The 129336-nt window shown below is 55.5% G+C and overlaps 2 protein-coding genes and 2 long non-coding RNA genes across 10 annotated transcripts in view; 2 read left to right on the top strand and 2 right to left on the bottom strand.

Moving 5' to 3' along the window:
• Positions 1 to 21559: 21559 nt before the first annotated feature.
• Positions 21560 to 71413, bottom strand: ACOX3 (acyl-CoA oxidase 3, pristanoyl). Of its 2 annotated transcripts, XM_081580677.1 has the most exons (18): positions 71300 to 71413; positions 67486 to 67642; positions 66926 to 67159; positions 65810 to 65884; positions 65225 to 65314; positions 62289 to 62432; positions 54072 to 54160; positions 47331 to 47427; positions 45150 to 45332; positions 43417 to 43539; positions 41734 to 41854; positions 38990 to 39112; positions 38637 to 38750; positions 34349 to 34464; positions 29057 to 29231; positions 27512 to 27579; positions 24754 to 24840; positions 21560 to 22226 (listed from the first exon to the last, which is right to left on the bottom strand). In XM_081580677.1, exons 2-18 carry the CDS (start codon positions 67627 to 67629, stop codon positions 22107 to 22109), a joined length of 2103 nt encoding a protein of 700 aa, XP_081436803.1. In that variant the 5' UTR covers positions 67630 to 67642; positions 71300 to 71413; the 3' UTR covers positions 21560 to 22106. The 2 variants fall into 2 exon arrangements, 1 of the variants encoding a protein (XP_081436803.1); XR_014079723.1 differs by lacking the exon at positions 29057 to 29231.
• Positions 71414 to 77576: 6163 nt separating this feature from the next.
• Positions 77577 to 78782, bottom strand: LOC145542246 (uncharacterized). The gene is made up of 2 exons (XR_014079722.1): positions 78372 to 78782; positions 77577 to 77800 (listed from the first exon to the last, which is right to left on the bottom strand). It is a non-coding gene; the product is annotated as an uncharacterized LOC145542246 (long non-coding RNA).
• A 45-nt stretch (positions 78783 to 78827) lies between these two features.
• On the top strand, positions 78828 to 104571 carry TRMT44 (tRNA methyltransferase 44 homolog). 6 transcript variants are annotated; one of them, XR_014079702.1, is made up of 12 exons: positions 78828 to 79510; positions 81687 to 81801; positions 84266 to 84485; positions 86607 to 86675; positions 87613 to 87720; positions 88729 to 88800; positions 93129 to 93235; positions 94511 to 94694; positions 96744 to 97281; positions 99615 to 99731; positions 101918 to 102123; positions 103951 to 104571. XR_014079702.1 is itself a non-coding variant. In XM_081580644.1 (12 exons), exons 1-12 carry the CDS (start codon positions 78853 to 78855, stop codon positions 104181 to 104183), a joined length of 2301 nt encoding a protein of 766 aa, XP_081436770.1. In that variant the 5' UTR covers positions 78828 to 78852; the 3' UTR covers positions 104184 to 104571. The 6 variants fall into 6 exon arrangements, 5 of the variants coding, with proteins under 5 accessions (XP_081436770.1, XP_081436784.1, XP_081436766.1 ...); XM_081580644.1 differs by lacking the exon at positions 101918 to 102123 and having other exon boundaries at positions 96744 to 96958; positions 97079 to 97281; XM_081580658.1 differs by lacking the exon at positions 101918 to 102123 and having other exon boundaries at positions 78828 to 78861; positions 99615 to 99736.
• Positions 104572 to 112720: 8149 nt separating this feature from the next.
• LOC145510054 (uncharacterized) overlaps positions 112721 to 129336 on the top strand; it is a 17031-nt gene continuing 415 nt past the window's right edge. The window contains exons 1-5 of the long non-coding RNA XR_014056650.1: positions 112721 to 112868; positions 113321 to 113374; positions 115827 to 115996; positions 121965 to 122110; positions 126926 to 129336. The exon at positions 126926 to 129336 is cut by the window's right edge and continues 415 nt beyond it. This is a non-coding gene — a long non-coding RNA (uncharacterized LOC145510054). The remainder of the gene's footprint in view (positions 112869 to 113320; positions 113375 to 115826; positions 115997 to 121964; positions 122111 to 126925) is intronic.

Here is a 129336-nt window from a genome sequence, read left to right as displayed (position 1 = left end):
AGCATTTTTATACTGTATTTGGGTAGGAAGCATCGATGCGTCCGGGTCATCCAAGGGCTGGGCCACGATCTGGCTGCGTTGCTGCAGGCGAAACCTCTGCCAACAGCTCAGCTTATCCGCAGATAGAGCCATTTTCTATTTTGGTGTCACAGAGAAGGCTCTGTGGACGGGGTCCAACTTGGCCACTATCTTGACAATGTGTTTGCGTTTAGAGCTGGGTTGGGTCTAAAAATAGGTCTGGGAGAGATGGCTGCTGAGGCCGGCGTTCTGCACAGCCCGAGGCAGGGCTGGGGGCTCAGAAGGGAGAATGTGAGGGGAGCACTTACAAGACCCTGCCTGCTGGTCTCCCCGGGCCACCATCTGAGCATGCCTCTCCATCTTTCCGGGGCCGAGAGCCGCCTTCTCCAGGAAGCTTTCCTGGTCCGTCAGCTGGGGTGGCCTCCTTTTTTCATCCTCTGTGATCAGCTCACTGTCTTCCCCACGGGACTGAGAGCTCCACAGAGGCAGGGCCGAGTCTGTCTGCTGCTTCTTTCCCTTCCTGGGTTTCCCCTCCTGGTCTAGGTGTTTAGCGAAAGCTTCGAGTCGAGCCCACGTGAGCGTTCATCTTGTTTCTGCGTCTGCAGCTCTGTGACCTCAGGCCCAGGCTCTCCCACTCTGGGCCTCACTGTCTGCACCTGGAAGGTGCAGCATTTCCTCCTTGCAGGCTGGTTGTGAGGTTCAGACTATCCAGGCGTCCCCTTCCACGCTGCCCTTGGACTTTTTTAGGCCTACATGAGCCGCCCTTTCACCTGGAGCAATGAGGACAAGGGACCCATGAAGGGAATATAATGATGTACATTTAGGGAGGGTTCATGAAGCAAAAATGAGATAAATCAAGTAAAATTAAAACTCTGCCTGAGACCAAGTAGATGTCCCCTAAATGTTAGGAGCCATCATCGCCATAACCATCAGCACCATCACCATGGCCTGGTAGGGGTGTGCTCCACAGTCTCCCAGGGACCCCACGGGGACTGAGCCCCCAGGCCCGCAGCTGTGATGCTTGCTGTGCCCTCCTTCTCCCACTCCCCTGCCAAAGCTTGATCCCGCTCACCAGGCTCCTCCACAAGGAGAAAGACTTCAGTGACCCAAGACAAGTTGGTCATGTACCTTAGGACTCCAGGCAAAGGAGCAAGCTCTGTGGACCTGAGAAACCAGAGTGGGCTTCCTGGAGGAGGTGGCACCGGAGAAAGGCCTTAAACGCTGAACAGAGTCAGAGAAGCAAGCCCTTAACAGACCTTGGGCCTCCTTGGGGCCTCTCCACTGCGGGCTCTGGGACAGGGGACTTGATCGTGAGGAACTGCAGTTGGCCTTTTCGACAGTATCTGCTCCATCATCTATTTTAAAATAAAGGACCCCAGCTGGAGAAATGACCCCCTCTTGGCCCATCCAGACCACAGAAAATGGATGCTTCCCAGGTGTTCCATCTCCGCAGATGTAAAATGCAGGGAGGCCCAGAGCCCAGGCCGGCCTGGGAGACTATCTCCCCAGCAAAGCCCTTGGCCTGGGCGGGATGGGGCGGGGCCCCCAGGGGAAGGAGATGGATGACAGCCGGCTCCGTGACGCTCCTGGGGGCCGTCCAGCGCGCTCCAAAAGGCTCTGCGGCTTCACTCATCTGCCTGGCCCCTCTCTGCTCCCTCTTCTTTCTGCGTTTCTTTCTTTTAAAAATGTATAGCTTCAGTAGGTCAGAAGGGGGAAAACAAATATTCCATATTAACTCCTATACACGGAATCTAGAAAAATGGTCCTGACGAACCTACTTGTGGACGCAGAGGAGGAAGGAGAGGGTGGGAGTAGCGCTGAAACGTAAACATTACCATGTGTAAAACAGACAGCGGGTGGGAGGTTGTGTATAACACAGGGAATCCCACCCGGTGCCCTGTGATGACCTGGAGGGGCGGGAGGGGGTGGGAGACGGGAGGGCTGATTCACACTGTTGCATGGCAGAAGTCAGCACAATTGTAAAGCGATTATCCTCCAATTAAATATGTGTCTATAGATATACATATATATATAAAACTTCAATGCTCTTTCCTCATGTTAAGAGCAGTACACTCTCACTGTAGAAAATCCAGAAAAACACAACAAAAAGAAACTAAAATCAAGGGTCCCTCACCTTGCAAGCCCCACCCCCCCGAAGCAGGCACCTGGCTAACCTGTGCCCTGGGCACCCACCCTAGACCAGCCCCGCGTGAGCCTCTGGGCACAGGGACCCGTAGGTAGGCACATGGGGCGCCCTGGGCAGGCTCTCACCCATCGCCCACCCCCCGAGCACCAGGCCCAGCAGGACGGTGCCCTGCACGGAGCTGGCACATGAAGGAGTCAGGTGGTGGGGACACCTGGGAGCTTCTGGGGCATCGGCGTCTCTCCAGAAGCCAGAGGGAGCGGATGGGCTGCGACTGAGGGTGAGGGTGGGGGGTAGGGGGTGGTCCCAGGCCCCCATCCCAGTCACCCAGGGAGGCCGAACGAATAGCAGCTATTTCTCACGGCCTGAAGGCAGCACGTTTGATGAGACTACGTTAGTCTTCAAACCAAGAAGAAATAAATAGCATTTAACCAAAACCTAAAATCTGAGAATGTTTTACCAGTGGAACCCTCCAGGGAGAATCGCTCCAAGAACCAGACATCAGACTCTCCAGAGTGAGACTGGACCATCTCTGCAACGTCGACTCCAGGAGTTGGATGCCTCGTCCTGCCCACGAATTCTGTTTATTCTTATTATTGTTGTTTTGGCCATGCCATGCAGCATGTGGGATCTTGGTTTCCCAGGCAGGGATTGAAGCTGAGCCCCCCGCAGTGGAAGTGTGGAGTCCTGACCACCGGACCTCCAGGGAAGCTTCCTGTCCTCACGTTCTAGGCAGGTCTTGGCTGCCCAAACCACGCCTCCAGCCCCACCCCCACCCTCTGCCTGGCGGGGACCAGAAAAGGAAATCAAGGTGCCCGGAGCAGCGGAGCAGCGCTGGAGGAGGTGTCGCTCTCAGCTGATACCCGAGAGAGTTCAGGGCTCCCTCAGATGTGGCCCCTGGTCCCTGTCCCTCCTCGCCCTGGCCCCACCCTGGCCCAGGTCTCCACCCTGGACTTCTAGACCACAGAAGACAGCGATGTGTCACCTCCTGACGACAGGAAAGGCTCTGCAGTCTCCGTACTCGGCCTGAGCCTCGCGGGTGGCGTTTCAGGAGGTGGTTGGGCCTCCCGTCATCCGCAGGCAGAGAGAGGTGCAGCCTGACTCCTCCACCCACAGCCCTGAGACCCTGAACGAGTCAGTTTACTTCTCTGACCTCTGTTTTCTCATCTGTTAAATGGGTACAGCCTCCACCCTGCAGGGTCACCTTGGAGAGTGTCTGAGAGCACCTTGTGCAAGCGGTCCAGGGCTGCACACACCTCCTGCCCCTCTGTCCTTGGACAATGAGCAGCAGGATGAGTCTGAGACGTGAAGGGAACATCCCTGGATCCCACAGCCAGCTCCAAGCAGACAGAGGATCTGTCCCCTCTCACCAGCTGGCCGTGGCCACGGTCCCGCAGCTGGCAGCTCTGGGAGGGTGAGATAGTGTCTGTGTCGGCCTGGCTCTGGTGGGCATGGTGTGGGCACAGGAGGGGGCTGGGCGATGCAGAGAGCAGGCCTCTGGGGGAGACAAAGGTGCGGTGAGCCCCCAGCCCCTTCCCCACTTGGACCCCAGCCTCCACCTGGGCGGCAAGAGAGAGAACAGAGCGGGCCTCCTGCCCAGGGGACGGAGCGATGAGGGCAGAAAGATGAGGTCACGGGGAAGGAGAACGTCGCTTGTTCATAGTCAGACACCCGCAGCCAGAGACCCTGGGGAGCCGCACGCACAGGCCTCTGGACAGGCAGCCCCGGGCAGAGAGGGCCGGGCAGGTGGGGCCTCAGCGGTCAGCCAGCCGGCCTCTCTGGACGCCAAGGATGTGACACGCGTCACCTGTGAGCAGCGGGCTGTCAGGGTGTCAGCTGCTCAGTCCAGTGGACCCTGAAGGTCTCAGAGGGACCACAGGCCTCGGTCTCCCCAGGGCAACCAGAGCACCAGACCACAGAGGCAGCAACCCCTCCGGGCTTGTTTTCTTTCATTTTTCTTTCTTTGGCTACACGACGTGGCTTGCAGGGTCTTACTGTTCCAACCAGGGAACGAACCCAGGCCCTGGGCAGTGAAGGTGCCGAGTCCTAACCACCGAGCATTGGGGAATTCCCCACCCCTCCTGCTTTAAGGCAGGAGCCACTGAAGCATGTTAGGTGGGAGCGGGGGTGACCAGGAGGCCTGGTCTGGGGTCTGGGGTCTGGGGGGCCTGGGCTCCCTGGCAGCCCTGGAAGAGGGGTGGGCTGGTGAGTCTGGGGTCTGCAGGGGTGGGCAGCGAGGAGGCTGCCAGCCAGGAGGTGACACCCCCCCACACCGAGCTTCACATCTGTACTCAGCAGACTCACGAATTCTCAACCACTGAACTCATGTTCACACACATGCACACGCAGTAGCACACATGCATGAGCACACACGTATGCACAGGTGCCCACACAGGCATGAACAAGCACACGTGTGACCACACACACGTGTTCACATGTGCACATCCACACACACGTACATGCACATGCGGTATGCACACACGCACACACTCATGTAGTCCAAGCCCCAGGAAGGCATGGGCAGTGCCCCCTCTCAGGTCACCATGGAGCCTCCTCGGGCCTCCAACTGGCACGGAGTCCCACATGCAGCCTCTGAGGCTCCGCCGTCCAGAGGAAGGGAGGGAGAACATCACGTCCACTTCAGCCAGGCACTGGGACCTGTCCTCACCGCTGCAGACGCGCACAGCCACCTCCCGCCCGGAAGCTGTCAGAATCAAGGGGGCCGCCCTCAGCTGACCCCTTGCCCGTGCCTGTCGGGAGGCAGTGAGTGTGAAGGGAGCGGGCGGCCTGCCTGCGGAACCAGCTGCTTGCCCTAGCACTGCGCCTCGGGTCCGCCCTCGCCAGCCACACTCACCTGCCCACAAGAGGGTCTTCGGACATGGTCCTCAGCCACACGTGGAAGACCCACAGGCTGGGCACCCACGGCCCAGCCCCGCCCTGTTCACAGACCCTGAGTCCCCGGCAGGCCACCTCCTCTCTGGAAGGCTTGACCCTGCAGAGCTACCAGGATTCGGGCTGTGGCGGTCCAAGGGGGGCTCTGGGGAGACTACAGCCCGGCAGGGAGGGCCGGGGAGGTGACAGGTCCTAAGGGGATCCAGAGGGAGCTGGCGCCCGGCCCTCCTTGGCGGGAGTCCCCCGCGTCTCAGAATGGTACGTACAGCTCTGGGCTGGGGACAAGGGGGCTGTGGTCTGCATCAGACGCCCACTCCTTGGGGACAAGCCTGGATGCTGTCTGGCTGAAGCCCCAAGGGGGTCTGTGTGATCAGAAGTGCTGGGCCCAGCAAGGACCTGCGTTTCCTGGGCTGACGGTCCAACCCCGAGCGCGAGGACCTGCTGTGTGCCACCAGGTGCTCATCAAACCACACCTCGTTACTGCTTGATTTTCAAAATCCTCTCTTCTCCCCAGTTTGTAGGTGTGGAAACCAAGGCCCAAGGGATCAAGCCCCTAATGTTGGTTTACATGATATGACGGCAGCCCTGTGATTTTATTTTTTATTTAAAATATATTTATTTTATGTATTTATTTGGCAATTTTGGGTCTTAATTGTATCATGCGGGGGCGCTGCAGCACAGACTCTCCAGTTGTGGCATGGAGATATAGGTGCTTCCTGGCTTGTGGGATCTTAGTTCCCTGATCAGGGATTGAACCCACATGCCGTGCATTGTAAGGCAGATTCTTAACCGCTGGACCATCAGGAAGTCCCAGCGCTGTGATTTTAACCTTCTGATCCATGCTCATTGCTGTTGTTCAGTCACTCAGTCGTGTCCAGCTCTTTGCCACCCCATGGACTGCAGTACAACAGGCTACCCTGTCCTTCACCATCTCCTGGAGCTTACTCAAACTCACGTCCATTGAGTCGGTGACACCATCCAACCATCTCATCCTCTGTCACCCCCTTCTCCTCCTGCCTTCAATCCTTCCCAGCATCAGGGTCTTTTCTAATGAGTCAGCTCTTCGCATCACGTGGCCAAAGTGTTGGAGCTTCAGCTTCGGCCTCAGTCCTTCCAATGAATATTCAGGGTTGATTTCCTTTAGGATGGACTGGTTTGATCTCCTTGCTGTCCAAGGGACTCTCGAGCCAGAGTGATTCCACTCAAACTCAAGGTCGACAGGAGGAGGGGACAGAGTCTGCCTGCCTCAGAGGGTCACCCGCAGCACTGGGGGTCTCACATGCCCCCGACTCCACCCTGAGTTGGGAGAGGTGCCCACAGTCAGCTCCCTGAAGGGCCACAGGGATGCAGGCCGGGGCTGGCGCAGAGGTGGGTGTCATGCCCTCCACACAGCATCCATGGCCAGTTCTACAGCACACAGACCCAGGAATGAGATTTGTGACAATCAGGTTTACCCCCTTTGCATCACAGTGCCCAGTGGCTCCACACTAGATGGAAACACAGCCAAGACTTACTCCTAAGATTACTCAGGAGCAAGAAATCAGCTCCTATGACTGTACGGGAAACCAAGACTTGCTTTTGCCTGTTTGAAGGATGCAGGCGTGAGGACCCAATGAGACTGTTCAAAACTACTTTAGTTTCTAAAAATGACTTTATTTTCATTTTTGAATAAGTAATACAAGAGGGACTCTTGTAATACATCACCAACTCAATGGACATGAGTTTGAGTCAACTCCGGGAGCTGATGATTGACAAGGAGGCCTGGCGTGCTGCAGTCCATGGGGTCGCAAAGAGTCGGACAGGACTGAGTGACTGAACTGAACTGAACTGAATACAATAGGGAAAGGGCACACATAAAGAATTAGGAATCAGGATGGCTTTGGACTTGACAATGGCTATACTTGCAACCGGAAGATGATGGAAAAATTCCTGCAAAATAGGTCTCTGTCCACCCACCCTTTCCTGTGGGAAAATGATTTCCAAACTAAAATTTTATACCCAGTGGAATAGACTGAATGTTATTTGGGCGTGTCCCCTACCCCCAAATTCACATGTTGGAATCCTAACCTCCCATGTGCTGGTGTTGAGAGGTGGGGTCTCTGTGAAGTGACTGGGTCATGAGGGTGGAGCCCCCGTGAGTAGGACTGGTGGTCTTAAACAAAGAGACCCAGAGAGCTCGCTCACCCTTCCTCCATGTGACGACACAGCAAAACAATGACATCTGTGGACCGGGAAGCTGGTCTCACTCGCCGGATGCTGAGTCTGCGGGGGCCTTGATCTTGGACCTCCAGCCTCCAAAGCCATGAGAGGTAAGTGCTCATGCTTCTAAGCCCCTCAGTGGCATTCTGCTGCAGCAGCACAGATGCCCGGGGACCACCAAACTCCCGGTCAAGTGTAGGATGGGATGAGGCTTTTCAGACAGCTGAACTCGCCGGAGCTCTCTTGTTGAGAAGCCTGCAGAGAACGAGCTCCTCAGAGAAGGGAATAAATCCAGACCAAGGAGGATACACCCCATGCGTCTGGGGTCTGGAGATTTAGACAAGAGGCCAGGATTCGAAGCTGGATTAACAATAAGCGCATAACGGAGGGGGAGGGGGGGAACAGCACAAACTACATAGCCCAGGGTGACTGCAGGGGAAAGGATAAGGCAGGGAAAGTAATCCTAGTATATTACCTGCCTCTGCTGTCAGTCCATTTACACGATCCTGCAAATCTACCTCAACCACATTCTTTGCATTGCAGGACTGGTGATGGGAAGGAGGTGGTGAGGGAGGGGGCAGTGGGTAAGGGAAAATTTATGCCTCTCCCCCATAAGGCATGTCAGTAGATACCGCATAAGCTGATAAAAATGAGATTGAGAAACAGGAGAATATTATTGAGGAATACAGACATAAATACCAAAAGAATTGCTTTTTTTTTTGAGAAAGAGGAAGTGGCCGACTCTGGGGAAGAATAACTGTGGTGGGGGGCAGGGGGCGGCTGTTTTTATAAAAGCCCTGGGAATTACTTAACTCATCAGATTGTGCATACACACAACTTAAATTTTAAAGGCCATAAAGACAAGGTTTTCCTGTGAGCAGTGGCGGGACGGAGCACTCACTGGGGCCAGAGGGCAGTTGGCCCCCAGAGGTGGACGGAGACCCTGCCTCACCCGAGTGGCAGGGAGGGAGGAGCCGTGAGATCCCAGGGCCCCAGGTGCCCTGGTGGAGATGGAGGTCTCAGAGACCACCAGGCGGTGTGAGGGCGCCTGCTCCGTGGGCTGTGACCCCTCCCATCGCAGCTCAGGAGAAGACCCTCAGCTAAGGGGCCCAGAGGCCTTCAAGGAGTCACAGTGGCAAGACCCAGGTCCTCCCTCTCTGGTCTCGCCTGCCCTTCCGTCCTAACTGGAGACCCTCGGGGTCGGGGTGGAGGGACATGGGCCTGGGCGATTGCTAGCGTCCCTCACTGACCCTGGGGGCCGTGGGGTCTCTGCCCTTCTGCTTCCACCAGATGCAGAGTCAACACTGGGTTGTTGCCCTTTGGAGGACGCGGGAATGAGGGCTGAGATTCCTTTGTATTCTGAGAAAAATACAATATCTGGTCCCTCTGCCCCGAGCGTGGGAACAAACAGTCCTCGAAGTGTGTGTGTGTGTGTGTGTGTGTGCGTGCGGGCGTGCACGCACAGAGTCACACTCCTAGGCCCCATCTGTCCTTCAGGCTTTGAGCTAGCTTCTGGCAAATCCTCCAGTTCTGACAATGGCTGTGAACACGCTACTCACTCCCCGTGAGCCCCACAGCCTCACAAAGAGCTCCGCCCTGCCCCTAGCCCCATGCCATGTGCCCGGCAGGGCCGTGAAGGGTAAGGGGTGTGGCTCAGGGGCTCCATGTGCAGGACCCTCTGCTGGGCCCCCGGGGCCTGCCGCTCAGAGTGTGACCCGGGTCCAGGGGCGCAGGCTCTGGCCCGGGCAGGGACAGGGAGGTCATGCAGCAGCCCAGTGGGTCCACGGCGGCAGGGCGCGGAAGCGGTGCCTGGGGCTGGGGCAGAGGACCAGACTTCATGGGAACAGCCCCAAGCACAGACCCGTGGGTCGGAGGCTCTCGGGGCAGCGGCTGTGCCCTCCACCATCAGGAAGCAGATTCAGGCCCTGTCACCTGTCCCAAGTCACGGGGTCAGAGGGCTGGGTTCAGGCCCGTCAGAATCCACCTCCCCGCCACCTTCCAGGTCAATCTACCCCCTCGGGCTCGGCGTTCTGGAGACCGTCTGTCATCCCTCTTTCTCTCACCATCTCAAGCATCTGAGCAGCAAGTCCCAAAGGCTGCACCTCCAGCAGACCTAGAACCTGCCCACCTCCCTGGCGGCTTGGAGCCACCGTCAGCTGGCGCCTCTGACTGTCTCCCTGCTCCCGCCCTCGCAGCCCACGGCCCGGAATGTCCTGCCTTTACTCTCCCCGGAGCACGCGGCCCGGCGGTCTGTGTTTCCTGTCTGTGCTTTAGTCGACTTCTCCCCATGGGATGTCAGCCTCCCAGGAGCAGTGCTGTCTGTTTCCTCCCTACACAGGCACCCCTTTTCCAGAAAGACATCAGAGGGCAGGCATGGGCAGGGAGGCCCCCCCAGAGTAGGGTGTTCTGATGGAGAAAGGAAGGGTGCTGACCCAGGAGGGCTTGCTGGAGGAGGTGGTGCTCAGTTACATGGGCTTGGTCGCCCACACTCAGTGGCTCATATCAGCAAGGGGCTCTCAGGAAGGTGCTTCAGGACGCTATTCAGGACGCAGCTTTGAAGGAGCACCAGATGAGGCTCTGCCACGTGGCCTTGGGCCTCGGGAGCTACAGGCATCCATGCGGTGAGGCGTCCGTCCAGCAAGTATTGACCAGATCCTGTTGTATAGGTGTGAGGCTCGAGGGGCTGGAGGGGGGACCACAGAGCCCACTTCTGCAAGAGAGCACATCCATGGAACACAGGCAGGCCACCTGGGGTGCAGAGATGCGCTGAACGTAGGTCTGGGGAGGAGGAGCTGCTGGGTGGACAATGAGGGGAACAGTGTTGGAGGTACAGGGAACAGCCTGTACAAAGGCTCTGAGCAGAAGGCCCCGGCTTCCCCTCTGACCTCAGAGGGACCTGGTGGGATGGTGGGGGTGGACAGTGGTTCCAGCCAGAGGGTAGGAGTGTGTGCAGGGCCCTTTCAAGCGGACTTTCTCTAGCACAGCTATTGGCAACTCTCATGTGGTCGCCAGCGGCCTGGCAAATGTGCTGCTGAAACTTTGCTTCATTGTTTAGGTTTGGACTTGTGTTTTCTTTTTAAAGAGAAACAGCTGGGAGGCCAGGAGAGCATGGACATTTGGAGAGACTCCTGAGGCCACGGGCCCGGCCAGCCCTGGTTCCCCTGCTCCCGACTCCGCAGGCCTGGGCACAGGGCTACACGGGAGGGCTGGCCAGGCAGGGTGACCGCCCTGCCCCTGCAGGCTCAGACTCACGCCAGCACGACACTGGCCTCTAAGCGACGGGCTCCCTCCAGGCAGAACCGCTCAGTGTGTCTCCCACACTCTTGGGAGCCCAGCTCAACCTGGCCGGGCTGAGCCCGGGTCCGAGTCCTCAGCTGCCCCAGCTGGGGCTCCACCCTGAACATCTGCCAGGCCTGGGACCACCCTCCATGCCCCCAGAGCCCCAACAGCACCATCCACCCAGCCGTGGCCCTGCACAGCAGCGGCCAGTCACCACCTCCTGGACTAGTCCAGGAGCCAGGCCCACTCTCCCCTCTGGTCTTCACAGAAGCCCTGCCAGGTAGGCAGTGCTGCCCATTTTACAGGTGTGGCGACTGAGGCACCAGCAGTCTGTGTTGCTTGCCTGCACCCCGAAGTGGGGGTTGGCACCTCTGACGCTGGTGCACAAGTTCTCTCTCCTCCGGTGTGTGGGTCCAGCCTAGACAAGGGGCGAGAAGCAGCAGGATTCAGGGAACAGTGTGGGTCTGGGAACAGAGGCTGGCATTGCAGGCTGGGCTCCCACGTCAGTGCCACCCAGAGAGGTTGAGGGTAGGGCCCCCACTTCCCTCCACCCAGTGGGGCCCCCACCTCCGTCCACCCTCCGCTCGCTGCCCTCCCACGCCCAGGGCAAGAAGGAGAGTCCCCACGTGCCTCAGAGGTGAGGCAGAGGCTCCCTGGGCGGGGAGGCAGGCGGTGCTCCAGAGAGGGTCCAAGCGGAGCTGGCCAAGGGGGTGGTGAGTGTCCTGGGATGGCTGGTGCTGGGTGGGGGCACAGGGGCACAAGGCGGGTGGGGGTCCACAGACTGCCATGAAGGGCCCTGCACACCAGTCCAAGGACCCGCCACCTGACCCGGAGGGGTGGGGAGAGGAAAGAGGCCCCCTCCCTCAGGCCCAGGTGATGAGTGCTGTTGGGGAAGGGTGTGGTGGGCACGGAGAACGGCCTTCCGAGGGAAGGGTTACCCCAGGGCCTCATCAGAACCAGGTCCCTAGGGGCCAACGGTGACCCCAGGATATCTGGCTGGGGGTTCCCACGGCCGTGCCCTTCCCTGGAGGGAGACCTGGGGAACAGAGGGGTAAGCTGATCACAGTCGTCGGGGTGGTGAGATGGGGACCCGGGCTGCCGGCCTGTACGGAGCTCTCTGTCCAGCCTACCTCCCTCGAGTCCTGGCCGTGCCATAGGAACGGAGGTCAGTCACTAGAGAGTGCAGAATAAAACGTGCTTTCAGTGAGGATCCTCTGAGCCGCCAAGAAACAGAGCAAGTTAAAGCCATGGCGGGGGCGGGGGGGGGGGGTTGTCTCTTCCCACCTATTAAAGTTAAATGCCCTGAAGCAGCATCGCCCGTGCTGGGGAGTGAGCTGGCAGCCGCATCCCCAAGCCTCACTGTTGACTTTACGGACTGGGGTAACGGGTGTGAAAAGCAATGTGATACAAGCCATTAAAACATCAAAAATGTGCAGCAACCTCAACCCAGACCGCCCACTCTGGGATGGCACCCTAAAGAAATAATCCCAAACACACAGGGGAGGACACGCACGCAACCTTGTCCACCCCTGTCTGGGCCGTCAGTTGTAGCAGGAATCAGAAAACAGCCTCGTGTCCAACCACAGGGAAACAGCAATGGCGACCGTGGCCCCCCTCGCTGGATGGAATACCACGCAGCTCTTTAAAAAGATGGATGTGGGTGCTGCATGGTGCCACGGGGAATACTGAGTATTGAATATTTACAGAAGAAATGAGGAAAAAATCAGGTGAGACTGGGAGCATAACTATGTTCAGAAAATTTACTGCAGGTAAAGGTGTGGAGTGAAACGTCCCATGATGAAGGATTTGATGTTTGGAGGTGAGTGACTGAGGCTCCAGGAGACTCTTCCTTGAGCTGAAAATTTTATGCAATAAGTTTATATTGTTTTTCTGATTTTAAAATCCCTAAGTGGAGAGAGATGATGTCAGCTGGAAGGCTCAAGATGGAGCTTTGAGTTCACACTTACCTCCCAGGTGGAAAGAAAGTGAAAGTGAAGTTGCTCAGTTCATGTCTGACTCTCTGCGACCCCATGGGCTATAGCCTACTAGGCTCCTCCGTCCATGGGATTTTCCAGGCAAGAATCCAGAGTGCGTTGCCATTTCCTTCTGCAGGAGATCTTCCCAACCCAGGGATTGAACCTGGGTCTCCGCATTGTAGGCAGACGCTTTACCCTCTGAGCCACCAGGGAAGTTGGAGCTCCCAGGTGGAGCTAGTGCTTAAAGAACTGTCTGCCAATGCAGGAGACATAGGGGACGCGGGCTCAATCCCTGGGTCAGGAAGATCCCCTGGAGGAGGGCATGGCAACCCACTCCAGTATTCTTGCCTGGACAATCCCATGGACAGAGGAGACTTGTGGACTACAGTCCATGTGGTCAAAAAGAGTCGGACACGACTGGAGTGACTGAGCACACACATATGGTCCATGGGAAGCTGGGGTGCAGAAGGCGAGGTGAGGTCCGCCAAGCCCAGGGGTGTTGCCCCAGCACCAGGCCCTCCATGGTGCCCCTGCCGGACCCGGAGCTGTGAGGGCTCCAGGGGGTCTGACGCCGAGGCAGGGATGGGTGGGGGGGTGGGCTAGGAGACAGCCCCCCAGGGTGGAGATGAGCACTCCCAGGGACCTGCTCTCCACAGCCTGGAACCATGTGATTTCCTGATACCGATGAGCCTCCAGACCCCTCCTGCCTCCGCCTCATCTTCACAAGCTGGGTTCTCTAGGGACGAAAGTCTACATCTTGAAATCCTTAAGGAAAGTGGGCCGAGTACCCCAGTGCAGATACTGTCAGCGCAGATGGGAAGAGCACAATGGGCCGTGGAACAGAACCGCTTCAGAGACCAGGACGCGGACAAGCACTTCACACGAGGAAATGTCCCAACGTCCCAGCATGGAGACGTGCTACCAGGGAATGCAGACTGGACCCCCAGCCAGCTGCTCCTCTGGACCACCGGTGGGGACAGAGTGCAAGGATGGGGCTGTGTGTGGGTGAGGCTGTGGGAGCAGAAATCAGTCCGGCCACCTGGGAGACCGCCCAGCAGGATCGCCTGCAGACGCTGGTCCCCTCGGTGAACACCTGGCAGACACGCAACACATTCAGAGAAGCTCTGTTCACAGGGGCCTCAGAGTGGACACAGCCCAGATGCCCATCATCGGTAGCGCGGACCAACCACGTGATAACCACGCAGCGAGAGGGCGAGCCATCCACCACCAGGCACCGCAGCAAGAGATGCCCTCAAATGCAGCACCGGCTGAAGGAGGCCGGACACCAGGTACACTCAGTGTTTCCATTCCCATCAAGAGGAGGCAGGCAAGCTCCGTCTGTGCTGAGGGGTCCTGGGGCCCCCGGAACAAAGGACCAGGCTGAAGTTCATCTCACAGTCCTGGAGGCTGCAGGTCTAAGATGCTGGCAGGGCTGTTCCTTCTGAGGCCTCTCTCCTCGGCCTGAAGACAGCCACCTTCTCCCTATGTGCTCACGGCTCATCCCTCGGCCCACGCCTGCTTCCTCACCTCTTCTTGAAAGTACACCAGTCATGCTGGATGAGGGCCCACCCTCAGGACCTTGTTTTAATCACCTCCCTAGAGGCCCTAACTCCAATTGCCAGGCACACTCTAAGGTAGTGGGGTGGGGGCTGAATTTGGGAACACCATCCAGCTCATAACACACGGCTGCTCCTAGCTGCAAGGGAGGCTAGAAAAGCAAGCCAGTCAGGCCCAGCCGCACAGAGGAGGAAACGGCTGCAGATCACACACAAGCGGGTCTGCCGCCCCGCCCTGAGGCTGGTGAAGGGCACACAGGAAACAGGAAGGGCACCGAGGTCCCCCTGCATGTCCGTGTGACCCTCTACACCCAAGGCTCACTGCTGGGGTTCACCAGGGGCTTTTTATTTGGGCCAGTTTCCTGCCACTGTCTCAGCTGGGCAATATGCATGTGCCCTGCCGCAACGGGATGTTTGCACAAAGGTAGCAAGTTGGGACGGAGAAGGCAATGGCACCCCACTCCAGCACTCTTGCCTGGAAAATCTCATGGACAGAGGAGCCTGGCAGGCTACAGTCCATGGGGTCACTAAGAGTCGGACACGACTGAGCGACTTCACTTTCACTTTTCGCTTTCATGCACTGGAGAAGGAAATGGCAACCCACTCCAGTATTCTTGCCTGGAGAATCTCAGGGATGGCGGAGTCTGATGGGCTTCCGTCTATGGGGTCGCACAGAGTCGGACACGACTGAAGCGACTTAGCAGCAGCAGCAGCAAACAGTCGGCGCTCACCAAGAGTGGACACAGAGCTCGGGGGAACCCAAGTGGTTAACACGCCGTCTGGTGAGAGGCAGGGAGTTTGCCAAAGGCGTGCTGTCAGAGTTCACCAGGGGCTTTTTGTCCCAAGACACTCTCCTGCGGGCCTGGGCCATCTCAGAAGTCTGTCTGCCTCCCAGGCCTGGGCCTGACTCACAAGCAGGCTGATTAACTGGACAGTCATGGCCTCACAGGGCGGCTCCGCACAACGCCCAGGCTCGGTGATAAGGGACAGACAGGGTCCCGCGTCTGGGATGGATCAGCCTCCATGGAGAGTCGGCCCTGCTTGCAGGGACAGCCATGAGCGCCAGGACCACCAGGAGGAGGGCCTCGGAGATGAGTCACCAGAGCGCGGGCGTGAGAAGTGCGGGGGGGCGGGGGGCAGGGAGGCAGGCAGACCCAGCCTCCCCCAGGCGCCTGAGGTCAGGGGGTGCAGAGGCTGCTGGGGCTGGAGGGTACCCGCAGCAGTGTGGGGGAGCCACGCACACAGGAGCAGCCTGCCCTGGCCCACCCGGTCAAGGGCTGCAGCTCTGCTAGGCCCGGCCACCCTGCTGGGGGCACTTGGGCTGCACCTCCTCCAGGCTCGCTGCTGGGTGCAAGCTCTGTGTCCCAGATTTTGTCCCCACAGCGCCCGAGAGCGTGAGCACGCATAAGGGGCTGCAGCAAAGAGCACCAGAGCGGCCAGCCCTCCCTCTGCTGGGTAGTTGTGAGCAGTGACCGGCCAGCACCCCCACGTACTCACCTGTGCAGAGACCACACAGCAGAGGCTCAGTGCATGATAAGTCGCTTCAGTCTTGTCTGACTCTTTGCGACCCTGTGGGTTGTAGCCTGCCAGGCCCCTCCATCCATGGGATTTTCCAGGCCAGAATACTGGAGTGGGTAGCTGTTCCCTTCTCCAGGGGATCTTCCCAACCCAGGGATTGAACCCTGCGTCTCTTATGGTCTCCTGCATTGGCAGGCGAGTTCTTTACCACTGTGCCACCTGGGAAGCCCAAAATGCTGAGTAAAGTGAAAGTCGCTCAGTCGTGTCTGGCTCTTTGCAACTCCATGGACTGTACAGTCCATGGAATTCTCCAGGCCAGAATACTGGAGTGGGTAGCCATTCCCTTCTCCAGGGGATCTTCCCAATCCAGGGATCGAGCCCAGGTCTCCCCCATTGCAGGTGGTCTTTACCAGCTGACCTACAAGCAAAGCCCAAGAAATGCTTAGTAGGTGTTTGTTAAATAAGTGGTTGGTGGTGCAAGAGGCGGGGCTGAGTGGTGAGGCCGGGCTTGGAGTGGGGTGAGGCTTTCATGGAAGTGGGGCAGGGCTGAGTGGCTTGGGGGCGGGGCTGGGTGGTTGTGGGAGGGGCTGGGTGGAGCCGGACGAAGGTGGGGGCTGGCGAATTGGGTGCTGGTCCTTTTCATGCCTCTCATTGGAGAAGGAAATGGCAACCCACTCCAGTGTTCTTGCCTGGAGAATCCCAGGGACGAGGGAGCCTGATGGGCTGCCGTCTACGGGGTCGTGTGGAGTTGGACACGACCAAAGCGACTTAGCAGCAGCAGCAGTTGAGTTCAGGTCAGTTGCTCAGCCGTGTCAGTCTCTGTGACCCCATGGACTGCAGCACGCCAGCCCTCCCTGTCCGTCACCAACTCCCAGAGTTTACTCAAACTCATGTCCATTGAGTTGGTGATGCCATCCAGCCATCTCATCCTCTGTCGTCTCCTTCTACTCCCACCTTCAGTCTTTCCCAGCATCAGGGTCTTTTCAAATGAGCCAGTTCTTCGCATCAGGTGGCCAAAGTATTGGAGTTTCAGCTTCAACATCAGTCCTTCCAATGAACATTCAGGACTGATGTCCTTTAGGATGGACTGGTTGGATCTCCTTCCAGTCCAAGGGACTCTCAAGAGTCTTCTCCAACACCACAGTTCACAAGCATCAATTCTTCGGCGCTCAGCTTTCTCTATAGTCCAACTCTCACATCCATACATGACCACTGGAAAAACCATAGCCTTGACTAGACGGACCTTTGTTGGCAAAATAATGTCTCTGCTTTTTAATATGCTGTCTAGGTTGGTCATAACTTTCCTTCCAAGGAGTAAGCGTCTTTTAATTTCATGGCTGCAGTCACCATCTGCAGTGATTTTCATGCCTCTCAGACAGAGCTTATCACCCTGGAGTTTTCGAGGTTGCTTCAGGGAAGCGTGGCACCTGGTCCAAGGCTGAGAGTTGTTGAACCCCCTGTGGTCCCGGAGCGCAGTGGGGAGAGGAAACCTCTCCCCAGTGGCCAGACCGTGGGGGGCGCTTCTGCAGCCTGGCTGTGGGAAGACATTAAGCAACCACAGACCAGACAGTGTCTGAGGCCGGCAGCTGGGCAGGACGCCCGCACCTGCTTCCCTCCCGTCCCCACAAAGGGCCCTGTGTCCCCCCAGCTGGACCCGCGTCACAGCTCTGAGCAGCCTTGTCTCCGGTGCCTGTGGCCCCCGTGGGGTGGGGTGGCCCCGTCCGCAGAGCGGTCACCGCCTTCCAGGCTGCATGTGGAGAGGTGAGTGAGGGTCCTGCAGAGGTGCCAGCAAGCCCGCAGTCCTTGCCCTCCCCAGGACATCCCTGGCGGGCAGGGCGCCTTCCTGGAACAGCCCACCCTCTCTGGGAGGAGGCCTCGGTTCAGTTCAGTCGCTCAGTCGTGTCTGACTCTGTGCGACCCCGTGGACTGCGGCACGCCAGGCCTCACTGTCCATCACCAACTCCCGGAGCTTGCTCAAACTCATGTCTATCGCGTTGATGATGCCATCCCTGGCCCCCAACCCGGGCCCCTGATAAGACTCTCCCAACCTTGTGCCTGGAACACGCCCTGGGGGCCAGAAGGATGCCCGTGGCTCCTCGCGGTCCTGGGGAGGGTCATCATCCCAGCCTCTTGTCCTTTCCACTCCTAACACCCACCCACCCCAGCGCTCTGGACGGAGGCCCCTGCTATCTCCACCGCCTGGAGAGGGAGGAGAAAGGAAACTTCTGGAAAGACGATTTCACCGCAGACCACCCAGACAGAACCCCAGGCGGCTGGTCTCCTCTCTCACACCCTTTTTAGCACACGGGCAGCGGGCCTGCGGCCTCCTTTGGACTCACAAACATTAGCCCTCAAGGGAGGGGCTCAGCCCCCAGGCAGGAACCTCTCCCCTCCCCGGGCGGCAGGCTGTGGGTGGGTCACCCGAGCTCTCCAGGAGCCATGTCCTCACCCAGAAAGTGCGGACAATCCCACCCCTGGAATCGGGTGGCTGCGATTTCTCCCCAGAGGCAGCCCAACACGCTGTGGGCCAGGGGACCTGGGTCTGCACCCCCGGCCCTGACCGTGGACTGCTGACCCCAGAGCCCACTTCTTTGCTCTGGCCGCCACCCCCGCCCCCGGCTACAAGCAGAGGGACGCTGGCTGTAGGTCGGGCAACACCTCGTCCCGGCTCCCCTTTCAGCGTCCCCATTGGCCAGCATCCACACTCCCGCAATTCCCTGGACACGCATCATCCTGTCCCCTAAGCCTCTTCCCTCTGGGCAGCAGTGACAGAGTGGAAAACTGCACACTCTGGATGCAGAGTGCCCGCTGTCAGAGGGCCCTGGGGCCAGCCACCCAACCACCCTCTAAAACGGGTGGAACCACCTGGCCGCTGGCTGGGCTCACAGACATCGCATGGGAATGGGGCCTGTGTGCTAGCTCGCCTGGGCTTCCAAACCACAGACTGACTTCCCACAGCCCTGGAGGCTGGAAGCCCAAGATCAAGGTGAGGATGTCTTCCAGGCCTCTCTCTCGGTGTGTAGACGGCTGTCTTCTCCCGGGTCCTCGTGTGGTCAACCCTCTGTGTGTGTGTGTGTCCCGATTCCCTGTTCTCATGAGGACACTGGTCTGATCAGGAGCCACGTGCGTGACCTCATTTTACCTTAATCACCTTGGTAAAGGCTCCTCTCCAAGTACGGTCACATCTGAGTGCTGGGGTGGGGCTCTGGTGCATGGATTGGGGGTGGGGGGGCACAACTCAGTCCTAACACCTTGTGTGGTTGTTATTTTAGGGAAGTAAAAGTGAAAGTGTTAGTCATTCAGTCCTGTCCAACTCTTTGCAACCCTGTGGACTGCAGCCCGCCAGGCTCCTCTGCCCATGGGATTCTCCAGGCAAGCATACTGGAGTGGGTTGTCATTCCCTTCTCCGGGGGATCTTCCTGACCCAGGGATCGAACCCAGGTCTCCCGCACTGCAGGCAGATTCTTTACTGTCTGAGCCACCGGGGAAGCCCTCCTCTAGGGAAAGAGGACATCTAATCCGAGCTGCAGGAGCATTCTGGCCACAAGGGAGCCCCGGGACCCCAAGTCCTCCTTGCCAAGCACCCCCCTCTTCAAAGGACACCGAGGATGCTCCTCCCCACAGGCCGCCTTCCCACGCCGACTCCCTCCTGAATTTCCCCTCCTGTAAGTTCCCATTAAAGGCCGGCAACCGCTCCCTGAATGACCAGGGCTGAGCATGACCACCGCTGCTTCCTTGGCCAAGATCAGAGTTTATGTTCATGAAGCCCGTATCCAGTGCTCTGTCGTTAGAGGCACGATTTTCTACATGAGAGTAGAAATGCACACCTTGAAAAACTCCTGTTAGTTACTGAGGCTGACAAGCGAGTAGCTCTGGAAACAGCATTTGCTCATTTCATAGGGCCGGAGGGGAGCAGCGGCTCGGGCTTTTCTTTTCCTTGTGATGATTTTTAAAGAATTTCAACCACAAGGATATTGCAAGATAAAAAATGGATTTTTCACTGGCTAGTGGGCTCCGTCACGCCATACTGTACTTCCAGCATCGTTCTCACGGTGGTTCACACGCCCTGCCTGCTGTAGACAGGATGCTTTGGTCCTCAGTGTGAGGGACGTGTGCACTCCTCCACTCACCTCTCCCTCCACGGGGCACCTCATGGGCAGGGCCCTGTGAGGAGGAGCTGAGCTAGGAGACCATCCCGGGTCACGGGGATCCAGGCGGGAGGCAGCCCCGCCCAGGGGAGAAACCCCTGGCTCCTGCCATGAAACGGGGCTGACCAGGAGCAGCAGGCAGCCAGCTGTGGAGCTGGCAAGGCGGGTGGGGGTCAGCGTGGGCTCAGAGCAACAGCACAGGCCCAGGGTGGAGACAGACGGCCCACGTCTCACACAGGCAGGGGGAGCAGCCCCACTTGATGGAGCGACAGGGACCACAGCTGGATATGCCATCACTGGGCACTGGCCCACAGGTCCTCCTTCCTTCAGCAGCATCTGATCCACCCAAATCACCCTTTTATTCATTCTTTTGTTCACTCATTTGTTTCTTCATGCAAGTCATTCATTCATCCATCCATCCACCCATCTACGCATCCACCTATCTACCCACCCAGCCACCCAGCCACCCGCCCATCCACCCATCCATCCATCCCCCACCCACCCACTCACCCATCCACACACTCCCCCACCCACCATCCATATCTCCCCTCCAGGGCTTGCCAAGCACTTCCCCTGTGTGTGGCCTTGAGCCAGGAGCTGGAAACAGATGATTCAGACCTAGTCCCTGACCTCAAAGAGCTTCCAGACCAGTGGGAAGACTGACTGCAAAGCAGTCAGTGCTGCCCAGGGCCTTGGGCTATTCACGTGTGAGCGGCAGTGTGTCAGGTAACAACTTCTAGCAGATGAGTGACAGTTCAGCAGGGCAAGGGATAGGCCACACGCTCCTCAACCTTAACCCTGGCACCCACTCGGACGCTCCTGGGGGGGAGTGTGCACCCCTTTTCTGGACATGAAGACTGATGTCTGGGAAGTTAAGGAACCACCCACGTAATTCCACCCATGGAATTCAGTCTTCAAAACCTTTTATTTTTAAGGTTTGTTTTTTTTTGATGTGGACTATTTTTAAAGTCTTTATTTCATTTGTTAAGTAGGTTGGTGAAAAAGTAGCTGCAATTTTGAACCATGAATTTTAAGTCATCATAACTAGGTTCAAACACATCTTAATTAATCATTAATAGGAACCAATACAATCAACATATTTTTGCCAATGAGAAATAAGTTTTTTAATTCCTGTAGCATAAAAATCCGTGCTTCAGGATTTGACGAACTCTTGGAAAGCATTTTCTGCCTCTGGCTGGTTGTGGATCTTAGCTCCCTGACCAGGGATTGAACTTGTACCCTCCCAGCATCGGAAGGTGAAGTCTTAACCACTGGACCACCAGGGAAGGTCCTAAAACAATAATTCTTTCTCAGGCCCTTCACGTGCTCAGAGGTTTTTCTGGGCCCTTTTGGAAAATCAGCACCACCTTTGTTCAGTACCAGTGTGCTTTGTGGGCACCACGGCAGGGTGGGGAGGGCACGGGACTGCTGATGACAGAGGTCCTGAACCTCCTGGAGAGATCGGAGGCTGGAGGGTGGGGGACGGAGACAGGGCCAAGAGTCGAACCCACCCGCCGGCCATCATCCTGACCTGGGACGAAGGAATGATGGGTGCAGGTGGCCACCAGCCTCCTCCATCCCCGCTGTCCCCAGGGCGCTCAGGCCTGAGGGTGGACAGCGTGCAGAAGCATGGGGCAAACCCCCCACGGGGCCAGGCAGCCTGGGAGCTCCACTGCCTGTAGAAACAACCTCGTTCAAGTAGCAAAGTGACGACGTAATGTGCATACAACAGGGAGGTCAGGACGTAAGGATGACCAGATCTTCAAATCATTATGCATTTTTTTATCCTTTGGAAACATTTCTTTGATGGAAACTTCTAGTTCCACAGAAGCAAGTAATAAAACTGATTTTATTTGCCTTCAAAATCTTCAACTATGCCATTCGGGTGGTCCACGGTGCAAATTAGTAAAGTTATGATATAATTTAATGACATGAGAAAGTCAAACCAGGATGAACAAAGAATTGGATTGGTATCGCTCAGGGCTTAGTGAAGCAAAGCCCTGGAAGAAATCTCAGATGAAGGCAAAAAATCACCTGGCCAGAAAAATCCCAGATTACAAGCAGTCAGCTTCATAATCAGCATATGAAAATGGAATTGTGCTAAAGCTCTAATTATCCAAAAGGGTTCAGTCTCTCAGGAAGACACGATCCTATGTATAAACTTTCTTTTCACCCAGTAAATCAGGATGACCCAAAGCAGTCCTACCCTTTGGACGTTACCTGTCCTGGTGGGACTTGGGGTGGGGGGCGGGGGCCAGGCCAGGATCAGCCGGTCCAGCCCTGGACTCAACAGGACAGGCAGCCAGGTAGAACTGGGCTTCCAGATGTGAACCTGAGGTCCAGGTCTTCATGGCTTCACCAGATTTAGCTGGTACGACTACAGCTTTGATTTCAAACTTCCTATGACGGGCTTGTTGACCGCAAATTCTGGCCACCATGATGCCCTCTCCAGCACCTTGTTCCCCTGAAGGACGGCAGTCCAGAGGTTTTTATAGAGCTGTAAAAAATACACACGCGACACATACAGATGGAATAAGAAAGACTGAGCGTGCCAGTGCAACTGTGCAAAACACAGGAAGCTCCGTCACTTCCTGGAAGCATTTTAAGACGATTTAAATTCAATTTGCATAAGCCCTTTCTTTGTCAGTAGAGAAAAATTGGGAAAATACAACTATCAAGGTCCCTAATGTACACTTATGATGAAAACATCCTGCTTGGCCTTCTCTTTGGAAAATCTCATGGAAGGTGGATTCTGCAAGTCGACATTGATCATTTGCTCTGAAATCTGTCCTTTCACAGCCACGCGGCTGGCAGGTGGTGGCACAGCCAAGCAGCAGGCTGATGGCTGGTCCTCTGGGTCCCCAGGCCTGGGCAGGCCCGGTCCCCTCTCTGCCCACCCTGCCAGATTGAGCCCCCTAGGCCAGTCAGCCATCGCCTCTGGGCCCCCAGGCTGGACTGCTCTCGCTAGTCATCCTAGAGGAAGGTCGTGAGCGTGCAGGCAGCTGCCTGACCCGTCCCTGCTCCCAGCACAGCCAGCATCCAGGCCGAGGTCCGTGGAGGCAGGAAAGGGGCCAGTCTTACATCTGGCTGACGTTGACAAATGTTACGTTCAGGAAGCTACCCTCTCTCTGCACCTGCTAAACACGCTCAGCAGTTCCGCCCGCGTACTGCTATTCCTGGTTCCCAGAGAGACACAGACAAGGCTCTCTCCCCACGGGTCATAAATCCAAGGTGATACCGCACAACCTGGATGTGGCGCTTCCCATGGCCTTGGCCTCCGACAGCTGTGTTTGTCCATCTAAAGTGGATTTCCTACCTCGGAGCACCCGGTGCAGACCTCAGCCCGTGACACTGGGAGAGACACGCGCAGTGTAAACCCTTCTGCCGGGCGAGGCCCGGGGCTGCTCTGGTCTCAGTGGGCTGTCCAGGGCCCCACCTCAGGCCAGGGCAGGATGGCATAGCCTTCTCTACTCTGCAGTCGCCCGCCCGCCTGTGAGTCAGGGCTGCTGCCTGCAGAGGCGCCTGGCCACCCGTATGGGGCTAGCGCTGCCGGGAGCCCGCATCCCAGAGGCCAGCTCCCTGCCTGTGGGCCAGTCAGCATGTCCTCCTCATGCTCCCGCTGGGCCCCGGCCACATCAGGGACGAAGGTTCATACTCTCCTGCCTTCCCTCCAAACAGTCCATCTCTGCCGCCTCCCAGCTGGGCCAACTCAGGCCACCTGCCTGGTCCCCCTGGAGGCTGTGTCTCTCCCTGGCAAAGCGGAAGCCTCAAGGGAGGACGCACAGCCCAGCTCTACAGCCAGAGCACCGCAGGCCCTCCCCAGACATGTGGTCCCCGCCTTCCTGACTAGACGGGGGACTCTTCTGACCTGCCCACCCCAGCGCCTGCTCTTCCATCCCAACCCTGGGTATGGCTTGGGCTGGGCAGAGGTCCAGGCACCTGCCCCCTGGACCGACAGCAGTGTCCCCTTGGAATGTCCCCTGGGGACAGAGAGAAGGCGCCTGTCCCCCTACGTTCAGTCTCCTGGGTCAGCAAGATAAGCCTCAGGAGAAACAACATGATAGCCATGGACCCTCACCACGTGACTTTAACACTGAAATGCCACGTCTCCATGGAGAAACACAGGGACAACCACCCACAGGCAGTGCAGAGTGGGGGAGCACTGACCAGAACCGTGGGCATCGTCCAGCACAGGCCTCTCCACGTGCTGGAGGTCACACAGGGCTGCCTGTGGGCTCAGGAAGGAGCGCTGCAAGGGCCACACCACAGGACAAAGTGGGTGACTCACCTGCGGGGGGAAGCGGGGGAATGCTTCACCTAGAAGCTGGAGAGGCCCTCTTAGGAGCACGGCATTCCACTTAGAATGAACAGAAGTGCTCCCAAGTAGCGGGAACACAGGTGCAGAGGCCCTGGGGTGGGAGTGAGCCCAGGACAACAGGGGAACAGAAGGACAGGGAGACTGGCGTCTGGAGGGCGGGAGGAGGAGTGCCGTGACCCTGGGGAACCAGGCAGAGGTCAGCCCCGGGGCGGGCAGTGGCGGGGAGGGAGCTGGTACCGCTTTGGTGTGGGGGACTTCGGGGCAGCTTTAGAAGCAATCGTTCTGGAGCATGGGGAGGGGTGGGGGCAAGAGAGGAGCTTGGGCAGCCACCTGGGGGCTGCTCCGGAAGCCCAGGTAGAGGGGCGAGGTGGTCAGGACCCCCAAGAGAGGGTCAGAAGACCCAGGAGTGGGGCGGGCCCTCAGGAGAGTGTGCAGAGACCACAGCTTCACACAGGCCCACGCTGACCTTGGCGTCGCGGCCTAAGAGAGTGGCGGGACCACTCTGTTTCTCAGGGAAGGGCAGGCTGGGGGGCGGCTGACCCACCCACGACCACCCCAACTTCCAGCCGCTCCATCCCTGCCACCCACGTGACGCTGGAGGACCCCCCACCCCGCCCTGAACCCCGTCACCATCTCAGCTCTGCCACGACTGCCCTGGGGCCTGGAGCACCTCCCGCCGCCCAAGGGAGGAGGCCACGCTTCATACCTCGCCGTCAGCTCTGCCAATCGGTGAGTCCAGGATGAAGTCCGGAGGGGCGATGACGTCCACCAGGGCAACAGCATCATCTTTCAGCTGTTAGAAAACAAAGTCCGTACACTTGGCAACGCCCGGCATCTCCATGGCAACCACCAAGTAACACAGCCTGCAACCCACGAGCAATGGTAACCCCAGCAGGCGCGAGGCTCCATTCCTCAGGCATCATCTTTTCATTGGCCTGGGTTACAGGTTCCGTGAGTGTGCGTCTGAATATTTTCACCATGTTGCTATCCACTCAAGACTTCCAACGTTTTCTTTTTTTTCCAACTAGGTAGGGACTGCTCGTAAAACTGATGATTCTGTGGCTCACTAACTGGCAACTGTCTTCAGAGGTTTGTCTCTGAACCCTGACTGATCGGGGCAATTACTGTTCCAACAAAGGAAAATATGTCCAGAATAAAAAATGTAAGAGAAAAAGCATTTATAAGCTCCTGGAAAAGCCATCACCCCAAAGTGCTTTGGTTCACGGTCGTTTTATTACTCTCCCATCCCGTTACACAAATTATTCTACAATATGACAAGTGGAATTTATATGAGTAGACTCCTAAGAATTTTCTTGAAATGCAAAAAAACATTTTTTACTTAAAAAATTGTGAAATGCCATACGCAGTGTGCGTGCTTAGTCACCCAGCTGTGTCCGACTCTTTGTGACCCCGTGGACTAACAGCACGCCAGGCTCCCCTGCCCATGGAACTCTCCAGACAAGAACTCTGCAGTGGGTAGCCATTCCTCTCTCCAAGGGATCCTCCTGACCCAGGGATCGAACTGGGGTCTCCTGCATCGCAGGCAGATTCTTTACCATCTGAGCCACCGGGGAAGCCAAAGATAAAACAGAGGACAGGACGCCTGAACGGGGACTTGAACCCTGGACCCTCAGACTAAAAGTCTGATGCTCCACCAACTGAGCTATCTGGCCCCGGGGCTGAACTGAATGCTGGAGCCAGGGCGACTGGAACGACACGGATTAAAGCAATCGCTGGGCAAAGAGTCACAAGAGGAGAGGAGCCCAGCTTGGTGGTTCAGGCGCTGCTCCACAGTTCCACACGCCCTCGGCGCCGCGGTCCCAGGGGGTCGGGGGGGACGAGCCTGCCCCGCTTCAGGGGGGAAGCAACAGCAGAGCAAGGTCCTGCCTTAGACCGGGGGTCGGCCAGCCTCATGCAGGGGGCCCACGGGAAAGAGCCCATCTTTGTGGGCCGTGGGGTCACTGTCTCAGCAGAGGTGAGCGTGACTCAGCAAGGACACCCCGACAGACGATGCTGCTCCAGGGACGGGCTGGAGCGGGGAAGGAGCCGGCACCCACCCCACCGGCTGACCCTGGCCCCCACCCCCTGAGGCAGCACCAGGACTCAGATCTGCCAAGCAGCTTGGGCCCAGTTACTGCCCCTCCACCCCACTCCCGCCGCCAGCTCCACGGTCTAAGTGTCATGTTGCAGAGCAAGGGAAATGACTGCTGTGATTTTTTATAAAGGCAACTCACCTCTACAAAACACAAGAGGGAAAACCCCCCTGGTGTTTAAGTCAGTGTGGCCCGAGCAGACGGAATGACCCCAGAGACACCCTTACCCTGAACCCACATGGGGAGAGAGAGGCACTTAGAAAGGAACCTGGGGAGAGAGAGGCTTGATGCCAACAAGGACATCACCCGGAGCTGCCTCAGCTCAAGAGCATGCGGAGGAACCCAGCGGCCTCTAACCCGTCAACTGAGACACTTGTGTACATACATGTGCTGTGTATACCACAGACATACCATGGACAGAGTGCTGGGGGGCTTTGGTTCATGTCTGATCATCCAAAGCAGAGAAGTGCCTCCAACTGCACTGCTTAATACGGCAGCCAGGACACACGTGACGGTTGAATTAAAACTAAAGATAATCCAAAATCCTCAGTCACGCCCGCCGTGGTTCTACCACCAGCAGCCCCAGGTGGCTGGGGCTGACCGCACGGGACTGCACAGCCCCAGAATGTGTCCGTCCCTGTACCAGGCTCCAGTGGACAGAGCGCCACCAGGACACGACGTGGGGCTGAAGCCACGTGCCTCCTCTGGGTGACGAAGGCAGAAAGTGAAAGTGAAGTCGCTCAGTCGTGTCCATCTCTTTGCGATCCCAGGGACTGTAGCCCACCAGGCTTCTCTGTCCATGGGATTCTCCAGGCAAGAGTACTGGAGTGGGTTGCCATTTCCTTCTCCAGGGGATCTTCCCGACCCAGGGATCGAACCGGAGTCTCCCGCATTGCAGGCATTTTACTCTCTGAGCCACCAGGGAAGCCCGACGAAGGTAGAAGGATGCAATAAAAAGAAAAGAAAATACCATGAAATGAATTTAAATTGGAGGCTAACTTGAAATGCCTGAAAGAATGGTCCATGTTGCTGTAGTAAGCATTAGAAGGAGCTGGATGTGTACAAGTCCCTGAAAGTGCTGCTTCCTGACTTTTCTGACATAAGCACGTTCTCTGTAGTTTTCCTGGGTGTGCTAATGGTGGCACTGCTTTGGCTCAATGGACATGAGTCTGAGTAAACTCCGGGAGTTGGTGATGGACAGGGAGGCCAGGTGCACTGCAGTCCGTGGGATCACAAAGAGTCGGGCACGACTGAGCAACTGAAGTGAATGGTGGCTCACACGCGAATGAGCGGGAGGCTAAGGTCACTGGATATTAACACACGTATGATCACATGTAGGTCACATACGGACATAAGGCATCGCCAACTCACCTCTGCACACAGGGCCACAATGGCGCTCTCCATCACTTCACCTGCACGCTCACCGGAGAAGTAGCCACCTGGAAGCACAGTGCTGGTTACTCTGGGGTCTGGCGCCCTCGCCCCCAAGGATCAGTCACTCAGTCGTGCCCAACTCTTTGGGTCCCCATGGATTGTAGCCCACCAGGCTCCTCTGTCCCTGGATTCTCCAGCCAAGAACACTAGAGTGGGCTACCATTCCCATCTCCAGGGGATCTTCCCGACCCAGGGATCGAACCCGAGTCTCCGGCACTGCAGGCACATTCTTTACCATCTGAGTCACCAGGGAAGCCCAAACCCCCAAGTTACCCACAAATAGCACACACATCGTGAAACAGCCCATTCTGCGTGAAGACGTCACTCCTGCTGCCCAGGTCCCGCTGCAACCCCTTTACAGAAAGGGGAGGCCGGGCCCGGGGTCTGTGTCCTCCTCCCTGCCGGTTCACTGAGCAGGTGCTGGTCGGGGGGGTGGGGCACGGCCGGGAGTTGGGGATGCTGAAGCCCAGGAAGGGTGGCCACAGGGGGCTGGGGCGGGGGGAGGAGGCAGGGCCGGCAGGCTGGGGTCCACGGGAGTGGACAAGACCCCAAGCAGAGCACAGCACGGGTGGTGATAGGAGGCTGGGAATGGCTGGCGGGGGCTGCAGGCTCAGAGCAGCATCTGGGGGCACGCAGGGGCATCTGCAGCCATCAGGGGACGGGCTAGAGACCTGCCTCCTCAGCCTCACCCCCCACACCCAAGTGGGCTGTGTTGTGCCGCCTCACAGGCCCAAGGAGGGAGCCCCAAGTCTGCTGCAGAACCGGCTGCTGCTGTCTGATCTTTGCCATAGAGAACAGCACCCACTCAAAGAGGGTGCGCTCCTGCCCCCGTGCCCCACCGCTCCCACCAGGGAGCCCTCGTATACCTCAACTGGTAAAGAATCCACCTGCAATGTGGGAGACCTGGGCTCCATCCCTGGGTTGGGAAGATCCCCTGGAGAAGGAAATGGCTACCCACTCCAGTATTCTGGCCTGGAGAATTCCATGGACTGTAAAGTCCATGGGATCGCAAAGAGACATGACTGAGCGACTTAAAAAAAGGGGGTGGGGGGGCAACACCGGGCCCAAGGAGGAAAATCTGGGTTCTCTGCAAGCGGAGAGAAAAGCGTACTCCTCAGACAGCACAGAGATACGCCCGGGGCGTGAGCAGGTACACAGACCAGCACTAATGTTAACACATCATGGGGATGATTTGGGCACGTCTGAAAAAGGCTTCTGAGAAGAATAATGACAACAAAGTTTGAAAAAACTCAGGTTTATCCCATTTCCACCCATCTTCCAGGAATCAGCCCTTTCATCACCTCCTCCGGGAAGCCTTCCCAGGTTGCCCGCCACGGCTCAGCCCTATGGGCACCACCCTGGCGCTGCTGTGCCCCTGGCAGTTTCCCCTCCATGGCCTCTGGGCTCATCTGTTCCCTCTGACAAGTGCTCAGTAAGCCGCCCAGAAGGAGCGCCCTACGCGGCTCCGGGGCGGGGTCTCACCTCGGTAGAGCAGGGCGGTGTGCTGGCTCAGGGACCACAGGGCGTAGAGGGCGCTGAGCCGCCGGAGCACAGCCCGCAGCGGGGGCGGCACACGGGGCTGGTGCGTGTGCTCGTGGAACCTGCGCACGACCGTGAGCTCCAGGAACGCCAGAGCCAAGGGGCGGCAGTGGTACACCTGCAACAGGGCACGGCGCACGCGTTCGGGAAGGGCACGCCGGGGCCTGTGTGATGGCAGCACCCGGGGAGAGGGCACAGCCAGCCGGGGCTGGGCAGCGCCTCTGGGGAAAGGCCGGCAGGAACACAAGCGCGGTGGCAGCAGCTGCTCTGGACCTCGGGCCCAGCGACCGCGCTCAGCTCAGCGCTGTCTGGGGCCTGCGTGACCCCACGGCTGACACACAGGCGCCATGGGCTCGCCCGGGTCGTCCTGGCATGAGGGACTGGGGCGTCCCCTGGGAGGTGGGCTCCCCGAGGGCACAGGGTCGGTTCTCTTGCACCAGGAACCACAGAGGTTTCCCACACGCTCCCTGGACTCCCCTGAAAGTGACATCAGCCCCTCCCGGGGCCTGGCCACACCCCTGCCCCCCAAGTTTCTCAAGGAGACAGCCCTTCTCTCCCACTCCCATCACGTCCCTAACTAAGGGAAGGGCTCCACGAGGGGCCAGCCGGGTTGCACTCGCGTGTGAGTCCTGATGCTGGCTCAGCTTGTGGAAGCAGGAAGTCACCACGGGTCTTCTGGCCCCAACTTTTTCTCTTTTAACCAATAGCCAACACATCTGCTGCTCATCATTAGCTTTGCTTGTCAGCTTTTCTTTCCCCATCTCTACTTTATCAGTATACTGGGTTTTGTTTTTTTTTAATTAGAACAATTACACATGCATTCCTCATTTGTTATAATGAGCATGTGCTGCTTTTGAAATTAAATAATCCAGCAAGGAGGTGACCCGGGATGGGGGAGGGAAGAGACCCCTACTCAATGCCTGCATGACTTTGCCCCAGAATTCCTTGGTGGCTCAGACAGTCAAGAGTCCACTTGCAATGCAGGAGACCTGGGTTCAATCCTGGGGTCGGGAAGATCCCCTGGAGAGGGGAATGGCTACCACTCCAGTCTTCTTGCCTGGAGAACCCCATGGACAGAGGAGCCTGGCGGGCTACAGTCCACGGGGTCGCAAAGAGTCAGACACGACTGAAGCGACTAAGCATGCACACACATGTCATCCAGAATCCACAGAGCGGGGTTCAGAATACACGCCGGGGAGGCAGGGGGTCGTGGTCGCCAAGGGGGCAGGATTCTGAGCTCAAGCCCTCCTCTTGACTTTCAGGGCAAGCACTGGGTCCTCACTTTCGAGGCCAAGGCTCTCCCAGGGTCTGCCTGAGAACCAGGCACCCTTGGGAGGGAATTCAGGGGAGGATGTTCCCCAGGCCAGTCTGCTGGTCTGATCCGAAGACCCCACTGAGCCTCTGATGCCACCAGGTCACACGGCCTGCGTCCCCGTGTCCTGCCTGCAGGGCCAGCCGGGCCTTCAGAGCAGCGGCCCTCTCGTGCTCACCGTGTCGTGGGCACCCTTGACTCTGGAGGGAGAGAGACACGAAGAGGGAAGGGTGCTCACGGGAGGGAAGCTGACGAAGCTGACAGTGGAGGCGGGCGGGGAGCGCCCCCCGACCCGGGCCAGGCACTAAGCTAAGAGCCCCCCAGGGCATCACCTCGATCCGCCCTGGACCCCGAGGGTGAAACAAGGTCACGCCATCGGCGACTGGTGGAGACACGCTCGAGTGCAGGTAGGCCGGCCCCCGTGGGCGCCCTCAACCACCCCGCGAGCGGGTGCCACCCCCGACGTGCTCACGCGCCATGGGCTCCTCTCCACTTGGGGAGATTCTCCCTGCGAGTCCCAGCCCAGGACCGCGTCCACACTCTGCCCTCCTCTACCCGCTCCTTCTCAACCACGTGGATTTTCTAGAGTCAGTCACACTGTGTTCATCCTATCTTTCCGTGACAGCAGCACACGGGTCAGTTTCGACCACGCTGTTGGCTGGTGCGGGCCTGGAAAGGCGGCCCCACCTCTGACACGGCCACCCTAAAAACGCACCCCGAGTCCCGCTGAGCTCTGAGTCCCCAGTGGGCCTGCTCAGGGCCCGGCCCTCGGAGTCGAGGGGCCAGCTTCCAAATCCACTCGGCTTTTACGAGCGTGTGCACCCGGGCAAGTGGCTCCCATCCCGGGCCCGAGCTTCTTGGTTTGTGAAGAGGCAGCAGGAGGGACCAGCCCGCAGGCGCTGCCGTGAGGAGCGGCAGACGGAACCTCACGTGTGCAGCGCCTGAACGGCGTCCCACGAGCTCCTCTCCTCGGTCTCAGTCCCCGGAATCGGACACGCACAGGCTGCTGTGTCTCCTTCTGGGAGAAGTTCAGAGGAGGCCATCAGCCTGGGGACATGGGCCCTGTGGGTCTGCCCTCCACGACCTCCTTGCCCAGGGCGCCCAGGGTGGCCGCAGGCTCAGGTATAGACCGTGTCCACAGCTGACCCCGAGATGCCCCCAAGCGCAGGCTGGACGGCTCTCCCGGCTTCTCATCGGGCCGCAGCCGCTGTCTGAGACTCTCAGTGAACAGCCGTGGAGAACGTGGTGCATGGGCAGCGCGTGCAGGGCCCGGAAGGTCACAGGGACCCAGGAAGGCAGCGCCTGGAGGGCCTGGAGAGTCACACGGACCCAGGAAGGGGGTGTGTGGAGGGCCTGGAGGGTCACAGGGACCCAGGAAGGGGTGCGTGGAGGGCCTGGAGGGTCACGGGGACCCAGGAAGGGGGCACGTGGAGGGCCTGGAGGGTCACAGGGGCCCAGGAAGGGGCACGTGGAGGGCCTGGAGGGTCACACGGACCCAGGAAGGGGCGCGTGGAGGGCCTGGAGGGTCACAGGGACCCAGGAAGGGGTGCGTGGAGGGCCTGGAGGGTCACAGGGACCCAGGAAGGGGTGTGTGGAGGGCCTGGAGGGTCACACGGACCCAGGAAGGGGTGTGTGGAGGGCCTGGAGAGTCACAGGGACCCAGGAAAGCGGCGCCTGGAGGGCCTGGAGGGTCACATGGACCCAGAAAGGCGGAGCGTGGAGGGTCACAGGGACCCAGGAAGGGGTGCGTGGAGGGCCTGGAGGGTCACAGGGACTCAGGAAGGGGTGTGTGGAGGGCCTGGAGGGTCACAGGGACCCAGGAAGGGGTGTGTGGAGGGCCTGGAGGGTCACAGGGACCCAGGAAGGGGTGTGTGGAGGGCCTGGAGGGTCACACGGACCCAGGAAGGGGGTGCGTGAAGGGCCTGGAGGGTCACAGGGACCCAGGAAGGGGTGTGCGGAGGGCCTGGAGGGTCACACAGACCCAGGAAGGGGGTGCGTGGAGGGCCTGGAGGGTCACAGGGACCCAGGAAGGGGTGCGTGGAGGGCCTGGAGGGTCACAGGGACCCAGGAAGGGGTGTGTGGAGGGCCTGGAGGGTCACACGGACCCAGGAAGGGGTGCGTGGAGGGCCTGGAGGGTCACAGGGACCCAGGAAAGCGGCGCCTGGAGGGCCTGGAGGGTCACATGGACCCAGAAAGGCGGAGCGTGGAGGGTCACAGGGACCCAGGAAGGGGTGCGTGGAGGGCCTGGAGGGTCACAGGGACCCAGGAAGGGGTGTGTGGAGGGCCTGGAGGGTCACAGGGACCCAGGAAGGGGTGTGTGGAGGGCCTGGAGGGTCACACAGACCCAGGAAGGGGGTGCGTGGAGGGCCTGGAGGGTCACAGGGACCCAGGAAGGGGTGTGCGGAGGGCCTGGAGGGTCACACAGACCCAGGAAGGGGTGCGTGGAGGGCCTGGAGGGTCACAGGGACCCAGGAAGGGGTGCGTGGAGGGCCTGGAGGGTCACAAGGACCCAGGAAGGGGGTGCGTGGAGGGCCTGGAGGGTCACAGGGACCCAGGAAGGGGTGCGTGGAGGGCCTGGAGGGTCACAGGGACCCAGGAAGGGGTGTGTGGAGGGCCTGGACGGTCACAGGGACCCAGGAAGGCAGTGTGTGGAGGGTCTGGATGGTCACAGGGACCCAGGAACGCAGCATATGGAGGGTCTGGAGGGTCACAGGGACCCAGGAAGGCAGCCACACCAGGCCACGGGCATGCAGAAGTGTCTGAATGGAGACGCAGCAGGACTCAGATTCCCAGAGCCACAGAGAGTAGACCTGCTCCCTGGCAGCTCCCCATTCCAGACCGGAGGCCCCACTGACTTGGGGGTTCTTCACCAGGCCCACTTTGCCCGCACCTCCGGGGTGCCTGGCACTATCAGGAGATAGTCTGGGGTTGTCACAACACAGGGGTGCTGTCGGCATCTTAGTGAGCAGAGGCCTGGGAGCTGCTGGGCCCCCTGCAATGCACAGGCAGCCCCCCCCAAATCACGCAGCTTCACCATCCATAGGGGTGAGAGCCTCGTTCCAGCTCCTGCGCCCTTGCTTCCCTCCCGAGTCCTCACTCTCTGTGCCCACCATTGACTTCTCCCGGACAGCCTTCCTTGCCATCAGAGAGCCAAGCACAGTATTAACAGACCTGGGCCAGCGCCCATGACTGGTCCTGCCAGGTGCCCGTGCTGGGGCCGTGGTGGGGGGCACAGAACAGAAGCTCTCAGGAGCAGTCCTAGCCCGCACAGCACAAGCTGCTCCATAACCAGTGTTTCTGCCGCTCCGTGATCATCAAGAGCTCTGGAGAGAGGCCGGCAGCTGAACACTGCAGGCCAGGGAGGCCTGCTCCCTTCTCTTTGCACGGGTCCCTCTCTCACGAATCCTCACCCCCATTAAATCTCCAGCTTCGGGAGACATTCCGACCCAGGTATCAATTTCAGGTGCGCTCTGATTTCCAAGTATATTTGCGTTTTAACAAGTTATGAATAAGTGTCAGTCACTCAGTCGTGTCCGAGTCTTTATGTCCCCATGCACTGTAGCCCACCAGGCCCCTCCGTCCATGGAGATTCTCCAGGTCAGAATACTGGAGTGGGTTAGCCATTCCCTTCTCCAGGGGATCTTCTCCACCCAGGAATCGAACCTGGGTCTCCTGCCTTGCAGGCGGATTCTTTACCAACTGAGCCACCAGGAAAGCCTAAGTTACGAATACTTCAGGCAGAGACGGACTCTGAGCTGTCCAAGTCTGGACACTAGCCGCGCAGTGTAGGGGAAAGGGCTGGGCTCAGGGCTCGGCTGGCTCGGGTGGATCGCTGGTCCTGGCAGCAGAGAGCCAGAGAGGACACAGTGGTGCGGGAATCAGGAGCAACTCACGAAAAAGCAAGTTCTGAAACAAACACGTACCTGACAATTGTTTCTGGCTTCGAAGTTGCTCTTCCCTGAGCGTTTCTCTTGATTGAGCCTCTGGTAACTCTCACTGAGCAGGTAGCAGACCAGCCACTCGTATGCCGCCAGCGGGACTGCAAAGTGAGGAACGGAGAGACGTGTGAGTGCAGGGCCTCAACCCTCACGCTGAGTGAGTGAGACGGGTCCGGTTCACAGACTTGGAGCCTGCACCCCGGGGATGAGGGCTGCCCACCCGACTCCCATCCCTTGGTGCTGGTCAGGCTGAGACAGGCAAAGGGGGAGGGCGTTTCCTGGCTCTGCTGTGAGGCCGGCCCTAGTTCTACACGGTTCTAGCAACCAGAGAATCCACAAGGTCATGGAACCACTTCTGGGGTTGTTGCTGTTCAGCCGCTAAGTTGTGTCCGATTCTTTGTGACCCCATGGCTCCTCCACCCCCCCACTGTCTCCTGGAGTTTACCCAAACTTATGTCCATCCAGTCGGTGATGCCATCCAACCATCTCATCCTCTGTCATCCCCTTCTCCCGCTTTCAATCTTTCCCAGCATTAGAGTCTTTTCCAATGAGTCGGCTCTTCGCATCAGGTGGCCAAAGTATGGGAGCTTCAGCTTCAGCATCAGCCCTTCAATGAATACTCAGGGTTGATTTCCTTTAGTACAGACTGGTTGGATCTCCTTGCAGTCCAAGGGACTCTGAAGAGTCTTCTCCAGCACCACAGTTCGAAAGCATCAATTCTTTGACACTCAGCCTTCTTTATGGTCCTTTAGGGGTGACCACCTCATTCATGATGAGGATACACAGTTCGGATGAAGCTTGGACATGCACGGCGTCAGGGAGACTTTCTGGCAGGTGGTGGAGGAGGGGCAGCCTGTTCACCTGGTCGGCCAGGCCCTGAACCTCACATCAGCTCTACTGAGACCTCACCCCCTCCACCCGCTTTTAAGGGGAGAGGACAGGAAGCTGCTGACAGGGATGCGGATGGACTGGGACCAGCTGGAAGGGTCTGGGGGGAGACGCCCATCTTCCCGGCCTGTCCCAGCGCTGTGCCTGCATCTGTGGGTCCTTCTGGCATCACCTCTCCCTGGTTCCGAGGAAGTGGGTGACTCAGGACACCCAGCCCAGCAGGGCTGTTCCTGCCCCCTCCAGTGAGGACTAGGGAACAGGGAGGCGCCCAGGCACATGGCAAGGGAGCAGGGGGGTGGGAGGTAGGGTCTGAGCTGGCAGCGAGGCTCTGGGTCCATGCTCTCATCCCCTACCCAGGCAGAGGGCCCAGGCCTGCGGGACCCACAGCTGCTCTGGGCTCTGGACCCCCAGGATGGACCTGGGTGCACTGGGCCTGGACCCAAAGGCTGGAGGCAGGGGCCCTGGGATTTCCTTCCGTGTGGCACAGCCTGTTCCCTAGGAGGACATCCCGTGGTACCCACTGCTGCAGACCTCCAACCATTTCCTGCTGCCGTATGTGTTAACAAACCTCACAGCACAGCTGAGCACTTCATTAATGAGCAAACGCTCCATCTCAGAGGCCTGAAGAATCGAAGGCTCAGAGGCTGCAAGCAGCCTGACCAGCGCACACAGCACATCTCAGGGAGCCTAGCGAGGCAGGTTGAGGAGTGCAGAACCTGACACAGGGCACCCCTCCCACAGTTCTGCCAGGCATGGTGGCTGGAATGGGCCCCCCAAAGTCATGTCCACGTCCCAACCCCCTGAACCTGTGAGCGTGCTCTCACTTGGGCAAAGGGTCTTTGCAGAGAGGGCACTTCCTCCGAATACCTTATGGGGAAACGGAGGATCAGAGAGGTTAAGCATCTAGCCCAAGGTCACACAGCTCACTCCAGAGCCTGAGTTCTCAGTTTCTCTGAACACATGATGCGACGCAGCCCCACTGCCCTGTGTGTACACACAGCGGTCAGAGTAGCCAACGTACTTAGTGTCAGGGGCTCACTGGTGTCCAGCTCTTTGCGACCCCATAGACTGTAGCCCACCAGGCTCCTCTGTCCATGGGGATTCTCCAGGCAAGAATGCTGCAGCGGGTTGCCATTTCCTTCTCCAGGGGCTCTTCCCAACCCAGAGATTGAACCCCGGTCTTCTGAATTATAGGCAGATTCTTCACCGTCTTAGCCTCCAGGAGAGCCCAGCCAACTCACTGCACTCCAATTATCTAATATTTCTGTGAGGGAGCCAACGAGAGGAGAGAACTGGGTCTCACATGATCACGTGATGTGCGGCTCCCCAGCGCTCAGGCCCATTTGTTAAATGCATCCTGGGCGCACACGCATCCACAGCACATAAATCAGAGGCACCAGGCGGAGAGCTGCCCTGCCCCTCCCGCTCCAAATAAACCTAATTCCTGAAGGGAAAAAAAAATCTCCTGATCTCGCAAACAGGCCTCGCTCAACCCTGGAAAGGTCCCGACTGTCCCGTCCTGCAGAGCCCCAGGGTCACATCACCCGTGGAACTTTTACCAAAGATGCAGCAGAGACAAGGCCCGGCCCCGAGGTCTGGGGTTTAAATGATTGAGCCCCCTGCGGATGAACGGAGGGCCACAAGCTTCGGGCTCCATTCTCCCCGTGGAGAACGCCGTCAGGGTTCCTTCCACGCCAAGCCTCCTCTGCCAGATGAGTTTTGCTTGCGCTCTTCCCGCCAGAAAATGTTTTCACTTGGTTGGAACGAGTGAAAATTAGAGCACTCGCAGGAAAAACAGATGACGCTGCCCTGGCATCCTTCCTGCTGCTGTGCACAAAACAGCTTCTGCATTCATAGCGCCAGTGAGCAGGGCGGGGGCGGAGGGGGGTGAGGGGGACACGGCAGGCCCCATGACATGTCCAAGAGCTGACCGACCATGTGTTTACACTCTGATTTTACCATGGGGGATGGTTTTGAGGGGGGGGAATTCCGGTGGGGTGGATGTTACTAGAATGATGAGGTCATTTCCTGGGCTTCCTGGAGCAATATCTGGGGGCTGCGGAACCATCAGAAAGACCTTTAGGTGTGTCCCAGCGTCCTCCCAGCTCTTAAAAAGAGAGATGAAGAAGGTGCACTGTCAGAAAAGCTGTAACAAAGGGCGGTGAGGGAACTGAAGCAGTGACCAGCAGAAACGCCTCTGGCTGCTACTGTCGATGAAAACGGAGGAGAGACCCCCTGGGAAGAGGGCCCGGCCCGGGTCTGACACTCGCTCTGGCCGCGGATGTGGACTGGATGGCCGAAGCTCCTCTCCTGGAGACCTGGGCGGCGGTGCAGCTTGGCAGGGCCACACACACACACACACACACACACACACCCCACAGCCCACAGCCCACAGGGATGCTGTGATGGGTCACGTGCCCTTCCAGGATGTGGGGGCGGCTCCTTCACCCAGAGGACCGCGGGGGGGCCTGCACACTCTGTGAGCCAGGTGCCCTCCTGCCACGCCAAAGGCTCTTTGCTAACAGTGTTTGGGGGAATGTAACGGCGTCTCGACAACGATTTCTGTGATGAAAACTGCGGCTGGAACACGGTGGGGTGTCTGCATGTTGAGGGCCAGTCCTGAGCCCTGTGCAGAGCCGAGCGCTGTGCTGGGTGCACCCGCATGTCCTCACCTTCGTCCTCACCAGCCAGCAGAGGCGGTGCTGTCCCCATCCAGGGGGGCAGGCGGATGGGGGATGCGCCCTAAATCCCACAGCTGGTGCAGGTACAGGAGTGGGCCCAGCACCCTCGATCTCTGGCAGGTGGGCTGCCTTTCCAGCTCCTGGATGACTGGCCAGAGGGTCAGCTTCTGCCCGCCTATGGGAGCGGGGGGGAACATATGCCTGAGGGTCAGGTGGGACCACAGAGAGGGCCCCGAGGTGCTTGGCAACAGGAGTTCCGGGCGGCAGAGGGTCACATGCTCACTGAAACCCATGAAGCAGGCAGTGAGGACTTCATAAGGCTCCGCTGTGGTGTGAAGCTGCTATTGTGGACACAGGATTTGACAGAAAGACGCATGGGCCCTTGGGGGAGGAAGGTGCATCCTTCAGGCGTCATTAACATGCGGTAGGAAGGGGAGGGGCTATAACCAACCCTGCTCTTTCTGTGACGTCTCTCCTTGACCACTCACTGTGAAGCCGGGGGACGGGGGCGGGTGGAAGCCGGGACTCCAGGGAGCGGGGAGCAAGCTCCCTTCTCTCCATTGTTGGCGTCAGCACCTGATTCAGTGCCAGACACAGGGAGATGTCCGTGGATGAATCATCAATGGATGAATGAAGTGGCAAAGCAACAGGCTGCTTCCCACCGGGCATGGCGCACCTGGAGACAGGGAAGGGCATGCATTTACCTGAGGAGTCCAACAAGTCCTCGGGGCTGGAGCCCTCAAACCTCCTGCCAAGGATGTCTGGATAGGCGTCCAGAAAGTCCACAGTCTTCAGGGGGCTCTTGATGCGGGCACCACCTAGGAGCATAGCCGGTGACTCTAGGGAGAGCTAAGGAACCCCACCCCAGGGCATGTCTGGCAGACGAATCCCCCCACCGCCACCTGCCCCAGCCCATCACTTCAGAAGCTAGTCCAGCCCCATTTGATTGCATGTTTCCTTCCTGCAAACACAGAGTCCATCCTGACAGAAGAGCTGCCTCAGGGGGCCCTGGGAACCCCCTCACCCCGCAGGGCTGCAGGGGTGCCAGCCGCCTCACCTTGGTCCCGGCGAGCCAGCAGGCCAAGCAGGTAGTTGCTGGTCTGCTGCAGCAGGACGTTATTGTCACCTTCGTACGTGCAGTTGGGGTCGTTGTCGTCTCTGAGGTCACCCAGACGGTTCACTGCAAGGGGGCCCCGGTGTGCTCATCACTGGGGGCGCGGGCGGGAGAGATGCCCCCACCCCCTGCCATCTGGGACTCTGAGGTCAGGTCCCAGGCCCAGCCTGACTGAACGAAGCACTTCCTACCCTCTCCAGGTCCAGCTCTGCCCCCAGTCAGCGGTATGTCCTCTCCATCTGGCTGCTCCCTCTTCAAGGACACACTGGGAACACCCGCAAGGCTCCCGGGAAGCCCTGCGCTGCCCTCAGGAAGCATCCCCTGCCACCAGCATCCCCATCACCACCGTGAGTCTCACGGATTGCCTGGCAAAGCTCCCTCCAGGGGAGCCACTGGCAGAGTGGACTACCTGGGCGGGTGCCCTTCTTTCTCGTACAACTAAAGGCACTCTTCTCTTTACACGAGACATCTCAAATGTCTGAAGACAGTGCTTCTTTTACTCTTGCCTTTCCTACCAGTGAAATAACCCAATTCCTTCACAGATTTCATAAAAGATTCTTCCCAGACCCTCCCCACCTGGGTCTCCAGCATATTAATAGAATGTTCTCCAGATGTGAGGCTGAGATGGGAGAATGGGTAGTACCCTCAACTTCTCACACCCACATACTACTGTGAACAGCCCACGAGGCTGTAAAGGTGCTCTGTAGCAGACACGAGGCTTGTGGTCACCTACAACACCCTGATCGTCTTCCCCTGACTTGCTGCCCCGTGCCACAGTTACAGCACTGAACGTGAAGATCTCAGAGCAATCTTAGAGAGATGACTAGAAACTGATATTCAAATCTAGGTAAAGGGCTTTACATTTATCCCTGAGTTTGGCCTCACTGGCTTCAGCCCAGAAGGAATTATGTGATGACACTTGATTTGGTCATTTCTGCTGTCTGCGGGCTGCATGATTCAAGCTCCTCATTCTAAACTATTTATAGCATCTCTATGAGCTATAACAACAAACAAAAACTACAAAGAACACTACAGAGAAGACAAAACCACGGGTGAGTAACTTCTGTGGCGCCATGGTTACCCACACGTCAGTAACGCAGAGAGCGGAGAAGTCGAGGCCCCCCCGCCTGCCCCCCACCACATGAGGCGTAACCGGGGCACATCTTCACCGAAAGCACACAGCTATCTACAGAGTGTCGTCGAGATGCTCAGACTCAACCGGTGCCTAAAAGGTGCCTAAAAGGAATAAACCGTCTGGAAGGTCTCTGCCAATTCTACTGCCGTCTTGTCTGAGTCACCAGATTTTACCCATCGGTGGCTGAAGAACAGCACATGGGAAGTTAGGCAGGTATAAGGATGACTATGATAATAGTGGGCTTTTCTGATGGCTCAAACGGAAAAGAATCCGCCTGCCATGCCGGAGACCCGGGTTTGATCCTTGTGTCGGGAAAACCCCCTGGAGAAGGGCATGGCTACCCACTCCAGTATTCTTGCCTGGAGAATCCCATGGACAGAGGAGCCTGGCGGGCTACAGTCTAAAGAGTTGGACACGACTGAGAGACTAACACTTTCACTTTTATAATAACAGTAATAGATCAGAGTAACTGGGCACAGGCCACCTGCCCCACGTTGTGCCAAACCCTTCAAGTGGGTCCACTCACTCTCTTGCTGCAAGAACCCCTGTCGTGCCACGCTATCCTCAGCCCCGTCGTACGGAGAAGAGCACCAAGGAGCAGCGCACGGGGTCAGCTCGCCCTTGGCTACGCAACCAGCCCCCGGCAGAGACGGAGCCCGGATCTGGGCCTGGCCTGTCGGTCACCTGCTCTGTGCACCACCCATCAGCTGCTCAAACAGCCACCGTGCCAACAGAAGTGAACGCTAAGTCTCAGAGTGTCTCATCAGAACAAAGCGTGGTGCCAGGGTACTGCCAAGTCATTAACCAGAAAGTTCCAACCCAGATGAACGGATGATAAGCTCCCTTCCGTTCCGGTTTTCAGTCTCCATGCTGCCTTGTGACCCCCGGGTTTCGGCCAAGGAGCATCAGGTGGCAGGGAACCGAGGGATGAGACGAGGGCAGGGCCCGGCCAAGCTGCTCTGGAAAGTTCCAGACGGTAAATGTTTTAGGCTCTGCCGAGACGTCTCAGCTCTGTGGGGGGAGCAGGAACACGGCCACAGGACGTGTGTAAACAAATGGTCACAGCCGTGTGCCAATAAATCATTATTTACAAAAATCTTTATCCATGGAAATAGCCTTCGGCCCGCAGGCTGTCGTGTGCTGATCCCTGGCCATGTACTGACCCCTGTTGGTCATGCGCTGACCCCTGGCCGTGTGCTGATCCCAGTCTTGCGCTGACCCCTGGCCGTGTGCTGATCCCAGTCATGTGCTGACCCCTGGCCGTGTGCTGATCCCAGTCGTGCACTGACCTCTGGTCGTGCGCTGACCCCTAGTCGGGTGCTGATTCCAGTCGTGTGCTGACCCCTGGCCATGTGCTGATCCCAGTCGTGCACTGACCCCTGGTCGTGCGCTGACCCCTAGTCGGGTGCTGATTCCAGTCGTGTGCTGACCCCTGGCCGTGTGCTGATCCCAGTTGTGCACTGACCCCTGGTTGTGTGCTGAGCCCTGGTCGGGTATGAGTCGCACGGTAGGGATAAGGACAGAAACCAGCCCACGTGTCTCTGAAACCTACTGGCCAGGTAGCCGTGTCCTCCACATGCCTCGCGGCACTCCTGGATCCCCCGCTGGGCCGTCCAGGAGGCCAGGGGCTTGCCAGCCGACGACAAGGCGTGGATCTCACGTCCCAGCTCTGCCTTGGGAGGGAGAGAAGCCAACAAGATCAGGGGAAGAGAGGCTCCAACCCTGGAGGTCAGGGGACAGTCCAAGCTCAGCCTCAAAGACCTACGCCCCCTCCAGTCTGATCCCAGGTGCCCGACAACTACAACAGGAGGAAACCCAGTTTTAGCTTAAGAAACAGGATTCACCTACGCATGGATACCCTGCGGTCTAGTCACACAACTTCCTAGCACTGAAGATAAACAACCACGGCTGCTCAGCGGGTAGACCCTGGTAGGGAGGCTGATCGCGGAAGAACATACGTCATGACTCAGTTTACATGAAGTTCACAGCACGAACCTGAGAGATGGCTGTTCAAGCTCCAGCCATTCACAGGAGACAAAGAAGAAACCCAAGGGTGGGAGGCGGTGCTGACACGCTGGCCCCAGGGGAGAGGGTGGGGGGCAGCCCCAGGGGGCTGCAAAGCCCTGGCCATTCAGGACCCCGCCCTGTGCAGGCCCCGCTTAGGGTCCCTAGCTGTAACGCATCTAGTAAATATTCTTTTACTTCAACCTGATCATTAGTAACAACAATTACAAGAAAGACACACCGACACACACACCTGCTAAATGAGGTGATGTGCTTTTCCAGCATTTTCAGCTTCACAGAAGCACTACCTTGTAACCCATGCCTGGGTTGAACTACTTTTTCTGAGCTTCAGAGGAAAAAAAAATAGACCATGGTGACACTTGAAAACATTATTAACAGGACAATTCCACTGTCAGCTGGCAAAACTTCAGTGACTCATGTTTGGGGGGAAAAAAACATGCATTAGCTCCACATTCCTGATGAAACGGTCCTCGGGGTCACGTCAGCCTGACTGCGTGGCTGTGCACCCTGCCAGCCCCCCACCCCTTCACCCTCTGCCTCTTGACGCCTGGGTGTCTATGCTGGATATTCCAAAATGTGCTAATTTGATACAGGCTTTTCAGGGCGTGGTCTGTAAGCCCGCTCTCTGTAGCATTTCTGATGAGTTTTCAGACGCACTTGCGCTGTGCATTTTCCCTCTGTCCAGGAGGCAGCGTGAAGCAGAAAAAACTCAACACGTGAGGCGTCCACACACGGAAATTAGCAGAAGACCCTTTCTGTGCACAGGGGCTGATCTCAGCGGGTCTGCACGCTCGCGTCTGGCACAAAGCCGCGCCTGTCAGCTCACATCCAGTCAGCTGGACGCAGACCTTTGTGGGGTTGTTTACGAAAGGATCAGAACCGTGAAATCCACGGAGGGGGCCGGTAATGTGGATTTTGCAAAAGCATCCTGTTCTCCAGAGGAGAACAACAGCTGAACTCACAGACGGGAACCAGGAGCAGTGTCAGCACGTCCTTGAGAACGGAGGATGCAGACACATGCCAACTAGGCCCCCATCCCCGCGTCGGGCTCCGGGAGGACACGGCCCAGGGGTCGTCAGACGAGCCTGCACCATCCCTGCAGATCCACACACCCAGGCTGTTTTGAAAGAAAGGCTGAGGCTGCCCTGTTCAACCCCAGTGAGATCTAAATGAGGATGAACACTGCAGAGGAAAAGCAGGGGGCCCTCACCTGCCTGATGCTTCGGTCTTTCCTCAGGAGGTCTTGCTGAAGCTCCCCCAGATCCAGGAAGAGCGATCTGGAAAAGTGGTCCAAGGCGTAGGCGGCAGCCAGGTACGGAAGTAAGCGCCATTGCTGAAATGGACAAATCCCCGCCTGAACACCCCCACGTCCTCCGCAGCGCCGCCGGCAGGTGACGGGGTGAGGGCAGCAGGAACCCACCCCACAGTCCCCACGTTAGTGCACAAGGCCCTGAACCTCTCTCGGACCCCCCAACCCCCCTCACCATGACATCTGCCCCCTGATGCCCTTCCAGCACAGCCGGGTCTTCCCGGCCACCCCGACCAGGCCTGCTCAGGGAGAAGCGCCCACGGGCAGTGCCCTGCACTGCCCTCTCCACTGTCCTGGCCACGCGATCCCTCAGCCAGAGTGAATGCTGAACCGTAATACGAGGGACCTGAGATGGCCAGGTCACTGTGCCCGAGCATGGGGCCGACCTGGCCAAGCCTTGCCCTTTGTGACTCTGGGAGGAATAAAGTGACTGCCCCCAAGCCAGCAGGGGAAACGGGCTCCCGGAGGCCAAGGGAGCACGTCCATTTCACCAGCGCGTGTCCGCTGTTGCGTGGATAGAGCGGGGGAGGCTGAGAGGACCCGGAAGACAGTCACCACCACCGCAATCCCTGCGTGCGGTCTCCGTGCCGACGCCCTAACGTGGCTAATCCTTGCAACCACCCACAGAGGGGTGTGATCACCGCTCCCAACGTGCAAAGGGGAAAACTAGAGCACAGAGAGGCTCAGTGCCTCGCCCAAGGGCGCACAGCAGGGCGGGTGGACCTGGGGCCGGAAGCCCACGCGTGGGACTCGGGTGGGCTCTGACCACTGAGGCCAGGCTTCAAGCCCAGGCGGGGGGGGCGCACGGTGACCTCATGAGGACCACGGGGTCCAGCGGTGCAGTGGACGCTGCGTGCCAGCCAGGCACAACGAGGCACGAGGCTCTTCCTCACTTGCTCGTTTGGTATTAAACCAGGTTCGCGGTCCTACCAAGGCTTAAACAAATTCGATCCAGTTACCATTTCCTGAAACTCTCACTCAAACACGCCTTTGCTCACGCATCGCTGGGCCCAAGACCGGGTCTCGGTCTAGCTGCTGCCTCTGGGGCCCCACCTGTGACCTGGGGACCACCACCAGCCCACCTGGTGCGCAGGGCAGCTGCGTGGTGGGCATGGAAGGGCTGGGGATGCAGAGACGCTGGTGGGGGCGCCGTGTGATCAAATGCCACCCTTGCCCCCACCCCGGCCAGGCACCCAGGTGATGCTTGGCTTGGGGTGCACCCCTGCCGTCTGGGGCTGCCTCGACCTCGGAGGACCTGGAGGGGGAGCGTCCCCTCTGCTAAAGGATGTCACCATGAACGCCGCTGCACACTCAGCCACTGCGTCCCGGGATGAACGGGATGTCTGGGCGCGGCCTGGACGTGCAGGGCCCCGTAGACGGGGTGAGCGTGCACGCTGCCCCCTCCACCTCACCAGAGCGCCTCCTCCAGGCCCCTCATTTCTTTTCAACTAAAGACCATCGTGGAGACCATCTGTGGCCCCCGAGGCCACACTCCTTCCCTGGGATTGGCGTCACTCTCTAACTCCAGAAGAGGCCCGCTCAGCTCCCCGTGACCCTGCTGCAGAGACCGGAGAGCGGCAGTGTGTTTGCACATGGACAGGAAGACAGTGAACCCACGCCCGCAGACGCCGTACCTGCATCGGGTACTCCAGCACCGGAACTTCCTCCTTGTCCGTCGGCCCAAACTGACGCCTGGTGGCCGAGAAACGCAGAGCGATGGACACGGCCAGCTTCAGGTTCACGACGGACATGCCCACGATGGTGACCCGGCCGGACGACAGGCTGCCCAGGGACTCGCTGAAGCGCTGCCCCACGTCCTGCGGGAGGAGAGCAGGTGGCAGCAGACCCAGGACCTGCGGGCCACCTGGGGAATGGGCACAGGGGTGGAGGGGCGCTCCTTCCTCGTTCAACACTCCAGGCCCAGCCCCCAGGGCACCCCAGACACAGGCCCCCGGAGCCAGGAGGGCTGAGTGGCAGGGGAGGCCGGTGTGCCCATCACAGGACGGTACGGGGGACACCAGCCCACAGGAGGAAGGGACCCCGGACAGCCACACCATCTGTGCAGACCTACGAGCTGCCACCTGGAGGCAGGGAGCCCTGCTCCCGACCTCACCAAGGACCAGACACAGCTGTGCCGAGAGTGAGGCGGGAGGCAAGGGCGGAGAACGCAGCTGACGCCGATGTCTTGTTCATAATAAGGGCGCCCTCCCCCACCCCCGGGATTCCTGCCTCCCCATCAAGCCATCATCCCAAGGGCTGTGATGGCCGTTGGAGCGGTCATCCGTTGTTCTCTGTGATCTTTTGTTGTTGCTATTGTTCAGTCGCTCAGTTGTGTCCGACTCTTTGTGACCCCATGGACGGCAGCACGCCAGGCCTCCCTGTCCATCACCAACTCCCGGAGCTTGTTCAAACTCACGTCCATCGAGTGGGTGATGCCATCCAACATCTCATCCTCTGTCGGCCCCTTTTCCTCTTGCCCTCAATCTTTCCCAGCATCAGGGTTTAAAACCAGTAATTGTCCGTGTGCATCTATTTTCAATCTGTTGTAAGTTTCAAGGTGCTTACCATGGTCCCTAGCAGCAGCTTGGCTTTCAGGCCTATCGGCGGCGCCTGGGTCCATCGGCCTGGCAGTCTCACCAAACGACGTGATCACGTGCACCTCCCGCACCCCCTGCTGCTTCTCCGACTTCATTTATTTTATTATTCAGGCTCTTCTTCCAAAACTGTGTCCACTCTGGTGTTTGTGCGGCAGCCTTCCAAGCCCCTGGCCATGGATATTTACTATGTTCTCACGCACGAATGATGGCTTAGCTGCGTTTAGAAAAAGCACGTGTACGGTTGTTCTCCCTCCGTGGTGAGAAACATCCTTTCCCTGACTGCTTTCGGTCAGCGTCATGCTGGGAAAATCGGAGGCAAAGGGGCTCTGATCCCGCGGGAGCCGCTCTGCCTCCTGTCCGGGGAGGGCTCGGGGTCTTCTCTCTGAGGTTCAGGTACTTCTCGACGGTGAGCCTGGGGTGACAGCCCCTGACCCTCTTTGTGGGCGCCCCCAGTCGAGACAGTCTTCCTTCTGTAATTTAGAGACCTCTGTCTCCGCTGTTTCTACGAACCGTCTCTGGGTTCTCTCCGTCCTTGCCTGCCCCTTGCTTCCCTGATGTCCAACCCCGCTGGGCTGACCCCCTCCGCTGGGCTCTCTCGTCTGCCTCCATACTTCTGTGTTTCATATCACTGTTTCCTTTTCTGAACGGCCCCCTCTGTCACCTCCAGCCTGTCTCCTGATCGGCAGGTACTTGTCACGTTCGTTGAAGCCCTGCTCTCAGCTCTGAGCAGCCTATGTGTGGCGTTGGGTCATCCCGGCCGTGGGTTCAGGACCGGGAGGGCTCAGCCACCCTTAGCTGGCCAGGTCTGGGAAGGGCCCAGGGCTGGGCCCCTATATGTCCACCCTCAACGAACTTCCGGGCGAGGTCAGTCCCAGACGCTGGAGGCCACTGTCGCCCCCGTGGGTGCCCGGCCCAGCAGGCAACCCTTCCCTCTCCCGCTGTGGGGAACAGCGCTGGTGGGGGCAGCCTCCCCAGCTGTAACCCCAGGGGGCTGGGGAGGGTGGGGGGCTGTCATGCCTGGAGCCCCGGGGACCAGTGGACCCAGGCACCCCCTTGCTCGGTGGAGGCCCCAGGACCTGAGCCTGGAGAGGGTCGCACAGGCCTCCGGCTCCCTCGGCGACTCTCCTCCCCGCCGCAGCGGGATGCATGTCCTGTGGACCTGGAGGGGACGGCTTCCTCACCCACAGACACCCGCCCCCGGCCTGGAGGCTCCGGTACCTTGACGTGGCTGACGTAGACGCCCTCAGGGGTGACGTCTCCCATGCGGTTCAGCAGGTCCTGACGCGGAATCCTGACCTTGTGGAACATGGCGAACCTGTGCGGGGACACGGCTTCTGCTTAAACGGGGGGACGGCCCCGGGGCTCACCTCCCCCTCCTGAAGCCCGGTCAAATCAAAGCGGAGGACAGCTCAGAAGGTGACGTAACCCCCCAGAGACCAGAAAACCCCGAGGGCAAACCCAGGAGGGACGACACCAGGAGACAGGGCATCGCAACAGGTCTTTCCACCGTAAAGGCAGGTTTCTTTGGTTCTTATTTTTTTGTGGGTTGTTGTTGCTGTTGTTGGCTGCACTGCATGGCTGGAGGGATCTTAGTTCCTGGACAGGGGTTGAACCTGGGCCTTCAGCAGTGACAACATGGAGTGCTAACCACTGGGAAGCCTGGCCTGCCCAAAGAAAACTTAAACAGAAACTGCGCTGCGAGTGCTGGGTTCTGTGTGAAATAAGTCGGTCACCATCTGTTGGTGATGATGGAGACCCCCGCTGCCCCCCAGCTGCCCCTGGACACTCGGGCCTCAGGGCGGCACACAGGCTCCTACGTCACTGGGAGGGAACGCCCTCAACGTGGCCGGACAAGCCCAGATGAGGTTCTTCAGCAGGAAAGGTGGACCTTCTTCCTAAACGTGAGGATCTCTGACTCTCACGTTTGGACTCCAGCACCTCTGACTCTCACGCTTGGACCCTGCACCAGAGTCCCCCACACGGGGCGACAGAGCCAGCAACCTGGGCTTCAGACCTCCCAAGTCAAGCAGGAGGACTTGCTGTCCCACTGGGGCTCCAGACAGAGGGGTCAGCTCTCCTAGCAGCTGGAGAACACGCCTGCACACACATCCCCAGGGATCACGCATATGTGTCAGTAATCAAAGGTGTTTTCTGTGGTTGTCAGGAAGGAAAATCTAACTCACAGTAGTCCAGGGGACAAGGTTGTGCAAAGTACCAGGTGGTGCAGAAACTGCCAACAAAAAAAGAACCCCAACCATCTATGTCAACAGTTGCTAGAGCATCTTGGGCTTCCCAGGTGGTGCTAGTGGTAAAGAATTTGCCTCCAAGATAGTGAAGAGCCGTGTCTGACTCTTTGCAACCCCATGGACTGTAGCCTACCAGGCTCCTCCATCCCTGGGATTTTCCAGGCAAGAATACTGGAGTGGGTTGCCATTTCCTTCTCCAGAGGATCTTCCCAACCCAGGGATCAAACCCAGGTCTGCCCACATTGCACGCAGACGCTGTACCTCTGAGCCACCCGGGAAGCGCAAAGTGATCTAGCAAAGTGAAAGTCACTCGGTCATGTCTGACTCTGCGACCCCATGGACTATATAGTCCATGGAATTCTCCAGGCCAGAATACTGCAGTGGGTAGCTTTTTCCTTCTCCAGGGGATCTTCCCGACCCAGGGATCGAAACCAGGTCTCCCGCACTGCAGGCGGATTCTTTACCAGCTGAGCCACCAGAGAAGCCCAATACAGGACTCTTAAAAGACACAGGTTTGATCCCTGGGTCAGGAAGATCCCCTGGAGGAGGGCATGGCAACCCACTCCAGTATCCTTGCCTGGAGAATCCCGTGGACAGAGGAGCCTCGTGGGCTGCAGTCCACAGGGTCACAGAGAGTCGGACGGGACTGAACAAACACGACTAACGCACACAGGCACACCACCTTGTCAGATTTCTAAGCATTTCGGTGCCACACGGAACCCTCTTTTACTCAACCACAGGAAGCAGCTCTGTGAGGGAGAGCAGCGCCCTGGGGAGAAGGGGGGCGGCTCCTCGCCCCCACCCCGCCCCCGGCCCCTCCCCGGATCCCCAGCCCGCGCACGGCACCCAGCACCGTCCAGAGTCAGCACGCTCACCTCCACCTCCGACCCAACGTCCTCATGCTCTGTGCATCTTCTGGTCTGATTTCCTCAACAGTCTCCCCTTTGGTCTCTCCAGAGCCCACCTCGTCCCCCCACCGTCCCGCACACGGACTCGAGTCCTTTGCAAACTTCAGCTCGGAATGGCCACGCCTGGCACGAGAACCCTGGGACCAACGGAATCGAAACCCGCAGGAAGACGTGGTAAGCCCTCCGACGGAGGATCTGCCTGCTGCTCCAACTGCATCGGTCTCCTCACGGCCCACCTCCAGGTCGCATCTGTGTGCGACCTTCAAGCCGGCCAGGCCCTCTGCAGACAGGCAGGTGGGTCCTCTGAGCACTGCCACCTCCTCTGAGAGGCCTGCCACGACTCCCCACCCCTCCGCGTGATGACCATCAGGTGGTCCCACAGCTCCATGAGACGGTGGTCCCGTCCACGTCGCTCGCTGAGTCACCTGCTTCTCAGTGGGAGCTAAGCCATCCTGTTATAAGGGGCCACGTGCCTGGAACCGAGCAGATAGGGCTGTGGATAAGCCAGCCAGGAGTGAGACTTCGTCCCGTGGGAGCTGGTACAGTCTGCTTGGACCCCCAAGTCTGGGAACAGCCCGGGGGTGACACAGCCAGTGCCCCGGGGAAAGAGTCGAGGCCCAGGGCTGGGTATCTGGGGGCCCATCCCAGATTCCTTCGAAATCGACTAGGATTCTGCATGTCAGGCTGCAAGACGTCTGTCAGGGTTCAGGCGAGGGGTCTCCCTCCCGTGTACAAAACACAGGCCCGGCCTGAGCGTCTGAAAGCGCTGGCCTGGAGGCGGCCACACGGCAGGCCTTTGTGGGGCTCAGACCCCTGCGTTCTGAGAACGCCTGGCTGCAGTGCCGACGCCCCCGGTGTGGTCCAGCCCATTACTGAAAAGCCGCGGGACGCTCTTCTCAGTCTGCTGCTGTAAACGTGGAGCGCCCTTTTTAAGGAGTGGAAAATCTTCACCCGCCCCTGCCACACAGGGGACGGAACCAGGCTGAACATATTTATACTCGCAAAAGTAGTCGCTTGGGGTTTAACCGAAATCGGAATTTCACACATTCTTTTCTGAGTCACAGACCGTCAGCACTGGCCAGCCTGCAGGCCGGAATCCCGTGTCCATGGAGGGCACAGGTGCGTGCGTGCGTGCGTGCGTTGGGGGGGCACCAAGGATGTGAACATCCAGTGTGTCTGGCTCCCCAGCCCCGCACCCCTTCCCTCCTGGGCCCCCCACGTCAGGTGCTAACAATTTCCTTGCTCCTTGAGGCCTCCCACCGCCCCCCCATCCCAGCCCCACCTGGGACCAAAGGCGCCTTGCAGCTCTCCGCACACACCCCCGCCCCCGCCCACCACCAGACGCTTCCCCGAGGGGCCACCGAGCAGGCGCGACGATGCGTGCAGCCCATCTGGAAGGTGAGGCTCCACGGCTCACCTGAGGGGTCTTTACTGTCTTGCTTTCAGAGTTATTTGACTGAAAGTAATCCACATAATTTACACCTGCCTCTGATTTCTAGACGGGTTTCCCTTGTGGCTCAGCTGGTAAAGAATCCGCCTGCAATGTGGGAGACCCCGGTTTGAGTCCTGGGTCGGCAAGATCCCCTGGCAAAGGGATAGGCTACCCACTCCAGTGTTCCTGGGCTTCCCTTGTGGCCCAGCTGGTAAAGAAGCCACCTGCATTTGAGTCAGCTGTAATGAGGTGGATGAAACTGGAGCCTATTATACAGAGTGAAGTAAGTCAGAAAGAAAAACACCAATACAGAATACTAATGCATATATATGGAATTTAGAAAGATGGTAATGATGACCCTACATGCGACATAGCAAAAGAGACATAGATGTAAAGAACAGACTTTTGGACTCTGTGGGAGAAGGCGAGGGTGGGATGATCTGAGAGAATAGCGTTGACACATATCTATTACCATATGTGAAATAGATCACCAGTCCAGGGCGCTCAGAGCCGGTGCACTGGGATGACCCAGAGGGATGGGATGGGGAGGGAGGTGGGAGGGAGGTTCGGGATAGGGGGCACATCCACACCTGTGGCTGATTCACGTCAATGTATGGCAAAAACCACTACAATAGTGTAAAGTAATTAGCCTCCAATTAAAATAAATAATTTTTTTTTAAAAAAGAATCTGCCCGCAATGCGGGAGACCTGGGTTCGACCTCTGGGTTGGGAAGATCCCCTGGAGAAGGGAAAGGCTACCCACTCCAGTATTCTGACCTGGAGAATTCCATGGACTGTACAGTCCATGGGGTCACAGAGTCGGACACGACTGAGTGACTTTCACTTCGCTGATTTCTAGACAGCCTTCCTGTAGACTCACGCACTCCTGTGATCTACCTACAAATTGTTACTGCTTTTTTTTTAAAAACAAGAGGTCTCAGACAAAAAGTCACTCCATCACAGCACTGCCCTGCAAGCAGCGGGCAAGTGGGGGAAGCAGGGACTCAAATCCCGGGCGCCCTCTGCTGGGCATGTGGCCCGCGGAAGCGGGGACAGCAGCGTGTCCAGAGCCTATCCCAGCCCCAGCCCAGGGCGGGGGGCCGAAGGGCCCCAGGCTCTACAGAACCTTCAAAGGCTCAGAGACCCAGTGAGGCTGCTTCCACATCCCGGCCGCTGAGCATCCCCTCGGAAAGGTGCCTCTGATCTCGGGGAGCCGCTCTGGGCCCGGCTTCAGGGAGGTCACCATGCTGCCCCCTGGCGGTGCCCCGGGCTGCCACGGCTGAGACTTACAAGAGCTGTGCTCCTCCCACGTGACGCGTTTGCCCGGAGGAGGGCCTTGGTGGCCAGGAGGGAAAGCTTCTGCCTGCAGTGTGGGAAACGGGGGCTCAGTCCCTGGGTCGGGAAGATCCCCTGGAGGAGGGCGTAGTGACCCACTCCAGTGTTCGTGCCCGGAGAATTCCATGGACGGAGCAGCCTGGCGGGCTACAGGCCATGGGGTCACAAAGAGTCGGACACGACTGAGCAACTAACACTGTCACTTTTTTTTGCTGTGTCGGTGTGACTGTGTCTCCTGGGGCCGGGGTTGGGGGGGCCGCTGTAGTTAGACACAAGTACTCAGTCTCTAAAACAGGAGCTGACTGGGGGCGGGGGGACCAAGCACAGAGCGTTTCACTGACGTCCCAACGCAAGGGTAAAGGTTCTAACTTGTAAAAGCCAAAACGTACAGGGACAGGAAACCCGTGAGCCCGCCTGACGCCGTCCGCAGACAGCAGTGACCCGGCAGCGCGTGTTCACGGCTGGAGGGTCACCTCCCACCGCCAGGCTGCACGTGGACACACAGACCTGCCACACACAAGCTTTCTGGGCCCCTCGCTAGTGCACGCGGATCTAAAAAGGCGGCAGGGCCCTCCATCCCCACCTCTCGCGGGGCCCCCGTGATGCCGCCGACTCCCCAGACGACCAAGGGGCGCGTGGCCCGTCCCTGCCGGGGGCCCCGCGCACCCGCACCAAGCCGCGATGGACGGAACTGCACGCCCTCCCCACCAGGTGTTAACAGGTCTTCTCACAGGCCGGTGAGAGGGACGCTCAGCGCTCTAGACGGCATTAGTCAGAAGGCCTGTGCGTGCACGGGCCTGGTCGGCATTAGTCGGAAGGCCTGTGCGTGCACGCGCCTGGTTTTGCTTTTTAAACAACGTCCTGCCGTCTTCTCCTCTAGCTACAGAGTGAAAAATCAACGGTCCTCCCCTCCTCGGGCACAGGCTGGGGCCTCACCTGTTCTGAGGGTCCGAGCGGATATTTGAGACACTCTCCAGGCCACCAGCTCCCCAACTTACAGGGAGGGATAGCTGAAAGGACCCTCAGGGTGCTGGGAGGCCGACCACCTGGTCCGGCTTCTGTCTCGGAGACGACCTGCCTCCTGATTTATGTTCAAAACGACCAGAGTCAGAGTAACCAGAGGGCTCCAACTACGGCCGGGCATGCTTCTCTGCTCTCTGGCTCCCTGCGAAGCGGCAGGCACACAGACATTCCTAAGACGCAGCATGAGATATAGGACTAAGAACGCCTAGCTCTGCTTCCCCACATGGGAAGCATCTCAGGAGATCAGAAGGCGCAAAGCATCTCAGCCAGGCTTTCTGGGAGACGGCAGGTGAGTTCTGCCTGAATGCTCAGGTGAGGGGCCACCAACGGGTGGCACACAGCTGGGAAGACACGCCCGGCCCTAGGCAGGACTATGTGAGGGGCCCAGCACGGGGACATCACGGACGAGGGGACAGACGAGGGGACAGGCCGGGAGAGCTGTTGAAGGTCAGACCAAGAGGCTGAAGTGGACCCGGGATCTGAACCCAAATCATCTCACTCCCAAATTCGTGCCCTAAATGAGCCGGAGAATCCCTCCAGGAGACAGCAAGGCCCCTCCTAACGTGGCTCCCCTGCCCACCCGCCCCCTCCAGCTCCCCAAGCCCGGGTCTCATCTCAGACCACACCACCCCCACTACCCAGAGCCCAGCTCCACCCACAGAGCATCATGGGCGGGGGCTGGGTGCTCGAGCTCCGGCCCAGGGCAGCACGCCGGGGTCACAGGCTGAGGACCCAGGGGCTCAGCCCCTGATTCTGTGCTGAGAGCTGGAGTGGCCACCTGCCGGGGGCAAGCTCGCTGCTCGGCACGCGGGGCCACCTAACAGCTCCCGAGGCTGGGCTTGGAGAGAACCCAGCCCTTCCCGACACGGTCTCGCGTGCGGAGGTGAGGCGCGTCCTGCAGGCATGGGGGCGGCACTGGGGGGCCCGGTGGGCTCAGGGGTGGGTGGTGCTGAGCAGGCAGCCTCGCGGTACGGGCCCCAGAGGAGCAACTGTCAAGTTCAAGGGCCAGACTCACCCGTTGTCCAAGCCGTTCTGCCCCAGCTTCTTCCCAATGTCGCCGACCATCACTCCTGGCGTGGGAAGAAGGGTCTTCGGATCCCGAATCTGCACAGACCACAGGAAAAAAAAAAAAGACAAACGGCAGCTGTGAGGGTCACACAGAAAAGCAAATGAAAATGTTCAAGACCCCCCACCCCGTGATTGAGCCACGGGGTCCCTGCATGCAGCTGCCGTGGGTTAAACTGACCTCCTGAAACGTGGCCCTGTTGGGAGGCAGGGTCCTTGCAGATGTTAACTGACGATCTGGAGGGGAGACCGCCCTGGTTACCCACGGGGGCCTGAATCCAATGGCCCGCATCCTCCAAGGGTCAGAGGAGGAGAGGACATGGGGAGAGGGGGCCACGTGCGGACGGAGGCGGAGACTGGTCGGAATCGGCCACAGCCCAGCATCGAGGGTGTCAGCGGAAGCTGGAAGAGGCAGGAGGGACCCTCCCTTGCAGCCTCTGGGCAGCGTGTGGCCTTTCTGACACCTTGACTTGGCCCCTAGTCTGTAGTACTGTGCTTGGTCACCATGGCCCCAGAACACTGGGCAGTGTGCTGTCTGGAAGACACCAGCCACTTTCTATTCACGCTTTAGACACAGGACTTTCCACTGGGGTTAAGGGAATGACAAAAGGGCTGTGCACGTGTGTGTGTGTGGATTATTTTTGTAAACTTCCGCTGCCCCAAAGGCGAAAGTGAAAGTCACTCAGTGGTGCCCGACTCTGTGACCCCATGGACTATACAGTCCATGGAATCCTCCAGGCCAGAACACTGGAGTGGGTCGCCTTTCCCTTCTCCAGGGGATCTTCCCAAGCCAGGGATTGAACCCAGGTCTCCCGCGTTGCAGGTGGATTCTTTACCATCTAAGCCACCAGGGAAGCCCAAGAACACTGGAGTGGGTAGCGTTTCCCTTCTCCAGTGGATCTTCCTGCCCAGGAATTGAACCGGGGTCTCCTGCATTGCAGGCGGATTCTTTATCAACTGAGCTACCAGGGAAGCCCCAAATGAGCTGCCAACAAAGACAGTTACTGAAACTCACAGAGGTGGCAGCCAGTCGGCCCTCACTGCGTGACCTTTCTGCAGACGGGATGCAATGTCCTTCTCTGGGACCCTTAGTGATTCCCAACCAGGCCCGACTCCATCACCCTCCCCTCCCAACCAAGGGACATCAGCCAGCACTTCTGGCTGTCACAAGTGACGTTATCACAGATGCTACTGGGTGAAGGCCAGAAATGCCGCCCATACCTCGCAGGGCACAGGACAGCCCCGCAGCGTGGAATTAACCTGCTCCCAATGTCAAAAGCATCAAGGCTGGGAAAAAATCTGCATTAAAGAACCACTGAATTTGTACTGTTTGGAATTTAGCTATTTGTATGAATCGCTAGTTTTTATTTACTTCAGCGGAAGAGTTAGTTATCTTTGTTGAACTTTATAATCCCGATAATTAACATGAAATAGAATGCTAGTGACAAACAATAAGGCTCGGTAAAGATTCAGATGAAACCTCTTAAAAAAATCTTGGGAATTCCCTGGGGGTCCAATGTTAGGACTCTGCACATTTGCTGGACAGGTCATGGGTTCAATCCCTGGTTGGGGAACTAAGGGACCACAAACAGTGCAGAGAGCTAAAAAAAAGAAAAAAAATTAAAAATATAAAAATTATTTTGAAAACCCTTATAAAGTAGGCAATAGTTTTAAAAAGATAGAGACTGATTTTTAAGGAATCAAACAGAAAAATACTGCTAAAACCAGTTTTCAATTCATCTGGAAATAAATAACAAAGTCCTTACAAACTTCATGCCAACCTCTGGAACCAAGGAAAAGATATTCACTAAAGTCAAAAGCAGAATTAGGTAATTGTATCCTCCTCTCAAACATATTTAATTGTATCAGTGTACATATAACATTTCCCACAATAATTGGAGACTGTCAATCTCATAAGATACAACAAACCTGCAATAAAGTATGCCGTCGGGTACACGCTGCCCCCTAGAAAGTAAAGAGGCTACAAGGAGACACTGCACAGCACAGGGAATAGCGCCAATATTTTATAATAACTTTGTGAAAGTCGCTCAGTCATGTCTGACTCTTTGCAACCCCACGGACTACACATAAGTCCATGGAGTGCTCCAGGCCAGAAGACTGGAGTGGGCAGCCTTAACCTTCTGCAGGGGATGTTCCCAACCCAGGGACCAAACCCAGGTCTCCCTCACTGCAGGTGGATTCTTTACCAGCTGAGCCACCAGGAAAGCCCAAGAAAACTGGAGTGGGTAGCCTATCCCTTCTCCAGCGGATCTTCCCGACCCAGGAATCGAACCCAGGTCTCCTGCATTACAGGTGGATTCTTTACCAACCGAGTTATCAAGCAAGCCCATGATATTGAATAACTTTAAATGGAGTATAATTTATAAATTTTGAATCTCTGTCGTACACCTGAAACTAATATAGCTATAACAATAAAACACTGAAAATCGATTATACCTCAATTTATAATGTCTTTTTCATTAGAGAAAAAGTGTCGTGGCGGTGGTGCTAGCGGGAGGCAGCTGGTATGCAGGGCTCCCCTGAGCGGGTCAAGATGACCACAGCCACCCCTGGGGAGGTAGGGGGTGTACCACCTTACTCCCATGGACCATGACCACCGGGGGAGAAGACCTTGTGTACGAGACTCCTGGAGCCATTGCTGCTACCATCGTGGTGGCCTGTCATCGTTGTCACCGAGGTCCTGATCCTGCTGATGAGGTATAGCAGGACAACGAGGGCGAGATGGGAGCTGGAGCCCCAGGGCCCCAGGCCAGCCGCCCCTCCTGCCCTGGGCCCAAAGAGCCACAGCAGCCGGCACCCTGCCGCCGCGACCTTCAGCCCTGCAGACGTCCAGGTGGGGACCCGGGGGCCCCCGCCCTGATGCTGTCTCGGCCCCTGTCCAAACAGCTTTCGGTCAAGACCAAGCACAGTCCTCCTCCGGCAGTTTCTCTGTGAGCTCCTTCAAGTTAGGTCCAGGGGGAGCATCTCTTTCACAAACCCCCCCAGCCCCATCCTGCCGGGCCCCACCCCTGCTTTGTCCATATCCCTGCCCCCACCCTTTAAAAAGCTGTGCTATGTTGGGAATCCACTGATGTGGGTTTGGCTGTCTCCCCCAAACACAACAGCTAGACAGACGGGCAAGCAGGCAGACAAACAGCCCAGGAGCCTCCTGGTCAGGAGTCAGGGGTCAAGACAGGCTCCTGAGAGGGGTTGCCCCGGGGTGACCACAGAGGAAGGGCCATATCCACAGCTCACAGAGCAAACTGTTCAACCCCACAGTCAGGCACAAGGTAGCTATCTTGGACTACTAACCAAACGCCCAACTTGTCACTTTATGACTTGTTCTGGCACTAAATGACTGCTAGCTGGCTCATGACGATGAATCAGAACCTCTCTCCCTCCTTTAAGAAAGGCTTTGGGAAAAACTCAATTCTTCTCCAAAGGTGTCTACTTCTTTAGCAAAGAGTCAAAGTCGAAGACGTGGGATGACCTTGAGGAAGACATGGGATGACCTTGAGGAAGACACAGGATCGCCTCTAGGATGATAGCTTGCTGCAGCATCCATGGGCCTGGAATGAGCCTGCTGGCTGGTCACACCCCCCGCCCCCAGCAAGGGGCTGGGTTAACCTTGACTCAGTCTCATTTCTTGGCTCTCCTCTATCTGGATGTTGAGTAATCCTCTCTCCAGTTATCGTTTTACCACTAAGGTCTAGTATTTGAAGGCTGATCAGAAGACAACCCTATGTTACCTCTGCCCTTCCTGGTCAGCTTGCCAAGATTCAGGATATATTCCAATATTACAAGCACAAACCGTTCTTCCGGAGAGAACTCACCTCTGACTCCTTAGCCCGTAGAACAAGCTATTGACAAGGAAAAACATTTTGGAATTCAGAGGACCTGCCTTCCAAGCCCTACTTCCTGGTTCTGTGGCCTTGGGAGAGTGACTTGGACCCCTTCCCATTCTGTTTCCTAACATGAACTGGGACTAACGTCTGCCTCTGGGTGACCCAACAAGTCAGGGACTTAGTGAAACAGCTCAGGTGGGGCCTGGCACCCTTGCCCGCTGCTTGCAGGGCAGTGCTGTAAAGAGGCTTTACAAGTGGGAACCACCACCATCATGATGGGTTTCCTCCACTGCAAGACATACACTTGCTCCCGTTTTAATGAATTGGAATGTGTCTGAAAATTGACAGGTCCATTAACGAGGTTGCTTTTTTCCCCTCTCTCTCAAAAAGCTGTTTTCTAACCAACTGTCTATTTTACAATTGATGATGTCTTGGACATAAGGTAAGAAATATGTTTCCTGCTACAGAAAAAAAAAAGAAAGAAAAATGAGTATTAGTACCTAGAGAGTGTAAGTCACTACAATGCATTAAACTAATTCTGTTATATTTTGAAAACATTATACTCTTCCACCTATCAGCTGATGACATAGAGCATGTATGTGTGTGCCTGCGTTCATGTATGTGTGTGCCTGCTGATGTCATAGAGCATGTATGTGTGTGCCTGCATTCATGTATGTGTGTGCCTGCTGATGACATAGAGCATGTATGTGTGTGCCTGCGTTCATGTATGTGTGTGCCTGCTGATGTCATAGAGCATGTGTGTGTGTGCCTGCGTTCATGTATGTGTGTGCCTGCTGATGTCATAGAGCATGTGTGTGTGTGCCTGCGTTCATGTATGTGTGTGCCTGCTGATGTCATAGAGCATGTGTGTGTGTGCCTGCTGATGTCATAGAGCATGTATGTGTGTGCCTGCGTTCATGTATGTGTGTGCCTGCTGATGTCATAGAGCATGTGTGTGTGTGCCTGCGTTCATGTATGTGTGTGCCTGCTGATGTCATAGAGCATGCATGTGTGTGCCTGCGTTCATGTATGTGTGTGCCTGCTGATGACATAGAGCATGTATGTGTGTGCCTGCTGATGACATAGAGCATGTATGTGTGTGCCTGCGTTCATGTATGTGTGTGTCTGCTGATGTCATAGAGCATGTGTGTGTGTGCCTGCGTTCATGTATGTGTGTGCCTGCTGATGTCATAGAGCATGTATGTGTGTGCCTGCGTTCATGTATGTGTGTGCCTGCTGATGACATAGAGCATGTGTGTGTGCCTGCGTTCATGTATGTGTGTGCCTGCTGATGTCATAGAGCATGTGTGTGTGTGCCTGCGTTCATGTATGTGTGTGCCTGCTGATGTCATAGAGCATGTATGTGTGTGCCTGCGTTCATGTATGTGTGTGCCTGCTGATGTCATAGAGCATGTATGTGTGTGCCTGCGTTCATGTATGTGTGTGCCTGCTGATGTCATAGAGCATGTATGTGTGTGCCTGCATTCGGTTGCTCAGTGGTGTCCGACTCTTTGTGACCCCGTGGACTGTAGCCCGCCAGGCTCCTCTGTCCATGGGATTCTCCAGGCAAGGATACTGGAGTGGGTTGCCATTCCCTCCTCCCGGGGGTCTTCCCCACTCAGGGATTGAATCCGTGTCTCTTACGTCTCCTGCATGGGCAGGCGCGTTCTTTACTATTAGCGCCGTTTTTGTGATGACTTGTTCCAACCTCTCTTTCCCAGCAGACGGTGAGTTCCACGAGCTCAGGATTCACGCTGCCCTCGGGGCTGCACAGGAGACACGCTAGGTACACGGAGAGCACGGGCGGATGGAGGGGCGACACAGCCACCGAGGGTTTAAAGAGCAACACGTAAGGGAATTCAGAACATCGCACGCAGCTCCACAGTCTGGGGGACAGGAACCCCGAGAGATGCTGCCTTCGGCTCCAGTTTCCAGGTACAAATCTTACTCCAGAAGCAGTGTATGGTGGCCTTAGGTATCAAAAATACACATGGTCTGCAAGTGATCACTGTCAATTGAAAAATAAGAACACGAAGGAATCCCCTGGTGGTGCAGTGGTTACGACTCTGCACGTTCACTGCTGAGGGATGGGGTTCAATCCCCGCTCGGGGAACTGAGATCCCACAATCCATGTGGTGTGGCCAAAATAAACTAAAAATAAGGGCACGAGCATCAGAGAAAACGGATCAACTGGACGTCATGGAATTCAAACGCTAGTGCACAGAAGACAATACTGAGAAAGTGAAGATAATTACAGAATGAGAGGAAGCATTTGCACATCATCTGTCTGAGAAGGCTGAATCTGTGGAATACATAAAGAACCCTCATGACTCAACAACAACAAAAATACCCGATTTAGAAATGAACCGAGAGACTCAATGCACACATGGACAATGGCCAGACCACATGAAAAACAGCGCTCTGACCTTCAACCCATAGCAGAGCCCAGGGCGCTGATCAGCAACAACGGGACAACCGGCCAGGACTCAGTCAATAACTGACGGCCTCCCTAATCGTCGTCCTGCTTCCAACACAGAATCAACCGGAGAAGGCCACACCTGACGGGTCACCCAGGACGCCCCTTCTTCTGGCAGCCATGCCAAGCTCCCACCGCGTCCCCAGCCCCTGTCAGGCACCCTGAGCCACCCTCTTCGCCACTAGGAAGCTCGCCCAGCCCTCCGCCTGCCTCTGAGTCTCTGCCAAGCACAAGTTCAGCCAACTCTGAGCAAACAGCCTTTGCTTTCACCATCCCCACTTGGTTCCAGAGGAGAAAGGATTTGAACAGACATTTCTACCAAGAAGATACAGAAACGGCCAATTGGAATGTGAAGATATGTTCCACACTGTTGGTTATTAAGGAAATGCAAATCAAAAGCACAACCAGATACTGCTTCACAACCTCTAGGGTGGTTACGTGAAAAAAAAAAAAAAAAAAGATAATAACCTGTGTTGGTGAGGATGTGGAAAAATTAGACCCCTCAGCCCTGCTGGTGGGCTGTGTAAAATGCTGGCAACCAGTATGGGATTTGATAAAAAGTTCAACACAGGGTGACCAGAAGACCCGGCAATTCTGCTCCTGGGTACAAACCCCTCCCCCAAAAAACTGAGGACCCATGTACAGACAGACAGGGCTCATGAATGTTGACAGTAACACCACTCCCAACAGCCAAAAGGTGAAAAGCACCCAACATCCAGCAAAGGAGGAACGGACACACAAACTGTGGACCAGCCACACTGTGGATCATTCGTCCTCAGAAAGGAAGGGGGATCTGGGACAGGCCGCCATGTGGATGAACTTCAAAAACACGCGAAGGGAAAGAGGTGAGACAGAAACAGTCACATAGTGTGTGACTCCTTTCATACAGAACGTCCAGAAGAGGCAGAGGCAGAAAGCAGCCAAGCGAGGCAAGGCCTGGGGAGGGGGTGGCGGGGAGGGCGAGCTGAATGGATGTGGGGCTTCTTCTAAAGAGGAAACGCTCCGAAACTAGAACAGCAGGACATCGTGAATGCGCTCAGTGCCACTAAACTGCTCACTTTCATGTGGCTAGTTGTGCGTGCTCAGTGGCATCCGACTCTGCGACCCCACGGACTGTATAGCATGCCAGGCTCCTCTATCCTTGGAATTTTCCAGCCAAGAATACTGGAGTGGGTTGCCATTGCTTCCCGACCCAGGGATCCAACCGGCGTCTCCCGCATTGGCAGGCAGATCCCTTACCGCTGCACCACCTGGGAAGCCTTTGTATGTGACACGAATTCTTCTCTTGTGAGAGCCTCCCAACCGTCAGAAAAGTTTCAGAGAATAAAAATGTCAGAATGGGTGCGGGGATGGTGGAAGCCGGGTTTCATTCAGTATCCAGTCAGTACAAAGGTCCTGAGTGAACCTGGGGGCTCCGGGTCTGTGGACACTGCAGCCACCCTGGGCAGTGGGGAACGGGCCAGCTGTCCCAGAGACCCCCAATGGCCAGAGCTCTGTTTGTGACCTGGGAAGGGGCTACATGAAAACGCCCAAGTCAGGCTTTGCCTCGGAACTCCTGGAGCCCCTCAGACCGCCTGCCAGAGCCTGGGCGTGGTGCGTAGCAGGAGGGAGACTCTCCCCGAGACGAGCTTGGGCTCGGGGATTCTCAGCCGCAGCGCCTCACATGTGGGGCTGATCATTCTTCCTGGGGGTCGGGGGCGGGTGTCCTGTGCACTATGGGGTGTTGAGCTGTATGTACCATGCGTCTGCACCCCTAAATGCCAGAAGCACCCCTGCCCCCAGCTGTGATGCAAACATTTCCGGACGTGGCCAGGCCCCTCCACCCCCAGATGAAACCTGCCCCTACCTGCACGAGAAAGGGGTGCAGGCCATGGCACTGGCCTCCTGGCGTGTACAGCTGAGCAAACACCACTGCATGGGTAGCGGTCTTGCCCATGTTGCCAACCCAGAACTTGGCGGCTTCAAAATCGGGGGAATGGATGATGAATTCCTGCACGAGGGAAACAAAATGGGCGTTAGAGGCTGACGCACATTGGAGTCTTTATCTCTTTGACACATTCAGTCTTCTCTGTTCTTGGAGGTATGAGTAAGAACTGATGGAAGGTTACTTCCTGCGTAGCATGGGGAGCCCCATTGGGAAAAAAAAAAAAGCACATCCTGGGTCTTGTGACTTAAAGAAGAACCTTCCTATGGAAGATGATGACCAACATGGCAAACAGTAAAACACACGTAATACACTCTGCAAGCTGCCAACACCCCAGTAGAGTCCACCATTCAGGGAGCCTTCCCCAAGCACAGATCGGCACCCATTCAGGGAGCCCTCCCCAAGCACAGATCGGCACCCGTTCAGGGAGCCTTCCCCGAGCACGGATCGGCACCCGTTCAGGGAGCCTTCCCCGAGCACGGATCGGCACCCGTTCAGGGAGCCTTCCCCGAGCACGGATCGGCACCCGTTCAGGGAGCCTTCCCCGAGCACGGATCGGCACCCGTTCAGGGAGCCTTCCCCGAGCACGGATCGGCACCTGTTCAGGGAGCCTTCCTCGAGCACAGATCGGGGCGGGGGTCCCCTCCTCGCCTTCATGGCTGCCTGATCCCCCACCCACTGCCGATTCGCCAAGTCCGGCTCCTTCGCCCACCCTGTCTGTCCCCCCACAAGCTCCCCGGGAGCCCAGGAGCACATGGGAGACAAGCACAGGGTAAAGAAGGAGCAGACGTGAGGGGCAGGTCTCCTGAGGACACGGCCCACGCAGCTTGGGGAGGCAGGAGGGAGCAGAGGGAAGCAGGGCTGGGGGCTGCCCCCGGGAGGTCCCCACCTGTTTGCGGGCGTCACCCAGCCAGCTGGCTCCCTCGAGCGCACAGCGCTGCTCTCTCCTCCCCATCGACATGCAGCATCTCCTTGTCACTCGACACAAGTGACATCAGGTAGTGACACTCACCGGTCCCATCCCATCCCTGCCCCACAGCCCTGGCACAGCCACTTTCTCCATGCTGGTGACGGGACTGCGTCTCCCCTCCAGCATAAGAGTCCCACTGGCATGTTAGATGCCAGGAGCTTCTCTCGCAGCAGTGTTGAGAACACAGCAGGGTTCTCAACCAACACCCTGCGGGAGGCCCGGGGCTCCTAACCGCAACTGATCTTCACTTAAGGACAAACCCCAAGAGGAAGAGCATCAGAAACATCAGCCTTGAAGGTAACCGAGTTTCGCCCAGGCCCCGAGGGCATGGAGGCCCCAAGGCTGTGGGGGTACCACCCTCCCTCTTCAGAGTCGGAAAGGGCCTCCCCCTCCCCTAGCCCAGCCCTGAGAGCCCAGGGACACTAGGGAGGCGAGAGAAAAGAAGGGCCGAGAGCCAGAGAGGCCCGGGTTCATATAAAGATATCTCGTGGCTTAAACAACAGTCCCTCGGACTGCAAGGAGATCAAGGCAGTCCATCCTAAAGGAAATCAACCCTGAATATTCACTGGAAGGACTGATGCTGAAGCTGAAGATCCAATACTTTGGCCATCTGATGCTGGGAAAGATTGAAGGCGGGAGGAGAAGGGGACGACAGAGGATGAGATGGTTGGATGGCATCACCGACTCGATGGACATGAGTTTGAGTGAGCTCCGGGAGACAGTGAAGGACAAGGGAGCCTGGCGTGCTGCAGTCCATGGGGTCTCAAAGAGTCGGACACGACTGAGCGACTGAACAGCAAGGACACCCAAGAGGCCACACGGCTTGCTCTCAGCCCTTGCGGTGTGGCGGACCCTCATCTCTGCTCCCAGGCACCACCAGCAGCCTGCAGGGCACCCACTGTGACCCGCGCCCCCCACCACCCCTGTTCTTCCAGGGGCTTCTCAGGTTCATCCTCTTGAGTTCCTTGCCCACAGTGCCCCCAGCGCACACAGCCCATCTGTCCCATGAATAAACGCACGGTGAGCAGACACAAAGGGAAGGGCTTCCCCTGCTGCTCGCAACTCGCAACTCGGCCAAACCACATGGACCAGTCAGGGGAAGGGCTGCAGACACTGGACCCGTGAGGAAGCGGCAGGAGGATGTGGCCGTCTGGGAGACGTGGGGGCCAAGGAGCCCGATGCCAGTGATGGGAGAGGGGCCGCAGGACGGGGGGCAGCAGAGGCCACGGGTCCCTCGCACGCTCCGTCCTCTCCCCCGCCCCCGCTGCCCTCCACGGCACAGACCAGCCGACACACCACGCCCCTGTCTGCTCACGGACGGGCCTCCTCCAGAGCACGAGCTCCCTCCCCAAGCACTGCCGGGCCCCCATGGCGCTAAGGACCGAGCCTGCACAGAGCAGCCTTCAACGCACAGCGGGGCCAACCACACAGGCGCCACGGAGAGTCCATGGGTGCAGAAGCGGCCCCAGGACCAGAGAGGCTGGGCTGCTGTCCAGAAGAGCCTGGGCCCAGACAGGGGACACGGGACAGGCCGAGAGAGAGGGACGAAGGTCAAGGCGAACCTTCCTTACTCTTTGTTCTATAAAGCACGAGCAGATGAAACCGTTCACTAATCGCACACCAGATAAACCTGGTAAACAAACAGATTTTATAAAAAGACAGCCTGTGCCCTCACCACATTCACATCCTACCCAAATCCAAACCACAATGGACTTCCGGGTGCGACCAGGTTTCACCACTCACAACCTTTCTCTCCTCGGCTCTACCGTTCAGTGTGATGGATCTCAGTGTGCACTTCGGCAAGAGCCAGGTTCCTTGGTCTCATTATGTAACAACACCATGTTTCACACGCTCGAAGCCCAGAGACAGACGGGTGGGTATCACTTACCTGGGTGGTGGGGTCGTACTGAGCGGTCGTCCGTATGGCCTTGGTGTTACTCCCATGACTTACTTCTGTCAGAGCAAAGCATCCAAAAATCTAGCATAGAAACACAAAATGATGTCAGGTAAAGAGGCCCTTTCCGCACCTTCCTGGAGGGACCCTGCCACCACGCTTCCTTTACGGCCTAGACCACTGATCAAAGCCCCAAGTCTCCGTTTCCTGCCTGACACCCAGCGGGCTCGCTGAGCCAGTCTGCCCTGCGAGACGCTGGCTGCAGCTCCCGCCTGTGAGGGCAGCCGGCGGATGGGCCGACGGGGGCCTCGCTAAGTCAGCATGGTGGCTAAGAGCAGCTCTCAGGCGGCAGAAGGAAAGGAAAGCGTTTCCTCGATAAGAAAAAGCTCAGTTCCTGCCGTGCAGGGAACCCGGCCCCAGTTTGGTAAAGAACAGCATTAACTATTTGGTGAGCAGCCCCAGAACAGCAAGAATGGAGAGGAACAGTCCCCCCACTTGGAGAGCCTCTGCGGCAGGGTGCCCTCCCCACACATCTCCAAGGAGAACAGGACACGAGGTCACCCATGAACCCCAACTAACCTCCATACTGAAGATCTTTGGAAGGTATTTGAAGTGTCGTTCAGAACCAGAGCTGTAAATTGCGGATCCAAAAGTCTGAAAATACAACATCACCATGTAAACAGGTGGAAGCTAAGGCGTGCTGCTGCCCTGATACTTTACCCCTGCTCCCCACCCCGACACACACACACACCACACACACCCCCCGGCACCACACCAGCCCCCAGTAAGGGCTCCAGCTTCCAAGACAAAGCAGCACTGGCGTCCACGGCCCAGGGTAGGCCCTGGGGCTCAGCTACCTGGCCTTGAGCTCACAGAGTGACGAGACCCGGGTCCTTGTCGCAAGCCGCACGTGCTGAACAGGACCAGGAGAGGGTCCGTGAACAGCAAGGAGGTGAGAGTTGGGTGGGGGATGGGAGTGTGGGATGGGCAAGGTGAGCCCACTTTTCCTTCAGACAGCACGTGGATGATACCACCTTCCCGAGTTCATCTGCACCCGAATATCTAAGAGGCAGAAACACAGGCTTCACCTTTGACCTATTCTCCCTCTTTCCTTCCTTCCACTTATCATGATTTTTGGTATAAAAGTCCCAGAGCTGCTATTTCTATGGAGTTTTAGCTGCACTGCGTTATATAAGGACTGACGTGTGCAAGTCTGCATAAACGGCTGAAAAAAATTGGGCGTCTCACTACAAGTCACAAGATCTACCTACATATTTTCATCTCTGCTTTTGTTTTTTCACAAATTTTCTTTTTTTTCCTCTCTTTTTCTTTATTTATTTTGGTGCAGCATGTGACCTCTTAGTTGCAGCTTGTGGGAATCTAGTTCCTGAGCAGCGGTCACACTCAGGGCTCCATGCGCTGAGAGCACAGAGTCTGAGCCACTGGACCACCCGGGAAGTCCCTCGTCCCTGTTCCTGTTTCCTTCATCATCTGCTAGAAGTCTCTTTAAATGAACATTTCCCAAATGCATACGTCTCACAAAGCTCTAGAAGCGAGCAAACGCTGCCAACCAGGAAACCACAAAGGCAACTGCTGAGTGTATCTCAGGTACAGCGGACAGAGCGCTGTTCAGCCTCGGAGCGCAGCGTGAAAGGGGCCCCCTCTCCACTCCTCCCCTCTCCCGGGGCAACTCACCAGCACGTGCAGGAAGAACTTGGTGGCCAGGGACCAGTCGTACATGCCCAGGCACTCAATCAGTGCCAGGACCTTCAGCAGGCTGCCCAGCATGTCCCCCACAGGGAGGAAGTCATACTCGAAGACCCTCTTACAGCGCAGGAAGTTCAGCTCCTGGTACTTCTCCACCGAGAGCTGGCTGCCGCGGGGATGGGCGAAGAGGGGGTCGTTCTCCAGAGCTGAGAAGATGGTTTTCTGAAAATGCAGCAGGCGAGGAATAGCGGATTTGGAGGCAAAGTACAGAATTTTTTCGCTAAACTCTGTCTTACATGGTGTTCTCAAGGCCACAGGCTGCCTCAGTTGGGCAGTCTAACCCAGAAACACAGGGACAGAGAAGAGAGTCCTTCTCAGGGCAGAGCAGGGGGTACCAGGCTTAGGAAGCCCAGCCTGTCTGTGTTCATTCATTCCGGGCCCCCGAGAGTTCCCCGAGGACCCCTGCCATCTTTCTGCAGATGAACCAGGAGCCCAGCAGAGCCCCCCCACGCCACCGAGGCCCCCAGTGGCCACCAGCCCGGACTCACCTTGAAGCGCAGCATGTCCTCACCCTCCCAGAACAGCGCCAGCTCCTTCCAGGGGAACGAAGCGCGGGCGCGGGCCTCGTGCAGGGGCCCCCGGGGCGGGTCCAGCAGCACAGGGTCATCGCTCCTCTCCCTGAGGGGCGCCATCACTCCTGGCCACCTGCACAGACACACAACAGGAGTCAGTGCGTGTCCTCGTCTCGCCATCACCGACAAGGGCAGACGTGCCACGGGATGTGACAGACAGACAGACAAGCTCTGATCGCGAAGGGAAGGGCAGCGGGGACGACCCCACACAGCCGGCGTCCACTCTCCCAGGAGACGGGGTGGGGCGAGTGCCCTGTGCTCCACTCCTGAACCGAGGTGACCCGGAGTCAGACAGGGGCAAAGGGCAGCCCTGCGGCCGGCGCTGTGAAGCGCTCGGCGTGGCCAGAGGACGCCTCACCTGCCCAGGGCCACCAGACCCGCAGCCCGGGAAGCCTCGCCTGGAGTCCAGCCCGTGCTGGCCGGTCCGCTCCAGCCGCACCGCTGGAGTCCCCTTCAGCCCACCTGGATGGGGGACGTCTGCGGAGTCAGAGACTCTACTTGACACAGAAGGATCTGGCTTCCCACTAACAGCAACCTAGCTCTCTTGACCAAAGGATCATTCTGGAATTTACTGAGCAGACTAGCTCCTTTTCCAGTGTCTGGGTCAGTAAAGGCAGGGATGGGAGGGGCTTGTGAACAAAGACCTAGAGAGACACCAGGAGAGCAGCGTCCTGGGTGTGGACCCTGGGTGTGGACCCCCAGGGCAACTCTTTAAGGTCCGTGAGAACATTTAAATCCTGTAGTTAAACATTAGGATAATCTAGGAGGTCAAACTCTGAGGATGGTGGTCAACACTGTTGACACACATGGAAAAGTGGTCACTCTTACTGGTGAGACCCTTGTGTCTTCTGGGAGGGAGGGGAAAGATCCGCAGGGCACATTTGAAGACCTGCTTGTGTGTCAGAGGGCTTCCCTGGTGGCTCAGACAATAAAGAATCCACCTGTAAAGCGGGAGACCTGGGTTCGATCTCTGGGCTAGAAAAATCCTCTGGAGAAGGGAATGGATTTGATCCCTGTGTTGGGAAAATCCCCTGGAGGGGGGAACGGCTACCCACTCCAGTCTTCTGGCCTAGAGAACTCCATGGAGAGAGGAGCCTGGCAGGCTACAGTCCATGGGATCGCAAGGAGTCGGACACGACTGAGCAACTTTTTCACTTTGTGTGTCAGAGACTGTGCCCTTGACAGACAGCATCTTATTTCATCCCTTCAACTGTGGGCCAAGTACTACTGTCCCTCTCAAAAGATGCAAGAACCTCAATTCAGAGAAGTTCGCTGTCTTTTGCAAGCTCCCACCACTGAGAAGTGGCAGAGGGGGGATCTGAACTCCGCAGAACATGAGCCCTGGGCAAGCTCTTTGGCAGCCACTTTAAGATGCTGAGAGGACTTCCCTGGCGGTCGTGGCTAAGACTCCGGGCTCCTGACGTAAGGGAAATGGGTTCCCAGTCAGGGAGCTAGATCCCACATGCCACAACTAAGACATGCGCAACCAAAAATAAATTAAAAAAAAAAAAAGATGCTGAGAAAGAAGCACAAACTAAATCCAGAGCAAGTAGAAAGGAAGCAGACAAAAGATTAGAGCAAAAAGTATGGACTAGAAAAGAGAAAATCAACAAAAACAGAAGTTGGTTCATTGAAAAGATCACAAAATTGACATACTTTTAGCTTGATCGAACCAGTAAAAAAAAAAAGAGGGAAAACACAAATTACTAACTTGAGGGACCAAAGAGGGACTGTTACTACCAACCTTAAAGAAATAAAAAGGATTCTAAGGGGATACTGTGAACCACTGTGTGCCAACAAGTTAGATAACTTCCACGAGACTGACAAGTCCCTAGAAAGACACAATCTACCAAAACTGACTCATGAAGAAATGGGGCAGTGGGGTCAGATCCATCAAGAGGGAAGAGGCTGAGTCAGGAATCAATGCCCACAAACAAAAGCCAGAGGGCTTCCAGTGTGAATTCTACCAAATATTTACAGAAGAAAAATAAAAATTTACAAACTCTTACAGAAAAATAGAAGAGGAGGGAACACACCTATAAAGTGCTCCATTAAGCCAGCATTACACTGAAACCAAACCAAAGATATGACAAGAAAACTGCAGACTAATAACTCTCATGAATATAAAAGTAAAAATCCTCAATAAATCTTGCAAAGTGAATCCAGCAACATATTAAAAGATTATATATCACAACCACATGAGATATATCCCAGCAATATAAGGTTGACTCAACATTTGAAAATCAATTCATGTAATACACCATGTCAACAAAACAGATGGACAAAAAATACACGATCATATCAACAGATGCAGAAAAGCATGTGACAGAATCGAACACCCTCTCATGATAAAAACTCAACAAACTAGAAATAGCTTGATAAAACTACTGAACCTGATAAAAGACATCTACAAAAACCCTCTAGCTATCATTGTCCTTAAATATAAATGACTGAATGCCTTATATAAATGACTGAATGCCTTGCCCCTAAAATTAGGAACAAGACAAGGATGTCTACTCCACCACTTCTAGTCAACAGTGTACTGGAGGTGCTAGCCTATGCAATCAGGCAAGAAATGATATAAAAGTCATTCAGATTAGAAACCTATCTCTATCTGCAGATGACATGATTTTGTACAGAAACTCCTAGGAATCCACTAAAAAACTATTAGAATTAGTAGATCAGTCTAGCCAGTTTGCAGAGTACAAGATCAGTGAGCAAAACACAGCTGATTTCCATACACTAACAGCGAACAACTCAAAAATGAAATTAACACAACAATTCTATTGATAACAGCATCAAAAATGATAAAACACTTGGAAGTAAATTCAACAAAAGAAGTGTAAAACTTATACTTGCAAAACTATAAAACATTTTTTATAGGGTTAGTTGATCTATGAAGCCAAGCACCAGCGTGGAAGTTCTCTCTTCCCCCATCCCAGAATCCAGTTAGTTACCAAGCCCCTCCCTCACCGCACCTCTCTAATACCAAACAAATCCTATCCTTTCTCTTTGAGCCCAAGAAATCTTATAACAACCTCCAGCTATTGAGCAAACAGTGAGTGTGGGTGGAGCAGCTGATTCCCAGATGCTAGCAACTCCAGGACAACCAATACTCTGACCTTTCAGGTGATGAAAGCGAATGTGTTAGTCAAGTAGATTGTCCAGGGCCTTAACGACCTCGGTCCAAACTCCAGAATCCTAAGCCGTAAAAGGCCACCTGAGCCACCGACATTACTGCATGATGTTACACAGGTATCTGAAGCCAGACGCCTGGCGTCAGATCCCAACTATAGAGCTTAGGCGTGGGGCGAACTTGGCAAAGTCGCTTCACCTGCCTGGGGTGAACACGGGCAAGGCTGATCCTGCATCTAGACAGTAGGCTGTTACCACTCACCAGGACCCCTAGAGCAGTTCCAGGGACGGAACGGAACGTCTATACCATTTGGGGGGTGGGGGGTGGGGTAGGCACCTATACCATTTGGGGGGCGCAATAGTCGCTTTCACACAATCTCAGAAGGGCCCTAACATGCAGACCCGACCATGCCCCCGCCGCTGGGTGGCAGGTGTCCGCTGACCTCAGGGGACAAGTGTCTGAAGTCCTCAGTACATCTCGTGCGTCCACCCGCCCGGCCGCGGGCCCTCGCAGCCTCTGTGCCCAGCAGGTTCGCAAGAAGACGCGTTTGCCCCCCACCCCACCCCGACCTTTGCACGCGCGGCCCACGCGTACCCTCTGGGCAAAGGCGGGCTGGACCTTCAGATGTCGCCGGGCCCTCCCGATCGCGGCCGCCGCACCGCCCCGCGAACACACTGCAGGTTCCCAACGCTGGTCCCCAGGAGGTCCAACCAGATCCCAGAAGCAGAAGCAGGGGAGCGCGCGCAGCCGCAGACAGGCCCTGTAGGCCACACCCGGGCCTGACGTCATCGCGGCCGCCTCTGCGCCCTGTCACCCGGGAAACGCAGGACGCCTGGGCGAGCCCTGGCTGCTGGAAAGTGAAAGTGAAAGTCGCTCAGTCCTGTCCGACTCTTTGCTGCTGCTGCTGCTGCTAAGTCGCTTCAGTCGTGTCCGACTCTGTGCGACCCCATAGACGGCAGCCCACCAGGCTCCGCCGTCCCTGGGATTCTCCAGGCAAGAATACTGGAGTGGGTTGCCATTTCCTTCTCCAAGCTACCAGGCCAGAATTATCCAGGCCAGAATACTGGAGTGGGTAGCCTTTCCCTTCTCCAGGGGAGCTTCCCAACCCAGGGATGGAACCCAGGTCTCCCACATTGCAGGCGGATTCTTTACCAGCTGAGCCACCAGGGGAGCCCAAAAGGGGAGCCTTCTTGGGACCCTCCCCAGTGGACCTTCCTGCATCAGAATCCCTGGGATCCTGTCCCCTCCCTGGTTTACGACACTGCTTGACCTGCATTTGGCAGGGAACATGCGTTGGACGTCTCTCGGTGGCACTCAGGGGACTTGGAGACTTTTATAGGTGGTGGTGAGGTAGAGAGAGAGGACGGACTCACACACTGCTCAGGGTTGTTTTGAAGGGACCTGGGTGGGGTGGGGGGAGGAGCCTGGTGGGCTGCAGTCCATGGGGTCTCGAAGAGTCGGACACGACTGATGCGACTTAGCAGCAGCAGCAGCAGCAGGGGGCGGGGGGAGATGTGTTGGGGACCTGACATGGAGGAGCTACTTGGGGGAAGAGAAATGGGCTTCGGTTTTGTCCATGTTTTGTTAGCTGCTTCCTGGTAAAGCTGCCAGGGGATGGCGTGATCAGTGGAGCAGAGTGGGAACTCTTTCGGGAGCTCAGCTGACCATGATCTGCCAGGCCTCTGTGAGGGTTCTGGTGTCAGTCCCCCACCCTGGTTCATTTTGACCTCTGTTCCGCACCACCCTGTTGGGCACACCTGTCCCCTGCTCCTTTTGAGTCCTTTGCTTTGTTGGCCGTTGTTGGTTCCTGCCGCTATTTGGATACGTTAACCCTGAAGTCTCCTCCCAAACTCTGGCCACTTGTCTCTCTTTATCCCCTTCCTCCTTTGCCTCCCACCACCACCACTTCCCTCACTGGTTCAGGATCCACAAAGGGTTGTTGGGAAGGAGTTACCAGGTCACTGGGTTGGGATGGGCCATGATGACTTGGTACCAAGTATGATCCTATTACGGCTTCCCTGGTGGCTCAGACAGTGAAGAGTCTGCCTGCAATGCGGGAGATCTGGGTTCATTCCCTATGTCCAGACCATCCCTGGAGGAGGGCATGGCAACCCAGTATTCTTGCTTGTAGAGTTCCATGGACAGAGCAGACTGGCAGACTATAATCTGTGGGGTCGCAGACTGGGACCCAGCTGAGCAACTTTCACTCACACTCACCTACAGGGACCTGTCATGAGAGCCCGGACCACAAGCAGCAACCTCCTTCCCCAGAGTAAAACTACAGCAAGTAGTAGGTGGCTGAGAATGGTAATGGGAGAGTTAGGCACTGCGGGAAGCCTTGGCATGAGATGCACGTGCAAAGGGCTGAAGCTTTGATCTTCTTGGCAAATGTTACAGGCATGAGTCAATGAAGAAAAAAAATTTTTTGATATTTTTTTCCCTTTCTTTGGCTGCTTCAGGTCTTCATTATGTCATGTGGGATCGTTCATTGAGGCCCATGGACTCCCCAGTGGTGGCATGAGGCCTCTGGGGCACTCAGGCTGTTTCTGTATGTAGCTCCTACCCCCTGCCTATAGAACCCTGAAACTCCCCTTTAAAAGTTCCTATGCGCTGATTGGCAGTGAGGAGTTGGCCTTTGAACATGAGTCCACCTTCTACCCTGGTTGCTGGACTCCTAAATAAAGCAATTTTTCCTTTATACAAACACTTGCCTCTTGAATGTTGGCCTTCAGGTGGCAGGCAGCTGGAGTTGAATTCAGTAACAAGAGGTCATAAAACCCCAGAGGTCAATGTTTACAGGTGGGAGGAGAAGGGGACGACAGAGGATGAGATGGTTGGATGGCATCACTGACTCGATGGACATGAGCTTGAGTAAACTCTGGGAGATGGTGATGGACAGGGAGGCCTGGCGTGCTGCAGTCCATGGGGTCGCAAAGAGTCGGACATGACTGAGCAACTGAATTGAACTGAATGTTTAGAGGGGGGTGGAAAATTAGACAATGACATGATTAATTTCAAGCAAGATGACTGTCAGACCTGATCCACGTTGATGTATGGCAGAAACCAACACAATATTATAATTATCCTTCAATTAAAAATAAAGAAAAAAAGATTATAATATGAAATTAATCATGTCATTGTCTAATTTGGCTTCCCTCATGACTCAGCTGGTAAAGAATCCATCTGCAACATGGCAGACCTGGGTTTGATCCCTGGGTTGGAAAGATCCCCTGGAGAAGGGAAAGGCTACCCACTCCAGTATTCTGGCCTGGATGTAGGGAATATGCTATGCACAGGCCTGTACTATAATTAACAAGGCTTCTTTGAAAAATAAGAATGACTTTCTCACCACCCCCAGACAAAGGGCTGGGAGCAAGTAAAAAGTCCATTGTGGAAAAACATCTTGAAAACAAGATGTTGAAGTACTGATACGAATGATGGAAAACCATTAGTGACTGTTGTCATAACCAGAGACTTGAGGGATTTGCTGAGAAAGGTCGTCACTAGCTGAAGGCCTGAAGGTTTGACACTGAGGTCTGTGCATTGAAAGTCTTTACCCCTGAGATTGTAAAAAGCAGATATCTCTAGAGCACGTACAAGGAAGTAGACATTAGCAATAAAAGGCATGCAAGGATTAGGATCTGGGCTTTTGCCTGCGAATGGCATCAGCCCCCTGATCCCCACCTTATTTCTGAGTCTTAGTTTTCCTTTTTCTTCTGCGGCACCGCTCCCTCAGGTTAGTTCGTTCTCGGGCTGGTCCTGACACTGGAGAATTCCATGGACTGTGTAGGCCAAGGTGTTGCAAAGCGCTGGACACAAACGAGTGACTTTCACTTCACATTGTCTACTCAGCGTCATCTTGATTGTTTTAAGTACAGTTCCTCTTTAGTTCCAAGGTTGGTTTGTTCCCATTTCCTTGAGACCAATTCTCAGAATTGTGGCGGCTTATGTTATGGCTACAGTCTGGTCATCATGTAGTTTAACTTCTTCCACTTGATGGAGGTGGGGAGTTCACTATCTGCAAAACAGCTCAAAGGATAAAGCTCAGAATATTATCTATAGCCTTTGGGGAGGAAGTAAAGGTCCTTGACTTTGTTTGATGACTAAACTATTATTATTTGGTATTGTAAATGTTTCTTTGTTTTATGTTTTACTGGCCATGCCATCCATCTGATACCATTTTAGCTCCTCACCCAGGGTTTGAACCCAGGCTGTGGCAGTGAGAGCTCTGAGTCCTGTCCACTGGGCCACCAGGGAACTCCCTTATTACCTGATCTTGTTTGACTGCTTTCCTTTGCTTCTGCATTTTATTTCTCTGGTTAAGTTCTTCTTTGGCTAAAGTTTTTCTACAGACAAAAGGCAGGTGGAGGACATGGAGGGAAAAGACTTAAGGGTCCTGCTCTGTGTCACGCTTATCTGAAGGCCTTGGCCTCCAGGTTTCTGCTCAGCGATCCCTCTCTTGTCTGTGCATGTGACCTGCGCCAGGGCTGCAGGGACCAAACCAGTCAGGACCAGCAAGGGGACAGCCTCAGGGCCCAGAAGCTTAACAGCACAGAGGCTGAGAAACAGGCATTTTGTTTTGTTTCAGAAGAACTGAGCTCACATTTAAATCAAAGAACATGCTTGTTATACACGAGAAGCCTAGTGGACACCTTGCCTCAATGCTGTTTTGATTATGGACATTACGCAACAAGTTGAATGAGAAAACAAAGGCACTTTGCATCCTGAGCTCCACTAATACAAGTCAGGCCAAGTCCCTAATGAAAACGTTGCTCTTGGCTTTGGTGAAACCAGTGATTGCAGAGAGGTGATGATCTTTGCAGGGATGAGAAACGTAGAAGGCTCCCCCCCACCGCCCGGGGGTGGACAATACTGTGCCCCTGTGAACTTTTGTTTGTTCTGTGCTCTGTATTTGGACAACCAGGTCTTCCGAAGTCAGGACTCCCTTGAAGAATTCTTCCCCCCGCCCCACAGTTGGTTCTATTTAACTCAGTTGTCACTGAGTCCCCCTTTCACAACACATGTCCTTCAAGATTGGAGGAGTTTTATAGTGTAAAACAAACAAACAAAAAAACTTCCTCCTTCTGCGACCTGTGCAGCCCGTATGTCTTGACTGTTGCACGTTTCACATTCCATGATCACTGTCTTACCTCTCTGCCTCTCATCAGTCTGAAGGTTCCTCAAGGGTGGGATCTTATTTAGCTCTGCATCCTCAGTGCTAAGCCCAGGTCCCTTCACATGTGAGCAACTAGTAAGGTTTGTAATGATTAATCTTTTGGCTGCTCCACAGGCTAAACATCTTTGGATAGCAATGAAGGTTAAATTATGCCTCTCCCCAAAGACATGCCAAAGTCCTATCCCACTGTACCTGTGACCTTACTTGGAAGTTGGGCCTTTGCCAGAGAAGAGACACAGAGAAACACAAAAGAAGGCCAAGTGGCCATGGAGGAAGAGATTCGAGTTATATGGCCACAGGCCCAGGAACACTTACAGTTGCTGGCAATCACCAGAAGCTGAGAGGCAACAAATAGATTCTCCCACCAATCTTTCAGATCTGTGAGAGCAAATCTCTACAGTTTTAAACCACCCAGTTTGTGGTAATTTGTTATGACAACCCTAGGAAACTAAAACAGCATGAAAATCAATTACATGGTCAAAGACTATGAGGTTTAGTGATCATTTATCTCTTACTTAATCCATAGACATTGGTCTTGGTCTTTGCTCTTTTCTCTGATAAACTGCATGACTTGAGTTGGTTTTTAATCCTTGATTCTGATAGAGACCCTTGAGAAAAAAACCCCAACTGAGGGATTAATGTTCAAAAAGACTGAAGACTCTCTGAGGATTTTTGGAGTATTGTTAACAGGAGGGAAAGGGGCAGGACACAACTTCTGAAAGAATGACATAGCCCAAGGACACAACATAAACTGATTAAAATCAAATGGGACCAAGATGGCAGACAAGACCAGACCTTGATCCTGAATCAGCAAGTGAAATGACTGTTAAAAGACCAAGGAGTGGGTGGTGCCCCAAATCCAGGAAATCTCTGCCCTCTTCCCCAAAATAGTTAGAATAGTCCGCCAACTCATTAGCATATGGAATTACCCATCCTATTAAAAACTAACCATGCCACGTTTCATGGCCGCTTTTGTCCTCTGCGATGGCCCACACTCTCGTCTGTGGAGGGTGCTTCTCTCTGTATCTGAATAAATCCACCTCTTACCTATCACTTTGTCTCTCATTGAATTCTTCCTGCGATGAGACATCAAGAACCTGAGCTTCATTAGGTCCTGAAACCACGTACTGTGGGTTTTGGCTGAGTTCAAGTCCCAAGCAGGGTTTTGGCTGGGTTCAAGTCTCAGTCTGAGGTAAACGGTTTCAGTATCACTAGATTCTACAGATTGTGAAGCTGATGTTCGCCTACACTGGCAGTACCTGCCCTTTTCTGCTCCTCCTTGGACACAGGGTTTCCCTGGTGGCTCAGACAGTAAGAATCTGCCTGCAACGCAGGAGATCAGAGTTTGATCTCCGGGTGAAGCTCCTCTGCAGAAGGGAATGCTACACACTCCAGTATTCTTGCCTGGAGAATTCCAAGACAGAGGAGCCTAGAGGGCTACAGTCCATGGGGTCACAGTCAGATGCACCTGAGCGACTAACACTTTCACTTGGGGCAGGCAGGAGACAGCTGACGACCCGTCCTGATAAACACCATGCAGCACCACTCAAACGCAGGAATGCATCGGCTGCAACTTTCTCGCACGGCCAGAGTGAAATACAGAAGCAGGAACTCTCAAAAGAGAACTAATCCTGAACATTCACACAAACATGGACTCCTTGACGTTGATCAGGAACCAATAGGGAGACAACCAGATTCTGGACGCAGGAATGATTTTAATGACTCCATAAATACACCACAGCCAGAATTCTCCAAGTCAGCTCAGGTCATGTTACTGTTGGCATTGACACCCTTGAATATACCCCCAGTTCAGTTCAGTCGCTCAGTCGTGTTCTGCTCTTTGAGACCCCATGGACTGCAGCACACCAGGCCTCCCTGTCCATCACCAACTCTTGGAGTTTACTCAAACTCATGTGCATCTGAAGGAAGAAACAGAACAGGCTCTATCTTGAAAGCAGGACTCCATCTTGGGCCAGACTGTGGACTTTGAGCTATATGCCCAGTATCTATGGGAACGACATACCAACTGGAAAACCAGGCCCCTGGAGGGAAGAGCCCCAGGGCTCTCCATCACCTAAAAGAATACCCTAATTAACTGTGTAACCGAATAGAAGCATACATTCTATTATGCTTATTGGGGTATGACCACAGGCCTATTAATAATTGTCCACTGTTAACTACCTAGGCTTAAGGCATATGATTGCGGGTTAACTTTGATTGTATCCTTCTTTTCCCGTTGTTCAGGCTAGTTTCAGGGAACCTTATACACTTAGGGTATACAAGGTTTTCACAAAAACTGGTCGGGGTCCTTGGCTAAGAGGAGACTCTTCCTTGGGCGCGTGGGTATAATAAACTGCACTCCACTATCTGCATTGTCCTTCTGAGTGAGTTTGTTTCCCTGCACATATGGCTACAACACAGCGAGTCGGTGAGACCACCCAACCATCTCATCCTCTGTCGGCCCCTTCTCCTCCAGCCTTCAATCTTTACCACCATCAAGGTCTTTTCAAATGAGTCAGCTCATCGCATCAGGTGGTCAAAGTATTGGAGCTTCAGCTTCAGCGTCAGTCCTTCCAGCGAATATTCAGGACTGATTTCCTTGGGGATGGACTGGTTGGATCTCGTTGCAGTCCAAGGGACTCTCAAGAGTCTTCTCCAACACCACATTTCAAAAGCATCAATTCTTTGCCGCTCAGCTTTCTTTATGTTCCGATTCTCATATCCCTACATGGCTACTGGGAAAACCACAGCTTTGACTAGGAGGACCTTTGGGCAAACGTTATATTCCTCAGCTCAGAACTCTGCACCGGAACCAGGCGCCAAGGAACTCAAAACAAGAGAAGCGGTGGGTCCCCCATCTTCCCTTTCACTTCCGGTCTCCAGCGCCCCGCCCCGTGACGCAAACGGGCCGCGCCAGGCCGCGTGCGTCATCGCCGCGCGCCGCTTGAGCCTGGGGGGCCTCGGGCTGGTCATGGCTGAGGTGGGCAGGGTTGCGGTGAGCGACCCGGGTGCGCGGCTGCTCCCCGGCGGCTTTTGGGCGGCGGTGGCCGTGTGGGTGGAGAGGCCGCAGGTGGCCAACAAGCGGCTGTGTGGCGTCCGCCTGGAGGCCCGGCGGAGCGTCTCCCTGCCCCAGACCGGGCACACTCACCCCGGGCCCAGTGCAGGCCCCGAGCCCGAGAGGCTTGCCGAGGCGGGAGGATGTGGGCCCGACGCAGGGCCGGGACCCGTCCGGCGACCCCTCGACGGGGTCCCGGGCCCTGGACCGAGGGCGGGCCCCGAGCAGGGCCGCCAGGAGGCCCAAGGCCGGCGCCAGCCAGAAGAGGAGCCCGGGGAAGCATCCGCCGCCGCCGCCGCCGCCGCGCCTCAGCTCCTAGTGACCCCTGGGCAACCCGGCAAGGCTGCAGCCCGGGAGGGCGACCTTTCCCCCGCGGACCTGGGTGCTCTCTGGGACGGCTTCGCTCGGAGCCTCGCTGGCGACAATCGAGAGGTGCTAGCCTTCCTCACCTGCTCCGGGGCAGGATCGCCGCCAGAGGGTCGGCGCGAGCTTGACTTGGTGCTCAGAACCGTCATCCCCAAAACGAACCCGCATTGCCCGCTTCGTGCTCCGAGGAGAGAAATGGTCGTGCAAGGTATAGAGTGTGTTTCTGATAGTGGCAGGTTGTCAGAGATTCCCCACCGAGCCAGGCACAAGTTACAGTGGCAGGGATGGGTTTTAATTGGTGATAGGCTGTTTCGGCGCTGGAGTAGGAAATGGCAACCCTCTCTCCAGGATCCTTGCCTGGGAATCCCTGTGGACAGAGGAGCCTGGAGGGCTGTACAGCCCATGGGGGTCTCAAAGAGTCGGACACCGACTGACTGACTGAGAAGGCACACACTTGCCACGGTAAGGAGGAGAGTCCAGCGTGAGCCTAACTCCACTCTGTTTTGTGTGAGAAGAGACTGGGTGTTTTACAGGGACAGTGAAAGAAGAGAACCGGGCAGTGTTGTGAGGGAGGTGAAAGATTAACAAAAAGCAGGAAAGGTGGGGTGATAGGTCATGCAGAGCCCATTAGGGGTTTGCTAACTGGTGCCTTCGAAAGGTAGGTCCTTCCCCTCCCACAGAAGCTGGGGTCATAGCAACCCTATCTTTAGGTATGGGCTGGAGCAGTCTGTTCTGTCAGCCTTGAGTTTTCTCAAGTGGGCACTTCAGGGGGGCCTGGAGTCATGCTCGGGATGTGGTCTTGAGTTCTTGGGAACAGTGACAGTGTTTGTTCCAGTCTTCATGGGCCACGGCTGAACCCTAACAGAGAGAGGGCTCAGAGGAGCATGCCTGGAGTTTGGTCCAGGAGGGCATCTTTGGCAGGGGATACGGTCAGGTTAAAAAGCAGTCAGTAAGTGAAAAGGACTAAAGGCACCTAGTCTGCCTGTTTCCTCGTGATGGCCTTGTTGTTGTTCAGTTACCAAGTCTTGTCCGACTCTTTGCCACCCCATGGACTGCGGCGTGCCAGTCTCCTCTGTCCTCCACTGTCTGCCGGAGTTTGCTCAAAGGCATGATGCCCTAGGGAGGTTGTAGATGGTTTATGGAGGAGCAATGTAGAAATGTGGATCCTTAATACAGAGGATGAGGTTGTTGACTGGAGTGTTGTCTGGAAGGCTTAGAGGGGAAGGTGAAGGAGAGCGGGACGATGAGCGGTCAGGAGGACTTCAGTAGGTAAAGGGATGAGGAAAAAGGCCTCCCTGAATGTCATGGCTGGCAGCTGTGCCGGATCCTTCTCGTGTTTGGAGCCTTGTTGACCTCTCTTGCTGCTGCATCTCTTCTGCCTCTAGCTGGACGCACTTCTCAGCTTTCTGGTGTCCTCGTGGCTAGACTGGCACGCCCTCACCTCCTCATAATCCAGAGTACTCTCTTTTTCTCCTAAGGCCTGTACCGTAACCCTGTTACATGTGTAGGGTCCCTTTTTGCTGTGTAACACCGTGTGGTCACAGGTTGTGAGTGTTAGGGTGTGGGCTGCTCTGGATGCAGCTCTGTCCGGAAGCAGTGATGCTGAGTCTCTGGGGGTGCATACCTCTACCCCCGCCCCTAGCACCGCTGGCCTCTGTGCCTCTTCCCGGGTGTCCCTCCTCCTGGAGACCCTCTCTAATCCTGATGGTCGGACTTACTTCAGGAGCCCTTGGCTTTCAGCACCTTTTACAGTTCTGCTTTTGAACTGTGGTGTTGGAGAGAGTCCCTTGGACTGCAAGGAGATCCAACCAGTCCATCCTAAAGGAAGTCAGTCCTGAATATTTATTGGAAGGACTGATGCTAAAGCTGAAAGTCCAATACTTTGGCCACCTGATTCCAAGAGCTGACTCATTTGAAAAGACCCTGATGCTGGGAAAGATTGAAAGTGGGAGGAGGAGGGGTCGACAGAGGATGAGGTGGTTGGATGGCATCGCCGACTCAATGGACATGAGTTTGAGCAAGCTCCGGGAGTTGGTGATGGACAGGGAGGCCTGGCGTGCTGCAGTCCATGGGGTCACAAAGAATTGGACCCAACTAAGATTCTGAGCTGAACTCTCCTGGCCTGCGGGGATGAGCTCCTCCATGCTCACAAGGCCTTCAGACATGGATGTCTGCGTGCTCACGTAGGTCTCAGTGAAGAGTGGGATGGGCTAGGCTTGGAGATACAGCCTTGACCAGGACAGTCACTGTGGTCAGTCAAGGGGGAAAGGGGGTTGAAGGCACAATGATGGGGGTGGATTCAGTGCTGTGCTTTTAAGACCACTTCCGGTGAGCCTCTGAACTAAGCAGTTTTAATTGATCATGCGTATCTTCTTTCTCCCCAGATGTCCTCAATGGAGCTGTAACTTTTTTACCTTTGGAAGAGGATGATGAAGGGAATTTAAAGGTTAAGATGAGCAACATGTATCAAATTCAGCTCAGTCACAGGGAAGGAGAATGGTAAGTACTGGATAACTAATTTCTCTTTCTCAATGATCTCTGGTTTCAAGCAGTGATTTCTTTGGGCAGCTGAAAGATTTTAGGTCCCCGAGGACCTACAGGGACTCACCCGCAGGCAGATCGGGTTTGTGGCCTGTGCTTTCTGGTCGATGTTTTACCCTGGTACATCCTTGTACCTTTTGGCATCTGGGTGGTCACAGCCTGGCTGGAGTCTTTGGCCCCTACTTTCCGTGTAGCCTTGATGGTTCATAGCATCTGGTTCTAGTACCAAATTCAAATAAACACAATCCTTCAGTTATTTTATTATTTCTTACACCTTGGTAACAGGGGTAGGCGGAAGCATCCTTTTGTATTTCCTGCTGAGGCTCATGTGGTCTTAGACGTAGTGAGTATTCAGTGATGTTTTATCCTAGACGCAGCAGTTTAATTTGTTCCCTTAGATCCACATGATGTCTGGCCCTGTCCGGAAAGTGTGAAATTTGGTTTACTTCCATTTGGTACTTTTTAAGTGGAAAAGTCAGAGGAGAGGGAGATCACGTGTTACTCTTCTGCTCTTTTCCTGGAGATCTGCATGGGTCTCTTCTTCCCCGACAGCCTTGGATCCTGTCTACCCACCATGAGCTGTGCCCGTGGTTTCACAACAAGCCCGGGGCACAGTGGGTGAGCTTGGGTTGGGAGTCTCACAGACTTGGGTCCTCCCAGCAGTGCGACCTTGGGAGTGTCGCCTCTGCCCCCCACTCTTCTTGTCTCTGAAACAGGTTTAATACTTTTTGAGCCCCTGAGGAGGGGGCTGGGCCGGGCTTCCCAGGGACCGGTCAGAGGTCAGACGCTGGGTGGCATGCCCAGGATCTGCCCCTGCAGGGAGCCTCCTGACAGGCGTTAAACGTTCCCTGAGGGCCCCTTCCTCTCCGCTGGAGAGTGTGGGCAGACATGCAAGGAAAGCCATGTGTGCCCCTGGGGTTCCCCAGCGAGTGCTGATGCAGGAGCTACGGGTTGAGCCCTGGAGCCTGCTGTCCACTGGCCCGGGTGGGGATGACCCTGAGGCCTGAGCAGGTGAGGGGTAGTGTGGGGGCCCTGGCATCACCTGGGAAAGAGCATGAGGCCCAGGAAGAGCAGGGGAAGGGCCCGCGTGAGTCCAGAAGGATTGCTGCCAAAGGGCAGGGAAGGAGAGGGGAGCAGCCAGTCCTTCCTGGGCTCTCCCCGCCTCTCACCGCCTGCCGCCCACTTGGTGATCGGCACCTGGTTGCAACTCTCAGTGGAGACTCGGCTCCTGTTTCTTATGAGAGTGAGCTGTGTCCTCTGATGGGCCTGGTGGCAAAAGCCTAACAGTCACAGCTCTCAGCAGACGGGGCTGTTTGACAGGACAGCTCTCAGCAGAGGGGTCTCCTTGCCAGCCCCCCCCTCCCGCCGGCCCGCCCCGTGCCCCGCCCCACCCAGCCGCCTGTGCTCTGCCCCTTGTTGGGGGCCCCGTTGGATGCCTCCGCCTCTCTGCAGCCCGACAAACTTGCTACTTCTCCCTTCACCACGGTGCCTGGATCGCAGCCCTAGAGGGTATGTTGTCCTGACCTGGGTCCTCGGGAGCGAGCACCTGCCGTGACCAGGTGCCGCTGGGAGCCGGGTCACGCAGCGAGCTGGACAGATGGGGACTGTAGCCTCCCTGCACTCTGCTGGCGCAGGACACACAGTGGTCAGCGTGGACTGGGAGCCCCAGGGACTGCCTGCGTGTCCTCAGTTTGGTGACTGAGTATCACCTTTCTGGCCAGGAAATACTTGGTGAACCAGCACTGTGTATCTGGGTTGCACATATGAAATGTATAAAACCTAGAAAAATTAAAGAAACCATAGACACCTTAGACGGAGAAGGCAATGGCACCCCGCTCCAGTCCTCTTGCCTGGAAAATCCCATGGACGGAGGAGCCTGGTGGGCTGCAGTCCATGGGGTCGCGAAGAGTCAGACCGACTGAGCGACTTCACTTTCACTTTTCACTTTCATGCGCTGGAGGAGGAAATGGCAACCCACTCCAGTGTTCTTGCCTGGAGAATCCCAGGGATAGGGGAGCCCGGTGGGCTGCTGTCTATGGAGTCGCACAGAGTCGGACACGACTGACGCGACTTAGCAGCAGCAGCAGCAGACACCTTAGAATCGGGCTGATTAACGTGTGAGCGGGACATGAGAGGGACCTTATGGTTTGTTCCTCCTTCCGCCGGGCTTTGTTAAGATGTGTAAGTGCACGTTTAACAACATTTGCAAGAGAGGAAGAATTCTTTCTACTTTTTAAATGTGTTTTTCTCTACAGGATGAAAATTCTGTAACTAGTTGCAGATTGTTTTGTGTTTTGCGTACAATATTTGGTAATCATAGATAGCTACCTTAACTTCTGTTTTCTTTTGGTAAATAAATGTAGAGTTTAAAAATAAGACTTGAAACCAGTTCTGCTTATTCATATTTCTCTTATTTTCAAAGGTTCATATCTGTTTTAATTTTCTGTCCAGAACGATGGCATTCAGACGGTACTGTGTATCCCAAACCCACCTGGCTTGGAGAAGAGTTGCTGGCCAAGCTGGCCAGGTGGTGTTTGGAGAGCAGGCAGAGTGGGTTCAAAAGCACCCTGTCCCTCATCTCCATCATGAAGTACAGCAAGGCTTACCAGGCGCTTAAAGAGAAGTACAAAGACATGGTCAAGGTAACTCTGGGGAAAGACGTCTGGGACCCCCCCACCCCCATTTAAAAGAGGTGATGTACACGACTACTCCAGCTAACATCGTTTTTCCTGTGTGCCTTTTAGTTTCAAACAGACACAGATATTAAGTCAAAATATACCCACCTGTGGTCCCCCATTACAGCCTGTACTCTGACATACTTAGGGATGTGAACCATAAAAACGTTGGCAATTATGTTATGGAAAAGGATTTGTTTTTTTTTTTTTTTGGCACGTTACTTATTTTTTTTTTATTTTCAAGAGAACAAAAGGGAAGTATTTTTAGTTAAAAATAATTGAATATTAAATTAATTACTAAATTGCCATAATTTCTTGAGTATAAACAAAAAGACATTCAGAGAAAATATATGAAAAGTTAAAGTACAAAAGCATATGCTTTCAAAAAGCAGGTCAGTTTTATAAAATGTCCTTAACTTTATATCTAAAATGTGAGAGGGGGGGAAGATAACAATAAACATCTGTGTATTCATACCCAGCTTAAGAAAGAAAGCATTATAAGCGTATCTCGGCACACTGTGCTTTGCAGATACTGTATTTTTCGCAGGTTGAAGGTTTGTCACAGCCCCGTGTGGAGTAGGTCTGTTGGCACCGGTTTCCGACTGCATTTGCTCAGTTCGTATGTCTGGGTCTGTTTTTGGTAATTTGCGCAATATTTCTAACTTGTTCACTGTTAATATATTTGTCATGATGACCTGTGATCCTGGTGACCTTTGAAGTTAGTACTACAGCTCATTGAAGACTTAGATGAGGGTCGGAATTTTTTAGGAGTAAAATTTTTTTTCTGCTGCACCATGCCGCTTGTGGGGTCTTAGTTCCCTGACCAGGGATTGAACCTGTGCCCTTGGCAGTGAAAGCATGGAGTCCCCACCACTGGACTGCCAAAAAGTCCCAACAGTAAAGTATTTTTGAAGTAAATTACTTTTTTTTTTTTTGCGTAATGATATTACACACTTAATAAACTACAGTATAGTTTAAAGGTAACTTTTATATGCACTTGGAAACCAAAAAATCTGTTTGGCTCACCTTACTTCCCCTGGAGTAGGAAATGGCAGCCCACTCCAGTGTTCTTGCCTGGAGAATCCCACGGACAGAGGAGCCCGGCGGGCTGCAGTCCGTGGGTCGCAAAGAGCCAGACACAACTGAGCACGCGCGCGGAGCCCCTTCCTGCAGTAGTTACGTTGCTGTGGGGTCTGGAGCTGAGGCGCCTGTGCTGACAGAGTCGAACCTCCTTTGTCTTCTTCCTAGTGTGTCTCCTTCCCTTCTAGAAGCAACCATGATTGATCACTGCAGTGTGGTTTTGTTTTTTAATCTGCTGTTGCTGCATAACAAAGCATCTCCAAGTCTCAGGCTTGACAGTACCCGCTCACTCCTGGGCATCACGCACTGGTCCCGGGCTGGCTGACCTCACTGCCGCCCCCTCCCCTTCCCTCCCAGGTCCTGGCCTAGTGGTCCTTCATTATCCTACTATTTATTTAGAACCTTCACAGAGGCACTCCTTTCTTCTTCCAGCTTTTTAAATTGTATTGTCTTTGGTGAGATGGTTCATGTGAACTGTCTAATCCGCTAGACTAGAAACAGAACTCTGAACTTTTAACATTGGCCATAGGTTTTTTTCTCATCTGCAAGACACCTGTTCTGCACATCACTGGTATCAACAGTGAGGCCTCACACTTGCACAGCCAGCGTTTTCTAGGTTCAAGGAACCCGACGGTCATCGTGTGTGGTTGTTGGGTAGTAATCTTTACCCCTGCTGTACAAATAGGGAGATGGGGATGAAACAGCCGAGTGACACTCCTGGCGAATGACAGCGAGATGCCAGCAGACCATGGGGGAAGCGCTGACCCCTGTCCCTGTGACCCTGCCCCTTGGCTTCCTCGACACCCCACCCCTCGATTCCTTGTTGATCAGACTGTGTCTTCGGGTGGAGGGGGTGCAGGGGGCATAGCTGAGCCTTTTCCTCTGCTGTCCAGTGGCCTCATGTAAGTGCCTTTATTCTGAAATCTTGCTTTGGACTCCACGCTCTCCATGTGTCCTGTTACACACAGGTACGGTGAAAATTTACAAATGCTCTTGATAATTTTGTAGGTGTGGCCTGAAGTCACTGACCCTGAGAAGTTTGTATATGAAGATGTAGCTATTGCTGCCTACCTGCTGGTAAGACTGCGTGTGACCTGAGTGGGTGGAAGGTTGCCTGCAGCAGCTCAGGGTTTTTATAGTTCTGTTTGTCAAGGTTGGGCTTCCCTGGTGGCTCAGCTGGTAAAGAATCCGCCTCCAATACAGGAGACCTTGGTCCAATCCCTGGGTTGGAAAGATCCCCTGGAGAAGGGAAAGACTACCCACTCCAGTATTCTGGCCTGGAGAACTCCATGGACCGTGTAGTCCATGGGGTTGCAAAGAGTCGGACACGACTGAGTGACTTTGACTTGTCAAGGTTGGTTACACGTGTAATTTTTTTTTAAGTTTTGCATGGTGCTTTTGTGTGAATGTAGAGCAAGTTTGAATTGTGAACCAAGAGGAATTCAAGTTTTTCCAAATTACTAGTCAACACGGAGATGCCGGCTGGTGTTGGGGAGCCCTTGGGGGCCTGCCTGATGAGCACCTGCCTCCCGCCCTCACCTCAATCGTTGGGTGATTCAGGTTTGGGACCTCCCTGGCTAGCTCTCTGACCACCTGGACCAGGGCACACCCTTTAGCTTGATAGTCTTGGTTTCCTTATCTGTGAAATGTCTAGAGGAGATAAGCTATGATTCCTTTCAACTGTAATTCTCTCAGTCTTAGAAGTAATAAGGCCGAAGAACTTAGAGAAGGCCGGAAGGAACTAACAGTGATCTGTAAAACTCTTGCCCAGAGCTGACCACGTGAGCACGGGCTCTGGGTGGAAGAGGAGGAGGTCTGGTGCCCGCGCCACCTCTGGTGTGAGCGGGGGGCCGTCCCCGCCTCCCTCTGCTCACCTGGCCATCGCCTGTGTGGGGGCCCCGGAGGCCTCTCCGCCTCTCCTAGGAGCAGACTGCAGTCCCACGTGGCATTGTATCTGCATTACTCCGGGGCAGAGTGCATCACAGACTGACCTTGTTTTTCCTGTTGACTTTAGATCCTCTGGGAGGAAGAGAGAGCCAAACGGGGAGAGACCGCCCGGCAGTCCTTCGTGGACCTCGGCTGCGGGAACGGCCTCCTGGTCCACATCCTGAGCAGCGAGGGGGTAAAGCACGCTGGGGGCCATCTCTAGACCTTTGTAGGGCGTCTTCACGTCCAGCACGAGGCCTTTCTCTGCTGGTGCAACCTGGGTTCGGAGGCAGCCGGGCTGTCAGTGCATGGCTCTTGGTGACGCCGTCGAGCAGGCAGCCTGTCCCCAGGAGGGTGAGGCTGCTGCCTCGCTAGACGAGACGAGGGTCCTCGGGGACTTGCAGCCGGCGAATCACACCCTTTCAGCAACAGGGGTGTTCTTGTTGGTGCTTTCTGTGGAAAACCCACCATTTCAAGGTGCGGGGAGGGTAAGGGACGAGGGAAGCCCTGCTCTAGAGGCGCCTGGAGTCGAACTCAGGACTGGCCGGCGCCTGCGTGTGCGTAGCACACGTGTGAGACTGTGATGCTCGGTTCTGCCGCCGTTTCCTTGGTTGTGACGTGGAGGCTGTGAGAAGCGGGAGCTGCCCTGGCCCTAGGAGCGGTTCCGGGCGCACGGGTGGCAGTGTCTACCCTGCCCAGGGCCGTCCTGTCCCGTCCTGCCTCGTGGACGAACATGTGTCCCCACCTGCGGGACTTCTGGGTGAGGTGGTTTGGGGCGCCTTCTGAGGTGCTTGATAGAAAGAGTCTGCGGGCCCTGGAACAGCCCGTCTGTGGTGTTAGCACGTCGCACGGTGACTGGGAGCCGGGGAGAGCTGCGGGGTGTCGGGCTGCGCTGGGTGCTCAGGACCCCGGAGCAGGGCGCGTCTGGGCTGGAAGAGCAGGCTGGCCCAGGAGCTGAGCCTGGCTGAGCGCAGAGACGGCGGCTCCCTTTACGGGAGGCGTGTCCCCTGGGGCTGTGTGTGAGCCTGGCGGTGTCTCCAGGCCTCGCCTCACAAAGGCGCTGCAGGCCCGGGTTGTGTCCGGGCCCCGGGCCTGAGAGCGTCTGTTCTCAGCCGCCTACAGTCCCTGCAGCGTTTGATTTGTTCTCGCTCGTTTATGAAGACACACCCACCTTAACCTGTGGTCCTGACATTCATCGTTTCAGCATCCAGGCCGAGGGATAGACGTCCGAAGAAGGAGAATCTGGGACATGTACGGACCCCAGACACACCTAGAGGTACTGGCTCTGTCCCCTCGCTTGACCTCAGCAGGCCGTCCCCAGTGCAGCTGTTTCCAGGAGACAGTCTGGTGGGGGCCAGTCAGAGGTGCCGGTAACCGCGGCAGCCCACGCTCTGCTCCCTGCACCGAGGCTTGGACAGAGGACGCCCCCTTAGACTCTCCCTGCCTCCGGTTATGCTCAAGGGAGGACGCTGACCTTAGACTCTCCCTGCCTCGGGTTATGCTCAAGGGAGGACGCTGACCTCCAGAGTGGAGGTGCTGTCTTGGCCCCAGGTCTGCTGCGGGTGCTTTGGGGGCATCCCCTCTGGGGCCTGCCGCAGGCTGCAGTTGAAACATTCCTTTGGCAGTGAGTGCCCTCCCTCTGGGGACCGGGTTGGGGCTGGGGGCAGGGTGGGCAGTCCTGCTCTGAGCAGGCTGGCCAGGAGAGGCCTCCAGCAAGGGACAAGTTGGCAGGCAGTCAGAAGAAGGAGCACAGGGGAGCGGGCAGGGCTGGGCTGTGGGTGTGCGGACGTCTTCTGGAGACAGCACATTGGCTTCCAGCTCTCTGGCGGCCGGGTCTCAGCTGTGGCCGTGGGGCTGCAGTCAGCCCTGCCGAGGTCCGGAGCAGCTCCAAGCTGTCAGAGAGGGAGGTCTCTCGGGGGCAGGCAGGTGGGGATCTCCCCCACAGCACCTGCTCAGACCTCAGGTCAGCAGTGGGGCGCCCAGCCCTGGGGCTCCGTCCTTGGCTCTGCAGTGCCGTGGGGGCTTCTGCTGCTCCACTGCCCTCATCGGCTCCAGACCCTTGTCTCCGAGCTGATAAGGTGCATGGGTGTGGCTAGGACACCACCTCTCATCCGCACGAGGGCAGGACGCTGACTGACATGTGGGAGAAGTGTGGAGGCTGTCAGGAACCTGCGGAAGTGGAGAGAAGCTTGTAGTAAATCCCAGAAACTCAGGGGCCAGCCTCAGCATTGTTCTTCTATCTCATCCCCTCCCCCACAACCCCAGCATTAGCCCCGCTGGGTTTGAAACAAATCTCGGGTATATCATTTCACCTGTGAATAGAAAACAAAGTTTTCAACACTGTATTTTCTCTCCACCTTCCTTTTAAAGTGGAGAGTAGTGTTGCCAAAAATTAAAAAAGGTCGGAGGCAGGGATGTTCGTTGCAGCTGCCCGACACCCCTTTACTTGGTCTGGTTTTTATGATATATTTCCTCTCGGCTTTATGCTACGAGGGTTTGCATTTGCTTATATAGTCACACAGGGCTTCCCTGATGGCTCAGTGGGTAAAGAATCTCCCTGCTCTGCAAGAGACACAGGAGACATGGGTTCGACCCCTGGGTCGGGAAGATCCTCTGGAGAGAGGGCATAGCAACCCACTCCAGTATTTTTGCTTAAAGAACCCCATGGACAGAGGATCCTGGTGGGCTACAGTCCATGGGGTCCCAAAGATTCTGACACGACTTAGCAAGGGGGATATATTCATACGTTACAATACATGAGAACATCTGAAAAGCCTCAGGTTTGAAGAACTCTGGTAAACCAGGGACGGACTCCTGCTGGGGGCGGCTCTGAGCTGCGATACAAGGCAGATGCTCGAAGCTAAGGGAGTAACATGGTTGATCTCACAATCTGTGTGTCCCACGTGAGGAAGCAAGATAACTTCTTCACGTGGGAAGTTCAGATAGCAGTTGAGTAGGCTGTCCGTTCAAGTCCTGGCTGTATGGAAGCTGGCTGGCATGCTGTGCCCCTTGCAGGACAGGTAGAAGATTCTACTTCTTTTTTGACTTTGGGGGCCTTTTTTTCAAGGTGAAGTATGTGAAAGTGTGAGTTGCTCAGTCATGTCCGACTCTTTGCAACCCATGGACTGTAGCCCACCAGGCTCCTCTGTCCATGGGATTCTCTTGGCAAGAATACTGGAGTGGGTAGCCACTCCCTTCTCCAGGGGATCGTCCCAACCCAGGGATTGAACCTGTGTCTCCTGCATTGCAGGCAGATTCTTTACCGTCCAAGCCACCAGGGAAGTGATAATGTTGGGTGAGTTTCTTTAGTACTACAGCAAAGGGCTTTAGTTATTCATATGTATATTTTCCACATCCTTTTCCGTTATGGTTTATTACAAGATATTGAACGTAGGTGCTACGCGGCAGGACCTTGTTGTTTATCTGTTGTATGCATAGTGGTCTATACATGCTAGTCCCAAGCTCATAATTTATCCCTCCCCCCGCCCCTTTCCCCTTTGGTTACCGAAAGTTTGTTTTCTGTGTTCATGAGTCTGTGTCAGCTCATTTATGTATTTGAGGTACTATATGTAACTGATCCCACATGGTTATTTGTCTTTGTCTGACTTAGTTCACTTAATATGATAATTTTTAGTTTCATCCACGTTGCTGTAAATGGCATTATTTCAGTTTTGTTAATAGCTAATACCCCATTGTGTGTGTGCGCGCGCGTGTGTGCGTGCGTGTGTGTACATACACAAGTGTTCAGCGCTTGTCTGTTTCCTAGTAAACGAGTGATTTCCATGAACAGGTGCAGTCTGGACATTCAGAGGCCAAGTCTGTGATACAGCTCCTTTTATTCAGATGCCTCATTTGATTGTAAGCAAGAGATAGATGGTTAAGGAAAAAACACGTGCTTTTGGTAACAGCATTGTGATGATCACAAAATGTCTTAATTTTGTTTGTGAAACACTATATCAAAAGGATTATTGCAATTTGCTATATTCAATTAAAATTTTCTTATGAAACAGATAAGACTTTGTTTTCTAGCATGCTGTTGGAAAGATAATTGTAAATTTGAATAGTTTAATTACTAAGTGTAATTTGTGTCTTTTAAATATAGGCCATTTAAAGAGGCAGGCAAATTTAAATCTAGAATGGGTGGGAATAAAGAATAAATATTTTGAATATTTATATATTTTGAATAAATTTAATGTTTTGAAAAAATATTTTCAAAAAATTTTTTTTCAAAAAATATTTTGAATAAATTTGAGAAGTTTCTTTTTTCCTGTTTTTAAATTGCACACAGTAATCTGGGCTATTAAAAAAAAAATTGCACATAGACCATTTTTAGTATTTTACTGAAATACTATTTTCAGCATCTTAATATATGTGAAAATAGAAGCACATGTGCTTATTCAAGAACCAAAAATGATTTAAGTTCTCTTTTTTCATTCATCAGGTCTGCAGAACACTCTTGTAGTTTTGTTGTGACAAAGCATGGCCTTGAGAAGTGAGTTAGCGCCCTGTCGGCCCCGTGTGTCCTGACCAAGGACGAACACTTCTGCCTGCTTGCCTTGGGGCTGCATTCTTCACTTTTAAAACCAGGAGGATTATGAGTGACTGGATAGACTCTTCTGTCTCTCTTTCCAGTTCTTACTGACAGATTAGCTGTTGAGACTGTTGACTTCAGTAATTAATGGAATAATTAATGAAGGCCGGCTAACTAACTAGCAAAAGGGATAGGTGTTCACTGAAAGTTCTTCATAAAAGCAAGCTGTTCCCAGCTTAACTACAGAAATCGTCACAGTGGTAAACATGCCTGTTCGTGGGTAAAAGCTTGCTCTCTGAGGGTTCACACAAGATCATATCTTAGTAGCAAAGGCTGGTGTACACTGTGTCTATAAATTCTTGCTGTGTTTTCTCTTTTCCTTGATGCGCTTCAGGCTGGGTTGACGGACTGTCGTGGTGTAAATGCATCAGATTATGCGTCAGGTCAGCCTCAGACCTCCCTGCTTTCCACTCACTCTTCAGGCCATTTCTTACTCCCACGAGTGCACGCCTGCTGAGTTGCTTCAGTCATGTCCGCCTCTTGCAGCCCTATGGACTGTAGCCCTCCAGACAGCTCTGTCCTTGGGGTTCTCCAGGCAAGAATGCTGGAGTGGGTGCCGTCTGCTCTTCCAGGGGCTCTTCCCGACCCAGGGATCAAACCGACGTGTCGCACATCTCTTGCATTGGCAGGCAGGTTCTTCCCAGTTAGTGCCTCCTGGGAAGCCTTCCCTGCTCCCATCTTCTGCCAAAAGTAAAGCAGTTCACCTGTCCCCATGTAAAAGGCTGTTTTTAATTCTGAGATGCTGACAAGCACTCGGAAGGGTGCTCTTCGCTCCTCCGGGAACGACGCTCAGAGCTGCTGGTCCCCGTGCCCTCTGGCAGGCCTGGGCTGGGCACACGCATTCCTCACTCCTGGCCCAGCGTTTGCCTTCTGCAGATGAAGACCCACAGCCCCGAGGGGCTGAGACCTGCCCCAGGCAGCTGTGGTTCTACAGGGGGCTGCGGTCTTTGTCTCCTCCCATGCTCTGCTGTCATGGACTAGATGTTCAGTCTTGTTCTGCGTCTTTCTTTTAGGAAAGTGCGATCACACCGAACGATAAGACCCTTTTCCCTGATGTCGACTGGCTAATTGGTAACCATTCCGATGAGCTGACGCCGTGGATTCCAGTCATTGCGGCCCGGTGAGTGGGTGGATGTGTTGGCGCAGTGGTGGCTGGGGATGTTCCGTTGCCTCAATCTCACTGTCCAGACCCATGGCTTCTGGCTGCTCGTGGCTGTTGAGAACTTAAGCGCGGCTAGTTCACCTTGTCGAGATGGTGGCATATTGGCTATGTTGAATTAATTTAAAAATATAGAGTAAGGTAAGTGGTTCACATGTTCACATTGTGTTTTTGTTGTGATTCGTTCTATGGTGTTTGTGTCCAGTGCTGAAATGTGTTTTCCTGGGACGTTTTCTCATAGCAGGAGGGATTGCCTGTCAGTATGAAGACACTCTGCTGACACATCGGTCTCTTCGTTTCTGGGTTCTCTGCCCCAGTCGCACCTTGTCAGGATGCACGTCACCTTGCTGTCCTTCTGTGTTTCATTACCAGCTCTCTTTTTCCCCAAGATTCTTTTGGACTATTTCATTTATTTATTTTTTAATGCCCTCCTTCTCTTTCTTAAGGTTCAGTTGATTTACAGTGTTAGTTTCAGGTGTACAACACAGTGATGAAAAATTTTCATAGGTCGTACTCCATTTGTAGTGATCATAAAATATATGATATATAAATATAAAATATTTTATATCATAAAATATCATAAAATGCTGTGCTGCACAGCATGCCCTGTGTCTTGTCTAACTTGTGCACAGTAGTCTGTATTTCTTCTCTCCCCCACCTCTACCTTGCTTTCTCCCCGACCCCTGCTCTCTCCCCACTGGTGACCACTGCTTCATTCTATGTGTCTGTGAGTCTGCTTCTCTTTTGTTATTTTCATTCTTTTTTTTTTTTTTTGTGATTCGGCATATAAGTGATAGCACACAGTATTTGTCTTTCTCTGTCCGACTTTATTTCACGAAGCATAATACCTTCCAGGTCCATTCTTTCGGAGACTAACATAGGTCAAGCAGCAAACCGTCATCTTGCGGTGCCTGCCTCTGAAATTTCGTATCCACAGCTCCAGTCTCCAAGTGTATCAGGAAACTTTAGGTTCCAGCTGATGATCACAACTGCAATAGAAAAAATATTTTCTATAAAAGTCATTACATTCATATTTTATTGAAAAGGTACTGTGCTACATTGTGTCTAGAATTTATGCTGGGGAAGGCTGTAATTCATTTTATATAAAAGGCACAGTTAGCCAGTAGCACATCGTGTGCATTTTGCCCCGTGCGCCTCGCCGTGCGGCTTTCTGCGGCCTTTTCCTCACTGAGCCTGTTCAGGACTTTCACTTTGTGTCTCCGACCGTCTCTGAAGGTCTTCCTACCGCTGCCGCTTCTTTGTCCTGCCCTGCTGCTTCTTCGACTTCGTCGGGAAGTTCCAGCGGACGCAGAGCAGCAAGACGCAGTACCGAGGGTACCTGGACTTCATCACGGAGGTGGGCTCGGCCTGTGGCTTCCACGTGGAGGAGGACTGCCTTCGGATCCCTTCCACCAAGCGGGTGTGTGCTGGCCACTGGGGCTGTCCTCCGCGGGCGCATGGGGCCGTCCTTTTCACAGAACCGTAGATGACTCGCTGATGCCCGAAGGTGTGGCCGTCACCCCAGAGGTGTGGGTTCTGACCCAGCGTCCCCAGCACCGGCGGTTCCCGGGGCTTGCTCCATGCCTGCGGTCCCTCCCGTGCAGGCATTCTGGACCCCCGTCTCCAGGCCGGTGGCCCCTCTGCAGGAGCCCTCACCTGGTCCCCGTCTCCTCCTCAGAGCCGGCGACTGGCCCTTGGGCACCTCCCAGAGTTGGTGTCACCTTGGCTGTTGTTTCTGGCCTCGGTGCTGCCGGAGGCTGAACGCTTTAAGTTCTGACTTCAGTCGCTCAGTTGTATCTGACTCTTTGCAACACCATGAACTTAGGCTCCCAACTAATGGGCTGAAATTGCTTCCGAAGTTCAGAATGATTTCAAGTTTTCTCTTTAAAAGCCTCATTAATTCAGATTTACTTGAAATGGATTTGTCCAGGGAGAAAGTGACCCTTGCACTGCCTGTCGCCCTGCCAGACGGTTGGGGCTGACCTGCTCACCACTCAGGGGGCTTGAACCTCTGGGAATCAGGGCAAGTGTTGGCATCGGTTTTATGTTAACCTCTGATCACTTTCTTCCGTGAGACTTTAAGCTATCAGTGCTTTTTTAAAAAAACACACACAAAAACCTGTCATCCAGATCTCAGCTTCACAGCCTGACAGCGGTGAAAGGGTGGGGATGGAGCTTAACTCTGGGCCCGGCACTTGCTGGCAGCTCACTCAGGGCCCAGCACAGGTGCTGCCAGGCCGGGAGGAGCGGGAGCCCCTGGCGGTGCTGGGCCCCTCAGTCAGCTTCAGGCGCACCGTTGCTGTCGCTGCTCAAGAGCGCTTTAGGAGACGTCCTGTAGGACTCACCTTGGAGCCTTCATGCCGTCCTCTCAGTGTCCTCCATCTTGACAAGTCACAGCCTTCTGAGGTTGGAATTGAGTTTGGCTAGAGTTTGGGCTTCCCCGGTGGCACCAGAGGTAAAAGAACCCTCCTGGCAATGCAGGAGACATGAGAGACCTGGGTTTGATCCCTGGGTCGGAAAGATCCCTTGGAGAAGGAAATGGCCACCCACTCCAGTATTCTTGCCTGGACAGAGGAGCCTGGCGGGCTGCAGTCCATGGGGTCGCAAAAGAGTCGGACACGACTGAAGCGACTTAGCACACACACACGCAGAGTCTGGGTCGTGTGTGTCCGGGGAGCCTACAGTTTTGGTGTTTGCATTCGCTGTTACTGGTAGCTGGAGACCACAGGCCCTCACTCAACCTTTCCGAGCCTCAGTTTTCATATAAATTGTGTGGTTCGGGGGTTGGACACAAGCATGGGTGTCCACACGCAGCAGCTGTTAATCAAGTACTGAACATGTGTCTGGCGCTCTCCTTCCACGTACACGGAAGGTGTCGCCTGCCTGGGGTGGCAGAGCGGGGGGGGGGCCTCCAAAGTGACCGGAGGCACTTCCATCAGGTCCAGGCCCGCAGAGGACGTCCAGAGACGCTGTCCCTGCGGCGGCATCTGCAGACCGGGGCTCTTGCTCCAGAGCAGCCCGCGTCGACACGCGAGGCGGGACGTGCAGCGTGGGCTGGCCATCCATGGGGTGCCCGTGCTCTGCTGGGGGCACACATGCTCCCCTCGCTCTGGCGAGGCTGGTCCTCGAGAGCTCTGGGGTTTCCTGTCAGGGTCTGTGTGTGGGGCAGGGGGTGTGCAGTGGGGGCTGACAGGAGCAAAGTATTCAAAACGGGGTGTGACTGGTCGGCTCAGTAAAGGCGACCTTGGTGTACGTGTGTTTATCAGGCTCCGTGGCAGTCTGAGTGGTGAGGTTTTCCCTGGGCTTTTGCTGTTAGTTGTTTCAGGTCACTGATGATTCATTTGTAAAATAAGGATTCCTGCCAAGATAGGTCCCTAAGACTTGACGAGTTTGTTCTCCAGGAGGAGAGAATTCTGTGGGGAAATACTGTTGGGACCTGTTAAAGCACTTCTCTGCTCTCCACGTGCAGGTCTGTCTCATCGGAAAGTCCAGGACCTACCCGCCCGCCGGAGAGGCTTCCATGGACGAGGAGAGGACCCGCTACATTAACAGCAGGCGGGGCCACCCCGGGAGCTCCTGCAGCGGGGGTCCTGCCCCTCCGCCCCCCAGGGCCTCTCCCGGCAGCGCCCCTGGCCCCGAGGGGCCAAGAGCCCTGGACGCTCGGCCCGGGCACACAGCGGAGGCTGGGCCCGGAGCCCCGGACGCCTGGCCCAGACACACAGCGGAGGCTGGGGCCGGAGCCCCAGACGACCGGCACGGGCTCACAGCGGAGGCTGGGCCCGGAGCCCCGGACGCCCGGCCCGGGCTCACAGCGGAGGCTGGGCCCGGAGCCCCAGCGGAAGGAGTCTGGCTGTCTGGATTTCACCCCAGGGAAAAAGCCGAGCGCCTGAGGAACTGTGCCGCCCTTCCTCGAGAGTTTATTGACCGAGTGGTTTTGCAAGTGGCGCACTTGTTGTTGGGAACGAGAAGTCCTGCAGGCGGGAGCGCGCAGGCCTGGAATCGAGGAGGTAACCCCCAGCCCGGGCTTCCCGCTGGGTTCCAGGCAGGAGCTTCTTAACTCGTTCTCTTCTTAAGACCAAGTTTGAAACTGTGTATGTGTGTGCATGTGGCTTAGTCGCTCTGCCGTGTCTGACTCCTTGCCACCCCAGGGACTGTGGCCCAGGCTCCTCTGTCCGTGGGATTCTCCAGGCAAGGATACTGGAGGGGTTGCCATTCCCTCCTCCAGGGGGTCTTCCCGACCCAGGGATCGAACCCACGTGTCCTGCAGCTCCTGCATTGCAGGCAGATTCTTTATCATCTGAGTCACCTTGAAACCGTATGGTCATTTTTAATTAAGTGTAATTTAAGGAAACAGGCTTCTTACAAGCTCATTAGAAAACCCTCTTCCTTGTAGTTCCTATTAACACGCAGAACCTTGGTGCCTCAGGAGGAAGCTGAAGTCACGGGGAAATCTCAGGGGCCAGAGCCCCTCGTTTTCTCTCTACTGAAATGATCCAAACAGAAAGCCAGATTGCTGGCTGCCAGAGAAGTGCCCCGGCCCCGGAAGTATTCGGGAAGATTTGGGAGATGTTTTGCTCTGATAATCGACTTGTCTCTGAACTCCCAAAACGCAAAAGTTAGATGTGATGAAAGGGAGACATTTGTATCTGATTGCTCTCATAGGGTGAGTAGCATGCTGGAATCTGTGGCTTTCAAAAGAGCCAGGGGGCTCCCCTTGTAGCTCAGTTAGTAAAGAATCTGCCTGCAGTACAGGAGACCCAGCTTCGGTCGCAGAGAGTCCCGCACGACTGAGCGACTAACACTTACTTCCTTACTTAAAGAGGCGGGGATCAAGTGTCTCTTGACACTTGAGTCTCTCATTTTATAGACTCTCATCAAGAGTCTCTCATTTTATAAAGTTACCAGGACTGTTCAGATGGGCTGATGGAAGGAGCTTGTCACCACTGGAGGGCTCTGCGAGGCTGCCCGGGGAGGCGGGTGCTCGCCCTTCGGGGAGGAGACCGAGGCCCCGCCATCAGTCGGGGGTGCTGCCCGCTGGCCCCGTGGCTGGGCCAGACCAGCGGTGGTGAAGAGTGGGTCTCCCCCGGCCCCCGGCGTGGAGGGGGTTGCACTGAGCTTCGTTATTCATCCCCACACCCCTCCCTTCCCTCGTGTCCGTGCGACGTGGCAGCGCCATCGAGCCTGTCCACCTCCAGGGATCCCCGACCCTGTGACCGTCGGGCCGGGAGAGCCTCTTGGGGGGCCCAGTTCAGGTGGCCGACCGTCGTGTAACTACGGACGAGGCCCAGGGGCTCTGAGCTCTTCTGGGGATCGGCACCCCCTTCCCCGGGGCACCCTGCAGAGGCGGGCCAGCGTGGAGAGGGAGGAAGCTGGGGGTGGGCTCCACGCGGGGCCTCGAAGGGCCCAGAGTCTCCAGGGCTGCGGGCCACGCTGAAAGTAAGGACTTTGACCCTTAGTTCCCAGGATGGCCCGTTCCTCTAGGGGCCCTTTTATATGATTGTGCCCAGGAGGTGCTGTTCTCTGCCTGGGGTGGGACGCCCTGTGAGTGAGTGAGGACGGGGTCTCTTCCTGGGCTCGTGTGGGGGTACAGGGCGGTGGTGGCTCCAGGGATGGGGTCTCAGGCCTGCCCGCCCGCCGGAGACGGCAGGGAGCCAGACGGCCACCCTCCCCACGTGGGTCTCCAAGGGTCGGACCGCTCTGAGGCGCTCTGGCTGCCTGGCCAGCAGTGAGAAGTCCTCCTGGTGCCAGCGGGGGGCACCCTTAGCCCCACAGCTGCAGGCTCCCCACCTTGGTCACTGGAATTGGTGACCCCGGGCTCAGGACCCCCGTGTGTCTGAGCCCTGCGTGACCAGTGAGTAGGTCTGTCCCCGGGGCTCGTTGACGCAGGGCCTGGTGTCTGCCCTCCACAGGCCTGGCTGAGGGCACATGGGGTAGAAGGGGGTGGGCCTGCCCCTGAGGTGGGGTCGGGACACGCACACACGGAAGGGTGAGCCAGAGGTGGCGTGCAGGGCCGCGTGCACGAGCCTGCGTCAGGGAGCCCCTGAGGGGGCCCCAGGGGCAGCAAAGACGGTCTGGGCCCGTATTTAATTTTCCCTGATCCTCTCAGTGGGGCTTAGGGGGCGCTGACGGACGGGCCTGCCCTCCCCGCCCAGAGCGGCAGCCTGAGCTGGAGCCGCGCTTCACGGCGGGGCCGAGTGGCTGTGTCTGGGGGGCGTGCGGTCCTGCTGGGTCAGACTCGGGGCACACAGCCTGGCAGGGGGAGTTCCGACAGCTCTGCCCGCGGAGGAGCCGCGGGCTCAGTTACAGCTCTCGTGTTTGGGGGCAACCCCGTCTCCCACAGGGAGCCTGTCGTTGGCAGAGGTGGCCGGGGAGCTGGACCGGGAGACGCTGCAGAGGCTGAAGCGGGAGTGTGGAGGCCTGCAGACGCTGCTGAGGAACAGCCCGCAGGTGTTCCAAGGTGAGGTGCGGCTGTGCGCCCCGGCTCCAGCTCTGGGGTGGGGCCCCGTCCCATCCCTGAGGAAATGACTCTGTGCCCCGCACCCACAGCTCTAGCCCTGGGAGCGGCCCCCGTCCCCTTCCTGAGGAAATGACTCCACCTTAGAGGAGTCCAGAGCCGGAGCATGGCTCACCCGTGGGTATCTCACGTGCGGACTGAGCGTGGGTCACACCACTGTCTCTCTGATGCCCCCAGCCTCTGCTCGGCGCCCCGGGCCAGCCCCACCCCGTCCAGGGTGCGCCCCTTCTCCCTCAGAGGGATGAGCCTGCTGGCGGGGCCTCCTGTCTTGGAGCATTTCCAGTACCTGCTTTGCTTTGGCCTCTGACTGCCTGTGGACTGGAAGCACCCCGAGCTCCCCACCAGGCCTGGGCCTGGCGGAGGGCCCCCACGCACTGTGCCGTGTCCCCAGGCTTGCACCGCCGGCCCCGGATCCAGGCGGACAGTGGAGGAGGGCCTGGGCCTGCATGCTCCTCCACGCCGGCTGCAGGCTCTGCAGGGCGGGGAACTGTCCCCGCCCTCCCTGCGTTCTGCTGTGGAGGGAGTGTCACAGATGTGTACACGGGCACTGGGGTTCAGAGAGGGCCTGTTCACCTTTAGCCACACGAGGGAGATTCTCTGGGCCTGTCAGCCAGAGGGTCCGTGGTTAGTTGTATGCGCTTTCTTTCTTTCTGGAAGTATCTTAAAGCACACCCCAGCTAGCATACTCTTCACCCCTAAGTACTTCATGTGTGGCTTTAAAGCCAGTGGGCGTCTCCTTGCGATGCCCTGTCCCTGCCCAGGGATGCCTGTCAGGGAGGCTTCAGCTCAGGACGCGGCGTCTGGGTTGGTCGTGGCGACCGGGACAAGGAGAAGCATCTCGGGCAGAGGGAGCAGCGTGTGGGAAGGGGCAGGGGGTGGGCGTGCGTGGGGCTGGCGGGCTGCAGTCCCAGGGGCCTCTGCCAAGCAAGGGCGAGGTGACTCCCCTGTGACCCTGGGGAGGGGCGGCCCGGCTTCCGGAGATCTCTGTGCACAGGGCCCTGAGCTGAGGGGGCAGGTCTTGGGCCGGGACACGGGCAGCCATCCGAGCCCCAAGGGTGGGCGAGTGCCCCTCCTAGCCCGCCTTGGTGGTCCTCCCACAGAGGGGGTCGCACGGGTGGGTGGAGGGGCCGCAGGGCTGGAGCAAGACCTCTCACCCCTCCCGCAGCCCGTAAGCCCCCCAGGAGGAGCGCGCAGGTGTTCACGCCCACGGTGCCTCTGGGTGGCCTGGCTGGCCTTCCAGGGCTGTTTTCATGTCCACTTGGACTGTCAGGGCCCTGCGGTGGAGCTGCAGCTCCAGGTGGGGCTTGTGAAGGGCAGCCCACTGGTGAGTGGAGATGCGGGGGGCGTCCCTGCTGGCCGGGCTCCACTGCACGGAGCTTCAGCAGCTTAAAACTCACCGTGCCGGGCGCTGCTCTGCCCTCTGCTCTTCGCAGCGCGTTTTTGGTTTGATTTCATGAAATCGTGTCTTTTTCCCCCGTCATAAATACATGTGTGCATGATTGCTCTCTGTGTGGTTGGCGCTGAGGGGCATGTCCATTTATTTCTGGAAACCCTTCTGAGTCAGAGGCCTGGGGGCTGAGCCCCAGTAAACACGCTGCTCCCGTCATGCAGAAGATACGCCCTGAGCTCAGGCTTCTCTCTGTAGGAGATTTTTTTTCTTAAACTAACATGGTTTTCCAGTCACGGTTACACAAGTGAGGAGGTGAAGACAGTCTCAGACCCTTGAGTTCTGCCTCCGCTGAGCCTCTCGCAGGCCGGGCACCCCCAGGGGAGGGCCGCTCTGGGCCGGGCTGGAGTCCTTGCCCAGCCTTGAGGATGCAGACCCAGCTGGGGAGGTCAGTCCCCAGCCTAGGGTGTCTGACGAGTTGGGGGGCTGGGCTGGTCACCTGGGCGAGACGGACCCCAGAACTTGTGCTGCTGCGTGCTCCCTAGCACCCAGTAAATTTACCTCCGCAGAGAGTTTCTGGGGCTTCCCTGATAGCTCAGCTGGTAAAGACTCTGCCTGCCATGCAGGAGACCCCAGTTCGATTCCTGGGTCGGGAATATCCGCTGGAGAAGGGACACGCTACCCACTCCAGTGTTCTTGGGCTTCTGTCATAGTTCAGTCGGTAAAGATCATCCACTTGCAGTGCAGGAGACCTGGGTCTGATTCCTGGGTCAGGAAGATCCCCTGGAGAAGGAAATAGCACCGCACTCCAGAATTCTTGCCTGGAGAGTCCCAGGGACGGAGGAGCCTGGCGGGTGACAGTCCACGGGGTCGCAGAGTCAGACACGACTGAGCGACTGAACCACCACAGAATTTCTGGGAGACTCTGGCGCCGCCTCCTCAGGACACGTTGGTTCATGAGTCCGAGGGGGGACGTGAGGGAGGCGATGGGCTCGGGGTGGGCTCGTCCAGTGAGCTGGACGGCGCATTTCCTGCCTGTGACGCACTGAAAATCAGGGCCGTGTTTCCACCCGGGGAGAGGCTGCTGGTCTGGCCGAGAGTTGCTGGAGGGGCACACACGCAGGGCACAGGCCCGCCCAGGCAGGGGGGCGAGGAGGGCACAGAGGCGGCCGTGTCCGGGGGGATGGGGCGGCCGTCAGCCCTCTGCCCTCTCCGGGGCCGCCCCTCGTCCTGAGCGCCCACTCCCCCGGCCTTAGGAGTCCTGGCGGGGCCCCTTCTCCCGACCCTGCAAGGACGGCTCCAGAAGCGTGGCCAGTGGAGGGCCTGCTGCGAGCCGGCTGGCCCTGAGGGGTGGGGGGTCTGTCCCCAGCTGTGGTCCCAGCAAGCCCCTCACCATCTTCCCCCAGGTTTCTCTCGAGCCTTTCCAGGGAGTGCGGGGAACCCCATCTTTTGGATGCACACTGCTGGAGTTTGGGGGCCCCTCACACCCCATCCAGGCAGTGAGGGGCCCCCTGTCTTTCGGATGCAACTGCTGGAGTTTGGGGGCATCTCGCACCCCATCCAGGCAGTGAGGGCCCCCCAGTCTAGCAGATGCACACTGCTGGAGTTTGGGGGCGCCTTGCCCCGGGCACCCTGCTCCGGCCGGCCGTGTCATTCCCAGCTGTGCCAGGAGGTGCTGCTGTGGACACACCACGAAGGCTGTGGTTTCCTGCTGGCTCTCAGGCCGGGGAGCCGAGCTCTCTGTCCATCTTGCCCCCTTCGTAGGTGCTTATCGGCCGGGCGCCGAGGCTGAATCCCTCCTTGTGTCCTCCATGCACAGAGGGCACCTCTGCGCTTCCTTCCTCTGGCTTCGAGGGACAGTTTTAGTAAATCATCAGTCTCCAGAGACAGGCAGTCCCATTATCACCATAACACGAGGCAATCTGCAGGGGAAATTCAAGCTTTCATTCCTACTTTGAAGTTTTCCTTAGAGGTTGAGGAGCCAGATTTGTTCAGTGAGCGTCCTTTATTTCTCCCAGAGCCGTTGTGCATCCACGTGGTTTTAGCGCTTCCAGGGAAAACCACCAGGGCTTGGCTGCTTCACCCCGTTTCCGTGGGGATGTTGACTTCTCGGGACAGGGCGACAGCCAGGGGAAGCTCTCGGGGCAGCTTCAGCGAGTTGGACCACAGCTCAGGAGGCCGCTAGGCGGATGGTCAGCTGATGGGCGCACCCCGCCCCAGCCCGGGGTCCTCCAGCCGCCCAGCTCTGTGGGCACCCCGCCACACAGCGCCCGACCCTGCCACTGGGGCTGCCGTGAGCCCCCACTTCCTCTGGTTGTAAACCCCACCCCTGGTCTTCACCTGCCGGAAAGGATCCCACCCTGTCTCACTCCGCCTCCTGTTTGTGATGTGGCTGCGGGTCCTCAGGGGCCAGGGCCGCCTCGCAGACATCCCGACGTCCTGCCTGCATCAGGACCCTGCTCGTGGTCGCCCCGTCCTTAGCCCCGTCCCTTGAGCCGGTGCCCAGCCCTCCGTGGTCACTCTGGCCTCGTCATCACCAGGGCCTCAGGCACAGGCTCCTCGCCCCTCCCCGTGGTGTCCGGCAGCCCCTCCCCGTGGTGTCCGGCAGCTCCTCCTGACCACTCCCAGCCCCGCGCCTCCACCTTGCCCTCGCTCCCCTCACCCCTGCCACGCTGGGGGCTGCGCCTCCAGCCTGGGACGCCTGTGCCCACAGAGCCCCTGGGAGCCCACGGGCCCCAGCTAACTCGGCCGCTCTCTTCTTTGTTCCAACCCCAGTTCTGCATGGGCGCGTGCGCATCCGCGACTGGAGAGAGGAGAGGCCGCGGAAGCAGGACGAACCAGAGGCGAAGCGGAGGCCAACCTCTGACACCTTCAAAACCCGCATCTGCTGGTTCTTCGCTCATCACCCCGACGGCTGCGTCTTGCCAGCGGACTGCTGCCCGTTTGCCCACGGGCCTGGGGAGCTGCGGCCCGCGTCCCGCACCAAGAAGAAAAAGCCGGCCCTGTGAGCGGCGGAGCCGGTGCTTGTGTCCTGGCCGTGGTCGAGGTCCTTCCTCCAGGTTCTCACGGGGCTCGACCACGCCCTGCAGACGCTCGGATCCTCCCCTGCCCTCCGCCCCGAGTGCGGAGTGCGGAGTGCGGAGTTCGGTCTTACGTGCACTCTGCGTCTTCACAGCAGGCAGAGCCACGGCCTCAGGTGCAGGAAGGACGTGAGCTGGCCCTTCTCGACACCCCGCCTCCCCCCCACAGTAGCCACTCCGGGTCGGCCGCCTGCTGTTCTAGTCTTCTCCCCACAGATACTGTTGTCTCTTTTGATTCCAGGAAAAACAAATCCTGATGATGTGCTTCTATTGTAAATTGTGTTTACAGTTTTACACAAAAAGGCCGTGTCAGTAACACTGTTGCGCCCTGTGATTCTCGTGGACCGTGTCCATCGGCCTTTCCCTGTGCAGGGTTCCTTGTGTGGGACTCTGGGTTCATTCACGGATGATGAGAAAGACCCCATTCCTTTTCACTCGGGGCAGCCGAAGGGGGGCTGCTGAGAGGTGTGAGGCCCCACCCTCTGGAAGCCCCTGATCAACCAGGAGCTCCCCCACCCCACCCCAGTGCTGCCAGCAGGTGCGTGGCCAGGCTCCAGGAATGGGCAGAGCTGGCTTGTTGGGGGCGAGGGCAGCTGGGAGGAGCTCAGGTCCTTGGAGTCTCTGAGCCCCGCTCCGCCTCTGAGCTGTTGTTCCCAGAGATGAGGGGTGTCCATCCTTAAGGCCACAGAGCTGAAGTTTCTGTCGCTGCCGCCTGGCACATCCAGGCAGCTTTATCCGGAGGAGGGCTGCTGGGCATTTGCCCCAGGTGTGGGGCCTTTCTGCTTCTTACCCTACACCTGGGCATCATTGGCCAGATATACCATCCACCAGAGAGGCAGTGGGCACAGGCTCAGGGTGCAAAAAGGCAGCCAACTCAAGTGTTGAGAAAACAAAACCTGCCCCAGCAGACCTTTGAATGTGGGCCCCTCCTCTCGGCTCTGTGCCTTGGGCAGGCTAGGGAGTCTCAGTCTCCCTGTCTGTGAGATGGGAATGTGAATGCCAGCCTTGTGAAGGTGGGAGGCTCGCGTGGTCCCCCTAGTACAGGCCCAGCCTCCATCCACCTGAGACTCAGTACTCCACTCCTGGTGGAGGTACACCTGATGGAGTCATGTCCACCTCTTTGTGACCCCATGGGCTGCAGCACACCCGGCCACTCTGCCCCTCACCATCTCCCCGAGTTTGCCCAAGTTCATGTTCATTGCATCGGTGATGCCATCCAGCCATCTCATCCTCTGACCCCCTCTTCTCCTGCCCTCGATCTTTCCCAGCATTGGGGACTTTTCCAATGAGTCGTGTGTTCATATCAGATGACCAAAATATTGGGGCTTCAGCATCAGTCCTTCCGGGGAGTATTCGGGGTTGATCTACCTTAAGATTGGCTGGATTGATCTCCTTGCTGTCCAGGGGACTTGCAGGAGTCTTCTGCACCACAGCTCGAAGGCGTGAATTCTTGGGTGTTCTGCCTTCTTTATGGCCCAGCTCTCACAACCGTACATGACCACTGGGAAGACCATAGTCTTGACTGTACGGACTTTGTTGGCAGAGTAATGTCTCTGCTTTTCAACACACTGTCTAGGTTTGTCATAGCGTTCCTGCCAAGAAGCAATCGTCTTCTGATTTCATGGCTGCAGTTACCATCTGCAGTGATTTTGGAGCCCAAGAAGAGGAAATCTGTCACTATGTCCACATTTTCCCCTTCTATGTGCCATGTGGTGAGGGGGCTAGATGCCATGATCTTAGTTTTTTGTGTGTATAGTCTTAAGCTGGCTCTTTCACTCTCCTCCTTCACCCTCATCAAGAGGCTCTTTAGTTCCTCTTCACTTTCTGCCATTTGAGTGGCATCACCCGCATATCTGAGGTGGTTGATGTTTCTCTGGCCCATCTTGGTCTCCCGCGCTGCAGTCAGATTCTTGACTGAGCCAGCAGGAAAGCGCGCCTGATACAGTTCTTACTGGTCCCAACCTCACACCTGCCCAGCCACAGCCGATGGGACCAGGCCTGAGGATCTGACCCCAGGGAACCAGCATGAAGCAACAGACTCACCATGTGGGACTCTGAGCAAGAGATGTGGGTGTGGGGTCCCTGGGTAGAAAGGCTGGCAGCATCCCGTGCCCACTGGCGAGGGGCAGGGCACATCTCCCCTGCCCAGGAAGACGGATCCTGGGCACATGTCCTGCACAGGGGTTAGCCGGCAGTGCTGCAGGCTCAGCTCGTCAGTCGTGGGGGAGCCCTCGGTGGCCCTGGAGAGGCAGCAGTGTGGTGGGGTGTGGTCGCGGGGTGAGATGGAGCTGGTGCCGAGGAGCAGCAGGGAGCTGGCCCAGCTGGGTTCTCGCCCTCAGCCCCCAGGGATGCCCGTGTCATCACTCTGCATATTGACGTCAGGGACAGAGAGGGTGAGACACTTGCCTAAGGCCACACAGTACATGGCCGCACCCAGGCTGTCTGGCTGGGGTGCACACAGGTCATGAAAAGAGAGGGCTCCCTGCCCTCACCGGTCCTTCACAAGGAGAGGGGCGCCCGGAGGGACATCCAGGAGCCATGGGGGGCGGTGAGGGGGGTCACAGAGCCAGACAGCCTGTCCCTGGCTCTTCAACAGCAGGGGGTTGGAAGGAATTTCTCCTGGACCCTGAGTGCCCCAGAAGACGGCTTTTACTGAAATTCCCCTTTTCTTAAAACAGTCTGTTTAAACCACGAGGTTGCGACGCCACTAAAAACAAGGCAGAGCCCGGCTCTCAGCCCATCCGTCGGCCGCCCGGGAGTGGGGAGGGCCGCGGTCAGAGCCAGCCATCCTTGGCCAGAGCCCCAGGGCGCTCAGCACTCCCTTAGCCTGGTTTAACCTCAGGTCCCTCCCCTGCTAGGGTCCCTGTGAGCCAGGGAGCGGGCACTGTGCCCAGGGGAGCGGGCCAGGCGCTTCCTCTCTGAGTCCCCTCTCAGCGCCTGCCCACCTCCCCCCCAGGCGCCGGCAGGGGCCCAGTGGGGGTGTTGGGAGCCCTTTCCTGGCACAAGTGAAAATCCCAACTCAAGCAACTCAAGGGCTCGCTGAGGGCCTGGCTGCAGCCCGGGGAGGGGGGGATTGGCGCCAGCCGGCTTCCCCTTACAGCGGCCGGTGGAGCTGCCCTCAGAGCCCACCCAGCGCCCAGCCAAGGGGTCAGCCTGTGGCCCAGCAGGACTGGAGCTGTGACGTCGCCGGTTCCCCCAGCCCAGCCTGAGGACAGCGCACTCCTCACACCACCCACCTGCCTCCAGCACCAGATCCCCGCAGTGGAGCCGCACAGGGCTGGGCGAGGCAGGAAGGTGACGTCCCGGCAGCTCACACTGCTGCTGACCAGCGTCTGGGGGCTGAGGGGGCGGTGGGCACTGCGGGCTCTGCCTGTGGCTTTGGGTTGTCACTGGGCGGGTGAAGGCGGCAGGAGCCCCGGAGCCCCGTCCCCAGCCGGGGGGAGGCCTCCGACGCAGCTGAAGGCAGCTCTGGTCACCGGCGTGCAGGCAGACGCTCGGGCCCCGGGTGCCCCGGGTGGAGGGGAGGCCTGTCTCAACCCCTCCAGCCCCGAGCGAGGTCACACAGTTTCAGTAAGATGGACAACCACTGTGACGTGACTTCCAACAATGTGCCCACAACACAGGCTTCCCGGGGCCCTGAGACTCCGGTCTGCCGGGTTTGGGGCAGGTTTCCCTCCCCTCTCCGAGCCTCAGTTTGCGCGCCTGTAATGTGGGGGGAAGAGCCGCTCTCCAGGCCAGTCACTTCTAGGGCCTTAGGCTGCCCAGGTCCTCTGGGGCCCTTTCCCCTTCCCAGCCCAGGCGCTGGCCCGCCAGCCTCACAACCCATCCTGCGACGCCCTCAAGGGCTGGCGGCCGGCTGGCTCATAGTAGACCCAGAGAGCTACTTCTCTCCCCAGCACGTGACTGAGAGCCTTTGGGGTTTCCATGGAAACCAGAAGGCAGATAAGCCTGAGGTTTTTGAGATTGCACCTCTCCTGGCGTTAACCAAAGAAGCACAAAGCAATCATAAATCATAAACTCGAGCCTTAGCAGCCGGGTTTCTGCGCCATCCTGAGGACCAGCGCCTCCCGTGAAGGGGGCCCGCGGAGGTGAGGCGGGAGGGGGCGCCCACGGCTTGAGCCTGTGCTGCTCAGTAGATTTTGCCCCCCATCCTCGCGTGTCCCGGTGGGCAGGACAGCCGAGGGCTGCAGCCGCTGACCTCTGGGCCACCCAGCGCAAGGCGCACACGGTCAACACCAGACAGGTGCTGGTAACCTCCACACCCAGCCTGGGGTTAGCAGGGATCTGGGCCCCTGAGACGCAGAGCATGAGGCGGGATCGTGGTCACGTCAGGACTGGGCAGGGCCAGGGGTCAGACAAGAAAGGGGTCTGGGGTGGGATCGCACGGGACCCCCGATCCCTTGGGAGCTATGAGAGCAGTGCTAGCCAGTCAGCTGGCAGCAAGGGCCCCTTTTGTACCCCTGGTGCCCTGGGCTGGACAGGGGAACAGACTCCCCAGGGGAGGCCCTGAAAGAGGGCGATCCCCGCTGAAAGAGGCGGAACTGGGCCTGCCCTGCCCTGCCGCGAGCAGGGGGCCATGGCGCCCTGAGCCCTCCCTGTGCAGGCTCTGCAGTTGCAAAGAGTCAGACATGACTTAGCCACTGAACAACAACTTGGAACACCTGTTCTGGGCTGGGTCTTAGTCTAGGCTCAGGAACCCACGAGCCAAAGATGGAGATGTTTGCAGTACATACGTGGGACAAAAAAAAAATCTGAATCTAGAATAAAGAACAACTGCGAATCATGAAGGAAAAAAAGCAGATAAAGCAGACACACAAGACACCTCAGCAAAGAGGATATTCAGATGGTCGGTGAGTGTGAAGATGTGCTCAGCTTTTCCACCCTCGGGGAAGTACAGATCGAACCACACCGAGGGTCAGTAACCGCCGACCGGAAAGAAGACCTGAGATGTACAGACGGGTGGTCACTGCTGGGGAAAACTGGTTCTGGCGCTTTGAGCCAAAGTTCGGGTCGCCCCGCCTGGCCGCATCTGCTGGGCTGTGACTCGGCACGTCCACTCCCGGAGGGACACCCAGCAGAAGCACACACAGCGGCCACCCCCTGGAAGCCCCTTGAGTGGCTCCCAACAGTGAGCGGCCAACAGGCCTGCGACAGGACTGCGGAGGAGTGTGACGGCCCGGCACTCCGCACAGCGTGGGTGGGTCCTGGACGCAGGGCTGTGGGGGCAGCCGGACGGAGACTCGCGTCGTGTGCTGCCTTTACGAAGGTCCCACCCAGGCAAGGCCATCTGCGGCGGGAAGGACATGCTTACTCTCAGTGGGGCCGTGGAGGGAGGCAGGAAGCGGGAGGCAGGCAGAGGCCTTGGAGCACGGGTGCCCGTCTGCGATTTCTGATCTGGATGGTGGCTTCAGGCGTGTGGCCTCTTCACGAGACTTACTTCATCCAGCTGTTCAGTCAGGAAGGGTAATTGATCTATCTACTTAAGAAATGTACCAACCACACCCCCTAGCTCAGCCCGCTCCATAAGACAATTAGAAGACCCTCCAGCACACAGGTGTGTCGGGAGGACTGCGTGAGATGCCTGTCCACGTGCACCGGGACTTCCAAGTTCACTTCTTCAACAAATGCAGAACTCCTGAATATTCATGGGAAGGACTGATGCTGAAGCTGAAGCTCCAGTACTTTGGCCACCTAATGCGAAGAGCCAATTCAATGGAAAAGACTCTGATGCTGGAAGAGATTGAGAGCGGGAGGAGATGGTTGGATGGCATCATAAACTCTGGGAGATGGTGAAGGACAGGGAAATCTGGCGTGCTGCAGTCCATGGGGTCACACAGAGTCAGACATAACTTAGCAACTGGACAACAACAACTCGGAATGCCTGCCCTGGGCTGGGTCCTATTCTAGGCTCGGAGGAAGCGATCTTGAAGACTCCGAGCTGAACCCTGCCGAGCTGACCATTAGGAGCTCACCAACCAGTGAGGGGTGCCTGGTGACTGGCAGCCTGGGTTCTCACTCAGCCAGGCTCTGAAACGGTACTGCAGACGAACCCCTGTCCCCAAGCTGCTCCCAGGCTGGTGGGGACTCAGAGAGACAATAACACAAGAACACAGAGCTATGGGAGTTGGAGGAGTGCCTGACCCAGGCTGGGGAGGGATGAATCAGGGAAGGCTTCCAGGAGGAGGTGACCCTGGCCTGAGCCTCAAGGAGGCTGGGGCTGGGCTGGGAGTTGGCACTGCCACATTCATCTTCCCAAAGTACTCAGGCTGCTCACTCTCTGCTCCCCTCAGCCTTGGCTCAAATACCCCTCCCTGGGCGGGATGGTCTGAGTGGTTCACTTTTGGTTCTGGAAGCAGGACGGTGTGTTCTGCCTGACTGTACCCCAGGGGTCCAGCCCAGGGCCTGGTATGTCCTGGCGGCTCAAGAAATATTTGTCCAGCTGACGCTTGATAGACTGGCTGACATCGCAGCCAGGACCCCCACGCTCTGGGCCGGCTTTACTGTGCTTGTGAGATGGGCCTTTTGGCTGAAAACACGCAAGATTTTGCCACCAGCACTGCGAGTCCCAGTCTCAGCACTAAGACTTGTTAAATGCTCTGTGAGTTGGGTAAAAGCACGTCTCTTCTCTGAGCCTCGGGTTCCCCTGTGTCTCTAGGGCGCTACACCTGCTCCCCACCCTTGATCAGAGCCCGGCGCACAGCAGGAGCTCAGAGGATGCGGAAGACACTTTTGTTGTTGTTATTCAGTCGCTAAATCATGTCCGACTCTTTGCAACCCCATGGACTGCAGCATGCCAGGCTTGTTTTGCACGAGACCATTTATTGAAAGGATAGGGCTGTCTTGAATCTCAGAGACAAACAGGCAGGACCACGGCCACTGCCTGCAGGGGACCGGAGCACCCCTGCGGGCTGACACGCTGACCGGCACAGCCGCTTGTTTGGACTCGGGTCTCGTGACCAGGAATACACTGCAGGCTGCCCGTGTCTCCCCACCCCCGCTCCACTCGGGGGCTGCCATCTGCACCAATATTTTCTTCTGTTTGTAAACAGTCTGCTTTTCTCCTACTGAAGGCCAGCGAGTGGTGGAGAGGCCGGCTCCTCCTCTGCAGACAGAAGGGACAGACCCTGCTCCCCAGCCTCTGCTCCTGATGCTCTTGCCTCCAAGCCCTTCTGACTTGACCGGGGCCAGGGTGGGGGGGGGTCTCTTGCACGGTCATCATGAAGGTTTACTGGGGCTTCTGGGGTTACAGGGAGCAGCTGTTAAGGACTCTTGATATAAGCTGGTTTTTATTCCCAGTAAGTCCTGGAGCTGGGGAGTTTGGGAATGGGGGAGGTGTGGGCCAACCGGAAGGAACCTGGCTCTGTTTGAGAAGGAGAGACCCTGAGTCCCCACCTGCTACCGGGAGGAAAATAGACCCTCAGGAAGACCCTCAGGAAAACAAATGCTCTTTCCCTACACGTTCAGACCAGCCCTTCTCAAATGACCTGTAGGGAAGAACCATTTTAAAACTTCCCAATCTGTCAGACCAACACTTTAAAATATAATAAACTGTTAGAAAATGAAATAAAAAGAGAGTCATTCAAAAGGCAGGCCCATTTAAAAAGCATTATTTTAAAAAATTAGCAACAGGGCTTCCCTGGTGGCTCCGGAGCAAGGAGCCCACCTTCCCGTGTAAGGGGGTCATAGGTTCCATCCCTGACCCGGGATGGTTCCAAACGCCACGGAGCGACTAAGCCCGCGCACCACGGCTACTGAGGCTGCGCTCCGGAGCCAGGAACCAAGACTACCAAAGCCCACGTGCCTGGGATCCCCTGCTCCACAACCAGAGAAGCTGCCTCGTTGAGAGGCCCTCGAACCCCGACTCAAGAGCAGCCCTTGCTTGCTGCAAAGAAAAGCTCTTGCAGCGACAAAGACCCAGCACAGTCAAAAGTAGATAAAATTATTTAAAGATAAAATTTAACAACAGACATAAAATCGCTTTGTCAAACTGTCACAGACGTTGCTGTTGACTCTCGATTTCTGCGTCGTTGCTCCTGACCAGTGGCAATGGTTTGCAGATGGCTCTGGGCCAGGGCCAACTTGGGGTCAGGCTGGCCCAGTGGGGTCAGCCTCAGGAAGATGGCTCATCCTTGGCCAAGGACGGCTAGTGGCCTAGAGCTGAGAGGCCTGAATGTCCCAGAGGCTGGGGGCCCTGCAGAGCTAGCTGCAGGCCTAGTGCTAAGGTCACTGAGTGCCTGGGAGAGGGCGGGGGCCGTGTCCGGTGTGACCCTGAGAGATGGTGGGGACGCGGGCAGAGGTTTGCAGGCGGAGAGGCTGGTTCTGAAGATAAAACGGTGGGAGGGAGGGCTTAACTTTGGGAGGTGGCTCCCCTTGGACCGTGTGATATCAGGCTGATTGGACAAGTTTCATTTCTTTCCCTTTGACCCTGTTGTGTCTTTTAGTTTCTTCACCTTCCTTTTAGTTTCTTAGACTTCTGAGGGAGTTTCACGATTCTTTACAACTTTGGCAGGAGGGCCGATGAGAGAAATGAGGGGTGGGGAGAAAAGGGGGGTTAGGGTCTGCTCCTTGCTCCTCTGATAGCCCAGGGCAGCCCAGCAGCATGAACAGCAAATTGTAAGCGATTGGATGGTTGCCTGGGTTGGGGACAGGGAGGGGAGCCTTGAACAGAAAGTCTGTGAGCTGCCTAGGGGGCAGGGGGGGTTCATGACAGCCCTGCAAATGGGGATAGTTACTTCTATGGGCTTCCCCGATAGCTCAGCTGGTAAAGAACCTGCCTGCAATGCAGGAGACCCTGGTTCGATTTCTGGGTCGGGAAAATCCACTGGAAAAGGGAAAGGCTACCCAATCCAGTATTCTTGGGCTTCCCTGGTGGCTCAGCTGGTAAAGAATCCACCTGCAACGCGGGAGACCTGGGTTTGATCCCTGGTTGGGAAGATCCCCTGGAGAAGGGAAAGGCTACCCACTCCAGTATTCTGACCTGGAGAATTCCAAGGACTGTATGGTTCATGGGGTCACAAAGTGTTGGACACAAATGAGCGACTTTCACTTTCATTTCCATGGTATAGGTGAAGAAGCTGAGACCAAGAGAAATGAACTGACCTGTCCATGCTATACAGCAGGTAAGCATCAAAGGGTTGATTTAACCTGATCAGACTCCAGAGCGCTGGCTGCTTCTAACGTACCATGCTGCCTTTTGTTATGACTGAGTTCATGACACAAATGCTGATATATTCAGTCAAGGTTGGATTTCATTGGCTTATGTAAATGGGAAAACTGCTTTCTGCATTTCTTCTGTGGAAATGGAGCCTGACTTCTTGTTCCCCTTTTGGCTCCAGGCTGTGAATTCCAGAAAGAGAAACACAGTGTCTGTTTTTCCTGATTACCCCTGCATCTGCAGTGTTTGGAATGGATTTGGTGCTTAACAGGTGTTCAGTAAATGTTTGTATTAATGGAATGAATGACTGAATGAACAAATGCACGTGTTGTGGGGACACAGGATCTACCCACACAGTTATCCATCTTTCCAGACATCCAACATCCATCCATCCACCTATTCATCCATCTACCTACCCACCCATCCACTCATCTACCTGTTTAGCCATCCACCCACGTGTCTACCCACTCATCCATCCATCCACTCATCTATCCACCCACCCACTCAACCACCCACCCAACCTTCTCATCCACCCATCCATCCACCCACCCACTCATCCACCCACCCAACCTTCTCATCCACCCACTCAACCACCCACCCAACCTTCTCATCCACCCATCCATCCACCCACCCACCCACTCATCCATCCACCCACCTATCCACCCACCCATCCATCCACCCACTCACCCATCCACCCACCCAACCTTCTCATGCATCCATCCATCCACCCACCCAACCTTCTCATCCACCCACTCAACCTTCTCATCCACCCATCCATCCACCCACCCACTCACCCATCCACCCACTCATCCACCCGCCCACTCATCCACCTACTCATCCATCCACCGGACTCACTCATCCATCCACACACCCATCCATCCACCCGCCCATCCATCCACCCACTCACCCATCCACTCACTCATCCACCCACCCAACCTTCTCATCCATCCATCCATCCACCCACCCAACCTTCTCATCCACCCACCCATCCACCCACCCACTCACCCATCCACCCACTCATCCACCCGCCCACTCATCCACCTATTCATCCATCCACCGGACTCACTCATCCATCCACACACCCACTCATCCACCCACCCACCCATCCATCCACCCACTCACCCATCCAACCTTCTATCCATCCATCAGCCATCTGTCCATCCATTCACTCTCCCTCCCTCCCCTCTTTCCTTCCTCCCTGCTTTCTTCCCTCGGTTCAAGAGGGCGAGAGTAGGACAAATAGAGAAAGTAACATCGACATACATATGACATATACGCACCAACATATATATCAGGCGTAAGCTGGACCAGTGGTGAGGACCTGCTGTGTAGCACAGGGAGTCCAGACTGATGCTCTGTGATGACCCGGAGGGATGGGGTGGTGGAGGGAGGGAGGGGACATGTGTATAATTACGGGTGACTCGCATTGTTGTATGGCAGAAACCCACACAACGTTGTAAAATTGTTTCTGTAATATTTAAATTAAAAAAGATTTTTTTAAAGATATTGAACCCGAAACATCTCATGTACTGTGCACTGTGTTATCCTGTGTGTTAACAGGGTCCCTAGTGACATTTGCAATAATGTAACCTTGCAGCTTCTCAAGAAATTGCTCAGTAGTGCTGGTTACTGAGGATGAGAAGGTTGGGTGGCGTCACCGATTCAACGGACATGAACTTGGGCAAACTCCTGCAGACGGTGAGGAACAGGGAAGCCTGGCGTGCTGCGGTCCATGGGGTCCCGAAGGGTCCAACATCACTTGGCAACTGACCGACAACAAACCTTGTGACAGTGTAACCAGCACACTGAGCGATTCCTTGGGAAGCTCTGCCTCCCCCTCCCAGCAGATTTTAAACCTTTCACAACGGGGTTAGTGTGAGAATGGAGCCTCTTCTTGAGCCAAGACCCTGTCACCTGGTTCGTTACTGTCTGGGAAGAGAGCAGACTTCAACGACTGCGGGAGGTGCTGAGTCCTGGGGGGCTTGCTCATCATCACCAGGCAGCCTTCTGCGCCGCTCTACGGGTGGGGCGGCCCCTGCGTTGTAGCCGCACAGCGTTTGTTCCAAACGGACCATTAGCAGAGAGTTCTTTCCAGGATTTTAAAAAGGAGACAGCAGGACAGAGCCTTCAGCGGACACGGGCAGTTTTCGAGGTTTCCTGATGCAATGATTCATCCAGAAATGTATTTTGAAATTCATTTCTCTCCAGTGGTGACCAGGGCCACACCCTGGGGAAGTTCTCTCCCTTCCCCCAGCACCAGGGAGGGAGGAGAGGGAGGGGCCGGCCAAGTGCACGGTCTCCTGGGTTCGGGAGTCAATGGCAGGCAAGCCCCAGCCCTGCCACCGGCCTGCTGTGAGAGGGCCTCCGAGTCCTCTCCTGAAGACCACGCAGGCCAGGGGGCTCTCTGGTCCTTCCAGCTCAGGTATCCTCCGATGTGGACACTCTTCCGGATTCCTGCTCCTTCAGAGTCTGTTTTCAGTCTGCAAGAGGCCATGGCTGGAGAGGAAGCAAGCCCTGGGATCAGACACCTAGCCTTGCCACACACTCTGAGCAACCTGGGTCAGACCCTCTGCCCACACCCGCACAGGTGGGTGCCAGGGCAGCGCGTCCCATCTGCAGGGAGGAGGGGGGTAAGCAGGCCTGCTGGGGGCGGGCTCTGGGGTGGAAGTCCTGCAGGGTCTGTGCACCCCGGGGCCAGACAATAGAGGCGAGCCCCAGCTGCCACCGAGGGGGTCTGCCCTCCTCCATCTCCAGCCTCCTCCCCAGCCCAGAAAACCCCCAAAGACATGCCCATTGGAGGCTGGGCCCGGGAAATTCAGCTTCCCCCCTGCACGGGCTCTCTCGCCCTCCTGGTGGTGGCCAGGCTTGGGGGCCACGTCAACAGCAGGCCCGTGTTGGAAGGCGGCTCCACGGCTCAGGGTTTACACGAGGCACAGACTTTTGGCAGGACGTGAAGAGGGCGGGTGCCTGGGGAGAGGGAAGGAAAAAGTGACTTCCAAGAACTGAGCCGCATTCAGCAATCTCTTTGCCTCAACAGCGCCCTTTTCCTGCGCTGGCCTCTCTGGCCTGACTCTGCCCGTCCAGGCTGCAGCTGGGTGTTAGGGCAGAAGCGGGGCAGGAAGCCTGTTGAGATCCTCCTGACCCGAGGGGCAGCGGGGGCACGCAGGTGGAGAGGGAGGGTTCTGGGCAGGATAGCGGAGCTCGGGGTCTGAAACACCTTCGAGCAATTTAACAAGTTCTCATCTGCAGAGTGAGGAAGTGCCTTCTCCGGGCAGGGAGGCCTGGAGGTGACCAGGGGCGCAGAATAGTCTTCAGCGTGGACCTCTCTCTGCTCAGAGAGGCCTGTGGCCACGTCAGCCTGGACAAGGCATTTCTGGGACCCTCAGTCTCATCGCCTGTGAGCAGGGGGCTGGGGGTGGTGCCAGAAGGCAGGGAGGCCACTGTAGGATTATCCAGGACTTCCTCCAGGTCTTTCCCGCCTGGCAATCCGAGGGTAGGACGGGATGGTGCCTGTGCTCTGCGTCATTTGTCCCGGCATGCCCTCAGCCCAGGAGATGAGCCAGGTCAAGGGTCAGCGGCTCCCGCCCTCCAGGAGATGGGGACGAGGGAGCTGCTCTGGGGACTAAAGCACTGTTCTCGACAGACAGAAGGACCCTTTGCTGAATCCCCATACTTGGCGCCATGTCTGGCCTGTGCTGGAGGAGTGGTTGAGAGAACCCCCGCGGGCAGTAGGACCATAGGCCCCTTTCTGGAGGGCCCAGGAGTGCCTGGCACCCTCCTGTGAGATGACTCATCTAGCCGCTCACTGGGTGGCCCTGGACTCTGCAACCAGTCTCTTGGAATGTCATCTTCAGAGAGCCAGGTGGACGGGGCCAGCTAGAGCTCTGGGCAGAAATATTGGCTGGGGAGGTCGCCCTGCTGGGTCACCAACTTTGGGAGACCCTGGGTGAGCCCCTTTCCTTGGGGCCGATAGAGTGATGGGGAGTGAGGATAATCCTCTGAGCCTCTGGTGGGAAGGAAATGGGGTGCAGAAGTCTGGTGCAGAGTTGAGCTGGGGAATGAGTGGGCTTGGTGGGACCCCAGGAGACAGGCTGAAGGGAGAAGCAGGTGAAACTGGAGCTGCAGGTGTGGCCATGAAGTGGAGCAGAGGTACCCAAGTAGAACTTAAGGAATGTTCTTTGAAGGGGGACAGACAGCATGTGCTCACCCCTTAACCTCTGCTCTTCCCTTCCTCTTGGCTGGAATGCAGAGATGCTAGTTGGAGCTGCAGCAGCCAGATTGTGACTTTGAAGAAAGACATCACACACTGAGTGTGTTGAAGCAGAAAGAGAGTGGGCTCTGGGGTCTCTGCTGACCTCATGCCTCCTGACATCTTCTACTTGAGAAATTAACTGCTTTGTTTAAGCCATTTAATTTCGTCTTTTGGTTTTTCCAATGGTCATGTATGGATGTGAGAGTTGGACCATAAAGAAAGCTGAGCACTGAAGAATTGATGCTTTTGAGCTGTGGTGTTGGAGAATACTCTTGAGAGTCCCTTGCACAGCAAGGAGATCCAACCAGTCCATCCTAAAGGAAATCAGTCCTGAATATTCATTGGAAGGACTGATGTTGAAGCTGAAACTCCAACACTTTGGCCACCTGATGCAAAGAACTGACTCACTGGAAAAGACCCTGATGCTGGGAAAGATTGAAGGCGGGAGGAGAAGGGGACAACAGAGGATGAGACCGATGGATGGCATCACTGACTCAACAGACATGAGTTTGAGTAAACTCCGGGAGTTGGTGATGGACAGGGGAGCCTGGCGTGCTACAGTCCATGGGGTCCCAAAGAGTTGGATATGACTGAGCGACTGAACTGAACTTTGTTGAATGCAGTCACACCTGGTCCTACCTTGCTCAGCCATCCTAGGGGCCCAACTGGGTGCAGGACTGGATGGTACGAGCAGAAGGGAAGGAGGGGAGATGTTGGGGGTTCCAGAGACAAAGTGAAATAGCTACTGGAGAAGTCGATTCAGCACGTCTTTACTATTTTGTAGGAGGTAATATTTGGGCAAAGCCTGTCAGTACCACCAATATCAGGAATGAGAGAGATGACATCACTATAGATTCCATAGATACTAAAAGGAAAATAGGAAATGGTATGGATAACTTCATGTCAATAATCTCAACAACCTAGCTACAAAGGACAAATTCCTTGAAAGACATGAAATACTAAAGCTCAAGATGAAAAAGATTCTCTTTTCTGAGTAATGCCCTATATCTATTAGAGAAACTGAATTGAAACCTCTTCAAACAGAAAACTGAGGCCCAGATGGCTTCACCGGAAAATTCTACCAAAAATCTAAGGAAGGACTAATACCGATTATACTCAGACTCTTCTGGAAAATAGAAGAGGAAGGAATATTTTTCAACTCATTCTAGCCAGCATTATCCTGATACCAAAACCAGACACAGACATTACAGAAAGGAAGTACACATTAACCTCTCTTATGAATAGGTGAAAATGTTTTAAACAAGAATTTAGCAAATTGCATCCAATAATATATACATAGAATCATATATTATGACCAAGGCAAATTTATCCCAGGAATGCAAAGTTGGTTCAACATTTTAAAAGCAATTGATGTAACTTATCACATTAATAAGCTGAAAATGAAAAATCACACAATCATGTCAATAGAGACCAAAAAAGCTTTGATAAAACCCAGCAAGTATTTTTATTCAGTTCAGTTCAGTCGCTCAGTCGTGTCCGACCCTTTTCGACCCCATGGACTGCAGCACACCAGGCCTCCCTGTCTGTCACCAACTGCCGGAGTTTACTCAAACTCATCTCCAGTGAGTCGGTGATGCCATCTAACCATCTCATCCTCTGTCGTCCCCTTCTCCTCCTGCCCTCAATCTTTCCCAGCATCAGGGTCTTTTCAAATGAGTCAGCTCTTCGCATCAGGTGGCCAAGTATTTTTATTGCACACTTGGAATAGAGGGTGGCTTCCTTCGGCTGATTAAGGACACATGAAAAACAGCCCCTAGTGGAAGAAGACTGGCTGACCCTGAGAACAGGGGCATGGGTATCCGCTGTCCACTCCTGGTCAGCGTTGTACTGGAGAGCCGGCCAGCGCGAGGAGGCAACAGAAAGAAACAAAAGGCACGCATATCGGAAAGGAAGTAAAACTGTCTTTTTCATGTATGCCATGGCCATCTATCTATATGAAAAATCTGATGGAATCTGATAGAATCTACAAAAAAGCTAGCAAGACAGATAAGTGAGCTTAACAGGGTTGTAGCATACAAGTTCACGATATAAAACCATTTTTAATACACGAGCAGTGAGTGACTGGAAACTGGAATTGAAAACAATCAGTTATGGGAACATTAAAAGGAATGAAATAGGAATGAAAAAGTGAAAGTGTTAGTCACTCAAGTCATGTCCAACTCTTTGCGACCCCATGGACTGTAACCCGCCAGGTTCCTCTGTCCATGGGATTCTCCAGGCAAGAATACTGGAGTGGGTTGCCATGCCCTTCTCCAGGGGATCTTCCCCACCCAGGGATCAAACCTTAGTCTCCCACATTGCAGGAAGATTCTTTACCATGTGAGCTACCAAGACTAAATCTACGAAAGATGTGCAAGGCTGGTCCACTGAAAATCGCCAAAGATTGCTAAAAGAAAGTAAAAACCTAAAGACATGAAACAGGTTAAGATGCCTCTTCTCCTCAAATTTATCTATAGTTTCAGTATAATCCCAGGCGAGTTCTCAGTGGACTTTTTGGTAGAAACCGACTAACCAATTGTAAAATTCATACAGAAGTGCAAGGACCCGAAGTATTCAAAACAAGTTGAAAATAACAAAGCAGAAGTATCCACTATTTGAAGAAGGACACATACAACGAGGGGCTTCCCAGGCAGCACAGTGGTAAAGAACCTGCCTGCCAGTGCAGGGGACGCAAGAGACACAGGTTCGACCCCTGGGTCGGGAAGATCCCTTGGAGGAGGAAATGGCAACCCACTCAGGTATTCCTGCCAGGATAATCCCCTAGACAGAGGAGCCTAGCAGGCCCCAATCCTTGGAGTCACAAGAGTCAGACATGACTGAGCAACTGAGCCATGTGTGCGTGCAGGCACACACAGGCACACACACACACACACACGCACATACAACATGGTATCTTGCGGCAGCCTTTCAACAAGCCCCAGAAGAAGCAGGTGTAGGCAAGTCGTTGCCTCACCCAGACCCCAAGGCTCACGAGGCTGGGCTGGAGGCTCAGGCGGGCAGGACCATGCCCTGCTCACTTCTGCAGCCTCAGCACCCGGCCTGGGCCTGGCACATCTCAGCGGCTCAGCAAATAGTAGTGGTAAGAATCCTAACAGCCAGGGGTCACTGTGCACCTTCTCCACACCTGGCGCTGTCCAAGCACTTTGTGTCAACATCAACCCTGCTTGGATGGAGTGCGGGTGGCCGAAAGCAGTTTCCCGAAATGGCAGCCCACTCCAGTAGTCTTGCCTGGAGAATCCCATGGACAGAGGAGCCTGGCAGGTTATAGTCTACGGGGTCGCAAGAGTCAGACACGACTGAGCAACTAAGCACGCACAGTGTCCTTAGAGAGGGTTTTTCCTAAACCCTCCCGGAGTGGGGAGCTCTGCCCCTGCTGGGGGAGCAGGCTGGGTACGAGCGCCTCCACCCTCAGTCCCCTCTAAGCTCGCAGCGTGGTCAGACGCGTCCCCTCCCTGTGGCCGCGTTTGGGGGCAGCCCTGCAGGCAGGCCTGCAGAGGTCATTGCTGCCCCTGGCCCAGTGATGCCTAGTGGTGGTGGCTGGCATTAGGAAGCCCCTCTTGCTGCCCATCCCAGCTGTGTTCTTCTGAATCCAGCTTTGTTTGTTTGAAGTGATCAGTTTGGATCAGTCGCTCAGTCGTGTCCAACTGTTTGCGACCCCATGGACCACAGCACACCAGGGTTCCCTATGCATCACCAACTCCCGGGGTTTACTCAAACTCATGTCCATCGAGTCGGTGATGCCATCCAACCATCTCATCCTCTGTTGTCCCCTTCTCCTCCTGCCTTCAATCTTTCCCAGCATCAAAGTCTTTTGCAATGAGTCCGTTCTTCGCATCAGGTGGCTAAAGTACTGGAGCTTCAGCTTCAGCATCAGTCCTTCCAATGAATATTCAGGACTGATTTCCTCTAGGATGGACTGCTTGGATCTCCTTGCCATCCAAGGGACTCTCAAGAATCTTCTCCAACACCACAGTTCAAAAGTATCAATTCTTTGGCACTCAGCTTTCTTTATGGTCCAACTCTCACATCCATACATGACCATTGGAAAAGCCATAACCTTGACTAGACGGACCTTTGTTGGCAAAGTGATGTCTCTGCTCTTTGCTATGAAGTGATAAAGCTGAAGCTTTATTCCCAGCCCCATCTGCCAGATTTCTTTGTGCCCGGCTGGCTCCGGTCTTGGGCAGAGCAGACAAGCACAGCTGTGAAGACCTCCTTTCTCCTGGAGGGAATCCACACGCCATCCCTGTGAGGAGGCACGATCATTGTCCTCATTTTTCAGGCGAAGAAATGGAAGCGCAGAGAGATGGATGAATGAACGAATGAATGAACAGATGGAGGAATGGATGAAAGGACACTCTGCTGCCACACCTGGGCTCTGCTGGGAACTACCCTTTGACATGAAGAGCCGGGTTTGGTTGAAGGCAGGTGGGTAGCTCGGTATGGACATGCAGAGTGGTGAGGACAGATCCTCTGGGGCTGGACAGGGCTGCCCTGTGCCCTGTCTCTGTGAGCCTCTGGGTCTGGCCCCCCTGGAGGCTGTCAGCTCCTCTCTTAGCAATGGGGTCTTGGCCCAGGACGCGGGTGGGCTCTGCCGCATGGAGGGCGGGGGCCGGTCTCCATGCTCTCTCGCCCCGCTCCTATCACAGGATGGACGCAGAGAGGACAGGGAGGTCTTGTTGAAAGGACCGGTGAGTTTGAAACTCTTCAGCTTTCCCGTTTTGCCCTTAAGTACAGGAGAAGACGTCAACGTCCTGGGTCTCCATGCCGACCCTGTGTCCCCGGTGGGCCGACGGGCATGGTGGGGCTGGAGGGCAGGAAACAAGGGGGCAGCGGGCAGGCCACCCTCTGCGCCGGGCTCAGGGCGGCCGCTGTGGGTGGAGAGCGGTCTCAGCAGGAACGTAGCAGCAGTGCCTGCGGGCCATCTGGAGAAGTCTCTCCAGGGCCATGCCTCCAGCGGGGAGGGCGCCAGGGCGAGTTTTCACTGTGAAGAGACTCTCTGGAAGGAGTCGGGTGGCCACGTGGGCTGGAGCCCCATTCCCAGCCAGCCCCAGGCCGCTCTTCCTTTTAACCATCTCCTCCCCACTAGGATGTCCGGGGCCACGTCCTCTCATTTGTCCCGGGATGCCAGGCTGTGTTCTGTTCAGCAAACGCAAGCCACACCCTTTATGGGGCAGATCCAGTTCCTACCCGCAGGAAGCGCTCCGTCTACTGGGGGAGACAGACAAGAAAAGAGATGAGTATAGCACCCACAGTCAGCACCACAGCCATAAAGATCACTTATGCGGGCCAGACTCCAAGACACTGAGCAGAACACCCAGGAGATCTCGGATTAGAGGAGGGGACGCGCAGACCATAAGGGAGCACAGTGATGTGCAGTGCGGCGTGGCGGGGCGCAGACACACAGGGAGGGGCGTTCACACTGCTCCTGACCCGGCAGCGCAGCGCCCAGCGCTCACGGCGCCCAGCGCCTCCCTCCTCCCCTGCACCGGCTCCTTCTCCTGCTCACTCGTGGCTCACGTGCGCTCATGTGTTCTTTTTTTTTTTTTTTGCTCATCTCGTTTTTTAATTTATTTTTTTATTGAAGGATAATTGCTCTTCAGAATGTCACTCTTTTCTGTCACATCTCGCCGTGAATCAGCCATAGGTGTACATACAGCCTCCCCTTCTGAACCTCCCTCCCATCTCCCTCGCCATCAGCGCAGGTCGTGGCGCCCTCGCTCCCTGGGGTGACTCACTCTGGGATCAGGACACAGCAGAGCTGAGAGACCCCAGGGGGCGATTCCGTACAGTTCACTCCAGGGGCTGTGAACGCTTGTCCCGTGTCCCTGGCAAGTATTGGGAGACTTGGTTGCAGTTTGCCCAGCAGCAGGTGCTCACCGAATGGCATCCTGATGCAGACACACCCGTTCCCGTGGCCGAGCCCAGAAGTGTGGCTCCACGCACACGCGCAGCAGGACCTGTAGGGTCCAGCTTGGGATGGGGTGGTTCTTCCCCACAGACAGCTCGCCTGGGTGCTGCCCCCGGGGCTGGAGTGCTGGTCAGGAGGGCTTCTCGGGGGAGGTCTTTCCCGAAGGGACACAAGATTCAGACTCTGTCTCCATGGAGGCTCGTGGGACCCACGGAGGTTGAAAACTCACGGCCTCTCAAATCAGACCCTTCCAGGGAACCCTGCTCAAAAGGACACAGGCCTTCCCGTGAACCAGAGAATTTTCTGGGCCACGGGAGAGGCAAAGGGCGGCAGAGAAAGCAGGACAGACGGAAAATGCATTTCAAAAGAGGCTCAAGAATTTGCTGCTCAGGAAATAATTTCTGGAAAAGTTCAATGGGGCATTGTGTGGAATCTCAAATATTCCCAGTTTAAGAGGAAAGAAGGATTGTGTTCCTGGGGTGTGAGGGCTGGGGAGGCCTCTGGAGCTGGCTGGGGAGGGGCTCCGGCAGGGTGCGTGTCTGGGGAGGGCCGGGATCAGGCTGGAGTTGAGCTCAGAGTGCAGACCCTCACTCATCCTGCTTGTGTGGAACTGCAGGGCCCACGGCCCTGGGCTGGGACTTCAGTCTTCAGTGAACCCCCACCCCCAACCCCTGCTGACTTACTGGGGGACACCCAGCAGGCTCGCTGCCCATGTCAGCCTCAGGAGTAAACAACCAGCACATCCCACTGAGACTTAGACACGACCGCTGCAGGACGCTTCCCCTTTACCCGCTGCTCAGAGAGAAAGAACACTGCCCAGGAAACCAGACACAGCACTTTCATCTCAGCGCCAAACATCTCCTTTCTGAAGACACGTTTAGTGGCCACGAGCTGAGACACGAGCTGACGGGTCCGGGTGGCCGCCTGGCTGAGCGCGAGGGGAGGGGGTGCAGGTGGGGACAGGCAGTGAGTGTGACGGTCTCATTCCCCAGGCACCGGAGTCTTGGCACCTCCTGCTTCTGTATCTCCCTGTGGCTCCTTGGGGAGCTGGCGCTGGCCGCTCCATGTGCCCCCCAGCTCCTTCCTTGATCCGTGTGGTGCCCACACATCAGAAGTCAACTGTCAGGACCCTCCCCTCTTGGGAGCTGGTATTCCCTCTCCTCGGCCCTGTGGTCCAGTCAGCCACTGCAGAGCTGCCTGTGGTCTCCCCCAGTCGTGAGCTCTGGCAACCAGTGACCTGCTCTCCATCACCACCTCACATCTTTTCCAGAATGTCTTATAAAATAGAATAAGACACCGGGATTATCCGACACAGGCCTCCAAGCAGCAACTATGAAAGAAACGCAAGGGGACAGGGAGACCTGGAGGACTTCCTTCCTCAGCACCATGCCTTGGAGACCACTTGCCTGTGTCGGTGAGACGTCCCTTCGTGTGCTGGGTGGTGGTCCCTCATACAGATGCAGCCTCGCTCTTCATCTCTTTACCCCTGGAGGACATTTGGGTTGTCTCAAGCTTGTGTTTTTTGCCAAATTTGGGGAGTTTTCAACAACTATTTCTTGACATTTTTTTTCTGCACTTCCCCCTTCCTCCTCTCCTCCTAGGACTCTGATGACACAAGCATTTCACCTTATTTTATTTCCTCATAGGTCTGTGAAACTTTGTGCATTTTTTCCTTTTTTAAATTGAATTTTTTAATTGAGATATAATTCACATAACACAAAAGTCACCATGTTAACCATTTTCCTGCACAGTTAGGTGGTTTTGAGTATATTCACAATGTTATACAATCATCACTGTAATCTAGTTCCAGTGATTCCCCAAAGGAAACCACACATCCGCCAATGGTCATGCCCCCTCTTCCTCATCCCCTGACACCCCCAGTCTGCTTTCTATCTCTGTGGATTTCCTCTTATGGAGATTTATAAGTGAAATCATATAATATAAGGCTTTTGTGTCTGACTGCTTTTACTTTGCTGTTGCTGTTGTTCAGTTGCTAAACTGTGTCCAGCTCCTTGCAGCCCCATGGGCTGTAGCCCACAGGCACTGAGATCGTGTTTCCAAAGATTCACTTGTATTGTAGCTGGTGTGAGTGCGTTGTTTCTTTTAATGGCTGAATGATCTTGCATTATTGTATGAAGAGACCACACTTAAAAATCTAAATATGTATGCACCCAACAAAAGAGCACTTCAATATATAAGGCAAATGCTAACGGCCGTAAACGGGGAGACTGACAGTAACAGTAACCAACGGTGATAGTGGGGGACTTCAACACCCACTGACACCAATGGACAGATCACTCAGACAGAAACGTAACAAGGAAAAACAAGCATTAATGACACAGTAGACCATGCAGACTTAATGGATAATCACAGGACAATCCATCCAAAAATAGGAGAATATACTTTCTTCTCAAGGGCACAGGGAATGTTCTCCAGGATAGACCACATGCTAGGCCACAAAACAAGTCTTGGTAAATTTAAGAAAACTGAAATCATAGCAAGCATCTTTTCTGACTACAATGCTATGAGATTAGAAATCAATTACAGGAAAAGAAGATGTAAAAAATGCAAACACATGGAGGCTAAGCAATATGTTGCTAAACAATCAATGCATCACTGATGAAATCAAAGAGGAGATTAAAAAAAAATACCTAGAGACAAATGACCATGAAAACACAGTGATCCAAAACCTATAGAACATGGCAAAGGCAATTTCAAGAGGGAAGTTTATAATAATACAATCTTACCTCAGGAAACAACAAAAATCTCAAATAAACAACTAAACCTTGTACCCAAAGCAACTAGAGAAAGAGGAACAAACAAAACTCAAAGTTAGTAGAAAGGAAGAAATAATAAAGATCAAAGCAGAAATCAATGAAACAATAGTAAAGTTCAATGAAATTAAAAGCTGGTTCTTTGAGACGATAAAAAAATTGATAAACTTTTAGCCAAACTCATCGAGAAAAAAAAGGAGAGGGTTCAAATCAATAAAACTAGAAATGAAAAAGGAGAAGTTACAGCAGTACAAAGAATCATAAGGGACTACGGCGAGGAAACTATATGCCAATAAAATGACCGCCTAGAAGAGATGGACACACTCTTAAGAAGATACAAACTGCCAAGACTGAACCAGGAAGAAATAAATACAAACAGACCAATCACAAGTACTGAAGTAGAAATCTTGATTTTTAAAAAGTATCATTAGTTGATGGACATTTGAGCAGTTTCCACTTTTTGGCTGCTGTGACTAGTGCTGCTATGAACACTTATGTACAAGTTGTGTGACCTACGTTTTTATTTCTCTTATTCCCTTCATTTTTCTTGTGTCTTAGGAGTGGAATCGCTGGGTCACATGAAAATCCCACGTTGAACTTTGAAGGCACCGATGAACCGTCTCCCACAGCAGCTGCACAGTTTACATCCCCACCCACAACGCGCAAGTGCTCGGGTTCCCCACATCCTCACCAGCACTTGTTACTTCTGTGTTTGATAACAGCCATTCTAGTGGGTGTGACGTGGTGTCTCATTGGGTTTTTTTCTCATTGTGGTTCTGATGGGGCGTCTTTTTATGTATCTGTTGGCTATTTGTGTATCTCTTTGGATAAATGTCTATTCAGACCCTTTGCTCATTTTAAAGTTGATTATTTGAGTTTTATTGTTATACACTGGACACCAGACAGTCAACAGATACATGATTTGCTAATATGTCATCCCATTCTGTGTGCTGCCTTTTCACTTTCTTGAGAATGTCCTTGGCATCAAAAATTTTTAATTTTGATGGAGTCCAGTATATATTTTTTTCTTTGATTGATTATCCTTTTGGTTTCATAGCTAAGAAATGATTGCCAGATCTGAGGTCACAAAGTTTTATATCTTTATTTCCTTCTAAGAGTTTTGTAATTTTACTAATAGCTCTTACATTGAGGTCTTTGTGTTAATTTTGAGATAGTTTTCATATAGAGTGTGAGGTAGGGCTCTAAATTACCTTTTGCATCTGGCTATACAATTATTCCTCCACTATCTGTTAAAAAGACTGTTCTTCCCCCCACCCTCCATTGAATGGCCTCAATGTCCCTGTAGAAAATCAGTTGGATGTAACTGTACAGATTATTTCTGGTCTATCAATCTTATTCCAGTGATCTGTGTCTTTACCTTCATGCCAATACCACCCTGTCTCAAAGGCACTAGCTTGGTTGTAAGTTTTGAAGTTGGGAAGTGTGCCTCCCTCAATTTTTAAATTTTTTTAAAGGTTGTTTTGGCTACTTGGCCTCCCTTTCAATGAGTTTCAGGATTAGTGTATCCATTTTTGCAAAACAGACAATTGAAATTTCGGTGGTGATTGCACTGAATCTGTAGATCATTTGGGGGAGTATTGCCTAAGATATTAAGCCTTTCAGTCTATGAACACAAGATGTCTTCACATTTATACAGGTCTTTAATATCTTTCAACACTGTTCTGTGGTTTGTTTAAATTTTTTCTGAAGTATTTTATTATTTTTGTTGCTATTGAAGGAATTATTTTTTTGGATTGTCCATGGCTAGTGTATAAGAATACAACTAAGTTTTGTATGTTGGTGGCATATCCTACAACCTTGCTCAGCTTTCTATTTACTCTAATAGACATTTTGTGGATTCTTGGGATTTTCTGTATATAAGATCATGTCATACATGAATGGAGATAGTTTTACTTCTTCTTTTACAATCTGGATGCCTTTTATCTTTTTCCTGCCTGACTGCCCTGGCTAGAACCTCTAGGATGATGTTCAGTAAAAGTGATGCTCTTGCTTTGTTGCTGATCTGAGGGAAAAGCATTCAGTCTTCACCACTGAGCATTATGATAGCCATGCTTGTTTTGGACACGTCCTTAATCAGGTTCTGTCCCAGCTCGTTAAGTGATTTCATCATGGAAGAAAATTGGATTTTATCGTCATTTAAAAATCTCTTTTGTCTCTTTTGTCCAAATTGGATAATTTTTATTCCTCTATCATCAGGTTCGCTCACTTATTCTCCCATCATGTCCATTCTGCTATTGAGCACATGCAATGAGTTCTTTATTTTGCAAATATTTCTTTCAGCTCTAATATTTTCATCTAGTTCTTCTCTATATCTTCTATTTCTTTGTCTAGATTTGTATTCTTTCCTTTCACTTCAGTAGTGTTCATCTTTCCTTCTTGAGTTATTTTTTGCAATACTTGCTTTGAAGTTTTAATCAGACAGTTATGGCATCTTAGAATCTTCATAATCTGTTGGTTGTCTCTTCCTAGGCAAGATGAAATTTTCCTGGTTCTTCATATGCCAAGTAATTCTGGATTATATCCTGGACATTTAGAATACTATGTTATGAGACTCTGGGTCTTGTTTAAATCCTATACAGAATGTTGATAATTTTGTTCTGGCAGGCAATGGACGCAGCTGGGTCCAGCTCACAAGAATCCACCAGCTTTCTGTAGGTCATGGTCTTAACATCAGTTCTGTTTTCAGTCTTTGCAGTGGCTTATCCTGTGTGTGCACCACTCAGTGGCCAATCTAGGACCTGAGAGGCAGTCAGTGAGTCAGTTCAGTTGCTCAGTGGTGTCTGACTTTTTGCGACCCCGTGGACTGCAGCATGCCAGGCTTCCCTGTCCATCACCTACTCCTGCAGTTTGCTCAAACTCATGTCCATTGAATCTGTGATGCCATCCAGCCAGCTCATCCTCTGTCATCCCCTTCTCCTCCTGCCTTCAATCTTTCCCAGCATCAGGGT

The sequence above is a fragment of the Giraffa tippelskirchi genome, chromosome 1 (assembly GCF_054371585.1).
Source record: "Giraffa tippelskirchi isolate mGirTip1 chromosome 1, T2T-mGirTip1v1.2.pri, whole genome shotgun sequence".
Classification (NCBI taxonomy): Eukaryota; Metazoa; Chordata; class Mammalia; order Artiodactyla; family Giraffidae; genus Giraffa; species Giraffa tippelskirchi.
The sequence above is the reverse complement of the archived record's forward strand: the minus strand, read 5'-3'. Positions and strand labels throughout refer to the sequence as shown.

Bases quoted from the DNA above. Each gene is read 5' to 3' on its own strand.
- ACOX3 (XM_081580677.1), bottom strand. From the start codon at position 67,629: ATGGCGCCCCTCAGGGAGAGGAGCGATGACCCTGTGCTGCTGGACCCG. The intron at 65,315-65,809 runs GTTAGTTGGGGT...TTTCTATGCTAG, and splicing joins CAAAGATCTTCAGTATGGAG to ATTTTTGGATGCTTTGCTCT. The intron at 34,465-38,636 runs GTAAATGCATGC...CTCACTTTGCAG, and splicing joins GGACTTGTTGGACTCCTCAG to TCCCGCTGGCGGCATACGAG.
- TRMT44 (XM_081580632.1), top strand. From the start codon at position 78,853: ATGGCTGAGGTGGGCAGGGTTGCGGTGAGCGACCCGGGTGCGCGGCTG. The intron at 84,486-86,606 runs GTAACTCTGGGG...ATAATTTTGTAG, and splicing joins AGTACAAAGACATGGTCAAG to GTGTGGCCTGAAGTCACTGA. The intron at 97,282-99,614 runs GTAACCCCCAGC...CGTCTCCCACAG, and splicing joins GCAGGCCTGGAATCGAGGAG to GGAGCCTGTCGTTGGCAGAG.